Source organism: Rattus norvegicus, chromosome X, assembly GCF_036323735.1.
Source record: "Rattus norvegicus strain BN/NHsdMcwi chromosome X, GRCr8, whole genome shotgun sequence".
NCBI classification, from domain to species: domain Eukaryota; kingdom Metazoa; phylum Chordata; class Mammalia; order Rodentia; family Muridae; genus Rattus; species Rattus norvegicus.
Window position 1 is genome coordinate 39,031,786 of NC_086039.1, and position 144,179 is coordinate 39,175,964.

Consider the following 144,179-nt stretch of genomic DNA (forward strand, 5'->3'; position numbering starts at 1 on the left):
GCGTCGGAGTTGTGGGGCACGTGGAAAAGGTGGATCGAAAGCGGAACCCCGGGGAAGGAGGGCTGGGGGAGGGGAAGCTGCTGACAGGTGAAGAGTGGGACACATGCTGGGTTATTACCAGGTGACACCCCCTCCCCGCGGGGAACAGAGAGAACATCAGGAAGAAGGCTGCTAGTAGGGGGGCTGTGGGAGGAAGGGGCCTTTGGCTGAGGCTTTGGAGTACTGGCAGACCAGGCACGAGTTTGGAGCGTGGGAGGGACTGGGCTAGGGGTGCCCAACGAGAAGAAGGGTGCAGTCAGGTTGCTGAGCAGGTCCGCTGCTAGGCACCGCCCCTCACAGGATTAGACCTTCCTTACATCGGACCCAGGGGTACCCGGACCAGTTGGCTCGGCTGCTTAGGAATGTTTCTAGGTCTGGAGACAAAGATTGGCTGGTTCTCCATCAGACATCGCTGTGCTCTATTGATCCTCAAACCTGGATAGACAACAATTTTAAGTGGACACTAAAATGAAGAAAGAAATTCATAGGAATTCCTGGGCAACTCATGAGCTCCTTTTTTGGAGCCCATTCTCCACCACACCTTTCAGCCGAAGAGACTTGCCTGCAACCGCATTCGTTGAGCAGCCTGTTGTTTCCTTTCCACTTTCCACCATCTGGTGGTAGGAAAAGATAGTGAGCTAGACTGGAGACAAAATAGGCAACAGGGAAAGTGAGACAAGAGAGAAAATAGATCATTGGCCCCTGCAAGTGAAGGCTGGGGACTAGTGAACCCAAAGGTGACAAATAAAAGCTGACCCTGTGCCCAAGGGAGACCTGTCTTGCAAACCCTGTGAGTAATAACGCAGCATCGTTTGTACATTGCTCAAAGCCTAGGATCTCTGTAGAAATATACTGGAGTGTGGGAGGTGGGGGCACTCAGTCATAAAACTGAGGCAAAGAAGATGGAGAAGTTAATGAGTTCTGACTTAACGGCTAGCCTGGGACACGAAGCATGATCCTGATGAGTAAGAAGGTGGGAAGAGGAGAGACTTTCTGTCAGGGCTTTAAAAACAAGAGGAGTAGCAGCATCCTTCTGGATACTATCCATGTGTGTCACAGCAACCTAGACTAATCAAAAAACAGAAGGCTCATCCATACAGTGGTCCTGCTTGTTACATGCCTTGACACTTCCATGGTCTAAGTAAGACAATGAAAGCTTATTTTCCTGCAGTTGACAAACACCGAGACTCAGAGCCTAACTTAACCCGTTGTCAGTAGAACATTCTCCCCTAAATTCAACAAAAACTGACCGGAGATATGTCTCATTCTGAAAGTGGCTGTCTTGGCTAAGCCCCAGATCATTAGACTATCCTAATTCTCTCTCAAAAACATTCAGACCCCCCAAAAATGGCTGGGCATGTGTTCAATATGGAAATAGCTGAGCTAGATTTACGGTGGCTTGGCACATAGGATGCTGAAAAGTTGTGGTTGCTGACCCATGCATTCTCATCCAGAGAACGAGGTTCAATTACCAGCAACCTCATGATGGCTCACAACCATTTGTAACTCCAGTTCCAAGGAATCTGATGCTGTCTTTTGATCTCTGTGGGCACTACACACACGGAGTGTATATCCAGGTAAAACATCCGTACAAATAAAATCATTGAACCACTGTTGAAGAAATCGACCAGACTTACCTTGGACATCACAAAGTCTAGTGTAGCCAATTCCACAACCAGCAAGGGACTCTAGAGAGAGCTTGCTTTCTCTCCTTAACATCACTCTCAATCTTAGCCTTCAAATTGAACTGCTTTGCCAACCTCACAAGGATAAAGATAGGCCCCTTGAAGGTTTGAGTCTTGGTCTGTGTTTCATATGGTCCAGAAAGGGATCTATGATAGCTATCCTTTCCCTGGCTTCTCTTTCCCACAGTCTGCACTTTTATATCGTGGGATAACAGTGGTGACCTCTGTTGGAAATGGCTCACCTTCTAGCTGTTCCTGAGGACACAGTGGTTTTATTCTTGGGCTGTTTGCCTGTAGTCTCCTTTCTGACACAGAGTCAGGGGAAGCAGCCCAACCCTAGAAAGGGGGCCTTGGGGGACACTTTGAAACAAACATGTTTGGTTCTGAAATGGTTGAAGGGGGCAACCCCAATTCCAAGCCAGCTTCTCAGTGACCAACGTCAAAGAGCACAGGCCCATTTTGCCAATATAATGCTCATTACAGTCTACCTCAAGGATGCTTTGTTTTTGTGGTGCTGGGGGTGAGGGGCTTGAATCCAACTAGCTGCAACCCAGCCTAATTTCTCTTTCTTGATCTGAAGACCTGCACCCTTATTCCACACTCTGAATGGACTTCCTGCAATGACAAACTCAGCATTTTATCACAAAAGAGAGACTAATAATAAGACTTTTTTTCAATGAGGTGTGCCCTGCCTTTAATGCCTTAACTCAACCAATTGCCCATACTATTCAAAACTTGAGAATTTCTCATCTTCAGTTTCCCTAAATTATGAATGAACATTCCTTTTCCCACTTATTGCTCCGTTCTTCTGAATCATTCCTATTGTCCTTTCATTTTTCTCTGAGAAGTGGTTGCTGACCAGCACAAGAAAAGTGAACTTAAAGATTCCAATCCAGCTGCTGACATGAATACAAGTGTAATTCCACATCCTGCCTCCTTCCTACAAGTGGATCTTTTAAACAGAATAGCTAATGCAGGATTTCAAACATAACCCAAATTATGTTAATTCATTTTGTGAATATTTCTAGAGAAATACAATTGTATTTAATACTGCATCTTTGTCCCACTGAACTCCCATTTCTACAAGAATAGAAAATGGGTTTGGAAAATGAAAAGTATCTGACTTGTCACATTAAAATGGCATCACATGATTAAAATGGCACCACTGTGTTGCTCAGTGGTAGCAGCGTTTGGGACAATAATTGAAGGTACTTCAGCCTTTGCTTCTCCAGCACTTACAATCTGTCATCCTCTCTCTCTCCATGTGCTCAGGCTCGACATCCGTAATTTACATGTAATGAATGATACTTTGCTTTGATAACCTTTAATATCATCTTTACATTAATATAAATTGCACACTGAGTGCTTTACAAAAGGTAGTCATTATATAGTACTTTTGGTGAACTTTATGGAGCACAAATCTCACAGTGCCAGAAAGTAAAGACATGCTTAAGAAAAATAATGAAAGGTGTCCTAGAGGCCAAAGCTGAAACAGCTCAAATTACACATGAAATAAATTCAGGTGCTGGAGGGATGGCTGCGCTTAACAGTGTTTGCCACTCTTCCAGATGACCCGAGTTCGGTTCCTAGTGCCTGTTCCACGTGGCTCACAATCACTTCTAACTCTAGTTTCAGGGGATCTGGTGCCTTCTAGCCTCCATGGACACTTGAATACATATGATATATATATATATATATATATATATATACACACACACACACACACAGGGGTACAAACACATATGCATATGTGATATATATACATATGCACATGCACACACACAGGGGTACAAGCACATATACATAAATAAAAATAATGAAACCTTTATTTAAAAAAGAAAAGAAATTAACAAGAAGGTAGTAAGCCATCCTTACAGAGAGATTTCAATAAATGAAAAGACATGAAGATGGGGTGGGGTTGGGGACAGCACCGTTAGAAATCCTGGATAGGTCAGTCATTACAGTTCATACCACTAATCACAGCACTCTAGAGAGACTTAAGCAGAAGGATTCTCACAGATTTGAGGCTAGCATAGGCTATAGAGTGAGTTCCAGGCTAGCCTGAGCTATAGATTGAGATCCTGTCTCAAAGAGGGTGCTTGATATAAATCATTCCTTGCTTGTTGATTTCATGTATACTGATATGTAAATCTTAACAGCTTAATTTTGACTGCTCCTATTAAGATCTTACAGATATAATGAGTCTGGAGCAATAAAAGAAAAAAAAAGAGGGCGCTTAGCTTAGGGTTTTATGGCTGTGAAGAGACACCATGACCAAGAGAACTCTTATAAGGACATTTAATTGGGGCTGGCTTTACAGGTTCAGAGGTTCAGTTCAATATCATCAAAGCAGTAGCATGGCAGCATCCAAGCAGACATGGGCTAGGAGAAGCTGAGAGTTCCACCTCTTGTTCCTAAGGGAGCTAGAAGACTTGCTTCCAGGCAACTAGGAAAAGGGTCTTAAAGCCCACACCCACAGTGACACAATTCCTCTAAAAGGCGACACCTCCTAATAGTGCCACTCCCTGAGCCAAGCATATAAAAACTATCACAGTGCTGGAGAGATGGTTCAGCAGTTAATAGCTTTTACTCTCTCTCAAAGGACCCAGGTTCAGCACCCAAATAGTGTTTCAAAATCACTTGTAATTAATTCCAGCTCCAGCCGATCCACTGGCCTTTTCTGGCCAGTTCTGACTCTGCATGTAAGTGCTGCACAAGTCCATATGCATGTGCATAAATAAAATATGAAAAAATACAAAAGAAGACTGTAGTAATAGTTGGTGCAAGCACAGTCTAACTAAAATTCCCAAATTAGTGGGGGAAAGTTTAAGTATAAGCAGGGCATTTGCAGACCCTTAAACTATTTGCCCCTTCATAAATGTCTTCAGACTTGCAATGGGGGAAACTAGTAACTTCTCGGTGGAGAACAGCAGCCAATAGCCTTTTATTGAGTGAGCACGTCTGCTATCGGTGAATTTAAGACAGTCTTCCAGTCTTCCTTTGCATCATGTGTGTACTGGGTTAAAGGTAATTTATGTCCAGGTCAAAAGCAGTAGAGTGAACATTTTGCTGTATCGCATTGAACAAGCTTGAGACTGATTTTGGAAGAAGCCACTTTCTCTTTCTCACTGACTCCTTTCCAACAAATCCCAGAGGAAAAAAAGTTTACCCAATCTGCAAAAAGGCAGAAACAATCCAATCAGAGTAGGTCTTCACGGCATGGCTAAATCATGGTCTCCTTCAAAAGTTTCTCTAGCAAAGGAAGCACACAGCTGTAAAACTGTTACAGACGTTCTTGTTTTAATAAATACCTAAAGAATGAAGGCCGGTGAGATGACTTTGTAGGGGAGGCCAGCAAGCCTGATGACCTGTATTTGGTCCCCGGGACCCACATGATGGAAGGAGGAAATCAAACTCCCCAAATATCCTCTATCCTATGTATGTGTTGTGATACATGTGCATATGCATTTTACACACACACACACACACACACACACACACACACACACTCACTCAATAAAAAGTGTCAGAAAATTTCTAAAGAATAACCAAGTAATCAACTTCAAAACCAATTAGTTAGAGCAAATTTTTATCTAGAATGAACAAAAGAAGGTGCTGGGGAGTTAGCTCAGTCAGTACAGCACTTGTTAAGCAAACATGAAGACCTGTATTCAATTCCCAGCACCCACATTAAAAAGAAAAACCTGAGCATAGTGATGCATACTTTTAATCCCAGCACTGGCCAAGGAGACAGAAGCACATCCCTGGGGCTCATTGACCAGCCACTCTAGCTTAATCAGCAAGCACTAAGTCAGAGTAAGAAATCTTGTCTCAAGAAACAACGTGATGTTTCCTGAGGAGCAACACCCAAGATTGTCCTTATTCCTCCACATGCACGGTCATGCTTATGCACAAATACCCTCCAATACACACACACACACACACACACACACACACACACACACACACACAAATGTGAAATCACAGAAGAGGCCAAGCATAGAGGAGAACTTAATTGTTAATAATGTTTTCCCATCCTTTTTTTTTCAACATTGCTTTGGTTAAGCAAACTGGGAAGACAGACCTTGGAGACTAAGAAGAAATATGACTTCTACAGCTTTTTACTCATGCTAAGAAATTATAAGAAAGCAGCATTTTCACAATTAAGATGCAAGTCAAAACATAACCAGAAGAAATTCTGGAAGCCCCACACATTCTGGTCCTTTGTGAGAAAAGTTGATAATCAACATGGGAACATGGGAATAAACATACAGACTTTTCTTTTTGCAATAGAGTTTCACTATGTAGCCCTGGCTGATCCAGAACTCACTATATAGATCAAGCTGGCCTTGTTCTCACAGAAATCAACCTGCCTCTGCCTCCCTCTGTGGGAGTTCTCAATCTTCCTGATGCCATGAACCTTTACTCCAGTTCTTCATGTTGTGCTGACCCCCAACCATAAAATTATTTTTGCTATGACTTCATAACCGTAATTTTGCTATAATTTTGCTACTGGTATGAATTGTAATGTATGCGTTTGTGTTTTCTGGTGGTTTGGGGCAACCCTTGTGAAAGGGTCATTTGACCCAAAACAGGGGACACAACCCACAGGTTGAGAACCACTGGATTAAAGGCTTGGGCCACAACACCCGTGTAGCAGGCCTTAGATGGGCACCGCTAACTGAGAAGGCGTCTTTTATCTTGATGATCAATAATGATTTTCAGATAAAAATTGACCTGCACAAGTGGGTTCTCTCTCCTCACTCCCCGAACTTCAGCAGTTAAGGTCAGGGGCCCCATCTCAGGCCCTGTTACTCCTGAGCTGTCTCTCTAGGCTGTACAAACTGTTGTGTCCCACAGTTCCAGACAGAGGGAAGGGAGAACAATAAAGAATGCTCAGACTCTGGGGAGCAGATTGCCTTGCGTGGAAGGGGTGGGGGTGCGGCCAGATGTCAGGTGAGTCTGGAAGGCAACAGAAGTCTCCAGGCACCTACTTGGCACCAGTAGACTACTCCAGAGGAGGAAAGTCTTGGGAAAAGTGAAAAGGCAGAAAGAGGCCACTGCAATTAAACGTCAGCATTGTGAACAAGAGGAGTGAGTGGCTATTTGAGAGCCTTTTTCTTTTAAGACAGGCTCGCACTATCACATGAAGCCTAGGCTGTCTCAGAACTTGCTATGTTCACCAGGCGGTCCTCCGACTCAGAGAGATCTTGCCTGCCTCTGCCTCCTGAGTGCTGGGGACAAAGGCATGCACCACCACTTCCAGTTCTTGAAAGCCATTTTCAAAGTATATTTGACATATGCCATGTAGATTCTGTTATGCAGATGATTTACATCGGTAAAGAAGCCAACGTGGAGAATTCTTTGTTTGTTTGTTTGTTTGTTTGTTTGTTTGTTTGTTTGTTTGTTTGTTTCAGAAGCATCTTACTGTATAGTCCTGGCTGTCCTGGAACTCACTTTGTAGACCAGGCTGGTCTCAGAGATCCACTTGCCTCTGCCTCACTGAGTGCTGGGATTAAAGGAATGAGCTTGGGGGATTTCGTTTTAAATTCTATTTATGGGCTGGAGAGATGGCTCAGTGGTTAAGAGCACTGACTGCTCTTCCAGAGGTCCTGAGTTCAATTCCCAGCAACCACATGGTGGCTCACAACCATCTGTGATGAGATCTGATGCCCTCTTCTGGTGTGTCTGAAGACAGCAATGGTGTATCTATATAAAAGTTTTTTAAAGATTTATTTATGTTTACTTTATGTGTGTGAATATTTTGCCTACATTTTTCCATGTGCACTGTGTATATGATACTTAGTGTCTGTGGAGGCCAGAAGAAGGCTCTGGATCCTCTGGTACTGGAGTTACAGACTGTTGTAAGCTGCCATGTGGGTGCTAGGAGAGGAACCTAAGGCCTCTGGAAGAGCGGCTAGTGCTCTTAACCCCTGAGCTGTCTCTCCAGCCCCAAGACATAGAATTCTAAACAAGGATTTTGTTCGCTGGCTTGCAATCTGGGGGCAAAAGTTTCTGTTGGGTTGGGATGAGTGCAAGATAATGAACTAATATTTGAATCTTCTTAAAAGAGTCTGAAATATTGTTCACTGTATAATACAGATGATCCTGGAAAATAAGATGGTAGCCACCAGAATCCAGTCACAAAGGTCATTTATTGTATGACTCCATCTCCAGAGCAGGCAAATGCATAAAGACAGAAAGTAAGTTAGTGATCCCTATTGGCTGGTGGAGTTAGAGAGCTGGCTAACGGGTACAGGGTTTTGTTTTTAGAGTGACAAAATGTTCTAAAGTTAACTGTTCGGATGGTTGCACAACTGTGAAAATACTAAAATGGGTGAATTGTACACTTTAAATAGCCATTTGTGCAACATGTGAATTATTTCTCAGAAGCAGAACTATATGTAATAGTCATTGCAAAATGTCAGTGCGGGACTCATGGAAAAGTTCTAGAGCTGGACTGTAGTGATGATTATAGTACTCTCAATGCCAGTGTATTGTATGTACACTTAAAATGGTTCGAGGTGGAGGTGGGTGGACAGATGACTCAGAAATTGAAGGCACTTGCTGCTCTTGCAGAGAGGGCCTGGGGGGACAACAGCCTGTAACTCCAGTTCTACACATATGCATGGAAAACACTCATACACATAAGATCAAGCCTTAGAAATTTTAATCCGATGAGCTCACTATTACCAAGATTTCCAGAGAAAATTGATTATTACTGCTAATTACATAAAATAGTCCCCCAGAAATTGCATGTTGTGCATATACATACATGCAGACAAAACACCCATACATGTCAAATAAAATAAATACATCTTCTAAAAGTGGCTAAAAGGATAAATGTTATGTATCTTTTGCCACCAGAAAAAAAAATTGTGGTTGATGGATTATGAGGCCAAGCAGGAGATTTCGCCTATGCTTTCCCTCCTCCAGTAATGTCCCCATGCTGCTTCTCATTAGGAAGTCACTACTGCAGTAAATACTACCCCACTACACTCAACACCACCATTTTTGGGTGCTGAGACTCTGAGCCCAGTGATGTGAACTGAGGATGAGGAGTCACAGGCATCTCCCAGGTTGGGAAGCTCCCAGGGTGGAGAGCCAACCCAAGATGCATTGTCAGGCCCCAGAGGCCATGGGAGTTAATTGAAAAGTCTCTGAAGCAGGCACTTACCTAATAAGATATGGCACAACCCTTATGTAGCACAAGGTCTTATTAAATAGAGTCAGTTAAATCAAGTTCACCTCCTCGAAAATAACTACAGTCTAGCCACAGGCAAAAGTGGAGTCACTGAAGTCTGTCCCCATGTTGGCCTTGCCGGTCCTGAGCCTGAGCGTCTTTTATTCCCAATGGATTTTGGTTTGGTTGTTTTTTGTTTGTTTGTTTGTTTGTTTGTTTGTTTATGACACAGGGGAGCACCAGGTTTGGTGTCCAGCAGCAATGGGTGGAAACTAGCAGCGCGCACTGTACACCATATCCCAGAGCTGCACAATTGGAAATGTACTGGTCCATGCATTTACCAACTGTCTGGGGGGTTCTAATCCAGCTAACGGAGTAAAACATCGCTATACCTCTGCTTCACAGGCCCAAGGTGAATGACTGGCTCATCTGAGAATTGGATAGGTGCTTAGCAGTGAAAATGGGAGCAAGATGGCTCAGTGAGTAAAGGTGCTTCACAGCAAGCCTGATGACACGAGTTCAATCCTAGGACCCGTATGGTGAAAGGAGAAAACCGACTTTCTCAAGTTGCTCTCTGACCTCCCCATATGTGCTATGGAGCACACACATATGCAAACATGCATACACATAAACAAACAAACATACATACATAAATACATTAATAATTGAAGTTTTGAATGTTACTTAAAAGAAAATGAACTGAAGGAAGTGACTAGTAACACACACACTGACCTAACAAAACTGACTTGATGTTTTATGACAGATATGTATATCATTAGCATTACAAAAGTGATACCTACTAAGGCCTTTTAAAATAAAAATCTAGTGATTGTATGTTTAGATTTTTCAAAACCTCCATTAATAAGGATTTCAAACTCCCTCCTAGCCCACCATCCAAAAATAGATGGGTAATAGGACAATGGGGATGCAGATTGTCAGGATACCAGCAGTCCACTTCAGTAGTGTCAGGATACCAACAGTCCAGTTTTAAAGTGTCACCAAACAGGAATCAGCAGCAACAGCATGATCCAGCAGAAACAGCCAGGCCTCCGCAGAAAGGGTACGAGTCATCAGAGAGACCAAATCCAGCTGGAATGCCAGGAGAAGTTCTCTTCCATGCCTCTCTCTATGAAACGAAGGTCCAGCAAAGAAGCAAGACCACCAAAGCTTTGCACAGCTAGCAATGCAAGCATACCATCACTGTCGTTTCAGTCTTATTTATACTCTCTCCAAACATCAAGTGCCCTCTCACGGGTCTGCTTCAGCAAAACATCACATGAGTCTGCTCCAGAAAGCCTTACATGACACAACCAGAAATTTCCACTTCAAAAGACATGTACTATAAAATCAGAATTCTACACACACACACACACACACACACACACACACACACACACACACACACACACACACACACCACACACACGGTGCTCTTTTGTATGTGCAGGCAAAATGTTCATATACATAAAACAAAGCTTTAGAAATTTTAATCAAATCTCTAATTTTACTACTACCAATTCTTGCAGAGATAATCATCACTATTAACTGTCAGGTCCCATAGAAACCTAGGACAAGTCTCAGTACCTGTGGCTCCTCCAAGCACTTCTCACCCCACATTGAACCCTAAACCTCACCAGACCAGGGCCCGGGCTTCTCTTCTCCCAACCTGATCCATATATAACTCAGCCATTTTAGCTTTGCATGCTCTTGGTTCCCATGTTCCTTCTTGGCCTTTTGGCTCCTGGTTTCATAGTTCTGTAACAGAGACCCAGACCTTAGTAGGCCCCCAGACCTTAGCAGAGCTGACTCCACTCCACAATGAAAGAACCGTTCAGGCTGTACAACTCAGCATGTAAACAGCAGCACCTGCCAAAAGGAAAACAAAGACCTAATCCATTAAAGTTCTTAGTTCTGGGAAAGTTTCTAAATGTGCTAACCTTGTTTTTTGGATTCAGTAGTTCTGCTAACTGTTCTTTTTAACTGGAGTATGTCAACCCAGGACATGGCTTTAGACTTCAACCTGAGAAAGGCTCAGTGCTACACTGGGGTGCCAAACACTGGCCAGCTACTAAAGAATTTCTATTGCCTTAAACCCATGTTTGAGCAGTCTCCCTTGGTCCACTTGCCACCTTCATCCTCTCTCAATCTCTCCACCTCTTCTCTTGACCAGGTTCAGCCTGGACCTTCCAGATGCCTCTGGATGTGTTTTTCCCTCATATTTACAATAAACCTCTTTTCAACCATAACAAGGAGCTATCATGCCCTCATTTTCATTCACTGTGTATATAAAACATTCCTCCAGAAATTACCCTACCTCTTGTCATTGTGATTTTTTTCCATAACTCTTTCCTACTGTTCTAATGATGAGCCTGGAGATCGTTTGCTGAAGTGTAGCTCTTCACAGTTGATGGTTTCTGGCAGGCACAGGGAAGGTCTCAGTTTTCGTTAAACTGAGTTTCTTTAAGAGGATGACCCCTGGGAGTTTGACCATGCTCCAGTGTGTATATGAGCAACTCAAATTGGACTCGGAATTTTTCCTTTTTTCTTTCTTTTTGCTTCAGGGAGGAGATCACAAGATTAGGTGTATTCCTGAGAAGACTGAGAAGTAAGTGTGATTGGGGTGTATTAGGTGACATGCCCAAATAATCAATAAAAAAATGTTATGTTGGAAAAAAGGAAATGGAGTTCTTCACAGAATGGGTCAGTCCTTTCCTTAGAAGATTCTCAAGTTACCTATGTTAGTTATTTTATCCAAATGCTTCACATAAATGTGTCCTTGCTGTGCTCAAATACTTACAAAGCAATCTAACAGAGGAAGAGTGACAGCCATTGGGTCACAGTATGAGGATAAAGCCCATCCTGATGGAGGCAGCAGGAACATGAGGCAGCTGGTGCAATTGTGTCTACAGCTAGGAGGCAGAGAGAGAGAGAGAGAGAGAGAGAGAGAGAGAGGGAGAGAGAGAGAGAGAAGAGGGGAGAAGGACAGGGAGAGGGAAAGACAGGGAGAGGGAGAGACAGAGGAATGCTCATTCTCGGGTTATTTTTATTTTTGTTTTGTTTTGTTTGCTTTTTATTCAGTCTGGAATCCCAGCCCATAAGATGGTCATCCCCACATTCAAGAGGTTCTTCCCTCCTCAGTGTTATCTCTGAAACTTACCCACAGATTTGCCCAGAATTATGTCTCCTAGGTAATTCTGAATCCAGACATGTAGACAGTAAAGATTAACCTTTTCTTTTTCACATAAATTTGGTTGGGAAATATCAATTCTGTCAGCAACAGATTTTTTTGAGAAACATTTGTGTTAGTTAGGATTACTATTGCTGTGTTTGAGTACCATTAGCAAAAGGCAAATTGGGGTGGAAAGGGTTTATTTTACTTTATGTTTCCACATCACTGTTCATCACTGAAAGAAGTCAGGACAGGAACTCAAGCAAGGCAGGAACCTAGAGGCAGGCGCTGGTACCAAGACCATGGGGGAGTGCTGCTTACTGGCTTGCTCAACATGCTTTCTTATAGAACACAGGATCACCAGCCCGGGGATGGCACCTCCCAAAATGGACTGGGCCCTCCCCAACTGATCATTGAGAAAATGCCTTTATACACTGAAACTAATAGAAGAGAAAGTGGGGAAGAGCCTTGGCACGAGGGCACAGGGGAAAACTTCCTGAAGAAAACACCAATGGCTTATGATTTAAGATCAAGAATGAACAAATGGGACCTCATAAAACTGCAAAGTTTCTGTAAGGGCAAGGACACTGTCAATAGGACAAAACAGCAACCAACAGATTGGGAAAAGATCTTTACCAATCCTACATCCGAGAGAGGGCTTATATCCAATACATACAAAGAACTCAAGAAGTTAGTCTCCAGAGAATCAAATAACCCTTTAAAAATGGGCTACAGAGCTAAACAGAAAATTCTCAGCTGAGGAATATCGAATGGCTGAGAAACACCTAAAGAAATGCTCAACATCTTTAGTCATAAGGGAAATGCAAATCAAAACAACCCTGAGATTTCACCTCACACCAGTCAGAATGGCTAAGATCAAAAACTCATTTAACAACAAATGCTGGAGAGGATGTGGAGAAAGAGGAACACTCCTCCATTGTTGGTGGGATTGCAGACTGGTACAACCTCTCTGAAAATCAGTCTGGAGGTTCCTCAAAAAATTGGACATTGTACTACCTGAGGACCCAGCTATACCTCTCTTGGGCATATACCCAAAAGATGCTGCAACATATAACAAAGACACGTGCTCCACTATGTTCATAGCAACCTTATTAATAGCCAGAAGCTGGAAAGAACCCAGATGCCCTTCAACAGAGGAATGGATACAGAAAATGTATCCATTTACACAATGGAGAACTACTCAGCTATCAAAAACAATGACTTCATGAAATTCTTAGGCAAGTAAATGGAACTAGAAAATATCATCCTGAATGAGGTAACCCAATCACAAAAGAACACACATTGTATGCACTCATTGATAAGTGGATATTACCCAAAAGCTCGGAATACCCATGATAAAATTTAAAGACCATATGAAGCTCAAGAAAAGAAAGACCAAAGTGTGAATGCTTCAGTCTTTCTTAGAAGGGGGAACAAAATACTCACAGGAGGAAATACAGAGACAAAGAGTGGAGCAGAGACCGAAGGAAAGGCCATCCAGAGACTGTCCCACCTGGTGATCCAGCCCATATACAGCCACCAAACCTAGTCACTATTGCTGATGCATGCTGACAGGAGCCTGATATAGCTGTCTCTTGAGAGGCTCTGCCAGAGTCTGACAAATACAGAGGCAGATGCTCGCAGCCAACAATTGAACTGAGAACAGGGTCCCCAGTGGAGGAGTTATAGAAAGGATTGAAGGAGCTGAAGGGGTTTGCAACCCCATAAGAACTATATCAACCAACCAGAGTTCCCAGAGACTAAACCACCATCCCAAGAGTACACATGGACAGACCCATGGCTCCAGCTGCATATGTAGCAGAGAATGGCCTTGTTGGGCACCAAATGGAGGAGAGGCCCTTGGTCCTGTCAAGGCTTGATGCCCTTGTATAGGGGAATATCAGGGTGGGGAGGCAGGGGGGAGAGCACCCTCATAGAAGCAGGGGTCTCTGGAGGGAAAACTGGGAAAGGAAATAACATCTGAAATGTAAATAAATAAAAAAATTCAATAAAAGGAAAAAATTCACTAATAAAAACATCTCACTTTATAGAAAGAAAGAAAGAAAGAAAGGAAGGAAGAAAGAAAGAGAGAGAGAGAGAGAAAGAAAGAAAGAAAGAGAGAGAGAAAGAAAGAAAGATAGATAGAAAATGCCTTTACAGTCAGATCTTATGGAGATATTTCCTCAATTAAAATTTCCTCCTTTCAGATAACTCTAATATGTCAAGTTGATATAAGACTAGCCAATACTGTATTTTATAACCTTACTCTGGTAAGTAACTCAAATTTCTGACTTTAAAACACTTAAGTCGGCTCCCAGACCCCGTGGGAGAGAGACCTCACCGCCTGGTCAGGTGGGCACTCCTGAGGCTGCAGAACGGAAGAGACCACCAACACTGCCCACCCCTGCCCACATCCCTGGCCCAAGAGGAAACTGTATAAGGCCTCTGGGCTCCCGTGGGGGAGGGCCCAGGAGCGGCAGGACACCTGCCTGAGACACCGCCGGAACCTGAAGGAAACAGACCGGATAAACAGTTCTCTGCACCCAAATCCCGTGGGAGGGAGAGCTAAACCTTCAGAGAGGCAGACAAGCCTGGGAAACCAGAAGAGACTGCTCTCTGCACACACATCTCGGACGCCAGAGGAAAACACCAAAGGCCATCTGGAACCCTGGTGCACTGAAGCTCCCAGAATGGGCGGCACAGGTCTTCCTGGTTGCTGCCGCTGCAAAGAGCCCGTGGGCAGCACCCCGAGAGCGAACTTGAGCCTCGGGACCACAGGTAAGACCAACTTGTATGCTGCAAGTGACCTGCCTGGTGAACTCAAGACACAGGCCCACAGGAACAGCTGAAGACCTGTAGAGAGGAAAAACTACACGCCCGAAAGCAGAACACTCTGTCCCCATAACTGGCTGAAAGAAAACAGTAAAACAGGTCTACAGCACTCCTGACACACAGGCTTATAGGGACAGTCTAGCCACTGTCAGAAATAGCAGAACAAAGTAACACTAGAGATAATCTGATGGCGAGAGGCAAGCGCAGAAACCCAAGCAACAGAAACCAAGACTACATGGCATCATCGGAGCCCAATTCTCCCACCAAAACAAACATGGAATGTCCAAACACACCAGAAAAGCAAGATCTAGTTTCAAAATCATATTTGATCATGATGCTGGAGGACTTCAAGAAAGACGTGAAGAACTCCCTTAGAGAAACACAGGAAAACATTAATAAACAAGTAGAAGCCTACAGAGAGGAATCGCAAAAATGCCTGAAAGAATTCCAGGAAAACATAAATAAACAAGTAGAAGCCCATAGAGAGGAGACACAAAAATCCCTGAAAGAATATCAGGAAATCATAAATAAACAAGTAGAAGCCCATAGAGAGGAGTCACAAAAATCCGTGAAAGAATTCCAGGAAAACACAATCAAACAGTTGAAGGAATTAAAAATGGAAATAGAAGCAATCAAGAAAGAACACATGGAAACAACCCTGGATATAGAAAACCAAAAGAAGAGACAAGGAGCTGTAGATACAAGCTTCACCAACAGAATACAAGAGATGGAAGAGAGAATCTCAGGAGCAGAAGATTCCATAGAAATCATTGACTCAACTGTCAAAGATAATGTAAAGCGGAAAAAGCTACTGGTCCAAAACATACAGGAAATCCAGGACTCAATGAGAAGATCAAACTTAAGGATAATAGGTATAGAAGAGAGTGAAGACTCCCAGCTCAAAGGACCAGTAAATATCTTCATCAAAATCATAGAAGAAAACTTCCCTAACCTAAAAAAAGAGATACCCATAGGCATACAAGAAGCCTACAGAACTCCAAATAGATTGGACCAGAAAAGAAACACCTCCCGTCACATAATAGTCAAAACACCAAACGCACAAAATAAAGAAAGAATATTAAAAGCAGTAAGGGAAAAAGGTCAAGTAACATATAAAGGCAGACCTATCAGAATCACACCAGACTTCTCGCCAGAAACTATGAAGGCCAGAAGATTCTGGACTGATGACATACAGACCCTAAGAGAACACAAATGCCAGCCCAGGTTACTGTATCCTGCAAAACTCTCAATTAACATAGATGGAGAAACCAAGATATTCCATGACAAAACCAAATTTACACAATATCTTTCTACAAATCCAGCACTACAAAGGATAATAAATGGTAAAGCCCAACATAAGGAGGCAAGCTATACCCTAGAAGAAGCAAGAAACTAATCGTCTTGGCAACAAAACAAAGAGAATGAAAGCACACAAACATAACCTCACATCCAAATATGAATATAACGGGAAGCAATAATCACTATTCCTTAATATCTCTCAACATCAATGGCCTCAACTCCCCAATAAAAAGACATAGATTAACAAACTGGATACACAACGAGGACCCTGCATTCTGCTGCCTACAGGAAACACACCTCAGAGACAAAGACAGACATTACCTCATAGTGAAAGGCTGGAAAACAATTTTCCAAGCAAATGGTCAGAAGAAGCAAGCTGGAGTAGCCATTCTAATATCAAATAAAATCAATTTTCAACTAAAAGTCATCCAAAAAGATAAGGAAGGACACTTCATATTCATCAAAGGAAAAATCCACCAAGATGAACTCTCAATCCTAAATATCTATGCCCCAAATACAAGGGCACCTACATATGTAAAAGAAACCTTACTAAAGCTCAAAACACACATTGCACCTCACACAATAATAGTGGGAGATTTCAACACCCCACTCTCATCAATGGACAGATCATGGAAACAGAAATTAAACAGAGATGTAGACAGACTAAGAGAAGTCATGAGCCAAATGGACTTAACGGATCTTTATAGAACATTCTATCCTAAAGCAAAAGGATATACCTTCTTCTCAGCTCCTCATGGTACTTTCTCCAAAATTGACCATATAATTGGTCAAAAAACGGGCCTCAACAGGTACAGAAAGATAGAAATAATCCCATGCGTGCTATCGGACCACCACGGCCTAAAACTGGTCTTCAATAACAATCAAGGAAGAATGCCCACATATACTTGGAAATTGAACAATGCTCTACTCAATGATAACCTGGTCAAGGAAGAAATAAAGAAATTAAAAACTTTTTAGAATTTAATGAAAATGAAGGTACAACATACCCAAACTTATGGGACACAATGAAAGCTGTGCTAAGAGGAAAACTCATAGCGCTGAGTGCCTGCAGAAAGAAACAGGAAAGAGCATATGTCAGCAGCTTGACATCACACCTAAAAGCTCTAGAACAAAAAGAAGCAAATACACCCAGGAGGAGTAGAAGGCAGGAAATAATCAAACTCAGAGCTGAAATCAACCAAGTAGAAACAAAAAGGACCATAGAAAGAATCAACAGAACCAAAAGTTGGTTCTTTGAGAAAATCAACAAGATAGATAAACCCTTAGCCAGACTAACGAGAGGACACAGAGAGTGCATCCAAATTAACAAAATCAGAAATGAAAAGGGAGACATAACAACAGATTCAGAGGAAATTCAAAAAATCATCAGATCTTACTATAAAAACCTATATTCAACAAAACTTGAAAATCTTCAGGAAATGGACAATTTCCTAGACAGATACCAGGTACCGAAGTTAAATCAGGAACAGATAAACCAGTTAAACAACCCCATAACTCCTAAGGAAATAGAAGCAGTCATTAAAGGTCTCCCAACCAAAAAGAGCCCAGGTCCAGACGGGTTTAGTGCAGAATTCTATCAGACCTTCATAGAAGACCTCATACCAATATTATCCAAACTATTCCACAAAATTGAAACAGATGGATCACTACCGAATACTTTCTACGAAGCCACAATTACTCTTATACCTAAACCACACAAAGACACAACAAAGAAAGAGAACTTCAGACCAATTTCCCTTATGAATATCGACGCAAAAGCTTACTAAAGCTCAAAACACACATTGCACCTCACACAATAATAGTGGGAGATTTCAACACCCCACTCTCATCAATGGACAGATCATGGAAACAGAAATTAAACAGAGATGTAGACAGACTAAGAGAAGTCATGAGCCAAATGGACTTAACGGATCTTTATAGAACATTCTATCCTAAAGCAAAAGGATATACCTTCTTCTCAGCTCCTCATGGTACTTTCTCCAAAATTGACCATATAATTGGTCAAAAAACGGGCCTCAACAGGTACAGAAAGATAGAAATAATCCCATGCGTGCTATCGGACCACCACGGCCTAAAACTGGTCTTCAATAACAATCAAGGAAGAATGCCCACATATACTTGGAAATTGAACAATGCTCTACTCAATGATAACCTGGTCAAGGAAGAAATAAAGAAATTAAAAACTTTTTAGAATTTAATGAAAATGAAGGTACAACATACCCAAACTTATGGGACACAATGAAAGCTGTGCTAAGAGGAAAACTCATAGCGCTGAGTGCCTGCAGAAAGAAACAGGAAAGAGCATATGTCAGCAGCTTGACATCACACCTAAAAGCTCTAGAACAAAAAGAAGCAAATACACCCAGGAGGAGTAGAAGGCAGGAAATAATCAAACTCAGAGCTGAAATCAACCAAGTAGAAACAAAAAGGACCATAGAAAGAATCAACAGAACCAAAAGTTGGTTCTTTGAGAAAATCAACAAGATAGATAAACCCTTAGCCAGACTAACGAGAGGACACAGAGAGTGCATCCAAATTAACAAAATCAGAAATGAAAAGGGAGACATAACAACAGATTCAGAGGAAATTCAAAAAATCATCAGATCTTACTATAAAAACCTATATTCAACAAAACTTGAAAATCTTCAGGAAATGGACAATTTCCTAGACAGATACCAGGTACCGAAGTTAAATCAGGAACAGATAAACCAGTTAAACAACCCCATAACTCCTAAGGAAATAGAAGCAGTCATTAAAGGTCTCCCAACCAAAAAGAGCCCAGGTCCAGACGGGTTTAGTGCAGAATTCTATCAGACCTTCATAGAAGACCTCATACCAATATTATCCAAACTATTCCACAAAATTGAAACAGATGGATCACTACCGAATACTTTCTACGAAGCCACAATTACTCTTATACCTAAACCACACAAAGACACAACAAAGAAAGAGAACTTCAGACCAATTTCCCTTATGAATATCGACGCAAAAATACTCAACAAAATTCTGGCAAACCGAATCCAAGAGCACATCAAAACAATCATCCACCATGACCAAGTAGGCTTCATCCCAGGCATGCAGGGATGGTTTAATATACGGAAAACCATCAATGTGATCCATTATATAAACAAACTGAAAGAACAAAACCACATGATCATTTCATTAGACGCTGAGAAAGCATTTGACAAAATTCAACACCCCTTCATGATAAAAGTCCTGGAAAGAATAGGAATTCAAGGCCCATACCTGAACATAGTAAAAGCCATATACAGCAAACCAGTTGCTAACATTAAACTAAATGGAGAGAAACTTGAAGCAATCCCACTAAAATCAGGGACTAGACAAGGCTGCCCACTCTCTCCCTACTTATTCAATATAGTTCTTGAAGTTCTAGCCAGAGCAATCAGACAACAAAAGGAGGTCAAGGGGATACAGATCGGAAAAGAAGAGGTCAAAATATCACTATTTGCAGATGATATGATAGTTTATTTAAGTGATCCCAAAAGTTCCACCAGAGAACTACTAAAGCTGATAAACAACTTCAGCAAAGTGGCTGGGTATAAAATTAACTCAAATAAATCAGTAGCCTTCCTCTATACAAAAGAGAAACAAGCCGAGAAAGAAATTAGGGAAACGACACCCTTCATAATAGACCCAAATAATATAAAGTACCTCGGTGTGACTTTAACAAAGCAAGTAAAAGATCTGTACAATAAGAACTTCAAGACACTGAAGAAGGAAATTGAAGAAGACCTCAGAAGATGGAAAGATCTCCCATGCTCATGGATTGGCAGGATTAATATAGTAAAAATGGCCATTTTACCAAAAGCAATCTACAGATTCAATGCAATCCCCATCAAAATACCAATCCAATTCTTCAAAGAGTTAGACAGAACAATTTGCAAATTCATCTGGAATAACAAAAAACCCAGGATAGCTAAAGCTATCCTCAACAATAAAAGGACTTCAGGGGGAATCACTATCCCTGAACTCAAGCAGTATTACAGAGCAATAGTGATAAAAACTGCATGGTATTGGTACAGAGACAGACAGATAGACCAATGGAATAGAATTGAAGACCCAGAAATGAACCCACACACCTATGGTCACTTGATTTTTGACAAAGGAGCCAAAACCATCAAATGGAAAAAGGATAGCATTTTCAGCAAATGGTGCTGGTTCAACTGGAGGTCAACATGTAGAAGAATGCAGATCGATCCATGCTTATCACCCTGTACAAAGCTTAAGTCCAAGTGGATCAAGGACCTCCACATCAAACCAGACACACTCAAACTAATAGAAGAAAAGCTAGGGAAGCATCTGGAACACATGGGCACTGGAAAAAATTTCCTAAACAAAACACCAATGGCTTACGCTCTAAGATCAAGAATCGACAAATGGGATCTCATAAAACTGCAAAGCTTCTGTAAGGCAAAGGACACTGTGGTTAGGACAAAACGGCAACCAACAGATTGGGAAAAGATCTTTACCAATCCTACAACAGATAGAGGCCTTATATCCAAAATATACAAAGAACTCAAGAAGTTAGACCGCAGGGAAACAAATAACCCTATTAAAAAATGGGGTTCAGAGCTAAACAAAGAATTCACAGCTGAGGAATGCCGAATGGCTGAGAAACACCTAAAGAAATGTTCAACATCTCTAGTCATAAGGGAAATGCAAATCAAAACAACCCTGAGATTTCACCTCACACCACTGAGAATGGCTAAGTTCAAAAACTCAGGGGACAACAGATGCTGGCGAGGATGTGGAGAAAGAGGAACTCTCCTCCATTGTTGGTGGGATTGCATACTGATACAACCATTCTGGAAATCAGTCTGGAGGATCCTCAGAAAATTGGACATTGAACTGCCTGAGGATCCAGCTATACCTCTCTTGGGCATATACCCAAAAGATGCCCCAACATATAAAAAAGACACGTGCTCCACTATGTTCATTGCAGCCTTATTTATAATAGCCAGAAGCTGGAAAGAACCCAGATGCCCTTCAACAGAGGAATGGATACAGAAAATGTGGTACATCTACACAATGGAATATTACTCAGCTATCAAAAACAACGACTTTATGAAATTCGTAGGCAAATGGTTGGAACTGGATAATATCATCCTGAGTGAGCTAACCCAATCACAGAAAGACATACATGGTATGCACTCATTGATAAGTGGCTATTAGCCCAAATGCTTGAATTACCCTAGATGCCTAGAACAAATGAAACTCAAGACGGATGATCAAAATGTGAATGCTTCACTCCTCCTTTAAAAGGGGAACAAGAATACCCTTGGCAGGGAAGAGAGAGGCAAAGATTAAAACAGAGACTGAAGGAACACCCATTCAGAGCCTGCCCCACATGTGGCCCATACATATACAGCCACCCAATTAGACAAGATGGATGAAGCAAAGAAGTGCAGACCGACAGGAGCCGGATGTAGATCGCTCCTGAGAGACAAAGCCAGAATACAGCAAATACAGAGGCGAATGCCAGCAGCAAACCACTGAACTGAGAATAGGACCCCCATTGAAGGAATCAGAGAAAGAACTGGAAGAGCTTGAAGGGGCTCGAGACCCCATATGTACAACAATGCCAAGCAACCAGAGCTTCCAGGGACTAAGCCACTACCTAAAGACTATACATGGACTGACCCTGGACTCTGACCTCATAGGTAGCAATGAATATCCTAGTAAGAGCACCAGTGGAAGGGGAAGCCCTGGGTCCTGCTAAGACTGAACCCCCAGTGAACTAGACTGGTGGGGGGAGGGCGGCAATGGGGGGAGGTTTGGGAGGGGAACACCCATAAGGAAGGGGAGGGGGAGGGGGATGTTTGCCTGGAAACCGGGAAAGGGAATAACACTCGAAATGTATATAAGAAATACTCAAGTTAATAAAAAAAAAATAAGGGGCTGGGGATTTAGCTCAGTGGTAGAGCGCTTACCTAGGAAGCGCAAGGCCCTGGGTTCGGTCCCCAGCTCCGAAAAAAAGAACCAAAAAAAATAAATAAATAAATAAAAAAAAATAAAAAAAAATAAAATGTAAAAAAAAAAAAAACACTTAAGTCATTCCGTGATCCTCTTAACTGAGGTGATATGCCTTTTTCCGGGAGTCTGTTCTCTGCGCATGTCTAGTCTGAGCCGGCCTATGCTGGAAAGCTTCCTGCGCACGGCCTCTCTGTGCAGCATAGCGGCATCACCACTAACCGTGGCTAACGATGCTTAACCTGAGATGCTTCTTCCTTGTGCCCAGCTTGACTATGACTACCTAGCCATTTGCAACCCAGAAAATATCCTGAGCAAGAAGAAATCTTTGGCTGGCTGGTTGGTTGATTGGCTGGTTTTTGAGGCAGAGTCTCATGCCAACCAGGTTGACCCTCCACCACCATTCCAGGCTGCAAGAGAGAATCTTGAAATTTTGTCTTATTCGGAATTAAATGTCAGGGGCTGGAAGGATGGCTCAGTTAGTAAAGTACAAACTTGAGAGCTTGAATTTAGGTCCCAAGACAACTACATAAAATCCCAGAGCAGCACCGAATGTTTATATCCTGTACCACCACCACCCTCCCGTGCCAAGGGTAGGGTGGTGAGAGGGATGATTAGATTCCTGTAGTTCCATGGCCAGCTAATCTAGCCAGGTGAGTGAGCTCCAGGTCCAGTGAGAGACCCTGTCTCAATATAAAGTTTTTGGAAAGAATTAAAAATAATAAAAATAATTTTTAAAAGGATAGTAATTATGGAAGGCATCTATGACTTCCATATATTGCATATACATGGATGTGTGTGCACGCACATGAATACATAAGACACATAAAAAGTATATATATATATGTATATACACACACATATATATATATATACATATATATATATGTCTTTCATACCCATAAAGAACACAGGTAACCTATCATATAGGTACTAGACCTTTCCTGACCCCAAATAAAGAAGTTCCGTATGACAAACATTTCCAGTGTTATGTATCTTAGGAACAGAGGCATGGCATCACTGACACTGCTCCTGTGTCTCTGTGCAGCAAGGAGGATGATTTTCAGGTAATCGCCATTGCTGATGGACAAGAAGGGTCTGGGATAGTCCCTCATCCTCGTCTGCTCATCTCTAATGTCGGTGTGAGCCAAGCCTTATTTCTATTTTAACGACTGAGAGGACTGGAGTTGGAAGAAGCTAAACGGCATGCTCCTTTTGTGCTCCTTCCCAGAAGAGAGCAGTCCAGAGAACAGTAAGTCAATTGTGACTGATCGGATTAGAAATGACGAAATTGTCTGAAATCTAACTAAACGGCCTATTTGCTTTGTCATGGTTGAGAGTTCCTACTTAATGGTCTTTACACAGAATTTCAGTGCATCTTCATAGATCTTTTGCTTGGAAGGGATCTGAATGCATTTGCAATCTGGATGCACATCAAATGCTCATGGCATAACACTACATAAGACACAGATACCACACTTACCTATCTCAGGCACTCACATTTTCTTTTAACTTAGAAAAGACAGAATTGTGTTCACAGGCTTCGCTGCGCCGCCACCACTCTCTCAAGCCAGGGCCACCTCTCGCTTGCTGAGTGGGGGTAAGTAAGGAGACGTCCATACCATGGCTCCTACAAAACGGACTGCCTGCAAACTGGTGGTAAAGCACCCAGGAAACAACTGGCTACAAAAGCCGCTCGCAAAAGTGCGCCCTCTACTGGAGGGGTGAAGAAACCTGATCATTAAAGTCCTGGTACTGTGGCACTCCCTGAAATCAGACGCTATCAGAAGTCCACCGAACTTCAGATTCACAAGCTCCCCTTTCAGCGTCTGGTGTGAGAAATTGCTCGGGACTTCAAAACAGACCTGCGCTTCCAGAGTGCAGCGATTGGTGCTTTGCAGGAAGCAAGTGAGGCCTATCTGGTTGGCCGTTTTGAAGATACCAACCTGTGTGCTATCCATGCCAAATGTGAAACAATTATGCCAAAAGACATCCAGCCAGCACGCCGCATACGCGGAAAATGTGCTTAAGAGCACACTATGAAGGGAAACATTTCATTCTCAGAAATTTTTTTCCTCTTTTTCTTGTTATCAGTAGTCCTGAATGTTAGATAATTTTTCCATGGGGTCAATGTACCTAAGTCTATGATGGCAAGTGGAAACATAGGGGATAGAATCAGGTATTGGCAGTTTCTCCACGTTCATTTGTGTGTGAATTTTTAATATAAATGCAAGATGTAAAGCATTAATGCAAGCAAAATGTTTCAGTGAACACATTTCAACATTTCAACATTTCAACTTTATAACAATTATAAATGAACATGTTAAAATTTTCTGGACAATGCCAGCATTTGGATTTTTTTTAAAAGTAAGTAAATTTCTTATTGATGGCCAGAAAAAGAAAGAAAGAAAGAAAGAAAGAGAGAGAGAAAGAAAGAAAGAAAAACAGAAAGAAGGAAAGAAAGAGAGAGAAAGAAAGAAACAAAGAAAGAAAGAAACAAAGAAAGACAGAAAGAAAGAAAGAAAGAGAGAGAGAAAGAAAGAAAGACAGAAAGAAGGAAAGAAAGAAAGAGAGAGAGAAAGAAAGAAAGAAAGACAGAAAGAAAGAGAGAGAGAGAAAGAAAGAAAGACAGACAGAAAGAAAGAAAGAAAGAAAGAAAGAGAGAGAGAGAAAGAAAGAAACAAGGAAAGAAAGAAACAAAGAAAGAAAGAAAGAAACAAAGAAAGAGAGAAAGAGAAGGAAAGGAAAAAGACAACCACTCCCCAAAGGTTACCAGGCTATCTTACAGTGAAGTGGTCCCAGAAACGACTTCCCCTCCCAAGTGTCTCTCTGTCTCTGTCTTCATCTCTGTCCCTGTCTCTGTCTCTCTGTTATATAAGTATATGTGGGTGCCTGTTCATGTGAGTGCAGGCACAAACATCCCGTCCTATGTATGTGGATGTCAGAGTCAGCCCTCGCCTTTCTCCCTTGATTGGGCGTCACAGTTGTGTTAGCCAAGCCAGCTGCTGTGTGAGTGTCAGGAGCTGCTCCTGCTCCATCCTTAGTCCCCCTTTAGGCGTGGTAAGATGACCAATGCTCTCACTAACTTCATCTGGCTTTTTAAACAATTTAAATTTTTTTTCTTTTTCTTTTTCTTTCTTTCGGAGCTGGGGACTGAACCCAGGGCCTTGCGCTTCCTAGGCAAGCGCTCTACCACTGAGCTAAATCCCCAACCCCCAATTTAAAATTTTTAAAGAAGAATGAAAAATCTAAGAGTCGTATATGTGTTTCAGCTTTTCATAGCCACCTAAATGAATAAATGAAAAGTCTTCCATGGCTACCAGGGATGTGATCTCAGGTCTGCAGGCTTTGGGCATGAGCGCTATTACCTCCTGAGCTAATTCCACAAGCTGCTCTTTTTCTTTTTTCTTGAGCCAAAAGAGTATAAGGGTGCAGTCAGGGACCCAGGCTGCAATCTTGGGAGATTTCTCTCTATGGTTCACGTTCCTCATCTAAGAAAAGGAAATGTCAGTACCTACCTCACAGGACTCTAATGAACTGGAATATAGCAACCCTTATAAGGTATTAGGATAGTGTCTGGCACTGTTTTAGAGTTTCCTCAGTGAGAATAATTTTAATAAAAGAAGTTGAATAAGTTCAACCCTGGTACCACATAACACCAGTAATCGCCTGACTTGGGAGGTGAAGAGAGAAGGATAGGAAGTAAAGGGTCATCCTGGAACACATCGAATGTTTGGAGCTAACCTGGACTCATAGAGGGTCATCCTGGAACACATCGAATGTTTGGAGCTAACCTGGACTCATAGAGGGTCATCCTGGAACACATCGAATGTTTGGAGCTAACCTGGACTCATAGAGGGTCATCCTGGAACACATCGAATGTTTGGAGCTAACCTGGACTCATAGAGGGTCATCCTGGAACACATCGAATGTTTGGAGCTAACCTGGACTCATAGAGGGTCATCCTGGACTGTGTCTCAAAGAAACACACAAAAGAGTGTTATATATTTAGTATTCTGTTTCCTTATTTTAATAGTTTAGAATGAGTAATGGCTATAATTGAACAAATATCTAAAGTGATTATAGGGTTTTAAACTGTGTACAACTTAACAATGCAGCAAATATCCTAAAAAATGCACTTCATCAATCTAGCACATTGTCTACTTGTGTTTATCATCTCTCCTCCCCCAAACCTGCTAAGAGATAGTGAAGGAATACATGGGACTCCTCTGCCAATGACAAGAACAGGAAAGGAGACATCAAGGAGCTGGGCATGCCAAGGGTAGAACTCAAACAGAAGACTGGAGAGCCAGTGCTTTAGGAGGAGACCTGCAGCACACTCTGAAAGGGACACCTCAACCAACCAAACTTCTGCAATGTTCAAGGCTCAGATCAAGGACAAGTGATCCCCAAGTGTGAGCATGGGAGAAACTCCAAGCCGACAATGGCTCCCTGGAGGACCAGAACGTAGAGTGTGGGCATGTGAGCTCCTCAGTGGCTTCTCATTGCCTCCGCAAACTGTAATCACTCGTGAGCACTTTCTGGAGATTCTTCAGAATTGATGCAGTTCCTGTGTGGGCACAATCAACTCCTCTGGCCTTATGATAGTGTCCCTGACATTTATCATGTCTGGCTCTGCCAAATCCCCAATGTAAAAGTCTAATTCTATTTCCAAACTTTTAGACCCAAAAGACAGTGGCTTCTATTTTCTGAACTTAGCCTTGGTAGATACAGCCTGGATTAGAGGCCTCTGTTCCCCTTCTTGGATCCCATTCAGTTTTCCCTGGGTACTGTGAGTATCAAACTTTGTATCAAACTCATGCAGCGACAGATAATGGAAGAAGCGTCAAATCAAAATATATGAGCCTTGGGGCTGGAGAGATGGCTCAGTAGTTAAGAGCACTGACTCCTCTTCCGGAGAACCCAGATTCTATTCCCAGCACCCACATGACAGCTCACAACCTCCTGTGACTCTAGTTCCAGGGACCTAATGCCCTCTTCTACCCTCCATAGTCATTGTATGCAGGTGGTGCAGATACACACACACAATATATAAAGAAATGTTTCTTAAAAGGTGAAGTCAAATTAACACTATTTCCTGATGACTTGATTGTACAGACAGTAAAACCTAAAGACTGCACATACAAAAGGCAATCAATAAATGAATTCAACAAAGTAGCAAGATACAAAATCAATACACACATCGGTACCTTTTCTATACATATATCAATAATGAATTTTTAAATAAAGGAATCATGAATGCAGGCCATTGAAATGGCTCAGCAGGTAAAGGCGCTTGTCCAGCAACCATGATGACCCGAGGTTGATCCCCAGAATCTATGTAAAGGTCAAGGGAGAGAGAGTTGTCCTTTGCTCTCCCCACACACACATTAGCACAGCAGTGTCCACCTCCCCACCACATCGTACACACACAATGATAATAAAAACATTAAATGTGGGGCTGGGGATTTAGCTCAGTGGTAGAGCGCTTACCTAGGAAGCGCAAGGCCCCGGGTTCGGTCCCCAGCTCCGAAAAAAAAGAACCAAAAAAAAAAAAAAAAAAAAACATTAAATGTAAAAACTAAGATTCGGAGACTGAAGAAGACACCCAACTTTGGTGCATGCATGTGTACTCCCCCATACAAACATGTACAAACATATAACACCCCATACACATGAAATCACAAATGCAATCCTATTTGTGATATCCACTAAAGAGAAATAAAACACATTGGAATAAATTTAAGCAAGGCAGTAAAAGATTTCTACAATTTAAAAACACAAAGCTGGGAGGGAATATGGCCAAATTATCCTAACACTTGGGAGGCGGAGGCAAATAGAGCTCTGTGAGTTTGAGCCTCTGTAATAGCGAGTTCCAGGACAGTGAAGGACGGTTTGAGACAGTGTCTCAAAACAAAAGCCAGACCAAAAGCAAGAAACAACCAGACACACAGACCAAGAGTGCACAAAAATTAGTACATGCACTTGCTGTCGATTGATTCTCAACAAAGTTATCAAAAATAGACATTGGGGGAAAGCAGCTTATTCCACAAAAGATGTTGGAAAAACAGGCTAACCACACAGATGTTTGAAAATTTCCCCTGTGTGATGATTTATATATGCTTGGCCCAGGGAGTACCTATTTGGAGGTGTGACCCTATTGGAGTAGGTGTGTCACTGTGGGTGTGGCTTTAATGCTCTACTCCTAGCTGCCTGGAAACAAGTCTTCCACTAGCAGCCTTCAGATGAAGATGTAGAACTCTCAGCTCCTCCTGCACCATGCCTGCCTGGATGCTGCCATGTTCCTGCCTTGATTATAATGGACTGAACCTCTGAACTGTAAGCCAGGCCCAATTAAATGTTGTTATTATAAGACTTGTCTTGGTCATGGTGTCTGTTCACAGCAGTAAAACCGTAACTAAGACACATATAGATTAATAAATCTTTTAAACTTTTTAAAAGAAAATACGAATGGACAATAAATTACTGGAAAAATGTTTAATTTCATTATCCACTAGGTAAAATCAAATCAAAACTACAGCAAGATATCATCTTACTCCTTTCAGAATGGCTATTATTCTAAATTGCTGGCCCCCATAGCCACCACTCATACACAGACATTCATCCAGGCAATCCATATAGAAAATGGCATATGTTTTAGCCATAAAGAAAAATGAAACTCTGTTAAGTAAAACAAAATGAATGGAATTGTAGGACAATTGTAGGACAAACCTAGAGGCTAACTACAGCAGCTGACATCAAAGACTAGGCATGAGATAGTGACATTGCTACAACATCTGTCAATTCCCATTAGTAATTCATGCACCAGGAAACGTGATTTAGAAGTGTGTTAAAGCCATTGCCATAAATGCACAGTTCTTGTTCTTATTTTATCGTACGGTCTATGAAGTCTTTCCAACTTGATGTGTGATGCCGGCCCTTTGGTTGCTAGGTGGCTTTAAAAATCGGCAGTCCCTCTCTTGTCCATTAGGTGGGGCTAGAAAGCTTTAAGAGACTCAATCAGCTGAAATAGGAGCAGGAGAGCCAATTGCTGATGTAGTTGGAGGACCCAGAAGTCATCCCCAGTCCGTTTGGTGAGATGAGTTTTTTTTAGGACAAAAACTGTTTTCAGAGTTTTATAGTGAAAACTGGAGTTGAAACACAAAATGTTTCGATACAATAAGTGCACCTGTAACCGGGGCATTTTCCTAAGATTTTTAAGTGATTTTTCTTTTCCTCAGATTTTTTTTTTTTTTTGCTTCTTTTTTTTTTTTTTCGGAGCTGGGGACCGAACCCAGGGCCTTGCGCTTCCTAGGCAAGCGCTCTACCACTGAGCCAAATCCCCAACCCTTTTCCTAAGATTTTTAAGGTTCTCCAAGTGAGGCTCCGAGGAGACAGTTCAACTGTTAGAGTGTTCGGACCACCGGAACTCATGAGAAAGGCTGGGTGCTGTGGCCTGCCTCAGACTCCCGATTTCGCAGAAGTTGTGGTTTGTGTGTAGGAGGTGTGGTCCTCGGGGAGGTGCTCTTGGAGGGGATGGAAGCCTGGGGTCTCCAGAGAAGTCTTTAAAATGTTTGGGAGTGTGACTTTTTTTTTTGTGACCTTCTAAGGCGCTAATAGGTCCTTTTCTCTCTGCTCCTTGTCTCTTGGTGGAAATAATTTGGGGACATTTCCTGCTGTGACCACCTGCCTCATTACAGTCCCCAAAGCAACAAACCTGAACTGAAATCTACAAGGATATATTGGGATACTATAATCTCCAAGACTAAGAGGGGGGAAACGCTTTTTTTTCCATCTCTTTGTTTGTTTTTGAGACCAGGTTTTGCTCTGTTAACCCAGGTTACCCTCGAGCTTTTGTCAATCCACCTGCCTCAGTTCGCCAAGTACTCAGATTATATGTGCGCATCATCCATGTTGTAAAACATGTTCTGGTTTTCCCCTTGAAAGTAGATCATCTAAGAACACTTTGTTACCAGGATAAAACGCTGACTGGCAGATGTATTGGATGATTGACTGATGAAGGAATTGGCTATTGTTGGGATTCTGAGAGAAGTGAACATTTGAGACAGGAGTTCCAGAAGAATCTTATGGGTGTGGATGGGATGTGTCAACATAAATTAATAATTCCTAACATATACATATGTATATGTTAATATGTGTAAGCATGTATGCATATGTTTCCCAGATATGGCTGATGAAAAGATTTATAGAAATAAAGTCCTAAGCAGCAGTGAGCATAAGGGTCTAAGAATCCCTTTCTAATGCTATCACTCAGACTGAGAAAGAGAGGGGGTGAGGGAGAGGATGGGAGATGTTGTAGTATAGTCTGGCAAATACTATATGCATGCTCGCTACAACTATTGATAAATTTAAAACTTTTTTTAAAAAATTACTTTTTATGTGTACAAGTGTCTTGCCAGCATGTGTGTAAGTACACTGAGTGCATGGTACCTCTAGGCCAGAAGAGGGTGTTGGATCCCCTGGAACAGGAGTTACAGATGGTTTATAAGTCACCATGAGGGTGCTGGGAACTGAAGTGGGGTCCTCTGCATGAGGAGCAAATGCTGTCAACCACGGAAGCATCTCTCCAGCCCTTGAAGAAAACCTTTGAATAGATTGTTCTATATGATGATGTTATCCGTTTCTAATTAAGTACAGATGAAAATTAATTGATTTATATGTCCAAGCCGTAAGGGTCCACCTGAGAAAATAGGTAGAACTTGGTCCAATGGCAAGTAGGGGAGATGCTGGGTGAGAGAATCAAAACGGCACTGCTTGGGATGAAGAGGAAGCTCACTGGGGTGACCAGTAAGGCAACTTCTCAGGCAGCACTTGGTCCATAGCAGAGGACTCCTGCATGCTTCGGTCCCTCTTTGGTTAACCATAAAACAGAGAGCTCTTGGGAGATCAGTGTGGGCATATCGGAACCCTCAAGAGCAGACCACCTTCATGCTTTCTCTTCAAATTGTTCATAGGCCAGCTCCCAGAATTTGAATTTATCTTCCACTGGTACTAGGCTGCTTCTAGAAGATTTCGGCTAACATGGAGACTGTACCTCAGTAAGTAATGTTGAGCTACTCTAGCAAGTCAGAGACAGAATGAGGAGCAGGATGAAATGAATAGACTGTGGTTTCTAGTTAGTGAGTAGGGTCTTCACAGGGGTATATACTGAGACACCTAATCCAGTGAGGCCGGAGGGTCAGGGACTAGGCACTCCATGATGCAGACAAAGAAAGAGCCTTTGAGAGGATGGAAACTGGGCAAACATCTGCAAAGGCAGAAAAGCAAAAAATATATGGATGAAGGCTTGGCAGTTAAAGTGCTTGTCATATGAGCATGAGTTCAGATTCCCAGAAACCCATAGAAACGCTGGTTGGTCATGACTCTCAACCTCTATTCTGAGCTCCGAAGATGGAGATGAGGGACCCCAGAGTAGGTTGGTTAGTAAGACTAGCTGTATCAGTGAACTCTGGGTTTGACTGAAAAAGCTTGTCTGGACAACTGCAGAGACGACTCTCCAGTTCTTATCAGCTAAGGGCATATATTGCTCTTGCTAAGGACCTGAGTTTGATTCCCAGCACTTACATGGAAGCGCAACCGTTTGTACCTCCAGTTCCAGGAGTTCTGATGCTTTTTCCTGTCCTCTCTCAGCACCAGTCAGGCATGTGGTGTACATGCATCCATTCGTGCAAAATAAATTCATACACATGAAATAAATCTAAGCACAAAAGACAGACCCTTTCTTTAAAAATGTCTCAGTGAATAGAGTGGGTGATCAAGGATGGATCCCAACAGTAACCTCAGACCTCAACCAGCATGCACACATGTGCAGCCACACATATACAAAAACATCTATGCCCACATGCACAACACACACAAGGCAAAAGAGAAAACTAGAGTATGGTACACTCAAATGGGTGTCAAGTTGTTTGATGCATTCTGCTGGAAAGGCAGCAATATCACTCCTCTAGGAAAACATATCTGTCAGATTAATTAAAAGAGATGTGAAGTTGATGTCAAAGTGGAGCAACTCATGCATTGTTGGTGAGTCTAAAATACTGAAACTAACTCAGGAAAATAGCTCGGTATTTTTATTACAAAACTGTCCATGTGATCACATGATCTGACAACCTTACCTCTGGACATTTCCTTACATGAAATAAATTCAGGCTGGAGTGTAGACCTTAGTTTATTTATGATTGCCAAAATATGGAAGCAACAAATAGTGATCAAGTAGCAAGGCAGCAACTAATTGATGCTATATATAGACAATAAATACTACTAGCAATAACGAAGGATGGATTTGGAGCAATGAGGCAGGGGAGGGCTCTTTAATGATGCAAAGCAATGAGACTCAAGTTTTTAGTGTGTTTAGCAAGTATTCATAAAAATAAACAAAGGCTTTCATAACCAAAGAATGAAATTTGAGGTACAGAGATGTATCTTTAAAAGCCAATCTTTTTAAAAATGTTTTTCTTTTTATTTACTTTACATCCCAATCACCGCCCAGCCCTGCCCTTACAAGCATCCCCCCACCCCGCATTGGCCAGAAAAGGGGAGTTCCCCCTTGGGTACCACCCCACCCTGGGGCAACTGGAGCCAGCTGTACTAGGCACATCCTCTCCCACTGACTCCCAACCATGCAGTTCAGGTAAGGGGAAGGGGATCCAAAGGCAGGAAACAGACTGAGACAGTCCCAGCTCCACTTACTAGGGGACCCACATGAACACTAAGCTGCACATTAGCTACAAATGTGTAGGGCCTCTACATCTAGCTCCTGCATTCTTCCTGGTTGGTGGCCCAGGCTTCATGAACCCCCATGTCCTAGGTTAGTTGATTCTGTGAGTCTTCTTGTGGTGTCCTTGATCCCTCTGACCTGCTCACTTCTATCCCTCACTCTTTCCTAAGACTCCCAGGGCTCTTCCTGATGTTTGGCTCCTGGATGAAGCCTCTCAGGAGACAGGTCCTGTCTACAAACATAAGAGATTATCATTATTAGTGTCTCTCTCTCTCACACATGGGATGGGTTACTGGTTGGCTGTTCTCTGTCTTTGCTCCATCTTTATCCTTGTGCATCTTGTAGGCAGGACAGAGTTTGGGTTGAAGGTTTTATGGGTATATTGATGTCCCCCTCTCTCCCAGGAAGTCCCGCCTGGCTACTGGAGGTGGGCACTTCAATCTCTATCTCCCTCTAGTAGAATCTCAGGTAGGGTCACCCCCACAGACTCTCCACATCCTCCTCCATCCCAGGCCTCCAGCTAGTCGCCAGAGATGTCCCCCTGCCGATTTCTATTCTTACTCCCATCCCATGCTGCCCCCCCATTGCCATGTTTCCCCCACCCGTCCTACCCAGTTCCCTCTCTCCACCCACCTCTGATTACTATTTAGTTTCCTCTTTGGAATAAGATCTGTGCATCCTCCTTACCCAGTTCCTTTGGGTCCATGGATTGTAACTCAGTTGTCCTGCATTTTACAGCTAATGTCCACTTATGAGTATATACCAGATGTGTCTTTCTGGCTCTGGGTTACACTCTTCTATTGCTGGTGGGAGTGCAAACTTTTACAATCACTTTGGAAATCAATTTGATGGTTTCTCAGAAAACTGGGAATAGTTTTACCTCAAGGCCCAGCTATATTACTCCTGGGCATATATCCAAAAGATGCCCCACTATCCCACAGGGACACTTGCTCAACTACATGCATAACAGCCAGAAGTTGGAAACAATCTAGATGTTCCTCAATTGAAGAATGGATAAAGAAAATGTGGTACAGCTAAACAATGAATACTATTTAGTTAAATAAAAACAAAGGTATCATGAATTTTGCAGGCAAATGGATGGAACTTGAGAAAAGTGATCTTTATTTTTTAAAGATTTATTTATTATATTAAGTACACTGTAGCTGTCTTTAGACACACCAGAAGAGGACATCGGATCTCATTACAGATGGTTGTGAGCCACCATGTGGTTGCTGGGAATTGAACTGAGGACCTCTGGAAGAGCGGTCAGTGCTTTTAACCGCTGAGCCCTATCTCCAGGCCAAGAAAAAGATGATCTTAAGATGTCAGATATAACTGGAACGTGGTGGCACACTCCTTTAATCTCAGCACTCCAGAGGCAGAGACTGGTGGATCTGAGCTCAGTCTACAGAGGAAGTTCCAGGACAACCAGGGCTATACAGAGAAAACAAACAAACAAACAATAACAAAACCAAAAAATGTCAGGAACACCAGCCAAATGTTGTGTAAGCCTATTTATACAACATTCTAGAAAAGGCACAACTATGGATATAAACAACAGTTATCCAGGTGTGTACACAACTTTCATCCCAGCACTCAGAAGGCAGAAGCAGAGGGATCTCTATGAGTTCAAGGCCATCCTGGTATACAGAGTGAGTTCTAGAACAGTCTGGAGTACAGTGTGAGACACTGTCACAATACACAAAAACAGAAAAGGTGAGGGTAGGTTAAGTAATCAAAGTATAAGACAGCAAATGAGCCTAAGCTGGAGATGTAGCTCAGTGATAGTGCACTTGCTTAGCATGAGTTTGTGTCACAGTAGTCACCCCCAAACTGGACAACCCATCTGGAAAGACACATTTCAAACAAAAAAATATGCAAAGTGCTCTCAGTACCGTTAGTTTTCAGGGAACTATAGGAAATTAAGCTATAACAAGTAGTGTAGCATGTAATCCCAGCCACAGTGACTATTACAAAAGTAATGCTGGTGAGGGTGTGGCAACAGGAAACTTGGTGACTTTGTTGCTGGGAATGGAAATGAATCCAGCCAGTATGTAGTATCTTCAGAAAACCAAGACTACTGTTTCCAGGTATAGATTCAAAGGAAATGAAGTCAGCAAGCCAGAAAAACCTGCACACCTGCATTGCTGCACTGCTGGCGGTTATGCTATGGAATCTGTCTAAATGCTCTTCAAGGGCTAGTGAAATGGCTCAGCAGATATAGAGTGCTTGCCTTCTGATGGAAATCTGGTCAGCCCAGCCTGGCAAACACTGCTCTGGCAGGCTTTGCCTTTCGCCCTTATTCCCTCTGCCTCACTAAAAACTGTTCGATTACATTCCTAAAGGTAACCTCCATGGTCTATTCCCTTATTTGGTCACTTCCTCCCACGGAGGCTATCGAAGTCCAGCTATCAAAGTATTGAAGTCCAGCAATCAAAAGCCCCCTTTGGCTCACCTAATTAGCATGCCCAATTAAAATGAAACATTCATTCTAACATGGGGTTTCCCCTTTTTACTTTTATAAACCGCTATTTGCCTATGGGCCAGGTCTGTCTCTTCTATCCAGAGGTAGTCCTTTGTCCTGTGGAACAAATACCCCTTCCCCTTCTCCCTCTTCCTTTATCTCCTGTCTTTGTCCCTTATTCCCTGCCCTCTGTCTCTCTGGAGCAAATAAATCTTCTTTGTGCCAAGAACTTGCTCTTGGAGGTCCTAAGCGGATAGAGGTGTCTTATACCATCCAAGCCTGAAGACTTTAATTCTTTCACTGGGTCCTATGGAAAGAATGGACTTTGGAAGGTCTACAATTTTCACATATGTGCACACATAAGTGGGGTACTGTTTAGCCACAGCGAAACCTTGCCTCGAAATACCAAAACAACAAACAAAAGAAACAGTTGAGATGAAAACTTTTATATATCACACTTTGCATTAATAATTTATACTAAAATGTCATATCACACATAATTAAGTTCACTACTTATAATGTAGGAGGAGAAACAGCAGGAAATGAAACCCCACTGGGCTAATGTAAAACGGAATGCAAATGAAGGTAATGCTTGTTGACATGTTTGTAGTGACTGACATTCAGTGATGGGAAGGATGGAATGTCCATACCACTTTAAAAGAATAACTTTAATACTAGGGTTTTTGTTATGTGACAGATAATAGAAATAGTCTCTTCAAATCCCACCAGTTAAGTAACCAGGTGTTAACAATGAGTATGTTTTCAGACTTCTATGCATTCGCATGTAAACCCAGGAATGATGGCAATAACTCACTATATTTCTTATTTTAATTAAATGCAGTAGAAAAGGAATCAGAAGTGAAATAGGAGCTGCTGAATGCTGTCAAGCATTGGGATCACATTGAGAAGCACTGTGCTAACATCAAGAAGCTGTGAAAAATGTAACTTTTAGCCCTGTCTTAGTCACTGTTCTATTACTGTGAAGACACCATGACCAAAACAACCCTTAGAAAAGAAAGCATTTAATTGGGGGCTTGCTTACAGTTTCAGAGATTTAGTCCACAGTTTTTATAGCAGGGGGCACTGCAGCAGTCATGGAGCTGTAGTAGCAGCTAAGAGCTACATCCTGAAACACAGGAGGGAGGGGGGATTGCATGGGGGACACGGGACTCAGCCTGGCATGGGCTTTTGAAACCTCAAAGTCCTATTCCAGTTACATGCGTCCTCTAACAAGTGCACACTGACTCCATCAAAACCACACCTCCCAATACTTCTCAAACAGTGCCAATCCCTGGTATCTAACCATTCAAATATGTGAGCCTATGGGAGCTGTTCTTATTCAAACTACCACAGGGTTTCACTGATGCTACCCAAGTGTTCCACCACGTGGCTGAAGATTCATGCCTTCTGGATTCCAACCTTAGGATATTATGACTTGACAGCACAACTTACCATGGAAAGACAGTTTTAGTATTCTATCCATTTTCCTTCCTTGGCTGGTGGCTGCTAGACATTATGTGCTTAGTTGTTGCTAGCTGGTACAAACTTTCTGACTTAGCTTTACTTTTGTTTGTGCCTCAACGCATCCCCACCTTTCCCTAAAAAGACCTCCAAATGCTGCAGATATAGCTCAATGATAAAATATCTGCCCTGCAAGTGCCAGCTGACTCCATTTTCCCTTTTCCTAGTTTAACATGTTAGAATTTGCTTTCTATATTGTTCTCTATGGTGCTTTTCTATAATAATGTGTTTTTTGACTTGTTCTTCCTCTATAACTTTGTGATTTACATGTTATAAATTATTTCATAGTATGTTCCGAGAATTGGCTGACCATAAAATGTCTCATGGTATGTTCCAGGAACTGTCTGACTATAAACCCACAACATGTACTTTCTCCATTATCATAAAAATAACTGCAAATATCTGATTTTTATAATCACCTGCTCGAATGCTATAAAAAAAAAAGACTTTTAGTCTTAGCTGCTTCTCTCCTATTTGTAGGAGACTGCAAGTTTGGCCCAGCCATAAAAGATTTTTTTTTTATCTTATAACCTCTCAGTTTTTAGCTCCAGGTTTTCAACACCAAAGCAGTGAGTCCGAGGATTAGAGCCCAAGCATCATCAAGCAAACAATAACAACAAAACTGTCCTGGCCAGTTTTATGCCAATTTGACACAAGCTAGAGAGGGTTCCTCAATTAGAAAATGCCTCCATAAAAACCAGCTGAAGGCAAGGCTATAGGGCATTTTCTTAACTAATGATTGATGGGGGAAGGACCAAGTCCATTGTGGGTGGAACAGTCCCTGGGCTGGTGATCCTGGGTTCTATATGAAAGTAGGCTGAACAAACCATGGGGAGCAATCCAGTAAGCAGCACCCCTCCATGGCCTCTGCATCAGCTCCTATCTGCAGGTTCTTGCCTCCAGTTTGAGTTTCTGCTCTCACCGCTTTTGATGATGGAACTGTAAGCGAAATAAACTCTTTCCTCTCTAAGTTGCTTTTGGTCATGGCATTTTATCACAATTGTGACTACGACATGAACTAAAATATGATTAAGTTCATATGCATCTATTTAAATGTTTTAACGTAAATGATATTTTCAACAGAAAAATATGTACTCTAAAATATGAGTTTTCTCTGTGATATGGTGATGGGTACTTTTAAAATTTGTGCTGAGATAATTATAGGTTAACAGGTATAAAACAGACAGACAGACAGACAGACAGACAGACAGACAGACAGACACACACACACACACACACACACACACACACACACACCCCAGAAAAGGGCAGGCACACAACTTTGAGTTTAGCCCTTGGATCACAGAATGAAATTCTCCCTCAAAAACAAAAACAACACAAAGGAAAGTAATACAGATGGAACCTGGATACTTTTTACTTATTAACTAACATCAATCTTTAAAACCAGAAAACCCACCTAGAGAACAAATTTGTCTTGTCACTAGTCAAGAACTCTAAAGGAACTGTTCAATCTTTCATGTCTCTGTTACAGTACTTAATGTTGTTCTTTATCTTTGTAGATCTTTTGCTCTGGTTTGAGATTCTTTAGAGCAGGGATGATCTTACTATTGCCACCCTATTACCAGTGACAAGGCTAGCACATGAGGAACTGAAAGGAGGCAATGGTATGGGACTCAGTCAAAACGTTTCTGGGGTGGAGTAAGGGTTCAGAAGGTAAAAGCACTTGAAACATAACCATGAGGATCTGGGTTCAGATGCCCAGAACCCAAATAGAGCCATACAAAGTAGCACATGTCTGTAATCCCAACACTCTTACAGCAAGACAGGAGATGGAGACAGGAAGATCCCCTGGAACCTTGCAGGACAGTAAGCCTGGCATATGCAGCAGTGAACAAGAAACATTGTTCAAACAAGGTAGAAGGCAAGGCCTAATACCTGAGATCATCTACCCTCTTTTCCTTCATGTATAATGAAATAAGAACATTGTACTCACATATGCTAAAATAAAAGTAAAGTTCTCGTCTTAAGCATTTAAGAATTCAGATTTTTTTTGAGGCTATTGAAAGTGGTCTTGTTCAATTCCCATATGAAAATTGCATACATAAATTCTACTATTTACAGATGCCTCAATTAATATTTAATGACTTAATTAGAATGTTATATGCTGGGGATTATGGTGAAAAAATAGACATGGTCTGTTTGACTGAATGCTATAAATTATCATAATTTTAATTTGTCTGGGTTTATTCTTATCTCATGAATTTCTGAGACAGTATCTCATACAGTAACTCAGGCTGGCCTGAACTCTCTATGTAAGTCAGGCAGACTTCAAACTTGGGGTAATCCTTCTGCCTCAGACTCCAAGTGTTGGTATTACATACTTGATGTGTGTGTGTACTTTAAATTATAAAACAAGTGTATCTTTTTAGGCTATCAATCTTATAGCAATTATTATCTGAGTATATATTCTGCCAGATTAAAAAGCTTTGATTTTTGAGACACTGTCAAAAATTTATACAAATACGCCTAAATGGGGGAATCAGTTGTGAAATGAAATGCTAAATTAACAATCTTACCCTTAGGTGCTACAGTGATTAAAACCATCTATAATCAAGCTGTTTACCAAGCTTCATTTCTATGTTCAATGGCCATTTTCCTTATGAGACTGCAGAAACTACACAGGCAAACAGGGCCCATGTGTCTCATCCTTTTTCTTGTTCACCAATACATGAAACATACACACACACTCACCCACCCAGGTGGGGAGCTGCCAGTCAAATGACTAACTACTACTGTTTTATGACTATTTACGAGAACATGGGAACAAATGAAATCAGTTATTTTAAAACTAGAAGCTGGACAGATGGCTCATTAGTTAGGACCACAAGCTGCTCTATCCAAGGATCTTGATCCATTTCCCAACTATTTTTTAACTCCAGTTCCAGTGCCTACATCTTCTTCTGGCCTTTGTGGGCCATGTATGATATACATGCAGGCAAAAACACCTATACAAATAAAATTAAGCTTCATGGACTGAAGATGTGGTTCAGCTGGCAGAATTCTTGCCTACCATGTATAGTGGAAACATGCCTGTAATCCCAACACTCCAGAGGTCATCGTGGTCATCCTCAGCTATATACTGAGTTCCATGTTAGCCTGGGCTACATGAGACCCTGACTCAAAAACATTAAAAGTAGATTTTTTAAAAAATATCCAAAAAACACAAACCTACTCTACTGTTGCACACATAAAATTCTCCCTTGCCCTAAGCCTCACATTTAGAAGGGTTGGAAAATCCGATTTATAGAGGTAGCACACAATACAAAGTCATTTGTGTGCATCATCTACATATCACGCAATTAGCACTGAATCAAGGCTCTGACTTCCCTCATCACTGACTCGTTTAAGGAAGAGTGGCTCTTGTGTGAAAAAAATTAATATAGATCCCTATGTGCTCCCCATTATTCAATATCAACAGGTGTTACCCAGGGTTGGCAGTCTCATGAAAAAAGAATGTTCTCACCATTGCCAGGTAGCAGCTTCAAGCAGAAAGAACAATATTTTATTTTCTTACAAATAAACATGTCACAAAATTTTGACTGGGAATGTATATGTACTTTTAAGCAGAAGAAAGAAAACAAAGAATTAAGTTTCTGGACCTACAGTCTGTATTTACTATCCCATGGATCCTATCTTACACATAGTAGGTATGCAACACCTATCAATTGAACCAAAGATATGTCTGTAAGATGTGTCTGCAAAAGGTGTAATACAGTAGTAGTAAAGTACAATGTTCAAATATGCAATTTTGTCTGTCAGATTTTAAAAGCCTTTAAAAATATAATATGCACAAGCTTGCCCTGAGGGAAAAGAAGATGGAATAGAGACTATAAAATCCTTACATATTTTCCACAATAGCACTTGAAACTAGAAAAGAGCAAATAGTCAAGGGAAAACCCAAGATACGCATTACTAATAATTCAGTGCACTCGCCATGACCTGATGGAGAGGATGCACTTCTTCTCTAGGCTTCTTATATTGTATTATGAAATGGATGACACACACAGGCCTTGATCTTCAGAAACTTCAGAAAACTTCAAGTTAGAAGCCAAAATGTCATCAGAAAAAGAAAAGCCAGTATAAAATTTGCTACTGTAAGGCCACTGTTTAAAGTTCTCTAATATACAGACACTAAATAATTCTGATACCTGTTCTTATAACACAAAGCTTTCAACATATAAACCTTCACATGTAACTCAATTAAACTCTCTCAGTGAAACCATGCTGAGAGAAAGATGCATCAACAAATAATGCCCGTCGAATGCATCTGCTGAGAATTTTTGCAAAAGAGCTTGTAGTTAAATACAACTTTTGAAATTGAATACTGTGATTAACAGTGATTGTTGAGTGTAAAAAAGTTGCAGCATTCTACTACTGAAAAATAAAGATATTTTATCAAGAAAGTTACAGTATTAGTGTCTTAGTGTCAATCCAATTCCTGACAAAATGAGATGCTCAGTTAAGTCCTCATATAGTGTTGACTCCATCTGCAACAATTCGAGGTGGTTTGTCCTTGGCAATATCGGGTATTCCTATCAAGAGAAAACAAGAGAAATATGGGTTTCAACAGAAGAGTCAGTTTTCAATATCTGAGCTAGAGTTTGGGCCACAGTACAGTTCTCAAAATACTTTAATCTGTATAGTGCTAACTTGCACCTCCCAATTCACATAAAAGTAATGAATGTGTAACCCTAAAGGTATCATTTAAACATAGAGTGCATCAAAACAGTCAAAAATGGTAAATAGGTAAGACAAGAAACCCCACGAGAGGGCACTGGTATTATTGGCACAAGGAGAAAGCTGCATTGTGCTTCTTGGGAGATTTTCAGGGAAAGAAAGCACTCTGGCCTCAAATGTTGCCTCTCCAGTCCCCAGCCTGACACAACAGAGGTAACCCATGTGCAAACTAGCATATTATCCTTTCCATCATATCCATGACTTCTTATTCCAAAACTATATGAACTCTTGTAATGACTGATAATTGCAAAGAAAGCTTTTGAAAAACTTTCCTCACTTTTAGATGGTTGTCAACATAAAGACATAAGGTTTCAATAAATGTGAGAAAAAAATTCACAAGAACAGGAAGATTATGATAAAAGTAACAGATATGGGTTTTATATTGTGGCATGATGCAAAACCCCTAAATTACCAACTACAAACTTGATATAAAACTATACAAATAATAAATCTAAAAATGGTAGAATGGCATGTATTTCAGAAACACTGAAAATAAAAATTTATTCAAATATATCCTTACCTTTTAACTAGGCTCTTACATTAAAACTGAAAGAAATGCAAAAGTGTATTTATTTTTAGCATTTATATTAGAATGGAAATGTTTAATTCCAAATAAAAACAATGCTGGTAGAAAAATCTTATTATTTCTTCTATTTTGTTTAACAAACACATGCACATACATTTTCAACATTATCGAAAACTGGTAGGTGGCACTGTGTTTTATTCTTTATTAATTGCACAATATAAAACCATACAATTATATCTTCAAATAACATGGTACCAACTAACGACTTGGAAAGGAAATTTTAAGTACAATAATTCTAAAGAAAATTTTACTTGAAAATCTTATAGAAGCATGCAATTTTTGAACTACTTTCATCCTGACATAGTTTCTCATCATCTCTCCAACTCATCTTATTGTTCAGTACAAGCCACCCTGCAAGCTTCCAGAGATTCTCCTATCTCCCCTATCTTGGTGGATGCCGGGACTGCAGGTGTATACTGCTTTTTCTAGAATTATGGAGAGTGTGGGAACTGAAACTCGGATATGCACACTTACACACTCACTGAGCCACCTCTACAGGCTCCTTGAATCTATTATTTTGTCTTAACTGGGGCCAGGCCCCCATGGCAAGGAACACTCTGAATTATGAGTGATGGTGTCAAGAAAGTGAACCAAGAATGGGGGAATGCTGGCCTTCTAGTACTTTGAAGGCAGAGCCACCTGGATCTGTGTGAATTCAAGGCAAGCCCAACCTACATAGACCAGCTAGTACCATGTAGTGAGGCCTTGTCTTAAGACAATCAAAAAATTGGTTTTGCCAGGTCATGATGGCATACTTTTTAATACCAAGCTTAGCAAGCAGAGGTAGGCGGATCGATCTCTTATGAATTTCAGTCCAGTATCATCTATATAGGGACTTCCATGCTAGCCTGGTTTATATATTTATATAAACACATTCTCTGTGTGTCCCCCTCGCCTCAGAAGAGAGTTGGATCCTCTAGAACTAGTTACAAGCAGTTCGATACCATGTGGATGCTGGACCCAAACCCAGGTCCTCTGTAAAAGCAGCACATGCTTTTAACCTTTGAGCATTCTCTCCAGCCCCACTTGTGTATCTTTTAACTGAAAATTAGTTATTGAGTATATAAGTAAAAAGGCTTGGGAAACTGAAATAATTAATATACCCATATAGTAGAATATATGTTTGTTAATATACCCATACAGAATATGCATTTGTTAAAATGAATTAACTGAATGCAGTTGTGAAAGAAGTACAATTTAAAATATTAATGGTTGGAAGGAGAACGAGGAGGACTGCCTATTGGGACAAGCTTTTAGGTTGGCTTGGCTGGCTGTAACAGCTATGGATCCTAATGGGAGAAATTGTCTATGGAGGAGACCATGTTTGAGATTGTATTGGATAGGTATTTTGTCAACTTGATAGATGCTAGACTAATGTGGGAAGAAGGAAGCCCAACTGAGAGAATGCTTCCATCAGACTGGCACATAGACAAGTCTGTGGGGCATTTTCTTGATTGACTGGGCAGATGGTCATGGGTCATATAAGAAAGCAAACTGAACAAGCCACAGGAAGCGGGCTGGTAAGTAAGCAGTGTTTCTCCATGGCATCTGCTTCGGTTCCTGCCTCCAGGTGCCTGCTCTGGCTTCCCTCAATGATGGACTGTGATAAGGACAAGTAAGGGAACCCTTTTCTCCCCAAGTTGCTTCTTTCTGGTCATGGTTTTTGTCACTGCAATTGAAAAATAAGTAAGAAGGTATTTAAAATAAAACTTTACTTTCCTCCCATTTTAAGCAGTTCACCTATTTAAAGTGTACAATTCATCAACTTTGGGACTGGAAAGAGAATTAGTGAATAAGAGCACTGGCTGTGCTTCCAGAGGACCAGAATTCCATTCTCACCACCAACATGGCAGCTCACAATTATCTGTAACTCTAGTTTTAGGAGATCTGATGCCCTCATCTGCCCTCTTCAGGCACCAGACACACATGTGGTATACAGACGTGCATGCAGGCAAAACAACTATATACATAAAAAAACTTAAAACAAAACCACAATTCAATGGCTGCAGAGCTCCCAGGGACTACTAAAGGCTACATACATATGGACAGACCCATGGCTCCAACTGCATAAGTAGCAGAGAATGGCCTTGTTGGGCACCAACAGAAGGAGAAGTCCTTTGTCCTGCCAAGACTGGACCACCCCCACACCCCCAGTGTATGGGAATGTCAGGGGAGGACGGGAAAGGTGGGGGTGGATGGGAATGGGAACTCCCTTATTGGGGAGGGGGATGGGATAGGGGCCTTATGCCCAGGAAACTGGGAAAGGGAATATAACATTTGAAGTATAAATAAAAAAATCCAAAAAAAAAAAAGTATATTCACAGTACTGGTCAAACAACCGAGACAATCAGTTTTAGAATAGTTTTTTTTTTAACTTTAAAAAGTAGCCATATACCCATTACCAATAATCCCAGGATGTCTCTAATATTCACTCAGCATCACAGTTTAAAGTTATATCCATGCTGCAACTTGGTTCAAAACAGGTGTAAATGAATTTGACTTGATTTAGAACAACAATTTGAGAGCATCTGTGAGGCACAAAACATCTAGAATCTGAGGAGTTGTCAGGATCAGCCATCAAAAGAAGTAATGGTAAAATCTTGGGAAATGGGGAGGGTAATCAAATAGGATAAGTAACAATACACTAAGAAATACCCTTCCCTTCTTTTTGAGACATGGTTTGAATATGCAGACCAGGCTAAACTCGAACTTACTGGGTAGCCTAGACTGACCTCAAACTTGCAAATTTTCTGTGTCAGTACTGAACACGTCTTTTTAAGTGCTGGAATTATAGGTGTCCACCAGTGTACCTTGTAGAAATGCTTACCCTCTTTAAGAATGTATGAAAGAAACTAGGTATACATGTCATGATCCTAGTACTTGGGTAGCTGAGGTTGGATGATCATGAATTCAAGGCCAAACTAAGCTATATGGTAGACTATTGCCTCAATTTTTTTTTCTTTAAGAAGAAAAGAGAAAACACTCAAAAAGCCAGAGAAGCCAGACTTCAGGTCACAAAGACTCAAAAGTGATGACGCACACAGATAACACTTCCTTTTTATGTTGGTATGCTACAACTCAGACTTGGCAGGCACTTAGTAAATTCTTGATGATTAATCTGATCTTGGTTCTTTGTCTTTGTGATGCCATACTTTCAAGCTTCCTTGCAATCCCCAAGGCCACAAATCCCAGTCTCTAATTTCTTTCTGTATGTTTTTATGCCTTTTCTAGTTACAGTCAGTTTTAATAGGCACATAACCTATGTGGACTGAAGGACTACTGAAGGATAGATGATTCTAAGGAACTTTGTGCCTTCCTGACCAAATGCACAACTGCTGATGGGTTTTCAGTGGCTATCTTACCACTTACATTTTTTTATTGAAATTAAAATATAATTGCATCTTTTCCCCCTTTTGACCCTGTAGTTAATAGGTGTGTGTGTGTGTGTGTGTGTGTGTGTGTGTGTGTGTGTGTGTGTGTGTGTGAGAGAGAGAGAGAGAGAGAGAGAGAGAGAGAGAGAGATCATAAAAAAATTTTTTGAGGCAGGTTCTTACCCTCCTCCTAGAACTTACCACATAGCCAAGTTTGCCTTGAATACATGACCTTTCATATTAGTCTGAGATTACACACCTGAATCACCATGGCAGCTGTTCATCAAGCTTTCTAAAACTTTTTGTGAGAAGCAGAAGCTATTATGGGAGATACTTCTGATACTAGGACATTAAAAACAAGCCCTCTTCAAGGAAGTAATGAACATATGTCCCTCATCTTCTAGTTAAAATACAAAACTCAAGAATGAAGAAACCTATTATAAGTGAAGGCAGTATTAATTCCCCAGCTAAGGGTCCTGGATCAGATCAGGCTGTTCTCAGATCACTTTCTCTTTGGTCCAAGATGGTCTGATTCCAGGATCTTGTCTGAAAAAAAAAAACCCCTCTTTGTCACATTTCTATTACTGGGCTTTTCTTTCCCTCTGTGGGAATTTCTAAAGTCCCACCCTTGTCTCATCCAATCAGGTTCTTGCTATTATTTAAAGTGACTCAACTCACAAAGTGCATTGTGCTCAGTTCAAGGAGAAGACCTAACATTAATTCACATTGTGTGTGTGTGTGTGTGTGTGTGTGTGTGTGTGTGTGTGCACGCGCACGCACGCGCGCGTGCCTGTCTGTCTGTCTGTGCATGTGCATGTATGAATATGTAAAAGCCCAGACATTCAACTCTAGACCCATCTCCTCTCCTTGAGGTAAGCCTGTTATGAATATGTAACAATTTCAGTTCTCTACCTTTTTATTTCTGTTTTGGAATAAAACTTCGTGGGAAGCTGAGGGTCAAACGCAGTTTTAGGAAAATCATTATTATGATGCTAAGCAGTTGAAGATGATGTATTAAGAGCATATCTAGGGACTGGAGAGATGGCTCAGTGGTTAAGAGCACCGACTGCTCTTCCAAAGGTCCTGAGTTCAAATCCCAGCAACCACATGGTGGCTCACAACCATCTGTAATGAGATTCGATGCCCTCTTCTGGTGTGTCTGAAGACAGCTACAGTGTATTCATATATAATAAATAAATATTTTTAAAAAAAAAAAAGAGCATATCTAGGGCTGGAGAGATGGCTCAGTGGTTAAGAGCCCCGACTGCTCTTCCAGAGGTGATGAGTTCAATTCCCAGCAACCACATGGTGGCTCACAACCATCTGTAATGGGATCTGATGTCCTCTTCTGGTGTGTCTGAGAACAGCTACAGTGTACTTATATATAATAAATGAATAAATCTTAAAAAAAAAAGAGCATATCTAGTATCAACCCTTACTACTTTCTAAGACTGCTGGGTTGTGGAGGCAGGAAACCAGGAGTATGTATCGGATGGCACAGAAACCAGACTGCACTGAAGATAGGAAACACAAAATTCCCATGACATATTTAACAGGATTAAAAATAAAACAAGAATTCATATGCAGCTACGAAGGACCACAGAGAGTAAAGGAATCCCAAGGAGAAAGAACAATGCTGGAGGTAGTTCAGTACCAACATCAAATTATACTATAGAGCTATAGTCATAAATGCAGCTTGTACTTAAATAAAAATAGACAGGAAAACCAATGGAATAGAAGAGAGGACCAGGAAATAGAATGGCAAAGTCATTTCCATTAATTTTTTTTGACAAAGGAGGAAGAAACATACTATGGAAAAAGGAGCCCATTAAAGAAAAGTGGCAGCAGAACTGAATTTCTAGCCAAAGAAAAAAGAAACTGGATTTACATCTAACTCTTACCCTTTACAAAAATCAGTTGAGAATGGATCAAAGACCTACATTTAAAACCTGAAACACTAAAAGCTTTTGAAGAAAATACAGGGGCTACCCCTCAGGATATTGGGGTAGACAAGAACTTTTAAAATAAAACAGCAAGAGCACAGAGCTAACCCTAAAATCAAAATAATGTGACTACATGAAAATAAAAAGTTTCTGTATAGCAAGGAAAAGAACAAACAGAGCTAAGAGTGCACACAGAATGGGAGACAATGTTTACCAGCCACACTTCAGATAACAGGCTAATATTGACACATTGAAGAAATCCTAAATCCATCTGTTATCCAGCAAATTTTTAACTTCCTTTCTTTAGAGGTTAAGTAGTATTCCATTTTCATATATACCAAATTTTCATTATCCATTCATCTGTTCACTGACAACTACATTGATTCCAATTCATTGCTATTGTGAATAAAGCAGTAAGAAACAGAAGCATGTATATAAATATCTTTATGGTAGGATATGGAGTTGTCTGTGTATATGCCCAAGAGTTAGAAAGCTGAATCATAAAGTAGTTCTATTTTTAATTTTTTGAGAAATCTCAAACTGATTTCCACAGTGCCATATTAATCTGCACTCCTACAAACAGTAAATATGGATTTCCCTCTTTCTACAACCTTTCTAATACCCATTGTCAGATTTGTTTATGACAACCATTCTGACTGGTAAAACAGTATCTCAAAGTGGTTTTAGTTTGCATATCCCTGATGGCTAGGGACACTGAACATTTATAAAAATAGTTATTGTTCATTTGTACGTCTTTGTTTGAAAACTGTGTATTTAGTCAATTGCCCATTTGTTGACTGGCAGTTTGATTCCCCTTGGTATTTTATTTATGCAATTCTTTGTTAATTCTGGATACTAGCCCCTTATCTGAAGTACAAGGTTACACAATCTAAGGAATAAAACTGCACATTCTCTCATATGCAAGATCTAGCCAATAATATACATATATAAGTAAACACATGTACATATGGGTACAATACAACAAAGAAAAAAACATGAAAGGCTAAAATATAAGGGAGTGAAGAAGTGAATGCAGATAATGGATACAAGTTACAAAAGAGACTATAAAGCTAGTTCTTTTTTCTAGTTCTGTCTCTGTCATGAATTTTTTGATTTTGGTAAAAATGGAAAATTTAATACAATATTTAAACAATGAAGAAATCTAAAGTGGAGGCAACCCTGGAGAAAAGTATCAGAACTTCTAACTTTATATAAGTTCATTAATTCTAGGCATTCTTATTTACTTGCAAGTTTTTAAATAAAATTTATTTTAAAATACTTCTTGCTTCTAGTCCGCACCTCTACCTGCACCCATAGCAGATTGGCATGCCCACTCCCCAACCCCATAAGTCCTGCCTGCCTCTGAGGAGGCCTGCTCCAATCCAATACCCCCAGGCCAGTTAACAATAGAGACAACTAGATGGTGAAACAGAAGCCAATGTAATTTGGCACCATCAGAACACAGTTCTTTTTACAGCAAGCTCTGGATATCCTAAAACACAAGAAGAACAAGACTGTGACCTTAAAGCTTATCTCATGAAGATGATAGAAGTCTTTAAAGAGGATACAAATAATTCCCCTAAAGAAATACAGAAAAACACAAACGGGTAGAAGTCCTTATAAAAAGGAAACAAATAAAGCCCTTAAAGAAATACAGGAAAATACTATCTGACAGGAATTGAACAAAATGGTTCAAGACTTAAAAAAATAGAAACAATAAAGAAATCACAAATGGAGACAACTCTAGAGATGGAAAACCTAGGAAAGAGATCAGGAACTACAGATGCAAGCATCACCAACAGAATACAAGAGATAGAAAAGAGAATCGCAGGTGTACAAGATACCATAGAAGATATTGATACACTGATCAAAGAATGCCAAGTGTAAAAAAAGTTCCTAACCCAAAACATCCAGGAAATTTGGAATACAAAAAAGAAGACCAAACCTAAGAATAATAAAAATAGGAGGTGGTGAAGATTTTGGGTCGGAAATGTCTTCAACAAAACCATAGAAGAAAACATCCTAATCTAAAGAAAGAGATCGCCATAAATGTACAAGATAGAATACCAAATATATTGGACCAGAAAAGAAATTCCTCCTGTCATATAATAATCAAAACACTAAATGTACAGAAGAAAGAATATCGAAGCTGTAAGGGGAAAAGGCCAAGTAAATATAAAGGCAGACCTATCAGAATTACACCAGCCTTCTCAACAGAGACTCTAAAAGTCAGAAGATTCTGAACAGATAGATGTCATACAGACCCTAAGAGACCACAGATGCCAGCCCAGGCTAGTATAGCCAGTAAAACTCTTTACCATAAATGGAGAAACCAAGATATTCCATGACAAAACCAAATTTAAACAACATATCTTTCTACTACAGAGGATACTAGAAAGAAGACTCCAACAAAGTACATAACTACTAGACCCAAGGAAACACGAGAAATTAATCATCTCAAAACAAACCCAAAAGAAGAGATCACACACTCATGCACATATTACTAGCACCAACAATATAATAACAAGAAATAACAATCATTGGTCACTAATATGCCTCAACATCAATGGACTCAATTCCCCAATAAAAGACCCAGGCTAACAGACTGGATATATGAACAGGAACCATCATTCTGCTGCATACAAGAAACACACCTCAGCAACAAAGATAGGAACTACCTCTGAGTAAAGGACTGGAAAAATGTTTTCCAAACCAACTGTCCCAAGAAATAGTCAAACTCAGAGCTGAAATCAACCAATTGGAAGTAAAGAGAATACAAAGGATCAACAAAACCAAGATCTGGTTCTTAGAGAAAAATCAACAAGATAGACAGACCCTCAGCCAGACTAACCAGAGGGGAGGGAGACAGTATCCAAATTAACAAAATCAGAAATGAAAAGGGAGACATAACAACAGAAAGAGAGGACATTAAAAAAACCACCAGGTCTTATCACAAAAGCTGATAGTCAACAGAACTGGAAAATCTAGATGAAAAGGATGATTTTCTAGATAGATACCACATACCAAAGTTAAATTAAGATCAGGTAAGCTATGTAAACAGTTTCTGTAATCCCTAAGGAAATAGAAACATTCATTTAAAAAACCCCAACCAAAAAAGGACCAGGGCCAGATGGTTTTAGTGCAGAATTCTAGCAGATCTTTTAAAAAGAGCTAATACCAATACCCCTAAAACTATTCCATAAAATAGAAACAGAAGGAGCATTGTCTAACTCATTCTATGAAGCCACAGTCAACTAATAACAAAATCAAAAACTCAACAAAGAAAGAGAACTTCAGATTGATTTCTCTTATGAATATCAATGCAAAAATGATTAATAAAACTCTCATAAACTGAATCCAAGAACACATCAAAACAATCATTCACCATGATCAAGTAGGCTTCATCCCAGGGATGCAGGGATGGTTCAATTCAATTGATGAATTGAAAACTCATCAATATAATTCACTATATTAGCAAACTCAAAGGAAAAAACACCACATGATCATTTCATTGGATGCTAAAAAATCTTCAAAAAAGTTCAACACTCCTTCATGCTAAGTCTTGGAGAGATCAGGTATTCAAGGCACATACCTAAACACAATAAAAGCAATATACAGCAAACCAACAGCTAATATCAAATTAAGTGGAGAGAAACTTTCAGCGATCTCACTAAAATCAGGGACAAGACAAGGCTACCCTACTCTCTCCCTGTCTATTCAATATGGTACTTGAAGTTCTAGTCAGAGCAATAAGACGACAAAATGAGATCAAGGGGATACGAATTGGAAAGGAAAAAGTCAAGGTATCATTATTTGCAGATGATATGACAGTATACATAAGTGACCACAAAAATACCACCAGAGAACCTTTATAGCTGATAAATAACTTCAGCAAAGTGGCTGGATATAAAATTAACTCAAAGAAATTAGTAGCCCTCCTTCCTATGAATAATAAATGGGTTGAGAAAGAAATTGGGGGAAAAACACCCGTTTCAATAGCTACAAATAATATTAAATATCTTAGTCTTACAGTAACCAAGTAAATGAAAGTTCTATATGATAAGAACTTCAAATCCCTAAAGAAAGAAATTGAGTAAGATCTCAGAATATAGAAAGATCTCCCATGCTCATGGATTGGTTGGATTAATATAGTGAAAATGGGCATCTTACCAAAAGCAATTTACAGATTCAATGTAATTCTCATCAACATTCCAACACAATTTTTTACAGACCTTGAAAGAGCAATTTTCACCTTCATATGGAAAAACAAAAAACCAAGGATAGCAAAAACAATTCTGAACAATAAAAGAACTTCTGGAGAAATCAGTATCCCTGACCTCAAGCAATATTACAGAGCAATAGTGATAAAAACTGTATGGTATTGGTAGAGATAGGTTGATCAATGAAATAGAATCAAAGATGTAGAAATAAACCCACAAAACTACCGAAACTTGATTTTTGACAAAGAAACCAAAACTATACAGTGGAAAAAAGAAAACATCTTCAACAAATGGCACTGGTCTAACTGGCAGCCTGCATGTAGAAGAATGCAAATTAATCCATGTTTATCACCCTGTATAAAGCTCAAGTCCAAGTGGATCAAGGACTTCAACATAACACAAGATACACTGAATTTAATAGAAGAGAAAGTGGCCTAAAGACTGAGGTAAAATGGGACCAGTCATCAATTTTCCCACATGGGATGTAGTTTCAAAGTAGCATGTGCTAGAGGGATAATCTAAAGGTCTTAGCTCAAACCTGGCAGAGATATTAGCTGTCATATCTCATTCCTTTCTCCAAAGGTTAAGAAAATTGAGCTAAATTGCTATGGAGCATGCTAATCATAGTAGGGAATCTAATTTCATGTTACATTCAAGAGTTGGACTTTGTTTAAACAAAACTATGGAAGCCTCTCAACACTGCTCACAGGCACAGTCAGTAGCCAGAGTGAAAGAGACAAAAATCAACATATATATAATACTAAGAGTCAGGAATTAAGAGTTCAGTTTATTAAAAAATATGGAAATTTATTGCTTTGTAAGCCAATTAAAAATCTTAACAGTGGAAGGGTATTCTGCATAGCTGTATAATACTGCTTCTAGAAGTCATTGTGTATTAAACAAAAATCCCAGTGGCAGGTATGGGAAATGTCCTTACTAATTCTTAGCCAAAGAGGCCTCAGAGACTCTCACAACAATACAAGCTATGACCATTCCTCTTGGTTGCCTACCAGAACTAAATGACAAAATCTTATTGCTAAAGACCTTGGTTTTACCAGACATACAGAAAACAAGCTGTAATTGAGCTGAATGTTTTTTCTCCCTGATAGCTAGATTTCATGTGCTGGAGTCTGCTATACAGGCTACAACGGGAGTAAAGCTATCAACGCTCTTATCAGCTTTGGATTCTGTATGCTACAATGTAAACTGGCCAGGCAAGATGTGTCCACTGGTACAATAGCGGTACAATTGTTATAAGGTAAAATAAGTGCTCTTGGACTGGATTTGAAGCCCACTCCAGAGGTCAGAATACAAGTCTAGTACTGTAAACCCTGTCAAAAAAACCTATGGTTGGGGTTGGGGATTTAGTGGTAGAGCACTTGCCTAGCAAGCTCAAGGACCTGGGTTCGGTCCCCAGCTCCAGAAAAAAAAAAAAGAGAAAAAAAAAAAAACCCTATGGCTGGGAAGGTCCTACGTCCTAGGACAGGGGTTACTACTGTTGTTTAGTTAATTTAACATGGCACTAAAGTGAAGTCTATATGTGTTTATACTTATAGACAAATGATAATCCTAACTTTGATCAGAGATGCTTTTCTGCACAGTGAATGATAGAAAAGATGCTTCAAATGATGGGTAAGCATTCAAAAACAGGACATTCATTTATGCCAACCATTCTAAGGCATAAGCAACATGGGAAAAGAGTGTGTAGAAAGAATGTCAGACCAAGATAATAGGGAGGAGGGCTGTAAATGCCTACCTTCAGGACATGATAAAGCCATGGCAAAAATGATCTCACAGCAGCTACAGCTGTTTGCACTAAGCTTGCACAAGAACAGGACTGTCAATAGACAATCATGGATCACAGAAAGGCTCATAGGACACTACCCCTTTGTGGTGGTCTGAATGAATATGGCCCCTACAAGTTCCTATGTAAGTCACCTCCATAATTTGGTGGAACTATAAGGGAAGGATTAGGTGGTATGGCATTGTTGGAACAGTTATCAGCCCTTAGGTACTACCCCAATGCCATGCTTGCCTACTTACTGCCATGTCCCTTGCTATGATGGCCACGGACTCTAACCCTCTGAAACTGTAATGCCCCAAATAATTTTTTTCTTCTGTAAGTTGTCTTGGTCATGGTAATTTGTCACAGCAAAAGAAAAGTAACTAAGACACCCTCCCAGTTGAACTACTAGCAACTGCTGGAATCTGCCTTCAGTAGTCTGCTAAATGGTGAACCCATGAGGCTCCAATGATCAGCTCCAAGACTGTGGATAACATAATCTTGGTTAAAAATCAACACACACAGACACACATACACAGACACAGACACACACACACACACACACACACACACACACACAAACACAAAACCAAACAAACAAAACAAAGGTGTGAATGTGAAAAAGGAGACATGTGGGAAAGGAGAGAGAGGGTAGTAGAGGTAGGAGGGATCTAAAAGAATGCATTACTTAAATGTATGAAATTGTCAAAGGACAAATTGATCAATTAAAATGCTTTATTTAAAAAAGGAAGTAGAATCCAGAAGAATATGCCTGAGTAAAAGAATATTAGACAAGGAAAAATAGTAAACACCAAGCTTTTGGCTTCAACTTGTGGTAATCCTCCTGCCTCTGCATTCCACGTGCTGAAGTTATATTTACATGTCATAATGCCAAGTTTTGATACTGATTTTTCAAAATACAGTGTGCTTGGATGACATCTAAAGTATCAGAATAACCATGAAAGGCAACAGAAAAACAGAAACCCATATTGGTTTGGCCTCTAACTGTAAAACTGTTTTATTATAGGTCATTCGGAGACTTTACTTAAATGTTCATTTTAAAGATTACCTACACAACAAAAATGCTAAAATACAAAGTTCAAAGAGCTATGTTGTATTACAGTTTTCTCTGAGATTGAGATAGTCCATCCTTCAGGGAAGCTCCTTGAGCAGGAAGTAAACAATTCAAGATTGTTTCAGGAAGTCTCTGAAACTGGCCAGAGTAAACAGTTAAGTTGCTCTCAGATGGAAGAAAGCTGACTGCAAAAATGACTCTCAGATGGGAACTGAGTTGCCACATCTCTGACAATGTAAGCCTCAAAGACACTCAGAGGAGAAGAGATTCAAAGACTCTGAGACCAGCTCAGCAAACTGAAAGAAAGCAGCCTACCTGCCTGGAAGTTCTGACCAACTTAAGACATCTGGAAAAGTACTCTCCAACCTGTTGAGCTGCCTGCAGACTGCAGTACTCCACGTTCCCAGCTTTGTGAGCTGTTACCCATGCTGGGTAGGTTTTGGTGATGCAGCTGTTTTTGAATCATTTCTGTCCCATAAATAATCTCAATAGAATTCATTGGCTCCCTAAGTGAAACTTTAGTGGTATCTGTACTTTGTTCTGTCATGGGTCCCTTATCTGGGGTGGGTAGGGGTGTGTGGGTAGGGGGTGTACACGTCACGTGTGTGCGTGCGTGCGTGTGTGTGTGTGTGTGTGTGTGTGTGTGTGTGTGTGTGTGGTGTGTCTCCCAAGGAAAAGATTTGTCATACAACAAGCTGGCATATTCAAATTGTTTCAGGTAAAATGGCAAAAACATTTTAAGCTAAAATTTAAGTTTCACAATTCTATCAACATTACTCTCGAAGTTTTCATTCAACTATCATACAATAAATTCATTTTTGAAATCTAGGTTGTTTCTTAAACTAGGTGAAAAATCCAATTATCTAGAAAACACTTAAAGTTATTCAATATTTTTAAAAGCATTGTCAAACTAACCTTTTTTTTCCTCAGAAATCTGTTCCTGAATTTATTGGTAATAAATCCCCTTGGTCCAGCAAATCGTAAACGCTGGTATTTGGCCTGAATATACAAGCTCTTCTGTACCAGGTGTGATTTATAATTGGGCTGGAATCTGCCACCTAAAAAGTTCTGTAAAGGATCCAAAGAGAATCAAAGGTTAAAAACACAGTTTCCAAATCTATTCTATAACAAGCATGAGAATAATATTCACAACAGCCTTGATTCTAGGCACCATGAGTACTTCAAAAAGGCATTAATACCTTTACTAAAGTATATTTCTTTTGTATTAGTTTTTAAAAATTTGCTATATAGGTTTTTTAATTGCTAGTAATAAAGCTAGAAATATGTCTCAGTAAAGTGCCTGCTAAGCAAGAATGAGGACCTGAGTTTGGATCTCCACTACCTGACTATACCAGTGATGGGTGTTGGAATAGGGAGGTAGTGATAAGCAGATCCCTGGAGGTCATTGGTAAGCCAGCCTATCCAAATTGTTGAGCTCCTGGTTCAATGCAACACTGTCTCAGAAAACAAGGTAGATTTAATTTTATTCTTCTACATGTTGATTCTTAAGTTTCCCAGAACCATTTGTTGGAAGATACTATTTTTCTCCAGTATTTATTTTTTGGTATCTTAATAAAAATTCAGGTAGCATGAATCCAGGTCCTCTATTCCATTGTGTCTTTTTTTTTCTTGTTTTCGGAGCTGGGGACCGAACCCAGGGCCTTGCGGTTGCTAGGCAAGCGCTCTACCACTGAGCTAAATCCAACCCTATTCCATTGTGTCTATTTTTTACAAGTATCATGCTGTTTTTATTACTATTGTCAGGCTCTGTACTATAGCCTGAAATTATATATGTTGATACCTTCTGTATTATTCTTGGTTTTCATAATTATTTTGGTTGTCCTTAAGTCTTTTGTGCCTCTAGATACATTTTAAGATTACTTTTTCCACATTTATGAAGAATGTCCATAGAATCTGTAGATTGCCTTTGGAAGGACTGCCAATTTTACAGGATTGAACCTGATCCATGAGCATATGAGCTATTCTATCCTCTGGTATTTTCCTCACTTTTTTTTCTTCATTGTCTTAAAGTTTTCATAGTAGAAGTCTTCTGTTTTCTTGGTTAAGTTTACTGTCAGGTATTTTTTATATGGCTGCTCTAAATTAGATTTACTGATTTATTTTTTTTCACTATGCTTGTTGTCAGTATATAAGAAGACTTGTAACTTTTGCATATTAATTTTACATTCTGCCACCTCACGAAAGTGTTTTCTCAGTTCTGAGATTTACCCAGGGTCTCTAATCATATCATTTACAAAAAGGAATATTTTGACTTTTTTGTATTCCTTTTATTTCCTTTTTGTTCTGTTGCTCTAGCAAAGATTTCAAACATTATATAGAATAGCAGCAAGAGTGGACATCCTGGCTTTGTTCTAATCTTACTGGGAATGCTTTGAGGTTTTTTTCATTTAGTATGATGCTGGCTAGGTTTGAGACATAATGCCTTTATTTTTTTTTCTTTTTCTTTTTTTTCGGAGCTGGGGACTGAACCCAGGGACTTGCATTTGCTAGGCAAGCGCTCTACCACTGAGCTAAATCCCCAATCCCTCATAATGCCTTTATGATGATGAGATATACTCCATCTATCTCTAAACTCTTCATTACTTATTTTTCTTTAGATTTATGTTATGTTTGCCAGTATATATAGGCATTACATGCATACAGTACACCCAAGAGGCCAAAACAAGGCATTGACTCCTCTATAACTGGAGTTATGGATGGTTGTAAACTACTAGGTGCTGAAAAACAAATGAGTCCTCTCCAAGAGAAATGAGTGATCTTTGCTAAGCTATCTCTCCAGCAACATGCACATACCAATCCTCATGATTCTTATCATGAAGGAATGTTAGATTTTTCCCTAAGGCCATTCTAACATTTACCGAGATGATCATGTAATTTCTATCTCTGTATTTCCTTATGCAGTGAATTACATTTATTGAACTTTCCCAGTATCCCTGGAATGAAGGTAACATGACCATGATAAGTACATTTTTTATTTAAGACAGAATTCAATATGCAATTACTGAGAACTTTTACATCTATGTCCATCAGATAAATTGGGCCTTCTTTTTTTCCTTCCTTCCTCCCTCCCTCCCTCCCTCCCTTCCCTCTTTTGTTGTGGTTCAGTTTGGCCAGTTTGGTATCAGCACAATATTGGCTTTGTACAAAGACTTAGAAGCACCCTGGTACTTTTCTACTTTGTAAAATAATTTGATGCACTGGTGGTAGGTTTTTTTTTTTTGAAGGTCTAATAAAATTCATCAACTAAATTATCTGGCACTAGAGAGTTTTAGTTGTGACAAATTTTATTGTTGTAAAAAGACTTATTTATTATATAAAAGTACACTGTAGCTGTCTTCACACACACCAGAACAGAGCATCAGATCTCATTACAGATGGTTGTGAAAAACCATGTGGGTGCTGGGAATTGAACTCAGGACCTCTGGAAGTGCACTCAGTGCTTTTAACCACTGAGCCATCTCTCTAACTGGGGTTGGCTTTTTAACTTATTTTATCTTGGTCTAATTTTGGTAGGTTATATGTACCTAAAAATTCATCCATTCCTTTTAATAGAATATAGGTTTTGAAGGTATGTCCTTGTAATTTTCATTTCATTAATAACTATTTTCATATCATACTTTTCATAACTAGTTTTATTAATCCGGGTGTTCTCTTCCTTTGAGTTAATCTGGTTAAAGGTTTATCAATTTTATTTTTTTCAAAAAACCAAATTCTTTGTTTCGTTGATTGTTTACATTTTTGTTTTTGTTTCATTATTTCCACCCTAATCTTAGTTATTTCTTCTACTACTTTGTTCAGTTTGCTCTGTTTTTCCCCCCGAGGCCTTAAGATGCATTGAGATCTCTAAATTTTTTTGATGCAGGTACTTATCCCTATATTATATATCACCTGCACAAAAGTCAACTCCAATGGATTATAAACCTTAATATTAGACTTGAAACTCTGAATCTTCTCAGTAAAAAAGTAAAGATTACACTTTAACATATAACCATAAGGATTTTCAACATAGAGGTGTACAGGTTTTCTAAATAGGACTCTAGTAGCATAGGAAATAAGAACAACAACTGATAAATAGAATCTCACGGAACTAAAAGAGCGTCTGCATAGCTTGAGAAACCATTAACTAAACGAAGAGGCTGCACACAGAATGAGCAAAAATATCTGTCAGCTACATATCTGAGAGAATTATTAACTAGATATATAAGGGACTCAAAAATCTAAACTCCATGCAAACAAACATCCCAAATGTGCTAAGGGACTAAATAGAGCAATCTCAAAAGAAACAGGAATGTCTAGAAAACACTTTAAAAACTGGTCAACATACTTAGTCATCAGTGAATTGTAGGTTCAAAACTATTTTAAGGACTAGAAAGATGGATTAGAGTTAAGAGCACTGGCTGTTCTCCCAGAAGACAAAAACTTGATTCCCAGCATCCATACAACTGCTCACAATAGTATATAACTCTAGTTTTGAGGAATTTGACACCACCTTCTGGCTTCCACAAACAATGTACGTCCCTGGTCTATTAGTATACATGCAGAAAAAGTGTCCATACACATAAAATTTAAAAAGTGCTATTTTTAAGACTTCACCTCACTCCACTAAGATGGGCCATCATCAAGGATACAAGAATAACAAACACCAGTCTTGTTGTAGGTAAAGAGTACCACTAGTGGACATGTAAACTGGTATATCCACCTTAGAAATCAGTCTCGACACTTCTAAAAAAATATTAGAAATAGACTACTATATGACCTAGTCATACCGCTCTAAAAAATTGATATCTCACTACAGAGACATCTGCACACCCAAATGATAGCTCTATTCACAATAACCAGAAAACAGAATCAGCCTAGATATCCATTACCTGGTGAATATATAATAAAAGTATGGTATGCACGCATGGGGACACTTTATTTAGCTATGAAAAAAGTGAAACTACAGAATATGCAGAAAAATAAATAAAACTAGCAAAGTATATTCGAGGTAAACCAGGCCCAGAAAGACAAACAGCACACAATCTCTATTACATTCACTTTTAGGTGTTTAACTAGGAATACCTATAAAATCTAGGAAAGCAGGAAGTAGACAGTGGGCAATGGTGCCTTAAGGGAAGGGAAACAGCAGAACATAGGCAAAATGAAAGTGGAGCGGGAAATACTAGGAAGAAACTTCAAACAGGGGCGAGAGTATGGAAAGTTGAGGTGATGGGGATGTCATGGAAATGAGAGTATAAAAACGTCACCTGAACACCTGCTATGTGGTAACCCAAGTAAAAAAGTTTGAAGACAGATACTTTGAAAGGCTAGACACTGCCAGTCCTAGAAATAATAAGTTGTGTTGGCAGCCATGAGGTCCAGATGCCGACCAGTGAGCTTTTTATACTTTTAAATCCCTTTTGAAATACGAAGTACTTAAAAAATAAGAAGCATTAACTAACTTTTGACTTCACCGAGACCCATAGTTAAGACACTAGATTTTCAAAGAGAACTTGGACTTTTGAAGTGTTGAAATGTTTAGACTTTAAGGAGTATTAGAGAGAGAGTGGGAGAGAGCTGAACTCCCAGAAGTGTGGACAGTCCTGAGAACTCAGAGGAGACAACTACTTTCTGCCCATATTCCTGACCGAAGATGAAATCACCTAGTGCCATCTATGCCCTCTGGACCTAGGACAGGGACCTAGGGGCAGTCAGGGACAGGACCCTTCACGTTTGTGCCTACATTGAGAGCTAAAAGCCAGTCGCCAGGAGTCCCTACACCCCTGAGAGCAGAGGTAAGAGCAACTCTTCTACACCAGGCAACCTGCCTGGAGGCTTCTGGTCACACATACCCAGAAGTGGCTCTATGCACTCAGAGCCAGTTGAAAGAAAATAGATCTACAAGAGTGCTGGAACACAGGCCTACACAAGGGCTAGGGAACTGGAGTTAAGAGCAGCCCAGATGAACATGGCAAATTCTAACTCAAGATCATTGATGGGAAAGTAGATTCCAATAACATAGAGGGTAGATTATCTGCCCAGTCTAGTGCTGATTAAAGCTTATTTCAAATATAAAGGTTATGTGTCTTTTATCAGGGAACTGAATGATCAAAATCAGGACAGAAAAAACAGATATGAGATTAAATATTTACAACAAACTATATATATGTACATACATTCACAGATGCTTAAATAAAATTTATTCCTGCCAGTTCCTTCTTCTTTTCTTACCATAAGATAATACATAGTAATTGTATGAATGATGAAAACTAGATTCTGTCCTATAGGAGGCATAAAAGGGCTATACATATTTATGGTTTTGATCTTGTCATTTTGTGCTGGAGGTGGGAGGAAGGAGGAATCTTCAGTTTTGTCAGAGATAAGCAATCATATGTAAACCTTTCCAAATAATTTTATAAACCTTCCTCATTCGCTCCTCCCATATACTTCTTGTGGCTAGTTGCATTTTCAAGCAACCTCCTAGAATGGTTTGAGAAGTGACCCAGCCCACATGTTTGTTTCCATATAGAATCTACCTCTGCTCTACTAAGTATTAAATCCTTTGTAATTTCCAGAAGCAACTGCATTACTATTTGAAAACAGGATTCCACTAGTAAAAATGAAATTCAAAGTCAAATCCTGATGAAACAGGTCAGTATTAAACTGGTAACTATTTGAATATAAATTCCAGAAGTATTTACAGAAACTAGAAACACTAGTTAATAATTATTTAAAAGACTACAAAAATAACTTTAATGTACTGACACAACATTACTTCCAATATATAAGCCCCACAGTTGGATATAAATGAAAAACAACACTCAATACCTTAAAAGGTCCTTTAGAGCCTCTTCTGTTTTGATGATTTTCCTCAATTCTAAATATCTTCTGAGTAATGGCATCTTTTCTCTGCATAGTATAGTTCTGAACAAAAAGTATTAATATGAGTTAATATATCTTAAGGGTTCCTTTAAAAACTAGTCTCACCATTCAAGACATAATTTTGAAGATTAAGACCCCAAACCAGGGAGCATGGAGCTTACATACTTCTTCTCTCATATGACCCATGCTAGTTTGTGAGGGGCCGTTTCATTCATGCCTGTGAGAAGTGTAAAAAAAAAAAAAACACTCTGTATAACACCATGGTTGACTTTTAGAAAGTGGACTATAAATCTAGCATTTACTCATGTATGCATCTTGAAAAGAAAGGACTTGGTAAAAGGTTTTCTACTGCCCAAGAAATACACCAACTTTCCACATTGCCAGTAGGCAAATTAGCCCAACACATCAACTTTAATTGATCGAAGGTAATATTCTTACAGTAGCTTGGGAAGGCCCAAAAAGAAGAAAAAAGAGCTACATGAGCACTCTAACTACAGAGAACCCAAATCCTCTAGCAGGAACAATTAAGATGGTACCCATTCTCCAGTTTCCTATTTCTAAAACCAACAATCTTATTACCTTCTACTTAATCCATTTCTGTGGAGTCTGGCCAGAGGGAGGATTGTACTACGCAGCTGCTGACATGGCTCCTAATTATCTCCATCAATGATCCTTCTCTTTGACTGTGGGTATGACCCAGTAGTTTGCTTCTAGTAATAACCATATGGTAAAGTAATGGGCTATTACTTCTAGAATAGTTAGTTTGTTAGGCAACAAACTAACTTAGGCTTCCATCACTTAGTCATCACTTACAGAAGAGCTGTTGGCTGGCTATTATATCATGATGCATTCTATAATCAAATCTTTAAAATAGAGTGATTAGTGGTTTGGTGGGTAGTGGGGACATGGAATAATTAAACAGGCATGAGAACCTTTACTTGGTAATGACAATATCCTATTCAGGCATGGTGCCACATGCCTGTAATCTCAGCACATAGAAGGTAAAGGCAGGAGGGCTGCAAATTTGAGATTAGCCTGGGATATACGGTGAGTTCCCCTGCTTAGCCTGAGCAACAAAGTGAAATCCTGTCTCAAGTCCAACAACTAGACTATGGTGATGGCAACATATCTTGGAGAATTACTAAAACTCACCAAATTATACGCCTGAAATGAATGAACTTTAGATTATATAAATTATATTTTAATTAAGTTGTTACCAAAACATCTTAAGAAAATTAGTACTTTAATAAATTGAACTTCAACTAAATCAAGAGATGAGCTATCTTCTATCATAAAATCTTCAAGCCTCAACGCTCTTATAACACATAATGAAGTTACAAGCACTTTGAAAAGTATAGATATATTTATAAAGAATATACAAAAATGAAAAACTTGAAACTCCAATCTTACTATGTAAGGTTTCTGAATAAATTTTCTAAAATTTGATTTTATAAAATGTGGAGGCTTTTGAAATCCATCAGCACGAATAGTCTTCACCTTTGGAAAACTGGAAGACTGATGAATCCTAATAAAGGAAAAAAAGAATCTTGTTACTTTAATCACTCAAGAGGAAAGAAACCTTAAGACATATAGTACAACAGTAAAACCTCAATGCTCTGTCACTACTAAAATTATAAAGGATAGTCATTAAGACTGACATTTTCAACAAATATTATTTAACTAAGCTGAAAATTACCAGTAGAGAAAACAGTATTCCTTGTACTAGGGGTCTCAATCTGAGGTCCAAGGACAGGATTCCTGGAGCCTATAGTTGATAACATGCAAGTTTTTCCCCTCAAGTAAAAGCATCACTGCCTCTCCTGTCCAATTCCTGAGACTCTGCTTGGCAGACACACTGGTGGCTCCTGACCCATCCCATTTATAAGGGGAAAGGTAGAACACGGTCATCTCACTGGCAAAACTGTGAGCTCTGACACTGCAAAGGACAGGCTTCCAGCTCCTGACAATGAGATTAAGAGACTCTGACAATGAAGTTCTGCTTGGGAGGAAGATCCTGGAAGTCTCATTTCTATAGCCCTTGGCCAATTCTTTCCTTGCCATACCCATATTTCCCCATAATACTCTTAAGACCTTTTCTAGTCTTTTGCAGGCCCTGTTATAGTGAACCAACTACCGTGCTTCAGCCCTACCCCACCCCCACCATGCATTTTGTATGGGATAAAATTCATATTCCTGATGGTTTCCCATGTCCTTCTTGCCTTATCTCTTTTATGGCTTTACTACGTGCTTTCCTCCAATCTCCCCAACACATATACTGAACTTTAAGTAGTTAACTGTGCATACATGGTTCCCAGCACATACCATGATCTTTCCTCTTCTACAACTTTGTACCTGCAATTCCTCCTGTGGTCATTTCCTTCCATTCAGATTAACTTCAAAGTTCGGCTCCATTTGTACCTTGTCCAAAAACTTTCCTAAACTCCTCTGAGGTAGAATAGATAACCCTACTGTGACACATACAGCATTTACAGGTTCTAACCCCTATGTCTCCTATTTGTAGATATTACTTATACCTGTGGGCTTAATGGAATATGCTTTGAATACCACTGTAGTTGCTTTATTTGTGGCCCCAGAACCTGATACAAACTAAGATTTCAGGGTTTCTGAAATGTTCAAAAACCTACTGCCCTATCAAAATGTTTGTGATGTGATATTATAAGGCAAAACAGCAGGGTACAATTGTAACACTGTGTATTGAAGATAATTTCAGTACTTAAAAAGTACATATAGATGCCTATAAAAAGGGTAAATGTCAAAAAATAGATTAAATATTAAAAGTGATCATTTCTATCTAGCAAATTACAAATGCCTTATATTTTAAAAATCCTCTTTGCAAATCTTATCTAATAAAGGAATACAGGTTAAACATCTCTAATATGAAAATCTGAAATATGAAATATTCCAAAATCTAAAGCCTTCTAAGCACAAATATAAAGAAAAACTCTATACCTGATAATATAAGTCAGTCAAAACAGAGACACATTAAAATATTGTATAACATTTCCTTCTGTGTATAAATGAAATAATATAAATGAATTTCTTATTTATTTACAGCACCCATCCTCCTAATAGCTCTCTCTATATATATATGCAAGTATTCCAAGTAATCCAAAATCTGAATCAGTTCTGATCACAAACGTTTCCGATGAGTAACACTCAGCCTGTAGTATCTAGAATATATAAATAACCCTTAATATAAAGAACATGTTTTACTTATTATATGTGAGTCAAAGCATACATATGGAATTCAGGGGAAAATATGCTGGAGTCAGGAGTTTCCTTCTACCATGTGGGTCCCAGGAATTGAACTCAGGCTGTCCGGTTTGGTGCAAGTGTCTTTCCCCACTGAACCATCTCACTGGCCTGAAGAACAGTAAAGAACTTTTATCTAGGTGCGGTGCCTCAGACCTCATGCCAAGCACTTAGGAGCCAAAGGTAAAGAGATTTCTTTTGTTTGGGGTCACAGTGAGTTCTAGGCCAGCCAAGGCTATGTAGTGAGACCTTGTCTCAAAATAAAAATGAGACCCCCCAAATTTTTATACCTTAGCAGTAAAAACATTAACATTAACTTGATTATAAAATGGGCAAAGGATTTGAACAAAAATTTCTTTACATAAGACACAGACACACACACACACACACACACACACATTATGTCAACAAGCATATGAAAAAAATGTTCACTAGTCATTAGGGAAATACAAGTCAAAACCACAATGAAATGTTATCATTCACTAGAATAAAAAAGCTACAATAAAAAAGATGTCTCACTCGTGTTCCTAAAAGCACCACTTATAAAATGCAAAAGGTGGAAAGCCTACAAATATCCACATAAGGGTTGGGGATTTGGCTCAGTGGTAGAGCGCTTGCCTAGCAAGCGCAAGGCCCTGGGTTCAGTCCCCAGCTCTGAAGAAAAGAAAAGAAAAAAAATATCCACATAAAACCAGGTAAATACAATGCAGTATATCCAAAGACTACTCCAGCCTTAAAGATCTTTAAGGAAAGAAACACTGACACATGACACAACATGGATGAAATTAAAACCATTATTAAACTGAAATAAGCCATAAAATGAAAACAGAGTAATTTTTTTCTGTAATTCTTACAGTCCATCTTCTACCCTGTAGCCATGGTAATCCTTTTAAAATTCAGAGTCTGACTTTTCTTTAGTTAGAATCTCAAATGTTCCTAATTCCACTCACTATAAAATTGTTTTCATATCCTTCATGATTTGGCCTCATCTACAAATTTTTTTGTATGTGTTGTGCACTCTTGCACATCTATGTGTAGGTGTAGGTACACATGGGCCACTGAGCACATATGAAAATCAGATGATAACCGAGGATGTCACTCTTCACCTTCTACCTTGTTAGAAACCAGGTCTCTTGTTTGTTCACTGTTGTGTCTGCCAGGCTAGTCCACAAGTCTCCAGTTGTTATATTGTCTCTGCCTTCCAATCTCCCAATAGGACAACAGGATTATTCTGGGGACCTAAATCTAGTACAGGCTTGTTAGGCAAGTGCTTTGCCCACTGAGCCATCTCCCCTTTATACCATACTGCAAACCCACTAGCCTCATTCTAGTCCTTAGAAGTTCAGAAAGAAAACATGTTTCTGGTTAAGATCTCTGCATTTGGTTCCCTGTAATGTGTATAATCTCAGGTAATGTAGTTGGCTGAATCAATTCACATGCCTGCTAAAACCGTAAAACCCTATTACACAAGTCATTCTTCCTGCTGAATTTCCACGTCTACCTTAGTTTTTAACCATTACTCCACTGACATTTTCTTTCTCCGACCATTAAATTCCAATTACCAGAAGTCAAGAGCGTGGATTTTCATTGTATCCCCAATGCATAGAACTGCAACTTTATAAGAAGGAAATAAACACATATCTCTTGTACATAAAAAGACCTCTATAAAGTCCTATGTTTTGTATAAACTTTCTTTTCCCTAAGGTCCCTACTGATAAATAAAATTTTGGTAGTTTCATGTCCTTTTTAAGTTCAGTGATAAAATTTAAAGCTTTTAAATTACACACAGCCCACATCTATATAACACATCTCAATTACATTGCAGGGGACTTAGTAACACTAGTTAGAAGAAATAGTGTGTCAGAAGATTTGCAAACAGCATTAAGACTTGGGAGAAATCAAGGAAAGATACTGATCACAATGAGGAGCTAATAGAGAACAGCAAGGTCTTAGACATTGGATGATGGAATGCCCAAGAATTAAGCTTGTTGGCAAAAGATCCCAAAACAGTAAGGAATAGTAATCCAAACAGAAATGAACTATGGTAAAGTATCATCTGCCACATCTGCTGCTCTGTAAAGTCATCATACATTTAACAAATATGGACTGAGCTCAACGGACTGGAATAGAGCGATGAGTAAACAGTCAGCCTTCAAATAACTTACAATTGAATGGAAACCCACAGGAGGAAATCACTAAATCCTATGATTTATAGCATTATGCTTTATCTGAATCTCTCTAGAAACTACATGCTGAAATTTACTTATATAAAAATGAGACCAATTTGGCAAACTTCATTTCTAAGATGAAAGGGTAAACTTTAATAAGGAAAGTAAATGCAAAGAAAAACAGTTCTACATCATTTAAAATTTTTAAATTTCATTTTTATTTAAAGGTGTTTGTATAGGTGTGTAAGTGTGTGGATGTCCCTGTCATGATGCACAGGTGAAAGTCAGAGAACTGCATGTGGAATTCAGCTCTCTTCTTCCATATGGGTTCCAGAAAATGAACTCAAGTTCCAGTTGTCAGGCTTGACAGCAGCAGGCACCTTTACCCACTGAGCCATCTCCCCAGCCCTGGTATCATTTAAGAAAACAAGAAGCAAAAACAAAAACCAGAAAGAACCCCACAGGTGTTGGTAAAGACACAGACTTGAACCTCTCACACACTGCTCATAGAGTGTAAAATGATGTAGTCATGTTGGAAAACAGTTTGGCAATAACCACCTATCATCACTTCTACATATAGGTATATACTTAATAAAAATGAAGACATGACCACACAAAAACTTGCACACAAATGTTCACAGCACTATTTATTCACAATAACCAAAAAATGGAAACAAACCAAAAGTCCATCAACTGATAAATGGATAAACAACATGAGACATCCATACAATGGAGCATTATTTAGCCATAAAAGAAATCCTCACATTATAGCATGGATAAAATTTTAATACATGCTACATAAAATAAGTCACGTCACAAAAAGCCAAACATCGTATTATTGCATTTTTATAAAATGTAGAGAACAGGCAATCCATAGAAACAAAATGTGTAACAGTGGTTGCCAGGGAAGGGAAAAAGAAAAATATGGGGGAGAGGGGGGGGTCACAGATGGGTACACTGTTTTCTTCTGGAGTGACAAAATATTTTTGGGATAAGTGGTTCTTATACAACTGTGAACAACTCAATTGCTTACTTACAAAGGGTGAATTTTATGCCAAAGAATACTGAAAAATTTTTAAAATTCTCATGTCTCATGCTCTAACACTGTCCTCAGAGCTAAGTAACAAACTTTACGCTAATCAGCTATATTTAACTTAATCCTGATCAGCAGTAAGATGTAAGCATAGTTCTCATTCCTATTTCTCAGATGAGGAAACAGAGGCTAGGTAGCCTACCCCAAGTCATCCACATAGCTAGGATTCTTAGAGCTGGGCATCAAACCCAAGTAGTATGCCACACTCACGTTCTAATCATCTCCTCAGAGGGTAAGGATCTGCCCTGGGACATTTATGAGATAGTTATCATTTTAAATGTTGAAAAAAATCCTGTTTCTTGGTACAATGTATTTCTAAAGGTTTCTCGGCTAAGAAAAATACAGTAGATATCTTGTCACTGAACACCATGTGTTAAGCATATAAAAAATTGGTGACTTCCACCCAGCAAAGGACAAAAGTTTTACATTTTCCAATTGTTTTCCATGCAAAACACAATTTCACTATCTTTTAATCAATTCCAAACTTATTGTGAAAATAAATTCCAGTTAAAACAAGCTCCATGTATTTTGGTTAAGACTAGTCAAATTTGGAGCTGATTTTAAAATCTAGTCAAATACTTAAAATGTTTTTAAAAGTTGATATTAAAGGTTATGGTAAAACAATTAGCACTATCACTTTCTATTCATAGTCCTGCTTCTCCAGGACTCAAAAGGACCCTTACCCAAACTAGAAAGTCTGTCTTATTCAATTATTCCTCAAAATCCTTTGGGTTCACATAGTTGTCATAGGTTTCATTAGTTCTCAGAAGTAGAGGTAGACTAGGGTCAATCTAGATGACTAAAGAAAGACTCCTGAAAAGAGTTATGACGTTGAATATAAAAAAATGATATGATAATGATCTCTTTGTAACTTCTGCTAAGATGCCAGTGACTTGCTAGTATAGCTGCCCCTGTATAATAAGTATAGCATGGAGAAATTTCTAAAGATTCATTAAATTTATTGACAATTTGTAAATGGGCAGAGTCAGGGAGATTCAAATTGAGGTCTCCCTCGGCTGTTTCTTTTCTTTTCTGCTTTTGTCTTGTCTTGTTTTTGAGACAGGATCTCACTATACAGATTTACCTGCCTTTGCCTCTAGGGTGCTAAGACTGAAGGCACGTGCCACCACACCTGGCTTCTTCCACCTGTTCTACTGCAACTGTCTACTTCATAGACTCGAGAAGTCCCAAAGAGAACTGTACTGACATAAAAAACTTTTCTTCTCATAAGTCAGAATCTAAGGGTCTAAACCTATTATTTTCAAACTACTTGATCCAAATAGCCCATAAAGGTTGCTGGTCATGGCTCCTGCTAATACTCAAACAGTTGCTATATTCCTCTTATCTAGAATTAGAAGACCTCAAATATTTACCCACACCATTGCTTTTGATGTTTAGATCAAGCTTCTTGTGATGACCACTGAATAAATGAAACATTTTAAAAACACATAAAAATGGATCTGAACACTCAAAATTCTAGACAAAAATTAAGCACAAAAAAATGTAAAAACTGCTAAAACCAAAAACTTCCTGATAGCAGGATGTTTTTCATTTACTGATTACCTCTCTGTAGAACTAGCCATGTGAAAAATATTCTCATCTTCATTCTGTAATCGCTCTTTTCTCCTCCTCTCAATGTCATGTCGTAGATCATTTGGTTCTATTACTTTGACCACAGTCTGAGGAATTTTGACAGAAGACAAATTATTCACATTACTGTTAGCACAAAGACAATTTCTAACAAGAAACTTAAATAAAAGTCCTTAATTATTTTATACCCATCCAGCTAATGGTAGTATATACTGATAAAAGTACTTTTAGACAATTGACATTAGAAGAGTTCTATTTTGTTTGTTTTTGGAGACAGGGTTTTCTATATGTAGCTTTGGCTACCCTGGGCATCATTATGTAGACCAGGCTGGACTTGAACTCAGAGATCTGCCTTCTGCCTCCCAACTACAGGGATTAATGGTGTGAGCCACCATGGTCCAGCATCAGAAAAGCTCTACTTTTAAGATTTTATCCCAGAGAAAAGGTTGCCTCTTTAAAAATATTGAAAATAACAAAAATGAAACACTTAAATATCAAAATATTTTAAGGGGAAAAATAATGTTGTAGGATATTATGGCAAATAAATCAAACAAAACTATACAGCCATAAAAATTAATAAATCATGGAAGTCAATATGGAGAAACATTTACTGAGAAGTTTTAAAACTTAAAAACCTCAATTATAAAAGGGCCATGGAGAAAATTTAGAATTTTTATATAAAAGATGCCATGATTACCATACTGAACTGCATCTGAAAGACTGTTAAAATGTACTATGCCATACTGGAAATATGAATTTTTTAAGTCTTCAAATTTCCTGGAGATCAACTATAGTTAGAAATTTTACAAAAGCATTATTCAATAAATGAAGCTATATATATATATATATATATATATATATAAAATTATTTATATAGTCTATCAGATTATCAAATTAAAATCTCTTCACTACAGAAACATACTCAAAGGAAAATTAATGATTCATTTAAAATTTGAAATGCTTTTAAAGACTTAATTCCAACCTGATCAGTCATGGCAGTCTTTCTAGCCAGGAAAGAAATAGAAAGTGGCAGGGTAGGTATTGGGTAGGAAGCATATATGATGACAATGAAAAGATTTGGTATTAGTTCCATTATTTTGGTAGTTTTTATTCCACAGAATCTTTCCTGAATTCTACAGCAAACAAATAGGCAGCATCAAATGTCATAGTTCCTTTGCATTTCTTCCACATAAAATTAAAAGTATATCCCACATACCAGATTTGCGAAATGGCTATCAAACATATTTTCTATAAGCTTCACACTAAGAGGTCTGGGGATGAGTATTAAATGTAATTTTATATCAACTTCTTAAAGTTGTTACGCTTAATAACCATGCCTCTCAAAAAAATTTTTTTTGTCCTTTTCAGCATCTCACTCCATCCTGGACTGCCATCAGTCACTTGGAGAACTTTTTCAATTTTAGATTCCTGGATGCCATCCTCTCTTTATAGACCTTTAACTCCTTTTCCCACTACTATACCAATAATAATTATGGGGTTGGGGATTTAGCTCAGTGGTAGAGCACTTGCCTAGCAAGCGCAAGGCCCTGGGTTCGGTCCCCAGCTCTGAAAAAAAGAAAAAAGAAAAAAAATAATTATACTCACTTACCTTATCTGGTTCATACACCATAGTATATTTATTTTGAAGATCAGCCAAAGACATATCTATTCGCCTAAAATAATAAAGGTACATAACTAAATAATTATGCTAATTATGTTATACACTGATTCTTTTACTACAGAATAGAATTAGAAATAAACCAGTAGGTTTTAGAAAAAGCCAAAGCAACCTGCTGTCAGGTAGCTTTTCATTTCTTTTGTTTCTTAATGTAGGGTCTTTCTAATGTAGCCCTGGCTATTTTGAAACTCACTCCCTTAAATTCAGGTATCTACCTGCCTCTGTCTTCCAAGTTTTGGGACTAACGTCATGTGCCACCATGTTCTGCTAGGCTTTCACCTATATGGCAGTCTACTAAGCCATACATATCCTACAGGCACATTGTAGGGAAGTCTTGGTGGTTCTCCAATCACTAGTAATTGCAACCTCAAACTCAATTTTGGTGATACATAACATTATAACATTGATTCAACTCAGTACTCCATACAGGGTGTACCACCTGCTCAGACAAGTGCCAACAAAAGGTATGCGTGCTCTCATCATCAGACCTCAGAGAAATCATTGTGACCACTTAAAGGAACCCCTGATTTCAATGGCTTGACATTTTCCAGCATTCCCTTCAGTACACAACTACTATAGACATAGCAGAATCAAAGTATTGGTAAATCTTTTCAAAGGTCCACACATTCAAACAGTGTTAACTCAATGACTTTAATGCAACCTATTTCATCGATGTATTCTGGTCCAGCAGCTGCTTAGATTGTTCTTGCTTTTATGTACAAAGTGCACTCCTAGAATCTGTACCAAGCTTAGGAAAAGAAAGCTCAGAAAGCTAGACCTTTCCCGATCTCTTCTGAGGACTATTCTCATGAGGTAAGTGAAAAGGCAGTAATTAATCATTACCTGTGAAATTCTGGATCTGAATTTGATTGCATTTGATTGAAATCTGCATACATTTTGTTTTTTATTCTTGAGAAACGCTCGTGTAGAGTAATCTCAGGTGTTACAAAACTATCTGCTGTAAAAGGAAACAAATAGTCCCACGTCAATGTCAAACTGAATGCCCTTCAAAGAAGGGACCATTAAAATAATCCAAACTGTTCTCCTTCGAAAAGAAATATGACCCAAACTATTTACATATTAACTTATAATTCTCACATGCTTTTCCAAACCCAAATGAGTTAACTTATGAATTCAAGGACTTTCTTCCTATCTGCCACATTTGCTTTCTTGTCTAGAAGAGGGACATTCTGCAAGTAAGAATCATTCCTCTAGACCACACTCTAGAAAGTTAGGAAGACACTCTACAGTTCAACGGTGAAAATTAAATAATAATTTACTCAAAATAATCTCTGAACAAGTGCTAAATTATGTCATGTTTAAATACCACAGAGTGCCAACACCACTTTACTTTTGCATTAACTTTAGTTCATAAAGACATTCTAAAATCAGCTATGCTACAAGCTCTTAATAGTACAGAAAGAATACACATAATCCATCAAAATGTTATATAAGCAATCTTCTCTCTTAATTCACTAGCCTCGTTCTAGAACACTCTCCTGTTTTTCTGTAATACTACCATACTTTCTGAAAACTATACTCTGGGTAAAAAGAGTTGGAGAGAGGGTAAACTATTGCTGACAAACTGTATACTTTATTTTTTCATATTCAAAATTAAGTTTTAGGGGATCAAAATCAGGGCCTTACCCATTCTCAGAAAAGAGCTTTAATAGTGACCTAAACCCTCAGCTCCAATCTACCTGGTTCAAAAAATATACATATTTTCACTTAAGGAATAGGAGAGCAAAATAATTATTTTTTAAATGTATTTTACTTATGTGCATAAGTGTTTCTGTATGTGCACTAAGTGCGTGACTTGTGCCCAAGAGTCCAAAAGAGGTCTAGAACTGGAGCTACAAGTCTGTAAGCAGCCATGGAGGTACTGGGAACTGAATTTAGGGTCAGTACTCTTAACTGCTGAGCCATCTTTTTAGTCCAAAATATTATTTTAAAAATATGTTTCATAGTCAGGGGGTGGTGACGCACACCTTTAATCCCACCACTTAGGAGGCAGAGGTAGGTAGACCTCTGAGTTCCAGGCCAGCCTGGTCTGCAGAGCAACTTACACAACGGCTAAGGCTACACAGGGAAACCCTGTCTCAAAAATTTTAAAAAAAGGTTTTATTTAGGTAAAGATTAAAGCAAATAAAAATTTGACATTCTTCAGAATCTCTTGCTTATTGCTTATGATATCTATAATTTATGCAGTACTACTAGGGAAAGTTGCTTTACATCACTGAATTTCCAATGGACACTTATGAAAAGCAAAAATTTAATGCAAATCTTTAAAGCCTTCCTTTAACTCTGATGTCATAAAGAACAGAATCATCCACTGATTCTACATGAACAAGCTTATAGCATAAAATCCTAGAAAGGTCTTGGGGAAAGGTTGTTAATATCACAAAATAACCTAAACTCCTGCATTGTCTGGGATATATACCTGTTTTTGTTGCTTCTTCCTCCTTTGTTAGGCTTTTAATATATCTGTCATTTGGAGTGGTCTGATCTTTTTCTGACTAATGATTTGTAACCCACTAGCATTTGAAGTAGAAAGTTATTGAAAATACATAAAAAGTACAACTAGTCTTGAGTGAATGTCTGGTACTCTCTCCATCAGAATACTAATTACAATTAAGCTACATCAAAGGCATTTGTATCATGGGAAAAGGTGGTACATTATTTTTGTGCTATCCTTAATATTTGTGTAAAACATACAAACCTTTAACTTTGTGAATTATTGTTATGATTTCCTGAGCAAATTCTTCTGTAGGTTTGTCTTCAGGATTCTGAGTTGAGTCAAGATGTTGAAATACTGGATGAAAATTATCATTTCTGCTGCCAATGGCAACCAAGTCGTGTGATGTCTGTCTCTCTGCAGAATATCTAGTAGACCTAAAATAATTTGAAATATTCAATTAAATTTGCAATTTAGCTAAGGATGGGATTTGTTAATATTAAGATAGCTAAATATTAAAAAGATTTAATTATTCTGCCATAATTTAGGCACCAAAATTACGTTATAAATCTAATAAACGAGTGGAAAATAAGTATAGATAAATAGTTCTGAGCTCATTTTCAAATCACAAAAATCACAATTCTAAGTGATTTTTTCCTTGAAACACACAAGGCATTAAAGTCGCCTAATATAAAAAAAATCAAACTATTTTCTATTTTAATATTGTCAAAAAGTAATCAGCCACTCTGAAATAACACCATACTTTAAAAGCTGTTATCAAACCTAAAAAACTTAACTATTAAAATCCTCACTATAAGCAATGAGAAGCTTAAAATAATGTTTTGAAACTAAATCTATTAAGAAATTAAAACTGTGGAACAGCAAGATGGTTTAGCAGGTACAAAAACCTGCCATGGAAGCCTGGTCCCTAGAACCCATGGTGGTAGAAGAGAAAACAACTCCCTAAAATTGTCCCCCAAAAGAGGTTTTCTGACCTCTACGTACCTGCCATAGCACATGTGCACTAGCATTCTCATATCAGCCACACATATCAGAAACACAACTACATTCTCATTCCCTCTATCATGAAGAATAATCTAGTTAAACTGAAGTCATGCTAAAATCACAGGAGAAATTACATCAAGTTATCTGTCTCCTGGGATCCCAAGAGGGCAGGAGGATTTTAGCTCACTGATCTCTCAAACCTAACTTTTCTCTGTAGAATAAGAACCTGTACGATCCCTTCCTGCTCTATGAATGTCAAAAGCAGCAAGGGACAGCCTGAAAAGCTGCATAAAGAGCAGATGCCTGCCTGGTGGAGTGAGTGTCTCATGCCTTTAATCCCAGCACTCAGGAAGCAGCAGCAGATGGATCTTTGTGAGCTTGAGGTCAGCCTGGTCTACACAGTGAATTAGGAGACAGCCAGGGCTATATAATGAGACCCTATCTCAAAAAACAAAATTAAATACCAAAAAAGAATAGAAGCTGAATTCTCCTTAGTCTATCCCTAAATTTAAAAAGACAAAAAAACCTGGCAGTTTAAAAACACATAACTTCTTAAACGAGAAACAATTCTTTGAAATGCCCATACCCAAGAATTATCTGGTAATAGGATATGGAAACTAGAAGACACAAGTCTACCTATTACTAACTTCGTAATTTATCTTCATTTCAAGACTTTGGAGGAAATTACTGATAATCTCTTGAACATGTAATATACTCTAGCCAACTTCATCTTGGAAGCTGCAGATTAAAGTGCAAAAATCTATTAACATTTCTTTAAAAAGCCAATACCTAAATGTGTCCATCTTGTTCCTGTCTACTTTGATGGTAAGTGATTTCTTCTTGGTAAGCGAATAGCATTTGTCTTCAGGTTTTGGGCCTGTATCAAGTTGTTTACTAGAAGATGCATTCTCTTTTCTGCAATCTTCTTTATTTGTTTTTTTCTTCCATTTGTCATTGCAAGACGCCAAATCAGTCTCCTTTATATTTGTATGAGTATAGGAAACACAGTCTTTCTGGTAGAGATAAAAAGGTCCATTGATTTGCTCATTCTCAGTTTCTCTTCCTCTTATAGTACTGAAACAATCTGACTCTCTATTTCCAGGAATTTTTAGAGAACTGTATTTTCTGTCTTCTTCCTTCAAGTACTTCTGAAATCTCCCATCAGCAAAGTCCTGCTCACCATCTGAGAGCTTATGATGTTTGTGACGGTAGTCATAGGATACTCTCGTTGCTGCACTTCTCTCTGGGTATTCTCTCTCAGTATATCTGTAACTTTGGGTTCCAAAGCTCCAGTCTTCTGCCTTTTCTTGGAAAGGTAGAAAAGAATGCTCAGGCTTCCACTTTGGGTTTCTGGCTGGCTCTCTATTTTCATACCTTGCTGCATCTGTAGGTCTTTTTGATATGTAGCCATACTTTCTGAAATCATGATCCTCTGGATACCTGTATTGACATAAAAAAGTTTACATTTGCAATATACAGAAGTAAAACTTTTGATGTCTAGAATATTGAGCAGACTGGCCTTAAAATACAGCATGCAATGGCAAGGCAGCCTCATGTGAACTCATAAGAGGGGCATGAAAGTTTAAAAGTAACATCCTTTAAAAACATTCTTGAGCATACCTTTAACCCTAGTACTCCAGAGACAAAGGTAAACATATATCTACAGAGTAAGTTCCAAGATACCCATGGTTACCAAGGAAAATTCTCTCTCGAAAACAACCACCCACAACCAACCAACTAAACAAACAAACAAACAAACAAAAATACATTCTAGCTATCCACATGAATTACTCAAAAAAGAAATTATTTTATCTTTTGAGATAAAAATTATGATATTCAATATAAAAGTAACAGATGTTTTTACTGGAGACTTTATGCCAAATTCCCCAAGCTTAATGATTTCCTGTACCTCTTCTGAAAAGGGTTCCTTGTGTCAAAGTCTTCTGAGCCTCTTCTGGGTGACTGAGGGAAGCTTTCTTCTGGTACCCTTTGGTGTCTCAATTCATCTTCATGCCATGTCTCTTTAAATCTAAAGGAATCTGCCAGTGACATCTGAGGTGGCATCCCCAGTAACATCTGAGGTGGCTTCCCTCCTCTCCCATTTCCTCTACCTCTGTGCTCATCAGTATATCTTCCTTGCACTGTAGGAATATAACAATCCCTTTCATGCTCCATGTACGCTGCTGCATTTTCTGTGTATGTGGGCATATACTGAGATCTTCTGTCATCATCTCCTCTTCCAGGAAAATATTCTTGGTGAGGCTTATATGTATCAAATTTTTCAACAGGTTTTACATTTGGGGAAGGTGATCTATTTTCATAAGACCGATAATAGGAATTCACACGAGGGGGAATCCTTGGTTTATTTTGTCCATGTTTCTCATCATCCATTCTCCAAGTAAAGGGTCTTTGTGGATCATTTCTATATTCAGGGTCATAGTGCCCATGGAAATGTCTTTCCTCGTGGTATTCAAAATTTCTAGATTGTGGTGATAATGACCTATGTAAACAAGCATAAAGAAATTTAATTCACTTTGAGACAATTAACTGTTTTAGCGTGATCTACTTAAAATACTGCCCTTTCCTAGATTTCTACTACTTACTATCTCACTCAAGGTAAACCTAGGAATTTGTTTTATATGTACTTAGAATTGTATATTGGTGTGAGGGAGATGGGTTAATGAATTTTTGACCTGCCTGACAACCATCCTCTTGTCATCCTATCTGATGTATAACACATCAAAGTGGGTTAAATATACATGTGATATTAGAGGAGGACCAGATCAGATAGAAAGCAGAATCTTTTCTTTTGAGAGACTATTGATAGCAAGTTCTAGCAAAAGTAGATGTAGTACCTTCAAAGGGCCAATCAAGAAAAGCTTACGTCAGGTTCAACAGCTAACTGAGAAACAAGAATGAATGAAGAAAAAATATGCAGAAGGGGAGGGAGATGGTGGGGGGGGGGGGCAGCTACTATGCCTATCCCTCCATAAATACTTCTAACATAAACTGTCGTTCTTTCCAAAATCTCAACCCTTACATATCAACAGAAATATGTGTTGAAATAACTTAGAACGCTGGTCAAAATATGTTTTAATGTAACTATAATGCTTTCTAGGAGATAGTATTATGGCTCTTCTGTATCTGTCTTTTCTGTTACCTTGATATTGCAAACATATAGACTTGTATTCCTACTAAGAAGACTCCCATATTCATGGAAAATCTCTAAGTCACTCAGCCTTAAAAATAAGAAAGGGACTGGGTATGGTGTCTTACACCTTTAATTCTGGTACTTGTGAGGCACAGGTGGGCACTAGCCTAGTCTATATACTAAGCACTAGGTCAGCCAGTGAAACCCTGTCTCAAAGCCAAAAAAAAAAAAAAAAAAACAGGAAAGAAGCTTACTTCTGCATCCAAGTAAGAACCCCCATGTGACCTGTCCAATTTTTCATCTCCTCCTTTAGGGTTTAATGACTCCAAATCAGTAAGAAAGGAACATCATGGCCATTTTAGAATTTACCTGCTTTAAGACGCTTCAAAAGAATTGGGACAATCACAAATGAATCTTTTTTTTCTAATGACAAATCTGTGTCTTCCACACAGGAAAGGAAACACATCTATCTTCTCTAGTACCCATTAGGACATTTACATTACATTTGACAATATTGTCGTGCAGAGTCACCAAGCTAGACATACTGGTAAATGTTACTTATCAGAAGCAGAAACTCTGCCATCGAGATGGCTATACCTCATCCCAGGTGAGGAAATAACTAGAGTCTCTTAGGAATTCCTGAAGATATCATCTCTTTTCACTGCTAAACAAACAATGTGAGAGGCAGAGGCAGAAGTCTTCCAGGCAGAATGAAATATTCAAGATTTAACTTTAGCCCTAAATTCACATTTAAAACTGCCAATATTGTTTTATGTCTTATTATATAGTACTCACTTCTAGAAAAAGTTGTTATAATGGTTGTTAACATTTCCAGTTCTCCTAAAGGTTAGGAAACAATTCTCTAGTCTCTAGAGTTTTGCATGCCTTATTGAGTGGAGGCACTGGCAACTTTTGTTCCCCAGGAAACAGCCTTGGAAACAGAGATCAGGTCTCCCTCATGGATAGAGGGCTTATTTGTTTGCTGCCCATGATAATAAGATAGTGCTTACTCTAAGTGACTCAAGTTCCTCAGCTGTGTCATAACCCCAGAACCTGTGACAAATTTGCATCATCCGACCAAACAGACAGCCACTCTGGAGCATTGGCCCTCAGGGGTTCTTAGAAGGTAGAGAGAATGTCTCTAACATGGCAGTGCCTTGTGGCAAACTAGTATATTGACTTCTAAGTAGAAACAAAATACCAAACTCCTTGTAGTTCTTAACAAAAAACCCTGGATAAGTAAGTAATTAGAAAACCAGGCATTAAGCATTGGCAGAGTCCTGTGGCCATTACTCTAATGGTCATACTAAAAGAAAAATAAAATAAAACACACTCTGTGTTATCTTCCTTGTTATATAGGCTTTCTGTCTTTATATTCTCTTTTCTTTTTGAAACTTCTCTGCCCAATTCAACATCATTTTGTGACATTTATAAAATGAAAACTAAATTACTGACTGATGATTCACTCTATAATCGGAACAAACTATATTAACATAAAAATCATGGTTTATCTTTCCTGTATATAATAATGGCCTTTTATGTCAGTCTGAAACTTACTGGTTGTAAAGCAGAATTAATTATCTCCCTAGAGAGATACAGAGTGCTTTGCCCCTGTCAGAAGCACAGTACTTTCCCCACTGTATCAGAGTTGCCTACTCTCCCACAGTAGGTCTTCCAGTCTGTGTGCTTGCTGAGGCCATGGAAGATGGCATATGCACCCTTGTAGTCGCAGAACTGGGCTGTATGTAATGTACAATAAACTGGTTGAACTATTCCAATCTGATTTTGTATATACTATAGTACTAATACCACCTACCAGAAAAAACAAATGAGAGTTGAACTACAATTGAGCTATTCAAAACCACCAGTTTGCCAAGAAGATAGGAAATACTTTATTTTCCGACTAAATTTCTTGAAAAAAATTAAACAAGATATGCACTAAAAAGTTGCAAACCTCTTAATAGCTTAAAATAAGGCACCTCAAAGATATTTTTCATTCTGGGTGTGGTCACTGCACTCCTTTTTATTATAAAGTAATTCTAGCCCCAATTAAACAAATTCATCAGCTTCCCCAAATCTATAAATATTACCTTTACCATGATTAATCGCCCACTCTGAACAGCCAGGTCCAGTGAGCTTATTAAAATAGAAGCTTGAGCAGTAACAGTAATTTCTCTAAATCCAAGTTAACTGTGCAAAAGCATGGAGCTCCTCACCTCTGTTTCCACCTGGGGGATCTGGACCGTGACCGTGCCATCCTTTAGCCACCTGATCCACTTTTTACACTGCAAAAAAAAAAATACAGAATTAGCAAGTTTGGTTTTTTATTTAAAAAAAAAAGCCTTCAGAGTACTCTAAAACCTGGTGACTGCCAAGAGAAAGCTGCTTAATTCTTCTGAGCATCTATTTCCCAGATCTACAAAATAGAGATTAAAAACACCCACCTTACTATTTTTACTTTGTATAACATAAGGTCCGAATCAAGTCTATTCCTTCTCTTTTTATTAAAATAAACTGTAAGGCTGGACAATGGTAGTGCACACCTTTGATCCCAGTATTTGGTAGGCAGAGGCAGGTAGATCTCTGTGAGTTCAAGGACAGTCTCATCTACAGAGTGAGTTCTAGGACTGCCAAGGCTATGCTGTGAAACCCTGTCTTGAAGAAACCAAAAAGACAAAACAAAAAACAAAAAACAAAAAACCCACAAAACAAACACAAAACAATCCCTTAAAATGTAAACACATAGCTGGGCATGATAGCATAATCTTCCCAAGTAAGCTGAGACAAGAGGGATCATGATTTTGAAACCAGCCTGGGCTACGTATCAAATTTGAGGCCAGCTTGTGTTACATAGTAATACCCTACTTCTAAAAAGGGTAAAAGACATGGTTAGACCATTTTGAGATGTGCTATAAATATAAAACATATCAGCTTTCAAAGACTTGACAAATAAAAGAATGTAAAATACTTCATCAATATATTTTACTGCTGACATTATATTAAAATGATTACTTTTACTATACTGTATATACTGTATTAAATATATTGTTAAAATATTTTCAAAACTTAAAAAAATGGCAGGAAATAGAGGCAGGCAGATCATGAGTTCAAGAGCATCCTATACCACATCTACATGACAAGTTCAAAGCTAATCTGGGATGCATAAGACTATTTTAAAGCAAAATAATGTAGTTTACTTCTCTGTTGCTGTGATAAAACACTAACCAAAAGCAACTGTGGAGATAAGAGTTTATTTAAGCTTAAAGGTTAAAGTGTACTGAGGGAAAGCTGAGGAGGTGCTACAAAATGAACCTGGAGGCACGATAGAAGCAGAAACAAACCATCACCAAACGCTGCTTACTGGCTTGCTCCAAGGCTCACATTCAGATTCTCCCCTTATGGGTTTATTTTCCATTCTTATTTTTAGAGACAAAGTCTCACTAAACAGCCCTAGTGCTCACTACTTAGACCAGGCTAGGCTATTCTTGAACTTACAGAGATCAACTTGCCTCTGCCCCACTAAGTGTTAGGATCAAACACACCCAGTATGTTTGCCAATTTTTGGATTTTTGTTTATAATTTTAGGCTACTTCTGAGATATGTACATACCTCTAGTTTTGCTATCACAAATACTAAAAAATAAAACAGTATATACATAAACAAACAACAACAACAAAAAAAAAACAGGAAAAAAACTACTACTGCAGACTGACATCTTTGCAGCTGTGAAAAGCCCACCTTACCCCGGTGAACATTTTATGGTCTATAAATCTATAAATTGTGCTATCCACCCAACTTGTCCCAAAATTCCCTTTCTGCAACATTTTCGAGGCAGGTGTATCTGAGTAGTTGAGGTAGTGAGGCTTCTACTCTCTACTGCCACCACTACTATCTTTTATACTTGCGTGTTTTGGTTTGTGGGACTTTCTTTATTCTTTTGTGTTCTGGTCAGGGACCTATCCAGTATTTAATATATGACTTAGTTGTACAAATTCATTCTTAAGTGAAAGAGCTTTCCTAGGAGAACATTACCTTAAGAGACTGATATACACCCCCTCATATACACCATGTCCTAAGGCATTCTGTGCCCTCTCTGTCCCATAAAGAAACCTGTTTAGGTAAGTGATTCTGGAGTAACACTGAGATTTGTTTGTTAGCCTGGATTTAAGCATCAATTTCATTTTTGTGTATATGGGTGTGGAATGAATCAGGGCCTGACCTCAAGTGTCTTCTTCTTTTGCTTTCTACAATAAGGTCTTTAACTGCCCTGGAGTGCACCATTTCATCTAACCTGACTGGCCATCTAGCTGCTGGAATCCAGATTTTGGTTATCTTCCCTGGATTTCTGGTTTTCCTGACACGTATCATTATATCTGGCTTTTATGTAGATGGCTGAGGGTCTGAACTCAGTAATAACAAGCAAGCACTTTACTCTAAGCCTAATTAATCAGTAGATCTTCAGATACAAAATATAGTCTCTTCCTCAGTCCTCTTCACCATTCACTTACAACTTTACTCTTCCTGCCTATCATCTCTGCCATTAGCTACAACTCTAACCCCTTTTTGGTCTCTACCACTGACCAGCATTCTTATTTCACTTCTTTGACTTGTGAGGAAGACATGAGAATTGCCACTCAGCCACTCACCAAGGCTTCTTGTAAAATTGTGAGATTTTACATAGGTAGATGAAGAAGTTGTTAGATTATCTTTAAGCCATTCTCGACTGCCCAGGAATCGAGTCAAACTTTCCTTCCCTTCTTCATGGACAAAAACTCCTAACCCTATGGTATAACTTTGGTCTCTTTAAGAGTTGTAAATTAAATCCAAAGACACTGGCTATATAGCCTACTCATCCTCACAGAAGGCCACTGGAGTTATAGGGAATATACAAAGGTGGACAAACTACAAATCCCTCTAAGGAACCCAAAGCCTGAGGGAGATAACCTCCAAGTCTTTCCACGAATTAATCCAACTATCACTCCCTCTGATCTTCTATTCTCTACTTAAGACAGACTTGCTCAGAATGAACAGTGAGCTATCACAAGTTAAGAAATAAGGGGCCCTGAGACCTGACTCCCTTTACTATCTTCACTAACTTACAGGTTACAGGCTACTCCTAGATAGCTGTCTGGTAAAAATAATGTTAAGTAGGGCAGATATACAGCAATTCTGGGTGCATACCCTGCTCCACTGGTTCCTTCTCTAAACCCTAGTCATTTCCCATAGCACTTTAGGGGACCACATGCCTTTTATATTTCAAACTAAAATAACAAGGTTAACATAGAAAGACTGTTGACTCTATCTTCGGTTCTTTCTTCCTTTCTTGCTTGTACTAAGATAGTCTCCTGATTCAAGGTCATTTTGAAGTTTTCATACCTTGGTCAACTATTCCTGAAATGTTAACATTCTATAACTTAATGTGAGACTAAGCTTTAAAATAAATGTATAAAGAACCTTTTAATATTTAAAACCCAAGCAACAATAAAGTCTAAAGACTTGTACCAAGTAAGAATCCTGTGATCTGGAGCTGGAGAGATGGCTTCAGTGGATAAGAACACTGGCTGCTCTTCCAGAGGTCCTGAGTTGGGGGTTGGGGATTTGGCTCAGTGGTAGAGCGCTTGCCTAGCAAGTGCAAGGCCCTGGGTTCGGTCCCCAGCTCCGGAAAAAAAAAACAAAAACAAAAACAAAAACAAAAACAACAAAAAAAAAAAAAACAGAGGTCCTGAGTTCAATTCCCAGCAACCACATGGTGGCTCACAATCATCTGTAATAGGATCCAAGGCCCTCTTCTGATCTGTCTGAAAACAGTTATAGTATACCAACATAAAGTAAATAAATCTGTAAAAAAAAAAACATGTGGTCTAACAATGTGTGGACAAGTAATCTTAGATTGCTTCATTATATCATATATATAATTTGTATGCAACTCCTTTTTAGTAATCTGACAAACTTACTGTGTTGCTCTGTCTCATGACTAGATCTTCATTTACTGATTATTTTGTTAAATTTAGAAAGAAAACAACATAGAAGGGAACTGGTATGAGAAAGAAAAAAATCTGAAAGTTATGACCATGTATTTTTACCAAGGAAAACAAAAACACAGACAGAGGTTGGAAAGATAGCTCCATGGTATACATCTATAATCCCAGTGCTAAGGAAATAGACATAGGCAGGCTACTAGCCTACTTGGCACAGTCCAAGCCCTTGAGAAACCACCTCAAAAACAAATGAGACTGAGGAGGAATAGCTGAATGCTCGCTGAGCAGCCAGGAAGATTTGTGTTCCAAGTTCAATGAAAGATCCTGTCACAAAAAATAAGGTAGAGTAATTCATCATGTGGCTCCCACATGTACATATGTGCACATGTAACCTACGTATACACATGTACATACACAAAATAAAGAATATTTTAGGGTAAGATTTTATAGCAGGCATAGTCATATACAACTTTAATCTCAGCTCTTGGAGAGGAGGGCAAAGACAGAGTACAAGGCTAGCCTGGTCACAGAGTGAGTCCCAAAACAGCCAGGGCTACACAGAGAAACCCTTCCTTGAAAACCAGTATCAAAAAAGAAAAAATTTATAAAATTTATATGGTAAATAAGATTTGGTCCTAGCTTAAAAAGCACAGTAACAAAAACAAAAAAAACCAAAAAACAAAAAACAACAACAACAAAAAAACACTATTTTTTTCCCAAAACAGAAAAGGAAAAGTGACCAAAAAGTTTAAGAATGTCACAAAGGGTCTAAGTTAAGTTAGCAAAAGCTTTCTAGGGAGGTAACTCTAGTTCAGAATCATTCAGTCTATACACGACAAACTTGGTAATGAGAAGACTCAGTTGGCTTCTTGCTTTTATGAGAAAAAGTTCTTCAACCATGGCATCAAGTGAGCTACTCAAATACTTGGCTCAGTTTGGCCATATAGTAAAAGTACACTGGGGTTGGGGATTTAGCTCAGTGGCAGAGCGCTTGCCTAGCAAGCGCAAGGCCCTGGGTTCGGTCCCCAGCTCCAAAAAAAAAAAAAAAAAAAAAAAATAGAAAAGAAAAGTACACTATACTTTTTAATAGAAATGGACAGAAGTATGGGTTGGGTTCAATTTTCTTCACAAAAACTTCAAAGTCTATTGCAAGGAAAACCAAAATTGATAAAATAAGGTTCCATGTTTAAGTTTAGAGACCAGGGTTTTGCAAAGGGATAAAACAGCTGACAAAGATTTCTGACATGATTAATTTACTATCTAATTAAATAAGCATAACTGAGAAAAAGGAAAAAAGTTTTCTGAAGGATACATTTAATATAGTATGTTTATAATTCAAGGCTGTTAAAGTTTTCAAGTTCAGGGGCTGGAGAGATATAGTTCAGTGATTAAGAACACTGTATGCTCTTTTAGCAGAGCTGAGTTCAATTACCAACACCCACATAGATACAATCCTCTTTACCTTTAGTTCTAGGCAACCAGACACCCTCTTCTGGCTTCATCCAGCACTGTGCAAGTGGTGCATAGACACATACATGGGCAAAACATGCATACACATAAAAATGATTAAAATTTTCTAAAAGTTAAAATTCTTAGGGTTAAAATTCACTGCAGCTGTACAAAAATAGAACCAGGAATGAAAATCATTAATGTTTTAAGATGTTAATCTGGTCTTAATCTTTAGATCTGGCTTAAAAAGTTCTATATATGTGTATATATGTGAAGACCAGAGGTCAACCTCAGGCATCATTTTACAGGATGTGCCCCCTTTACTACCTCTTCATTTTAGTGATCTTGTCGTTAAGTGAATTATTTAATTATTTTCTGACATTTATTGCCTTCTCTGCTGTATCAGAGAATAGTGGTTCTCAACCTTCTTGGTGCTGTGATACTTTAATATGGTTCCTCATGCTGTGATGACCCACAACCATAAAATTATTCTATTGTTGCGGTAACATTATAATAAGACTTTCTTTTTACCCACACTAGATCCAGCACCCTAGTGCCCCATGACATCTGTTAGATATTTTCATCTCAGGCAGCAAAGCGTCTCATCCGATTTGCTCCATCCCATATCATACTGCCGATGGCTACTCTCTGAGCCTGGCAACAATCTCTCTACCCATCTAGTTCCCAAGGCGGTTGTCACTATGCCAGACATACACATCCCAATTCCGAGGCGGTCCGGTGTGTCCAGCCACCACACACTCTCTCGAACTCAATTAAATCGCCACATGAAAGAACACACAACACAATAACCTCTGATCCAATTGATGAGATATAATTTGCTCATCTAGACAAACAAAGCCCTGTACACATCTATCCCTTAAGAATAATCATAACAATGATTATGTAATGTACAATGTACAGAGAGGAATCTTAACATCTGCCTCCATGTTCTCTGGGCTGCTTCTCCTCTCTCGCTCTAGTCTAAAACTTTTCTCCCACCCATCCTTCCTTCTCGTCCAATGACAAGCCTTGTTCTAATCTAGTACCTGCCTTCACCTGCATAATGACATCATCCTACATTTCCATTGCTACTTTATAACTAATTTTGTTAGTTATGAATTGTAATCTATCTGATCTGCAGGTTAGCTGATATATGCAATCCCTATGGGGTTTTAACACACAAGTTAAGAATCACTGTCATAGGAAGTGCTTTAGAAGGAGAAAGGAGAAGGGAGAACCTTTTAAGGTTGGCTTTAAATCTGACTTTTCGAAAAATACATCTGCCCCTTAGATTCACCTGAGCTTGTGGAATAGCAGTTCTAATATGGAATTGTGGCCACACACAACAGCGCAGGCCTTTAACCAAAGCACTTAGGAGGCTAGGGCAGGCATTTCTCCATGAGTTTGAGGCCAGATTGATTTATAAAGGAGTTCCAGGCCAGTCAGGGCTAGCCGGTCACAAAACCAAATGAAAAAAATAAAAATAGGGGTTGGGGATTTAGCTCAGTGGTAGAGCGCTTGCCTAGCAAGCGCAAGGCCCTGGGTTCGGTCCCCAGCTCTGAAAAAAACAAAAACAAAAACAAAAAACAAGAAACCTGTAAAAATAAAAATAAAAAATGGTGCCATATATATGCCTTTAACCCTAACACTCTGAAGGCAGAGGCAGGATTACTCTTTATTTGAAGGCCAGCCTGCTCTAAATAGTGCATTTAGGGGGGCTGGGGATTTAGCTCAGTGGTAGAGCGCTTACCTAGGAAGCGCAAGGCCCTGGGTTCGGTCCCCAGCTCCGGAAAAAAAAAAAAGGAACCAAAAAAAAGAAAAAATAGTGCATTTAGGGCTGACAAAAAGCTACAAAAATCAAACCCTGTCACGAAAAACTCTAAATTAAAAGTAAATATAGAACTGGTCATTCTTCCCTATGTGCAGCCAATCACTTGTCTTGGACATAGTATTAAACTAGCTTAAATACAAGCAAAATTTAATTCTGGGAACCCTGCAACTGGAGTTCGCAGAGGAGATGAGTATACGTGACTCTTCTGCAGTAAGAAACCTTATATTTCCCAAACCACCATAGGTGCAGGAGAGGGGAAGATGGGGCAGACCCGGCTGCACAGCTTCTCTTAAGTACTCATTTGGACTATAAATGCCACATAGAGCACTGCGCAGGTGCAAACATAACTACCAACTGTCCGCTGCTGCCTTTACTCCACCACAACCCAGGTGCTGAGACCACTCACCAGTGGCCACCAAGGGGAATGGGGAACACCCTGAATTGGGAGGGGAAAAAAATCACAGAAAGGAATGTGATAGAGGGAAGAAAGCAGGTGAAAAGGAATCAAAATCAAGCCTTACCCTTCTTTCTGGAGATGTGAGTTTTCAACCCCTACCCGTATAGCACAACAATGGAAAAAACAAAAACCTTAAGAAGTGGGGGGGGGGGGACAAATAAGGGGCTCTTGAACAGCAGAAGTTAGAACAGCTTATATCTCCTGCTCTGCGGGAGTCCAGTCTCCTCCAACCTTCAGTTGTTTGTGCTCTACTCCCCCACCTTTCTTTTTGCCACCTTGTTTCTTTTTGGGACCTGGAGATTGCAGGAGGCTGGCTCATGGGCCCCAGAAACCACCTGTCAGTCTGCCTTAGCCCAGCAAGAAAATAATCTAAGTGTATCCCCTTCCCCAACCCTAGCAGAGGTGGCAGTGGTGGCAGAGTCAGTGGCAACAGCAGTGGAAGTGGTGGGGGCTGAGGCACCACCAACGATGACAGGACCTACAACAGCAGCAGCAAGATGATTTAGTAGTTAATATCTCTGGCTGTTCTTGCAATAGGCCTTTGTTTGATTTCTAGCTTTAACTCCAGTTCCAGGGGTACAACTTCTGGCACCTAGGCATGTGGTACATAACCATCCATGCATACACATAAAATAAGTCTTTAATAATTTAAAAGGAGAAAACCTGAGAATGTATATTTATAACAAGCAAAGCAAAACCGAGCCAAATTAATCCAAATGCTTCACTATAAGTGAAATATTAAATTCAGTGGTGGCACTCAGGAGGAAGAGACAGATTGAGGATCTCTGTGAGTTACAGACCAACATGGACAAACTGAGTTCTTGGATAGTAAGAGAAAACCTGTCTCAAAAAACAGTGAATAAATAAATAGAATGATTAAATATATGGCACAATCCTTTTAAAAATTTCTGGTCTCTTTTCCTCTACTTACCTTAATAAGTAGTCCATATCAAACTCCTTGTTTTCCCTAATCTGGTCATGCTGGTCCTCCTATTTCAATGCCCTTGTCTCAGTTTGTCTGTGCTTTCCTGAGTTGTTTGACCATCATTTCCAGTGTTCTTCCTTGAATTTCCTTTTTTAAAAATTCTGGATTTCTTTCTCCTTGGGGATTCTGGGTTTGTTCAGTAATTATTTCAACACATTTTTTTTAATGTGGTAGTATTAAATAGGCAAAGTTTCTAAATAGTATATCCCAAACCCAAATTCAAGTAACCTATGCATATGATCAATTAGTAATTGGGAAATGCAAATAAAAACCCAACCATTTCATACCCATTAATTTTTTTTAAAAGTGGTTATTATTTTAGTGAGTAGACAAATGTGTGGCACAAAAGGAGCCCTAATACACTGCTAGAATATATCCATATATAAGTAGGTTGGAAACAGCATGATAGTACCCAAAAATATTGAAAATGCCCATATCCAAAAATTTACCAATTACACACACACACACACACACACACACACACACACACACACACACACACCTTGGAATGGAGACTCTCAAATTTTGGTGTACACTGAAATTACCTGGAAGGCTGGTTAACAGAGATTGATAGATCCTAACCCTGGTATTAAAGTACCACAAAAAGGAGGAATTGTTAGAATAGAAATATACATGCAGCATATAAAGTATAAAATATTTACTATCTGGCCTTCGCAGAAAAAGTTTATCCTATTTAAATGCCATTTCTTTTGCCAGCAATGTTGATTAAAAGGGTAAAAAAGGCTTTAAAAGAAATAAAATGACAGTAAACTCAATATGGTATTGAGTGAGATGTCGGAAAGATGATAAACCCAATTGTATTACTGCTTCAGAGTAAAACATAAAAGAGCAGAGCAGCGAATCATCTTTCTACCTCTGAACACAAACACCCAGATAGCAGGGTCATTTACTCCCAGGAGGATGCTGAAAAGAACACTGATACTAAAAGACGACAGCCTTAGCAGAACACACCCTTATTCATCTGACAGACCAGACTGTAGCAACTCCCTTTCTCTCATAAAAACCCTCTCCCTATTCATCAGATTCTTCCCATAACCCTGCACAATTTTTCCATCTCTATTGAACCATATGGCCTTGGGGTTATCCTAGCTCTCCATGATAACAAATTCTTCAAAAGGCTAGGCAAATTATATTTATGTATTTAGGAATATATATGTATATGTGTAACAGCAATTAGAGAAAAAGAGGCCATGAATTTGAGAGCAAGAAGGGTACATGGGAGGAGTTGGGGGGAAAAAGGGAAGAGGGAAATGATGGAATTATAGTTTCAAAATACACACACACACACACACACACACACACACACACGCACACACGCACACACGCACACACGCACACACTACAAAGAAAAATAAAGGTAGCATTTTAAAAGCCTCATTGAAAGAAGAAAATGTAAACTAAGGAATTTATATCAGCCAATATATAATTACAACCCAAATGTCATGCACATGGACACACGTACACAAAAACAAAATGGATTCAAGAACTAAATACACAAAATTTACAACATGTATAAATAATCCTTATGACCTTGAATAGAGCAATAGTTTCTAAGATATGGCAATAAAAATACAAACAACAAAAGAAAAAATTAATTAGGATTCATCAAACTTGAAATGTTATGCTGTTAAGAATTCTAACAAGGGAAGCTAAGTTGCAGAAACAGGCCATGATCACCCAGAGGATGAGAGGTTCACTACCATTCTAGTGGCCAGGCTGCTGGGTACCAATCATGGAGCTACAGCAGCAATCATGTACATTGGATATGGGAGACTGACCCACTGAGGACCAAAGGACACAAGGGGCTGCAACAGGCTGGTGCTGCAATAGCACGGGCCTGCTTGCCTGCCAGACTGAGGCCCAAGTCCAAAGGTGGAGACCCTAAATTTCAGTACAGAAGACCCTCTTGCCTGGTTAGATGAGTTCATCATGCTGGACACAATTCATGGAGACTTGTCCATGTGGCCAATAAAGATGCACAGTATATTCACTCGAAATTGCTGAGATGAAGTATGTCCACAACAAAATTCAGAAGCTTGAGGCCTTCATGAAGATAACCCTGGCAACGTCAGGATGGAGGAGCAACTCATCAAATCTAGGCTGAGCTGGGAGGATCTTCCCCTGGGCATTCAGAATGTTCCTGTACACAATCAAGAGTTTATCCCCAACTGTGTGTACCTAGCAGGAGCCTACCCTTAAGCAGGCAGCCTAAAACAGCACTTTGGGCAGCAGTAAGAAGCTTCATCTCTGAGCCTACTTCCCTACTCATAAAAAGGACTCCAAGCCAGGCTCTGTCCTGAGTATTAAGTTAAAAAAAAGATCTTGGGGCTGGGGATTTAGCTCAGTGGTAGAGCGCTTACCTAGGAAGCGCAAGGCCCTGGGTTCGGTCCCCAGCTCCGGAAAAAAAAAAAAGGAACCAAAAAAAAGAAAAAATAGTGCATTTAGGGCTGACAAAAAGCTACAAAAATCAAACCCTGTCACGAAAAACTCTAAATTAAAAGTAAATATAGAACTGGTCATTCTTCCCTATGTGCAGCCAATCACTTGTCTTGGACATAGTATTAAACTAGCTTAAATACAAGCAAAATTTAATTCTGGGAACCCTGCAACTGGAGTTCGCAGAGGAGATGAGTATACGTGACTCTTCTGCAGTAAGAAACCTTATATTTCCCAAACCACCATAGGTGCAGGAGAGGGGAAGATGGGGCAGACCCGGCTGCACAGCTTCTCTTAAGTACTCATTTGGACTATAAATGCCACATAGAGCACTGCGCAGGTGCAAACATAACTACCAACTGTCCGCTGCTGCCTTTACTCCACCACAACCCAGGTGCTGAGACCACTCACCAGTGGCCACCAAGGGGAATGGGGAACACCCTGAATTGGGAGGGGAAAAAAATCACAGAAAGGAATGTGATAGAGGGAAGAAAGCAGGTGAAAAGGAATCAAAATCAAGCCTTACCCTTCTTTCTGGAGATGTGAGTTTTCAACCCCTACCCGTATAGCACAACAATGGAAAAAACAAAAACCTTAAGAAGTGGGGGGGGGGGACAAATAAGGGGCTCTTGAACAGCAGAAGTTAGAACAGCTTATATCTCCTGCTCTGCGGGAGTCCAGTCTCCTCCAACCTTCAGTTGTTTGTGCTCTACTCCCCCACCTTTCTTTTTGCCACCTTGTTTCTTTTTGGGACCTGGAGATTGCAGGAGGCTGGCTCATGGGCCCCAGAAACCACCTGTCAGTCTGCCTTAGCCCAGCAAGAAAATAATCTAAGTGTATCCCCTTCCCCAACCCTAGCAGAGGTGGCAGTGGTGGCAGAGTCAGTGGCAACAGCAGTGGAAGTGGTGGGGGCTGAGGCACCACCAACGATGACAGGACCTACAACAGCAGCAGCAAGATGATTTAGTAGTTAATATCTCTGGCTGTTCTTGCAATAGGCCTTTGTTTGATTTCTAGCTTTAACTCCAGTTCCAGGGGTACAACTTCTGGCACCTAGGCATGTGGTACATAACCATCCATGCATACACATAAAATAAGTCTTTAATAATTTAAAAGGAGAAAACCTGAGAATGTATATTTATAACAAGCAAAGCAAAACCGAGCCAAATTAATCCAAATGCTTCACTATAAGTGAAATATTAAATTCAGTGGTGGCACTCAGGAGGAAGAGACAGATTGAGGATCTCTGTGAGTTACAGACCAACATGGACAAACTGAGTTCTTGGATAGTAAGAGAAAACCTGTCTCAAAAAACAGTGAATAAATAAATAGAATGATTAAATATATGGCACAATCCTTTTAAAAATTTCTGGTCTCTTTTCCTCTACTTACCTTAATAAGTAGTCCATATCAAACTCCTTGTTTTCCCTAATCTGGTCATGCTGGTCCTCCTATTTCAATGCCCTTGTCTCAGTTTGTCTGTGCTTTCCTGAGTTGTTTGACCATCATTTCCAGTGTTCTTCCTTGAATTTCCTTTTTTAAAAATTCTGGATTTCTTTCTCCTTGGGGATTCTGGGTTTGTTCAGTAATTATTTCAACACATTTTTTTTAATGTGGTAGTATTAAATAGGCAAAGTTTCTAAATAGTATATCCCAAACCCAAATTCAAGTAACCTATGCATATGATCAATTAGTAATTGGGAAATGCAAATAAAAACCCAACCATTTCATACCCATTAATTTTTTTTAAAAGTGGTTATTATTTTAGTGAGTAGACAAATGTGTGGCACAAAAGGAGCCCTAATACACTGCTAGAATATATCCATATATAAGTAGGTTGGAAACAGCATGATAGTACCCAAAAATATTGAAAATGCCCATATCCAAAAATTTACCAATTACACACACACACACACACACACACACACACACACACACACACACACACCTTGGAATGGAGACTCTCAAATTTTGGTGTACACTGAAATTACCTGGAAGGCTGGTTAACAGAGATTGATAGATCCTAACCCTGGTATTAAAGTACCACAAAAAGGAGGAATTGTTAGAATAGAAATATACATGCAGCATATAAAGTATAAAATATTTACTATCTGGCCTTCGCAGAAAAAGTTTATCCTATTTAAATGCCATTTCTTTTGCCAGCAATGTTGATTAAAAGGGTAAAAAAGGCTTTAAAAGAAATAAAATGACAGTAAACTCAATATGGTATTGAGTGAGATGTCGGAAAGATGATAAACCCAATTGTATTACTGCTTCAGAGTAAAACATAAAAGAGCAGAGCAGCGAATCATCTTTCTACCTCTGAACACAAACACCCAGATAGCAGGGTCATTTACTCCCAGGAGGATGCTGAAAAGAACACTGATACTAAAAGACGACAGCCTTAGCAGAACACACCCTTATTCATCTGACAGACCAGACTGTAGCAACTCCCTTTCTCTCATAAAAACCCTCTCCCTATTCATCAGATTCTTCCCATAACCCTGCACAATTTTTCCATCTCTATTGAACCATATGGCCTTGGGGTTATCCTAGCTCTCCATGATAACAAATTCTTCAAAAGGCTAGGCAAATTATATTTATGTATTTAGGAATATATATGTATATGTGTAACAGCAATTAGAGAAAAAGAGGCCATGAATTTGAGAGCAAGAAGGGTACATGGGAGGAGTTGGGGGGAAAAAGGGAAGAGGGAAATGATGGAATTATAGTTTCAAAATACACACACACACACACACACACACACACACACACGCACACACGCACACACGCACACACGCACACACTACAAAGAAAAATAAAGGTAGCATTTTAAAAGCCTCATTGAAAGAAGAAAATGTAAACTAAGGAATTTATATCAGCCAATATATAATTACAACCCAAATGTCATGCACATGGACACACGTACACAAAAACAAAATGGATTCAAGAACTAAATACACAAAATTTACAACATGTATAAATAATCCTTATGACCTTGAATAGAGCAATAGTTTCTAAGATATGGCAATAAAAATACAAACAACAAAAGAAAAAATTAATTAGGATTCATCAAACTTGAAATGTTATGCTGTTAAGAATTCTAACAAGGGAAGCTAAGTTGCAGAAACAGGCCATGATCACCCAGAGGATGAGAGGTTCACTACCATTCTAGTGGCCAGGCTGCTGGGTACCAATCATGGAGCTACAGCAGCAATCATGTACATTGGATATGGGAGACTGACCCACTGAGGACCAAAGGACACAAGGGGCTGCAACAGGCTGGTGCTGCAATAGCACGGGCCTGCTTGCCTGCCAGACTGAGGCCCAAGTCCAAAGGTGGAGACCCTAAATTTCAGTACAGAAGACCCTCTTGCCTGGTTAGATGAGTTCATCATGCTGGACACAATTCATGGAGACTTGTCCATGTGGCCAATAAAGATGCACAGTATATTCACTCGAAATTGCTGAGATGAAGTATGTCCACAACAAAATTCAGAAGCTTGAGGCCTTCATGAAGATAACCCTGGCAACGTCAGGATGGAGGAGCAACTCATCAAATCTAGGCTGAGCTGGGAGGATCTTCCCCTGGGCATTCAGAATGTTCCTGTACACAATCAAGAGTTTATCCCCAACTGTGTGTACCTAGCAGGAGCCTACCCTTAAGCAGGCAGCCTAAAACAGCACTTTGGGCAGCAGTAAGAAGCTTCATCTCTGAGCCTACTTCCCTACTCATAAAAAGGACTCCAAGCCAGGCTCTGTCCTGAGTATTAAGTTAAAAAAAAGATCTTGGGGCTGGGGATTTAGCTCAGTGGTAGAGCGCTTACCTAGGAAGCGCAAGGCCCTGGGTTCGGTCCCCAGCTCCGGAAAAAAAAAAAAGGAACCAAAAAAAAGAAAAAATAGTGCATTTAGGGCTGACAAAAAGCTACAAAAATCAAACCCTGTCACGAAAAACTCTAAATTAAAAGTAAATATAGAACTGGTCATTCTTCCCTATGTGCAGCCAATCACTTGTCTTGGACATAGTATTAAACTAGCTTAAATACAAGCAAAATTTAATTCTGGGAACCCTGCAACTGGAGTTCGCAGAGGAGATGAGTATACGTGACTCTTCTGCAGTAAGAAACCTTATATTTCCCAAACCACCATAGGTGCAGGAGAGGGGAAGATGGGGCAGACCCGGCTGCACAGCTTCTCTTAAGTACTCATTTGGACTATAAATGCCACATAGAGCACTGCGCAGGTGCAAACATAACTACCAACTGTCCGCTGCTGCCTTTACTCCACCACAACCCAGGTGCTGAGACCACTCACCAGTGGCCACCAAGGGGAATGGGGAACACCCTGAATTGGGAGGGGAAAAAAATCACAGAAAGGAATGTGATAGAGGGAAGAAAGCAGGTGAAAAGGAATCAAAATCAAGCCTTACCCTTCTTTCTGGAGATGTGAGTTTTCAACCCCTACCCGTATAGCACAACAATGGAAAAAACAAAAACCTTAAGAAGTGGGGGGGGGGGACAAATAAGGGGCTCTTGAACAGCAGAAGTTAGAACAGCTTATATCTCCTGCTCTGCGGGAGTCCAGTCTCCTCCAACCTTCAGTTGTTTGTGCTCTACTCCCCCACCTTTCTTTTTGCCACCTTGTTTCTTTTTGGGACCTGGAGATTGCAGGAGGCTGGCTCATGGGCCCCAGAAACCACCTGTCAGTCTGCCTTAGCCCAGCAAGAAAATAATCTAAGTGTATCCCCTTCCCCAACCCTAGCAGAGGTGGCAGTGGTGGCAGAGTCAGTGGCAACAGCAGTGGAAGTGGTGGGGGCTGAGGCACCACCAACGATGACAGGACCTACAACAGCAGCAGCAAGATGATTTAGTAGTTAATATCTCTGGCTGTTCTTGCAATAGGCCTTTGTTTGATTTCTAGCTTTAACTCCAGTTCCAGGGGTACAACTTCTGGCACCTAGGCATGTGGTACATAACCATCCATGCATACACATAAAATAAGTCTTTAATAATTTAAAAGGAGAAAACCTGAGAATGTATATTTATAACAAGCAAAGCAAAACCGAGCCAAATTAATCCAAATGCTTCACTATAAGTGAAATATTAAATTCAGTGGTGGCACTCAGGAGGAAGAGACAGATTGAGGATCTCTGTGAGTTACAGACCAACATGGACAAACTGAGTTCTTGGATAGTAAGAGAAAACCTGTCTCAAAAAACAGTGAATAAATAAATAGAATGATTAAATATATGGCACAATCCTTTTAAAAATTTCTGGTCTCTTTTCCTCTACTTACCTTAATAAGTAGTCCATATCAAACTCCTTGTTTTCCCTAATCTGGTCATGCTGGTCCTCCTATTTCAATGCCCTTGTCTCAGTTTGTCTGTGCTTTCCTGAGTTGTTTGACCATCATTTCCAGTGTTCTTCCTTGAATTTCCTTTTTTAAAAATTCTGGATTTCTTTCTCCTTGGGGATTCTGGGTTTGTTCAGTAATTATTTCAACACATTTTTTTTAATGTGGTAGTATTAAATAGGCAAAGTTTCTAAATAGTATATCCCAAACCCAAATTCAAGTAACCTATGCATATGATCAATTAGTAATTGGGAAATGCAAATAAAAACCCAACCATTTCATACCCATTAATTTTTTTTAAAAGTGGTTATTATTTTAGTGAGTAGACAAATGTGTGGCACAAAAGGAGCCCTAATACACTGCTAGAATATATCCATATATAAGTAGGTTGGAAACAGCATGATAGTACCCAAAAATATTGAAAATGCCCATATCCAAAAATTTACCAATTACACACACACACACACACACACACACACACACACACCTTGGAATGGAGACTCTCAAATTTTGGTGTACACTGAAATTACCTGGAAGGCTGGTTAACAGAGATTGATAGATCCTAACCCTGGTATTAAAGTACCACAAAAAGGAGGAATTGTTAGAATAGAAATATACATGCAGCATATAAAGTATAAAATATTTACTATCTGGCCTTCGCAGAAAAAGTTTATCCTATTTAAATGCCATTTCTTTTGCCAGCAATGTTGATTAAAAGGGTAAAAAAGGCTTTAAAAGAAATAAAATGACAGTAAACTCAATATGGTATTGAGTGAGATGTCGGAAAGATGATAAACCCAATTGTATTACTGCTTCAGAGTAAAACATAAAAGAGCAGAGCAGCGAATCATCTTTCTACCTCTGAACACAAACACCCAGATAGCAGGGTCATTTACTCCCAGGAGGATGCTGAAAAGAACACTGATACTAAAAGACGACAGCCTTAGCAGAACACACCCTTATTCATCTGACAGACCAGACTGTAGCAACTCCCTTTCTCTCATAAAAACCCTCTCCCTATTCATCAGATTCTTCCCATAACCCTGCACAATTTTTCCATCTCTATTGAACCATATGGCCTTGGGGTTATCCTAGCTCTCCATGATAACAAATTCTTCAAAAGGCTAGGCAAATTATATTTATGTATTTAGGAATATATATGTATATGTGTAACAGCAATTAGAGAAAAAGAGGCCATGAATTTGAGAGCAAGAAGGGTACATGGGAGGAGTTGGGGGGAAAAAGGGAAGAGGGAAATGATGGAATTATAGTTTCAAAATACACACACACACACACACACACACACACACACACGCACACACGCACACACGCACACACGCACACACTACAAAGAAAAATAAAGGTAGCATTTTAAAAGCCTCATTGAAAGAAGAAAATGTAAACTAAGGAATTTATATCAGCCAATATATAATTACAACCCAAATGTCATGCACATGGACACACGTACACAAAAACAAAATGGATTCAAGAACTAAATACACAAAATTTACAACATGTATAAATAATCCTTATGACCTTGAATAGAGCAATAGTTTCTAAGATATGGCAATAAAAATACAAACAACAAAAGAAAAAATTAATTAGGATTCATCAAACTTGAAATGTTATGCTGTTAAGAATTCTAACAAGGGAAGCTAAGTTGCAGAAACAGGCCATGATCACCCAGAGGATGAGAGGTTCACTACCATTCTAGTGGCCAGGCTGCTGGGTACCAATCATGGAGCTACAGCAGCAATCATGTACATTGGATATGGGAGACTGACCCACTGAGGACCAAAGGACACAAGGGGCTGCAACAGGCTGGTGCTGCAATAGCACGGGCCTGCTTGCCTGCCAGACTGAGGCCCAAGTCCAAAGGTGGAGACCCTAAATTTCAGTACAGAAGACCCTCTTGCCTGGTTAGATGAGTTCATCATGCTGGACACAATTCATGGAGACTTGTCCATGTGGCCAATAAAGATGCACAGTATATTCACTCGAAATTGCTGAGATGAAGTATGTCCACAACAAAATTCAGAAGCTTGAGGCCTTCATGAAGATAACCCTGGCAACGTCAGGATGGAGGAGCAACTCATCAAATCTAGGCTGAGCTGGGAGGATCTTCCCCTGGGCATTCAGAATGTTCCTGTACACAATCAAGAGTTTATCCCCAACTGTGTGTACCTAGCAGGAGCCTACCCTTAAGCAGGCAGCCTAAAACAGCACTTTGGGCAGCAGTAAGAAGCTTCATCTCTGAGCCTACTTCCCTACTCATAAAAAGGACTCCAAGCCAGGCTCTGTCCTGAGTATTAAGTTAAAAAAAAGATCTTGGGGCTGGGGATTTAGCTCAGTGGTAGAGCGCTTACCTAGGAAGCGCAAGGCCCTGGGTTCGGTCCCCAGCTCCGAAAAAAAAGAACCAAAAAAAAAAAAAAAAAGATCTTATTAATAGGCTTATACGATGTTAGAGCATGATATTGCGAAATACCAATTCTAATCTAAAAGCTGTTTGGTGGATGGCTAGAAAAGGCAAACGAATTAATTGATCTGTATAATATGCAGAGCTGGCTTTTTATTTTGTTTTGTTTTGTTTTATTTTCAGACATTTCTCTGTGTAGTCCTAGAACTCACTCTGTAGAACAGGCTGGCTAAAAACTGACAGGAATCCACCTGCCTCTGCCTCCCAAATGCTGGAATTAAAAGCATGCACCACATTGCCCAGTTTAGAGCTATTATTTTTATATTTGTTTGTCTTGTTTTTAACAACTGTGTTACCCTGTCAAGATTTATATATGAAAAAACCACCACCAAGAAAGTAAAAATACAAAATGTAAAACAAAGAAAAAAAACAAGTCTAGAGATAACCCAATGAATGGAGAATTTTTCTTTACAAATCATTTATCTTATAAAGAAATGCATGAATACTTGAGTGTCTATCACCTTGAATGTACTTAATTTCACCTGTATTATATAAAAAGAATACAATCAAACTTTTTAAATTAAAAAAGAGGATGAACAGACATTTCTCCAAAGTATAAAACTGACTAAAAAAAAAAAAGCACAGAAAACCACTAGTCATTGTGGAATGTAAATCAAAATTATAATAAATACTACTCCATGACAATGAAGATAGCTATAACTATAGCATTACATGATAACAAGTGTTTTAAGGATGCAGTATTGTTACAATACTTACATGCTGCTGGTGGAAAGGTAGATGGTACAGTTAGCCATCTTAGAAAAGTCTAGCAGTTCCTCAATAAAGTCAAACATGTTGTTACCATGTGGCCCAACTATTATTGCATTTCAGGTATATCCAACCACAACAATGTTCACAGGAGCATTTATAATAGCCAAAAGCTAGAAACAATTCAAATGTACATTAAGATGAATGAAAAAATATGCCCCCCCCTTCTCCTCTCTTCCCACATGTTCCTGGCCAGCCTCTCTTTCTCTTTTTCTCCCCTTCTGTCCTTCTTCCCCTTTCCCCTTTCTGTCTTTACCCCTTTTCCAGGTCCTTACTCCCCTCCCTTCCCACAATAAACCTTTTATACTAAAAAATAGGGGAGCACCCTCATAGAAGCAGGGGAAGGGGGATAGGAGAGGGAGGTTTCAGAGGAGAAACCAGGAAAGGGGATAGCATTTAAAATGTAAATAAAATATCCAATAAAAACATAAATTTCCCTATTTTAAATCATATGTTTGACTTAACAGAAAAAAGTCATACATATATAATATCTAACCATAAAATATGGAACAAATATTAATATATGCTACAACATGGATGAACCTAAAAGCAGTATGTTAAATGAGTGAAGTCAAAAGACAAAAGACCTCGGGGCTGGGGATTTAGCTCAGTGGTAGAGCGCTTACCTAGGAAGCTCAAGGCCCTGGGTTCGGTCCCCAGCTCCAAAAAAAAGAACCAAAAAAAAAAAAAAAGACAAAAGACCTCATATTGTATAATTTCATTTCATAGCTAGACTAGGTAAATCTACAGAAATGGAATGATGGCTAATGGCTTTAGTGGTTTTTTTTCTTTAGGTTTTTGAAACAGGGTTTACCATCAGGAAGACTGGCCTCATACTTCCTGTTAGGTAAAGATGCTGACCTTGAATTCCTGATCCTTCCTCCTTCTGTGGCCCAAGTCCTGGGATTCCAGGCATTTAGCACCACACCTAACAGAGCTTTTTGGGTGAAGAACTGTGCTGGAATTAGACTTATGATAATGTTTGTACAATTGTATGAAAATACTAAATATACTTAACTGTATACTTAAGATGGGTGAATTATGCCAAAAGATTCCACACTAAATACAAATCGAGTATTTACAAATTCAAAGAATAAAAATTCTCCATGAAAGCCTCTGTAGCAAGAAACCACAGGAATAAGAGGGTGATCAGTAAGGAGCTCTGAAGAAAGGGGAGAGCAAAAGTGAGGAGAGCAGGTATGGCTTATTCTCATTGTCACAAAGCGTGTGTTGCATTATCACCATTCTTTATAAGGAAGAGCCATAAGCACACACAGAAGCCCACTCTGCTTATCATTCTCACTTTGGTTCCAGGAGGTAAAGTATTTGAAAAGTGAATACATTAGAAAGAGGCTAAATACAAAGGTAGACCACTAAAAAATACAAATGTTTTCACAGGCTGGGGACATAGCTCAGTAGGTAAATGTTCTTGCCATACAAGCACAAAGACTTGAGTTGGATCTCTAGAACCCATTTTTTAGGAGTCTACAAGTCTTTTTCTCTTCCACACACATGCTATGCCATGAACATGCATATATACACTAAATAAGTATAAAATAGTATTTTTAAACATTTTTTACTTTATGTGTTTGAGTGTGGGTCTGTATGTATGCTATGTATTGACTATTTGTACATGTAGTACCCACTAATGCCAAAAAAGATCATCAGATACCCTGGAACTGGAGTTTCAATATTTGTGAACAATCATGTGGGTGCTGAGAACTGAATCCAGGTTTTCTAAAGAGAAACAAGTGTTCTTAACTGTCAAGTCATCTATCTCTCCAGTCCTAAAGAGCTATTTATTTAAAAGCTAAAAAAAAAAAGTAATACTGACAATGAAGCCAAATGTAGTTGCTTGCACCTATAATCCTGGCACTTTGGAGGCTGGAAGCTGGAGGATATCTATGAATTTGAGGCCAGACTTGGCTATACAGTTAGTCTGAAGTCAGACTGGGCTATAGTGTATATAGACAAAAAGGCTAAACAATCAAATTCTCTAAAAACAGTGGCCAGTCAAAAATTCATTGTAGGAGGCTAAAGGAACAGCACCACCAATAAAGTCTTTACCATGTAAGAAGACCTGAGTTCAGATCCCTATTACCTACATAGAAGCTAGCACAGCAGCACAACTATAACTCCTGGGCTGGAAAGGCATTTGCTGGCCAGCCAATCCAGCACTCTGTCTCAAAAATAAGGCACAGGACAATGAGCTAGATCAGCAGATAAAGACTTTTGGCACATAAGCCTGACAAACTGAGTTGATCTCTCAAATCCATGTAAAAGTAGAGAACTAACTCCACGAAGTTGTCTGACCTCTACATGTGTACCAGCACACATGCATGCATACACTCCCACAAGTCTAATAATAAATAAACATTTAAAAATAAGATAGACAACAATCAAGGAAGACACTTGATATCAAACCTCTGGTCTTAACATACATCACTGACATGAATAAAAACACCTCTCCCTCTCCCTCTCTCTCTCACTGTGGTAAGTATATTTATCAGTAAAAATTAAAGAATATATATGTGATATATGTGTTCAGTTACAAGATTTAAAAATTAACAAAGGAAGAAAGCCCAGGATACCACTTAATTAGTACAGCGTCTGCCTAGCATTCACAAAGCCGTAAGCTCAGTCCCTAGCACCATATAAAACAGTGTTTTTCAACCTGAGTCACAACCTCTTTAGTGGTCTATGGACCTTTTCACAGGGATCCCCTAAGACCATCAGAAAACACAAATATTTGCATTATGTTTCCTAACAGTTGCAAAATTACAGTTATGGAGTATCAAGGAAAGTAATTTTATGTTGGGGGGGGGGGCTCACCACAACATGAGGAACTGTAGGAAGGTTGAGACCCACTCACTGGTATAAACCAAGTGTGATATACACATGCCTGAAATTTCAACACTTAAGATATAGGGGCAGATGATAAAAAATCTAGGTCCAGGTAAAAGGACTATAAATTTGAGTCAAGATGATCTAAATAAGACCCTATCTCAGGGGTTGGGGATTTAGCTCAGTGGTAGAGCACTTGCTTAGGAATCGCAAGGCCCTGGGTTCGGTCCCCAGCTCCGGAAAAAAAAAAGAACCAAAAAAAAAAAAAAAAAAGACCCTATCTCAAAAAAAAAAAAATGAAAAAGGGAGCTATGTTCAATATACAATTTATATACTATGAAAAACAACTTAAAGTTCAAACTTGAGAGTATGAAAGAATGTGGTGAGACCAAAGAGTATCACAGCAGAGTTTTTGAAACACTATTTTTTGTTTGTTTTTGTTGTTGTTATTTAAAGACAGTTCTATAGCTCTAGAACTCACTACACAGGACAGGATGGCCTCAAACTCAGAGAGAGATCTGCCTGTCTCTACTCTTTAGTGCTAGAATTAAAGGCATGACTGACCCACTATACCCAGTATAACAAGGTCTTTTTTTTTTCCTGAGCTGAGGACGGAACCCAGGGCCTTGTGCTTGCTAGGCAAGAGCTCTACCACTGAGCTAAATCCTCAACCCCTCAAGGTCTTATTAGTGTCTAGACTGGCCTCAAATTTCTGATTCTCAACCAGACTTTGTCCCACATACCTGTAATCCAAAAATGCTCAAGAGCCTAAAGCAAATTTGAGCCATACAGTGACATCCTGCTCAACAAAAAACAAAACAAAAACTGAGGGCCAGTGATTCAGATACATTGGTAAAGTGATTGCCTGACATGCAGGATATCCTGGGCTCAATTCACAGCACTTCAGAAACACACACCAGATTTTGCAATCTTTTGTCTCTACCTTTTGAGTTCTTGAAATACAAATCATGGCTTCAAACATGCTAGACAAGTACTCTATCACTGCTACTCCATGCCTACACCCCCAGAATAGTTTTTCAAAAACTGGAACTTTTTAAAATGATATGTATGTCCGTGTGTGTGTGTGTGTGTGTGTGTGTGTGTGTGTGTGTGTATCCATGTGTATGCAAGCACAAGAAGAGTGGAGAAATACATCTTTCTCAGCAGCTCTCTACATTCTTGTTTAAAGACAGGAATCTTTCATACCACCTGAAGCTCACCATTTCAGCTTAACTGAATGGATTGCAAGCCTCAGAAACTCTCCTGGCTGTTTTCTGAGAGCTGGGATTAGAGACAAATACTTTGGTGCTGGTTTTTTATTCAAGTACTAGAGATTTTAACCCCGGTTCTCATGATTTCACAGCAAGTACTTTACTGACTTTACTGACTAGGCCATTTTCCGCGGCTCCAGAAAAATTCACATTTTTATTTTTTGTGCTTCAAGTTGCTTCTGTGCTCTAAAATTTTTACAGGAAAGTAAAACTTGCAGTAAGACAAAGTATGTGAAATGTACTTTTCATAAAGGTCTCATATGACCCTAAAAAGAAAGGTAAGACAAGCATTATAAATCATTGCTGAGGAAATACCTTAGGAAAAGTTAAGTGATTTAGTCAAGGTAATCAGATATATTTTTAATTGAAAGAAGTCATAATTTCAAATCCCTTGTTCACTTAGAAAAACCCTCACTAACTTGTTTTACTTTTTAGAACACTGAGTAAATGAGAAGCTGAACTGCTATCATCAACCGAGGAAAATAAAGCAGGCACAACTGGCATCACCAAGCAATCCTAGCATCTAGGGCCCAGAGACAGGAAATCAGAAATTCAAGGCTATCCTTGGCTACAGTGAGTTCAAGGCCATCCTTTCTTTAAAGACTCTCTTTTAAAAAAAAGGGGGTGGGGGTGGGGATTTAACTCAGTGGTAGAGCGCTTGCCTACCAAGCGAAAGGCCCTGGGTTCGGTCCCCAGCTCCAAAAAAAGAAAAAAGGAGAGAAAAAAAAAAGAAAGAAAGAAAGCCTCAACTAAATGAACAAACCAACAAGGCTCATTATGAAAGTACAGCAAAGCCTTTTAAAGTTTTGGACCTGTTCACATCTAGGGGGGCAAAAAACGCTTAAACATGCCTAATCCCAAGTACTCGGGATGGAGAGTGGGTACAAAGTTCGAGGACTGCCCAGCCTGACCAACAGAACAAGCTAAACACCAGCTTGCGTCGAGCAAGACACTATCTCTGTGGCGGAGTGCTTGCTTGGCATCGGGGAGGGCCTAGCTTTACAGGCTTACAAAAGAAAAAAAAATGGTCAAAAGGTAGCCTGACCAGGAGCCTCGAGGGCCCTATTTTCTCCTGGTAGTTTGTAATTTGTTTCAGGGAAGCAGCCACTCAAGGTGTAACTCGAAAAGCCCGAAAAAGGAAATATTTGTGGAGGGCTGAGTTTCTCTAGGGCGGTCCTGACCCGTGGCACAGTTGACTAAATTCCTCACAGAGGGGAATACTTCGACGTTCACGGGGAAGATGCGGCTCCTGCAGCTAGAGCATCTCTCGCGGACAAAGCCCGGAGCTCCGCTCCCGAGGGCTCCGCGTCCTCGGGCTCAGTCTCGGGGCACCGCCCCCTCCCTGAATCCCTGGAGAGACACCGCACGAGACTGGCACCTGCCCGACTCCGTGGGCGGAGAAAACTGAGGGGGGTGGGGTGGGCAGGTGCCCAGGCTAGCGGCGGCTCGCGAAAGGCACGGGTGGGACAGCCTTGGAACCTGAGAGAAAAGCCAAGCGCGCGCCGGGGCCTGTTTTGCTAGGGCGGCAGCCTCAAAGGGAAGGCGCCGGCCCAGCGTGAGGGGAGAAGGGATGCGGTACCCTGAAAAGCCAAGTCCGTCCGCCGCCCCTTTCCCGCCGCCCCTCCCGCCACCGTGAGAACCGCCACTCACGGGCGAAAGACACACCCTCCCTCCCTGGCAGGCCCGGGCTTCCTCACTCCGCCCGCTCCCCGGAGCGCTCACCCCTCAGGGAAGTTGTCACCATAGCCGTCGCTGTCGCCCAAGGCTCCGACACCACAGCCGCCGCCGCTCCCTCAAGGCCTAGCCCCTCGCTCAGCTCCCGCCTCCTGCTCCAACAAGCACCCAGCTACCCCCGCGGGCCGAAGACCAGGAACCACTTCCTTCCGGAATGGTCTGGTCCCACCCCCTCTGGCCCCGCCCACAGTGTCCGCCTCCCGCCAAACTTGCTTTCAAGGAGAAGCTCCGGCTTCGAGCCCCGCCCACACTGCTCCAGCGGGCTCTCTAGCGCCTTTTGCTGGCTGCGCTCGCCGTGGCTCCTTGAGAGGCTGAATGCTTGGGAGTTTATCAGGCTAGAAGAAGGGAAGTACCAGATGGTGCAAGTCCAGAGCTCTTTGGAGTTGAGGATCAAGGCCTAGAGATCAGCCCTCACTTGGTCGCCTGGGTCTTCCTGCCTTGTGTGCAGATAGACACACCAAGAGGCAGAGATAGGTATCCGCCAAGCATTTCTAGCTTTTTATGTAGCCCTCAAAGCCTATCCAGAATCTACACATCTGAGCCTGCTTCTCCTTGACCTCTGTTCCTACGTATTTAATTTCTAACCAACCCTCCAACTTTTCATCACTTCCCATAGCCTCAAATGAAACGGGAAATGGGAACTTTGGAGATTTCCATATAGGTTAATGGTCCCAATAAATACCAACCCCTCTGTCTGCTCTCCTCTCTTTTATAATTTCTTTTTTCTTCCTCCTTTCTCTCCTCTGTTCTTCCTCCTATTTTCTGACTATAGGACTCTGTTTGTATGTCCATGTGTACTTCCCGTGTGTGTGTGTGTGTGTGTGTGTGTGTGCGCGCGCGCGCGCGCGCGCATGCACCCCAGAGGGTAACCTTGGGTGTTGTTCCTTGAGGAGTACGGTCCACCTTTCTTTTAGTATGACAGGGTTTCTCACTGGTCTGAAACTTTTCCAAGTAGGCTAAGCTGACTGGCTAGCAAGTCCCCAGGATCTTCCTATCTCTGCATCCTCACTACTGGGGTTAACAAGTTCGTGCCACCACACCAGTCTTCTTTTGCACAAGTTCTGGGGCTCCGACTCAGGTCCTGATCCAGCAAACACTGTACTAATAAATCTATCTCCCTAGGATTGCCGCCCTCCCCCCAACCATTTATCACTCTGTCTCTGTCTATGGAACCCAGCACCATGCACTCAGTGTGCAAGCTCTGCTCCCAATCTGGCTACTTTCAAATTTTCTTTTCTCATATACTCTATAACGTCTCTAAGGGGATGTGTCCTCTTTTCCTTTGAAGTTTCCCCCACTGACAGGTTTAATACACATTTTCTCCCTAATAAAATAATCTCTCCCAGAGTTTCCTACTGCCTGGTAGAACTAAGCGTTAACCTCCCTTGTTACTGTCACCTCCTGACAGCATGGTGTTCCTTCTCCTCTTCCTGCCATTTACTAGCATCATCCCAAGGAATCCAGCCTGAATGAGTAAATCATTTTTCCTTAGACTCTTTAACCCAAATGACCTTTAAAGTTTCTGAAGGGGGGCATACAAGTGTGCATATGTGTTGGGAGCGATGCCCTTGAAGCCCTCCATTGTTGATGTTATTATTATGGTTAGAATTAAGTATGACTGGGTTCATGGAAAATCCCCAGCCAGCTGCAGAAGACTAATACAAATCTGGTGGTCAAGATAAATAATAGTATGATAAAGTTCTCCTGCTGAGAAGTACATCTTACATCAAGATACACAATGTGATGACCTGTAACCTTTCTGAAAAACCAACATCCTGCTGACTAATAGATATGACAAACCTGTGACCTTTCTGACATCCTGTCAACATCAGCTGATTCCCTGAGCACACGAATATTGTGTCCTTGGCCTGCGTAAATGTTTCTTACTTCCCCCCTCCCTCTGTTACCCATGTTATGGTATAAATATAGCCTTGGGGAAAAATAAAATTGTTGCCTTGATCAGACTCTTGTCTTGGCGTCCTTCTTCGCGTCTCTTGTCCCCCATTCTCTTCCAGGTACACTCTGCCCCCCCTACCCCGTCGTTGACATGTATATGCAGTCGAAGTGACAGGTAAATCTCAAGTATGGTTTCTCAGGAGCAGACTGCCTTCACTTTTCTTAGACAAGGTCTTTCACTGAGCCTCAATGTTTTGGCTAGTTGTATGCCAATTTGACATGAGCTAGAGTCATGCGAAAGAAGGGAAACTCAATTGAGAAAAATACCTCCATGACATACCTCCATGTAGAGCATTTTCTTAATTAGTGGTCATTATGGGTGGTGCCATCCCTCGACTGGTGGTCCTGGGTTCAGGCCCAAATCCAATACGGCTCCTTACATCTGGGAAAGCAGGTTGAGCAAGCCATGGAGAGCAAGCAAGTAAAGCAGTACCCCTCCATGGTCTCTGCATCGGCTCCTGCCTTCAGGTTCCTGCTCTGCAGGAGTTCCTTTTGTACCTTCCTTCAGTAATGGGCTACAATGTGGAAGTGAAAAGAAAATGAGTCTTTTCCCCCTTAACTTCCTCTTTGGTCATGATGTTTCATGACAGCAATAGAAACCCTAACTAGAACACCAGAGCTCACCAATTAGTTTAAGTTGGCTAGCTGGCAAGCCCAGAGATCTTCTTGCCAGTCTGGATTGAAAAATTGGCACCTACCACACACAGCTTGTTTACTTGAATTTCAGGCATCAAACTCCAGTCCCCAGGCTTGTAGTGCAAGCACTTTACCAACTGTTCTATCTCTCCAGCCACCAAATAACCTTAACTTCTGCTATGCCCATCTATTCTCATGGTACTTGCTCTAGAAAATCTGCCAGTCATGTCCAAACCATCACCCTATGAGCCACCCATTCTGTAATAGCTTTGAATATATCTATATATACATTTTAAAAATCATAAATCTACTTAAAATGTGGTTCTTTTTTGTTGCTCAACTATGTGGTTCTCGAGCATGAACTTTATATATGACAATGCCATATTATGATGGCAAAAGTTAGGCAACACCTGACTGCTCTGTTTCTAAAATGATCCATTTTCAAATCTTATTATTTGGAGCTACAGTCCTCATCCTTGCTATATATTCTGAGCACACAGTCTTCACTGATCATAGAGCTCTCGCTTCCCACAAACTTTCTATTCAACTTAAACCCATATTTTGAACAACAGTTTCCTCTGAATTAAAACATTCTCTGCAGGAGGGAGGGAAAGAGGAGACACATATTAGTTGTATATATATATATATATATATATATATATATCTGTGAAATATATATTATATATTAGTTGTAAACACACACACACACACACACACACACACACATATGTCAAGTCAAGCTGCCTAGAGACGGCTGGGCTGCCTAAGACAGTGTTTTGTGGCACCTGCTGAGTTGCCTACAAGCTTGCAGAGTTTCAGGGGTGCAGAATTCCTGGGCTGTAACCCACATTGGGGTGGATTTTTAGTGATAGAGCTGCTTCTGAGTCATCTATGTTCCTAAGGGTCACTCCATACCCACACTCTTTTAGCAACCCTGATAAAAGTCCTTGTTTCACCAAGTTGGACTTGGCTGAAATAACCACTTGAGTCTGTTGAGGGTTCCCTATGTAGGCTGAGCAGTGGTGTGTATATGGGTGGTACAAGGGGAATGGATGGTGTGAGAGGAAAAGTCTCTCATAACACACACAAACACATATTCAACTACAAAAAAGAATTTGTTAGATTAGGTCCCACAATTAGATGCTGGATAATCCAAACAATGACTGTCCCCTTCAGAAGCAAAAACCTGTTAGCTACTCAGTCCGAGAAAGCTGGACATCTCAGAACAAATGGCATCATGATTGCCTACAATCTTAGAGAGTATCTGTGGGAGTAGGTGTTGAGAAGCTGAAGACTAGAATCTGGTGGCCACCGAAGATACCATGGCCACATCCACTGAATAAATATAGAGCTTTCACACTCTGGATAGGCATCTTCCTTTCTCTACCTTTATTACATTTGAGCCCCAGGCCTATTTGGATGTTGCGACCCACACCCCGCTATATTCCCCATCAGTTGCTCTTCTACATGTCAATCACCTCTGACAACACCCCCACAGACACACCCAGAAGTGTGTGTCACTAGGCATCTATCTCAGTATAGTCAAGTTGACAGTCAGATCATGACAAAACACATTTTAAGGTATCCACGATTCCACTATTCAACTGCCTTACAGGGAAAACAAATGACAGGAACTGGTTCTTCAACTTGAGTGTATATCAGACTCACACAGAGGCTCTTCTTGCTGAGCCCTACTTCCAGAGTTGCTCGTAGGGGAACTTTACATTTGCTCATGTTTTTCATTTATTTATTCTTATTGTGGTGGAGGGAATTGAATCCAGAGCTTTGGGAATCTTAGGGAAGAGAGCTACTGCTTAGCTATCCCCCTCAACCGCTGAGTAATATCTTTAAACACAAGTTTTTAATATACAGTGCATGTGGATAGAGATGTAATATGGCACTAGAGTGGACTGTACTAATAGTTAATGGGCAGCACTAGTCTGTGATGCAGAAACTCTTTGAAGAAAAAAACAACACCTGTAAGATCTCACATATGGTTGATTCCTTGAGTTTCGGTTCCAGGCAGAAGAACCAAAGCAGACCTTCAATGGCTATGTATGTATGCTAGTACATTGTTGGTATAAGTAACCCATTGAAATGCATGGATTGGTATTTTAGCATAACTTACTATACAAACTCCTTATACTCAGCATACTTGATATATGGTAACAGGTTTGTGATTTCATGAAGGACAAGGAAAGTAATAGGAAAGTTCAATGATAGCATATCTAAGTAGTATTCTTCGTATATATGTAGAGGCAATGTTCATATACACACAAAGAACTGTTGCTATGTGCAAATGGATTTGTTTTATTTTGAGACAAAGTCTCCTGTAGTCCAGGCTTGTCTCAAACTTGCTATGCAGCTGAGGATGACCACGAACTCCTCACAAATGGTGGATCACAGGGAAGAGCCATCATTCCCACCATCATATACAAATTCTTTTTTTTTTTTTTTTGGTTCTTTTTTTCGGAGCTGGGGACCGAACCCAGGGCCTTGCGCTTCCTAGGTAAGCGCTCTACCACTGAGCTAAATCCCCAGCCCCTATATACAAATTCTTTACCTGCTTTCTCCATGGAAATGAAAGACCCCCAGAGCGGGGAGACCCTCACTCAAGTCTCGGGATGACTCGACCCCCCTAAGAACTCAAGTAAGACCGTCCTTGCTGTAATTTACATGAGGTTTATTGATAGTGCACTGGGGTCGAGACTCGTATCCCACGTAGGGGCAGTAGAGTTCGACCCCCAGTAGCTAAGAGAAGGGGAATTTAAAGGAACAAACCACAACCCAAGAGGGTAGGGAGGGCGTCATTGGAAAATGTTGAGAATACCAGTGAAAAATCACAAGGAGAAGCTTCCTCTTTCTCAAGATTGTTTAACTTTATGGTCTGCCAGTTCCTGGGAGAAGCTTCCTGTTTCTCAAGATTGTTCTTTAAGGGGGTTGGGGATTTAGCTCAGTGGTAGAGCACTTGCCTAGCATGCGCAAGGCCCTGGGTTCGGTCCTCAGCTCCGGAAAAAAAAAAAGATGCTGTGTGGTTTAAAATTGTTCTTTAAGATTTTAATCTAACTTTATGATCAGCTAGTTCCTGGGAGAGAGTTGTTGAACTGGCTGGTGTAATTGCAGTTCCAGGGCCCAACCAGTTTCTTTTTTCTGCTCTAAACTTTTGTCTAGGGGGGCAACCTTAAAACTTCTACCTTTCAGAAATAGATAGACAATGGAGCCAAGTACCATCTGTTGTCTTGACAAAGGTCAGAGATGAGTCTAAAAATAATTCACAAAGAACAGAGAAACATACATACACACATAATGACAAAATGCACACACAGTTAAAGAGAGAGAAAAACGTGTTTCTTATTGTTGTTTTCAGTGTTTGTTTGAGACAGGGAATCTCTGTGTAACCTTGGCTACCCTGCAACTAAGTATATAGAACAAGCTAGACTAGAATTAAGAGATCTTCCAAGGACCAGTCTTGGCTTGGAGAGAGGTTCTAGAGAGAAGGGGTGTTTGGAAGTTGGGAAAAGACACGACTGGAAGCCAAATCATGGGTACAAGCCCTAGGTTCTGCTGAGAGGGCTCTCCAGATTGTGTTTGTTCTCGTTCTCTTCTGTGTTCTCCTCTCTCTCTCTCTCTCTCTCTCTCTCTCTCTCTCTCTCTCTTTATCTCTCTCTCTCTCTCTCTCTCTGCGTGTGTGTGTGTGTGTGTGTGTGTGTGTGTGTGTGTGCGCGCGCGCGCAAACGCACATGCATGCCTGTGTCTGTGTTCTGCTCCGCTCTAGACAGCAATTTCTTGCTAGTCTATAAACTCTGGCTCAGCTCTTGCTAGAGAAAAATTCGAAAGAAGTGCAAGTGCTTTTTGCTAGCTCATCTCATGCAGACCAAAAGCTGATTTTATTTTTATATCAATTCAGTTATTTATTCAGGCTCCCTCTGTGATTCATTCTCTCTCTCTCTCTCTCTTTCTCTCTCTCTCTCTCTCTCTCTCTCTCTCTCTCTTTCTTTCTTTCTTTCTTTCTTTCCAATGCTGAGGACCGAACCCAGGGCTTGGAGCTTACTGGGCAAGTGCTCTACCACTGAGCTAAATCCCCAACCCTGCCCTGTGATTCTTAGGAGACAGCAAGCACACATTTTCTTTCAACATTGCAAAAGAACTCAGAGACCTGCCTGCCTCTGTTAAGCACAGATTCTAACTACCTGGGTGGGACCCTGCCCTGTAATTACCATTCCTACCACACCTGGGCCTGGGCCTGGGCCTGGGCTCAGCATCTCAGGCTGACCTTGAACTCAGGAATCTGCCTGCCTTTGTATCTTTCTGACAAGCTTGCTCATGGTGGAGCTGCCTTTGTTCCTTCAGACTCATGAAGCCCCTCATAACTCACATTGCATCCTTCTATTTTGCATAGTTGAGAAATTTTTTTTTCTTTTTTCCGGAGCTGGGGACCGAACCCAGGGCCTTGCGCTTGCTAGGCAAGTGCTCTACCACTGAGCTAAATCCCCAACCGAGAAATTTGATATACATATATTAAGCCCATGTTTTTTAGAGTTGCTTTCCCCAGTCTTAAGGGCTGTCCTGAAAGTCCCAGTGTTTACCGTTTTGCTGAGACATTAGCCACACCTTTGCCTCCTGGACTTGTGCTGCCTCTGATTATCATGGAATCATTAACATTAATGTCCGGGAGGACATTCCTCTAAGGAGGAATGTCAAATATGTACATTATTATACAAACAAGCCTTATGCCCATGGCAGCCATTGACACTTGGGGAGGACCACCACCACTGGCCTTGTCCCAGGGGCTGGAACCATGTCATTCAGTCAGCACCACGTACTCATTTTGTCTAAGCTCCACCCCACAGTTACCTAACTCACTATAAAAGCTGCTTACCCCTTCTGCTCTCTTGCTCTGTCCTCTCACCCCTTCCCCCCTCTCTCCCCATTCCCTCCCCCCTCTCTCTACATGCTCATGGCCTGTCTCTACTCTACTCTCTCTGCCTTTCTCTGTCTCTACTACCCTCTCAACAACCCCCCACCCTGAATAAACTCTATTCTATATTGTACAGTCATGTGGCTGGTCCCTCAGGGGTAAGGGATGCCTCACCATGGGCCCACCAAGGCACGCCCTTCTTGACTACACTTGACTACACATTCACCAAACATATTCCTTCTCCCTTACTTTTTCTAAACCACAACATTTGGTGCAGAGACTTGGATTTAGGAAACTCCAAAGGTTTGCATGCCCCCTGCTACCACATGTATAGCCAACGCTCGATAGCCCAACCTTCTGAGAACTGGTAAGACCCCTCCCCCACTGGTCAGTGTAAACATACCCGTGGTCCCAGGGAAGAGTTCTTGAGTTCAGAGCTACCCCTGTGCTTGAGGATGGAGACATTCAGTTTTTTTCACTGACCCTTGTTCTAGGACATTTTCATTTGGATAAGATTTTCCTCTCTCTTCCAAGATGGTTCCTTTTTTGCTGCTGAGAAATCCCAGGCCTGGTGAACTGCTCTCTGTCACTCAAGGCACCAGCCTAGAGCCTAGCACCCACACCATCATGTGACGATGAAGGACCCTAGTTCTTGCTGAAGCATAAGAGTTATTAAGAGGCTTTGCCTCGGGGGCTGGGGATTTAGCTCAGTGGTAGAGCGCTTACCTAGGAAGCGCAAGGTCCTGGGTTCGGTCCCCAGCTCCGAAAAAAAAAAAAAAGAACCAAAAAAAAAAAAAAAGAGGCTTTGCCTGTTAGAAAGTATGTAGGTTTTGAGGACCCTAAGGGCTTTCACCAGCTTTACACCCACTGCCTCGGGTCAAGATTAGGCAAAGTACCAGCTTCCCGCCTTGGGTCAAGGCTAGGCCAAGTTCCATTGATAGTCACCTGATCCTCTGGTCCCAGGTAGAGTTTGAATGCATGTCATATGCTTGCTAGCCAATAGATTCAAAGGTCAATATGCTTAGCCAATAAGTTTAAAACTGTAACATTGCTGATGCAACCTGTAACCCTAAAAAGTATAAAAACTGCTTGTTCCAGGCATTTGGGGTCGCTTTCCAGTCACTCACCACGAGGGGGCTAATTAAGGTCAACCCCAATGCATTGAAAAATAAACCTCTCGCTTTTGCATTAAACTCCATTCTCCTGTCTCACTTGGGGGTCTCCTGTCGCGCCCACCTCGTGTGGCAAGGAAGACGCAACACCGTCGGATCCTTGTCAACAGTCTTTATTGCAGGACACCTTCATTGCTGATACGGGGACCTCAAGCGGCAAAAGCGCTCGCCTTATATACACAAACAGGCTGGGGCTATGCTAATTGTCTTTCAGGGATTGGTGGAGCACGAATCACCCCACTATCACCCCACTATCACCCCTGCTACTTGTCCTCCAGGGATTGGCGGAGAATGAATCACCTCACTAGCATGGTACCGCCCCCTCATTAGCATATTACCGGCCAACTGACACCAGGTGCAAAACCTGCGCATGCGCAGTACCATTGTTCACCACTGGAGGGCGCCCTACAGTCTCCCAGTAGTTAAGACTTGATTTGAACCTTACAACGACCTTGTGGTCCTGCCTGGCTGGCTGTCAGTCTCTATGGTTATTAATAGTATCCTCAGGACACTGGTAGGGGTAGTTAGTAACCCTAGTCTCACCCAAAGAGTTGGTCTTCACTGCTTTGTCCCTACCTACTGAGATGTCGCTGTCTAGTTCACAGTATTCAGCAAGCAATATCTCTACATGGCCACTAAACTGGCACTTTAAAACAACTCTCTTGCTAGCGATCCATAGCACAGGTTTCCCTCTTCCCCTCCCTCATTGTCTTGCCATTTGCTCTGCTCTGCCATTTCACCTGGTGAAAACCAAGTCTGGTCCCACCCCTTACTGGTGTCTCTTTCTGCTGAGATGTTGCTTTCCCTTGCCTGACCATCCACCACCCCTACACTTACACCCTGTCTTGAGTGGGGCTCCTGTACTCTGCCAGCCAAGGTTGCCACCACCTCTGCCTGGCCGCCTGAGCTCTGATACAGCCACGAAAAGCAGCTTTTGCCCTGCTCCCTTGTGCTTCCCTCACCTTGCTCAGGGCTCATGAACTGAGCTCGAGCCCTGCCACCGCAGGAAAAGTGTACACACAGCCCTGCACCAGAGCTGCTTCTCCCACCCCAACCCCGACCCACTCCACCTGCCCCTGTTGCTGTCGCCACTGCCTTCTCTAGTCTCCTGAGCCTGCCCTGGACTGCTGCAGGCACACTTTTGTCTTCCACCGGCTTCTCCTGCCTCAGCCCTGCACCGCCCCTACCTTCTCAATTCTGCCTTGAGTCGAATTGCTAGGAGAACCTCAGGCGCTTCCCTTCTGCCACCCACCATGATAGGCGGGGTGGGCAGCACGGGCCCACAGCTGGAATCACTGTGCTGGGGCTTCCAGATGCTAGGGGGAAGCCCCGCCCCACCTACTTGCTTCTGAGCCTCGAGTGTGCAATGGCACCGCCCCTTGATACCCATCACTATTGCCACCACTGCCTTTCAGTGTGGCTGTGATCCCATGCTACCTGGGGCATGCATGCACACTGTTATTGTGGCTCCTCATGCTGCGTGACCAGAACTGCACATGGACGCCTGTCTCTCCCTAGCTCCACAGACTGGCTGTTCCCATGGCCTGCCCACCCACTCAGTTCGTGTCATAGGCCTGAACCTGCCTGGACACACTCACTTTCTGTCACCATGGTCACAGTCCCCCACTGTTGGCTCTCTTATTTCTTTACATTCTGGTCCACACCAACTCTAAGCTAAATGTTTCTCTACTAATGCAAAATGTGTTTTTCTATAATATGCAACCTGTCAAAGTCACTTAACAATTAAGATATTCCCTCCTATTCTGCGTTAGTAAATTATGATTTTTGCTACCACTACTAAGCTATGTTTTATTTACTATATACATTCTCAAATAATTTAACAAACACAAGTTGTCTAATTCAAATTTGACCAATCGATACACCTTTCAAACTTGTCAGAAGTCTACCAATTATTAATATACTTAAACTTATGTCAGACAGAGACTCCTGGGGCATAACAGCTTATCCTGCAAAGGTCTCAGAAGATAATAGACATAGCTACAAGAGGCTACCTAGATTGTGGTATATATCTCTCCTGAGAGATACAGCCGGAATATGGCAAATACATAGGCGAATGCAAGCAGCAAACCACTGAACTGAGAACGGGACCCCCGTTGAAGGAATCAGAGAAAGGACTGAAAGAGCTGAAGGGGCTCGAGACCCCATATGAACAACAATGCCAAGCAACCAGAGCTTCCAGGGACTAAGCCACTACCCAAAGACGACTATACATGGACTGACCCTGGACTCTGACCTCATAGATAGCAATGAATAGCCTAGTAAGAGCACCAGTGGAAGGGGAAGCCCTTGGTCCTGCCAAGACTGAAACCCCAGTGAACGTGATTGTTGGGGGGAGGGTACACAGAAGGGGAGGGGTAGGAGTTGGGGGATGTTGGCATGGAAACCGGGAAAGGGAATAACACTTGAAATGTAAATAAGAAATACCCAATTTAATAAAGATGGGGAGGGGGGGAAACACTGAAAAGCACCACCATTGCCCTGCCCAAGCTTGGTCTACAGTGTGGACAAAATGGAGAGCCAAATGCTTCATATTGCCTAAAGTCAAGGTGTGTCATTTCTCAATTCTCTGCATCTATTTCACAGAGAAAAAAAGTCTCTGTATTCTAGACTTGAAAACCAGACTGACTCTGCCCAAGTTGCCATGGAGACCACAGGGAACTGTTTAGCTAGTGGACTTTAGATGAACTCTGTCATTTTAATTAATACATGAGTCTTAGATTATAATTTGTTCCCAGATTTCTGACTACTTTGCAAGATAAGGTAACTGAACTGTGACATCTAGAAAACAGACCTAGCTCCTTATCCTAAGGTAATCCATCACTATATTCGCTCATTAACAAATTCGTTAACTAGTAAGACTGCCAGATTTCTTATAGACGTCACAATAAGCACAAGTTCAGATGAACCTAAATCGGTTTCCAGCAACGAAATGCTTTATGCTTCCTCTTCTTGCTATGCCACTGTCCTAACATAAAGCTATCTAACTGTATAATCACAAATTCAACTTTTAAGTTTCCTTTGGTTGTCTCTTAACTAAATTTAAAGTGACATATATTCAGTCTCCTAGACAGAAGGAAAAAGCCCTTCTTGTTTCTTCTGTTCCACGAAAAGCTCATCTTAAAAACTGTTCATGTTAACTCCTGTTGTTATCTCTTTTGTAAACTTATAAGCTACAGTAAACCCACTCAGATCTACCTCTCATGGACCAAATAGACTCCATTCAGATAAGTACATGTGCCTAAAGTTCCCACTTACTACCTATTCCAGGGGGTGGGACTTCTCTGAATTTCAAATGTACATCAAAGAAAAAATGTTTTCTCTCAAATGTACTTAATCCTATTCTCGTGTGTGTGTGTGTGTGTGTGTGTGTGTGTGTGTGTGTGCGCGCGCGCGCGCGCGCGCACGCGCGCGTGCTTCAGCATCTTGTCAAGTCCAGATGCTTACTACAATGCAGGACAGCTCCAGAGAAGCAACCTCCAGATGTTTCTATCTTCTCTCACAGACACAGAAGCTTCTATTCTGTTCCTTCTGATCTATCCACAGCTGGTTCCACAGACCCTGGACAGCAAGGAAACAGTCAACTCTCATAAGACTGGGCGGGCCAACATCCCCATACCCACTTTCCTAGGTTTCCTAGAGACATATCACCACAAAGTCAGCTAAAGACCACAACGACCCTATTCCTGCTCCACCATCACCTCTTTCTAGTTTTTTCTTTTTTAATTAAACCAAAATGGAGGAATGTTAGTATTTTGTCCAAGCTCTGCCCCACCATTACCTGGTAATGGTATGCTTGATTCACTATAAAAGGGGCTCCTTGCCCCTCTCCTCTTGCTCTTGCCTTCTTGCTCCTGCTGTCCTCTCACCCCTTCCCCCTTTGTCCTTATTCCCTATTCCCCTCACATGCTCTACTCCTGTCCTCTCTCTCTCTCCGTCTCTCTCTGTCTCTACTACCTTCAACCTCCCCTCCCCATGCCCTGAATAAACTCTATTCTGTACTATACAGTCATGTGGCTGGTCCCTTAGGTGAAAGGGATGCCTCAGCATGGGTCTGCCAAGGCACCCCCTTCCCTCACACCTGACTACACATCCACCAAGCATACTCTGCCTCTCCTTATCTCTTTTATAAAACACAACACACCAAGGCCATGCTGGACCCAGCATCTCCCTCTTTTTTGGTTTTGAGAGTGTGAACGCTGATAATGAGTGTCATTAATAAGTGCTCAACTTGCTTGATGAAGACTGGAAGGAGAAGCAAATCAAATAGGAATAAAACTGTGATTCTTACATTCATCAGCAAAGTCATCCAGGAAGAAGGAGGAAAAGAGGAAGAGGAGTGGAGGGAGAGGAAGAAGGAGGAAGTAGGAGGAGGAATAGGAAAAAGGAGGAGGAAGACAAGGAGAAGAAGGAGAAGAGGAGGAGGAGGAGGAGAGGAGGAGGAGAAGGAGGAGGAGAGGAGGAGGAGGAGAAGGAGGAGGAGGAGAGGAGGAGGAGAAAAGGAGGAGGAGGTAGAGGAGGAGGAGGAAACTCTTGCTCAGCAGAGGCAAAAACTGCAGACATCAATAGAAATGGATTCCAGGGTGGGGAGGGAAAAAAAGAAATGGCTACCACTCTAGAATTACTAATATCCATGAACTTATGATGTAGGGAATCCATATCCAAAGCCAGATTCAAATTGTTCCAAAACCCCTTTAAATGAGACTGAATTTTAGACCAGTCATGTTCAGAGGTGTTATATTGCAAGGGAATTATGCAAATCCAATGGAACAGTGAATGGCACTACACTGAGATCCTGCTCACAATATATTTTAATTTGATTTCCCATAAATACGACTGCTTCCTCTAGGGGTTGGGGATTTAGCTCAGTGGTAGAGCGCTTGCCTAGCAAGCGCAAGGCCCTGGGTTTGGTCCCCAGCTCCAAAAAAAAGAAAAAAAAAAAAGACTGCTTCCTCTAAAGTATTAAGCCTATCCTGAAGTCCCCTGTCAATATTCTCCTGGATCATGAGTGAAATTGACACAGTTTTGGACAATTGATCAGCATGATGTGCTGTCTGAATCTCTTTAACTAAGGATATAGTGGATAAGGCGAAACTAGAAATCATACTTATTGAGGCTGTGAACCCCAGTATCAGGGTTACAATCAATCTTTTAGCCAAAGCAGCTCTATGCAAAGACTGTATAAGCAAATTTGGTTGAGAAAGGCAATCTCCCTGGAAAAAAAAAATGTGGCTGCATTATGGGTGAGACCTAGCCCAGAAAATACCAGGTTCTGGCTGTCTCTATTGATGCTGCATGCAGAGTGGGTCTCCACTGGCCATCCAGCTGCAGATGACTGAGAGCTTCTAGGACCTTTGTTCCATCAGGAGAGTTGGGAATCTTCTGCAGAGTCATCTGCAGAACTTGACGACTGATCACGACTTCATTTTTCCAATAATAATCGGCCTGTGGAATAGCCACTACAGGGGGAGGAGGGGGGTAGTGCACATTTAAACCTGTAACAGTTTGATTGGCAGCACATTGGCACTCCGTTGTTATAGGCCATGAAAAGAGACAAGGATGTTAGAGAATTTTGGTCCTGGAAGGAATCCTTTAAACGAGAATTCACCTGTGTTGCATTAAGGAAAGCAAAAGGGGGGAATTGGGATATTTTATTCACATGCTAAAGGATGACAAACTAGCTGAGGAAGAAGATATCATGTTAACTATGTATCTGGGATGGGAAGTAACAGCTTGTCTGTGAAAAAGAAACTGGCTTAAGTAGGTAGCATTATTTTATTAATTAAGGATTAAATAATGGTTAGTAAGTTACTCAGTTTGACCTGAGGAAGGTAAATTAGAGTGTATTCCTTGACGTCTGTAAGAATCTCTTTAAGTTTAAAAGAAAGATAAATCCCTTTCCTACAATGATGTAAGCTTTATTCACACCCTCTATCCTTCATAACTTGGCGTCATCGGCCTCAATCACCTTCTAAGACCCTCAAATATTTTCCCTCCAATATGATTTTCTGAAGCTCAAAAGAATTTTTAAACAAATGGAAATTTTTTTCTTTTCTTTTCTTTTTTTTTATTAACTTGAGTATTTCTTATATACATTTCAAGTGTTATTCCCTTTCCCGGTTTCCGGGCAAACATCCCCCTAATCCCTCCCCCTCCCCTTCTGTATGGGTGTTCCCCTCCCCATCCTCCCCCCATTGCCACCCTCCCCCCAACAGTCTAGTTCACTGGGGGTTCAGTCTTAGCAGGACCCAGGGCTTCCCCTTCCACTGGTGCTCTTACTAGGATATTCATTGCTACCTATGAGGTCAGAGTCCAGGGTCAGTCCATGTATAGTCTTTAGGTAGTGGCTTGGGGTTGGGGATTTAGCTCAGTGGTAGAGCGCTTGCCTAGGAAGCGCAAGGCCCTGGGTTCGGTCCCCAGCTCCGAAAAAAAGAACCAAAAAAAAAAAAAAAACCTAGGTAGTGGCTTAGTCCCTGGAAGCTCTGGTTGCTTGGCATTGTTGTTCATAAGTGGTCTCGAGCCCCTTCAAGCTCTTCCAATTCTTTCTCTGATTCCTTCAACGGGGGTCCTATTCTCAGTTCAGTGGTTTGCTGCTGGCATTCGCCTCTGTGTTTGCTGTATTCTGACTGTGTCTCTCAGGAGAGATCTACATCCGGCTCCTGTCGGTCTGCACTTCTTTTTTTTTTTTTTTTTGGTTCTTTTTTTCGGAGCTGGGGACCGAACCCAGGGCCTTGCGCTTCCTAGGTAAGCGCTCTACCACTGAGCTAAATCCCCAGCCCCCGGTCTGCACTTCTTTGCTTCATCCATCTTGTCTAATTGGGTGGCTGTATATGTATGGGCCACATGTGGGGCAGGCTCTGAATGGGTGCTCCTTCTGTGTCTGTTTTAATCTTTGCCTCTCTATTCCCTGCCAAGGGTATTCTTATTCCACCTTTAAAGAAGGAGTGAAGCATTCACATTTTGATCATCCGTCTTGAGTTTCATTTGTTCTAGGCATCTAGGGTAATTCAAGCATTTGGGCTAATAGCCACTTATCAATGAGTGCATACCATGTATGTCTTTCTGTGATTGGGTTACCTCACTCAGGATGATATTTTCCAGTTGCCTACGAATTTCATAAAGTCATTGTTTTTGATAGCTGAGTAATATTCCATTGTGTAGATGTACCACATTTTCTGTATCCATTCCTCTGTTGAAGGGCATCTGGGTTCTTTCCAGCTTCTGGCTATTATAAATAAGGCTGCGATGGAAATTTTTTAAAACAGTTTTGGTTTAAAAGGCATGAACATTGTTTCAGATGTTCCTGTTATGAGGGAAGAACAGACATTTAAACAGATTTTAGAAAAAGAAGCATGAAATGTCAGTTTTGGGTGAGCTTTGTTATTTCAAGTTCTCAGAAGCAAGATTTCACCCACTTTTCTCTGCCTGCTGGGCCCTTGCCTGAAGGATCTCATCTGTGTTTGGCCTAGGGAGAAGGAGGAATCCCGCTTTTCTGCCACAGCCTGCTCCAGCCTCTTGCTTCAGTGAGCTTTAGTGTCTGGGCTGGCAGGCCCCTCTTCACTGCATGTGTGTCCCCTTGTCTGTGTGTTACCACAGCTTGGTGGGTGGCAGTTTGTGCCACTCTCTGCAAACCCTGGAAAGTAGATCAGGAAAAGAAAAGGCAGACATGCCTAGTGGCACTCTGCTGGCGGGACCATAGGTGGCTCAATGGGCATAAGCATGCCCTGTGGCCTTTTAGCCAAGGCCTCTATGAGGATCAAAGCCCATCTTTGGTATCTGTTGCATGACAGGATCTGTCAGTAGGCAAGCTCCCATTTGACTGAGCAAGTCTCTTCCCCAGAGTAGGAAGAGTAGAGGGTATCACATAAGGCTAGAAGACTCCTCTATTCTGCTGTTCTTCCCAGTGCAAAGTGGCTGTGCTTTGAGCAACATTAAAGGCATGACCCACACCACACAGTGTGGAGGGAGTAGATGTAGTGGGCCAATTTGCAGGCCAGTCTTTGCCAGTTATGCAAGAGATTTCTGCTCCGGTGTGTAAAAGGACTTTGATTACTTTCCCATGTATTGTTATCACCTTAAAAAGGCTTGTTTTTTCTTTAATTCTTCCACCCAAAACACTAGATTGCTTGAACCAAAGCTTCCCTCTCCTCTGGTTTGTATTGACTGACCCCCTAACACAGAATGGCAACTACACTTGAGCAACCAACCCTCCATCCTGCAGGAATCTGTACTGTTGTTGTGGGCACCCGTAACATGATTTTTATTTCTCCTGTGTAGTCAGAATCCATAACTCCTGGAATTACATGTATCCCTCGTAAGGAGGTAGAGCTTCTAAGATAAGTCCCACCATGCCCATGGGCAAAAGACCATGTACCCCTGTGGGCATGGTCACTGGTGGAGAATAAGGAATCCTGGGGTGGCCCAACATAGGGAGTTGACTGGCATCCTTGGTCGACTGGAACAGAACGACTGATGCTGGTGCCCATTATTTAAGGGGCCCGAGTCTAGGCTCTCTAAAAGATTCCCTACTGAGGAAAATTCCCTTTAATGGGGAGAGAATGGCATGCCATTTTTGGGCTATTTCGATCTACATTCTCTCTGCCAATGGTAACCTTTCTGGCAGCAGAGCCATAATGTAGCTGGAGGGACAGCACCTGCTCAGCCCATAGCACTCTGCACTGGTCCATTTCCGCTTTGCCCAGGAGGGCATTGGCAGCTTCTGTGCTTGGGCAGTCCATAGTTGAAACAAAGGCTAGTGCTTGGATCTTTATTTTTAGGTCCCCCTTTTTGAAATGGGGAAAGTCCCTGGAAATCCACTGCCGTTGTCAGTTACTGTGCCAACGAGGGTATAAAGTCAGCACGGAGTCAGACAAAATCTGTAATATTTCCAGAATGCCATGCAGGCCTAAGCAGGTCTCTGTAGCTTTATTAGCATTTTCATAAGGTAATTGCCTCAACAAGACACCTGCTGCCTCTTCATTACAAATTATTTTTGTGACTACATCTTTTAGACAGGCCATAAAATCAGCATAAGGTTCTTCTCCACCTTATGTTCGAATGTCTGCCAAAGCCAATATTTGTGACCCAGAAGAGGGTAACTTTCTCCAGGTTAATTTGAGATAGCCAAATTTTCTTTTCATATTCTTTTTTTTTCTTTTTTCTTTTTTTCGGAGCTGGGGACCGAACCTGGGGCCTCTACCACTGAGCTAAATCCCCAACCCCTCATATTCTTTGTTTTAACTAAGTGAAAACTAGACAATCCTCCAGTGCAACAAGGTATTAATTAATCCTCTTGCTCATCATCACCAGCTCCAGCACCACCCTGGCCTTTCTTGGCATTCTTCCTCTTCACTCTGCCTCGGCAGCCATCACCATAAGGAGAACAGAGGGAGAAATCAATGTGCTTGTTTTCCAGACAAACAATGAAGGATGGGATGTTCACCACCTGCTTGAGGACCCTGATGTGATGTTGGCGGATGAGCATATGGGCATGTTGATAGATTTGGTCAGGCCCAGCTTAAAGACCTGGGTCTGCAGCCGTCTCTCCAAGAAATCTTAACCTTCAGGCCCAGGATGAAATCCAGTTTCATCTTGCCCTCATCCAGCACCCCAGTGCGAACAAGTCACCTCAGTAGAGCATTGCCTTCAAATGGATGCCAAGGATCCTTCTTGTCTAGTGTCAACAGCTACCAGGCAGCCTTAAGGTTCTTTGCCAGGGTAAATTTGACCCTTTATACCTCATACTTGTTCTGTAGTCCATACCCGACAGTCAACTTTAGCTCCTGGTCAAGACGTGATTTCTCTCTCTCTTTTTTTTTTTCTTTTTTTCTTTTTATTTCGGAGCTGGGGACCGAATCCAGGGCCTTGTGCTTGTTAGGCAAGCGCTCTACCACTGAGCTAAATCCCCAACCCCAAGACGTGATTTCTCGAAGGGTCTCCATGGGGTCACATAGGTTTTGTGACAAACTCAGCTTCTGGTGACTGGCAAGTTGACTTCACCAGGCCTGCCACGCCTACAAACTTAGGCTAGTGACTTCTTTTGATATTCTTAATTGTGCCTTATGGTCCAAAAATGCTCCTGTTCCAGTCAATGCCTTATATGTAGCCTTCCTATTTTCTTCTCTTTTGAAGAACAATTCTTTTCTAACCTCCTCCTCACACTGTTTTGCACAACAAAAATTGTCCTCCTGAGAGACAAGCCCTTGTTACCTGCTACCAGTCATGGGGTGTCAACCAATACGATCAAGCAAGGCCATTACATGAGGAGATGTAGGGTCAGTAAGGTGGATTCCTTAAGTTCCTTCAGTAATTTCTAGGGAACAACCTCCCATGTCTGGTCACTGTCACCCTCATCAGCAGGGAATGCATGCTACAGAAAACATCCAGACAGAGGATCTTGCCCTGCTGTGGCCTCTTGGGCTGCATCTCCCAATGTCCTATGAGACTGTCCTTCAGTTTTCCCTTTCCTTCTAACCTCGATATTCTGAGTAGTGCTTGTCAAGAGAGAAGGCCATTCCTCTTTATGATATTTAACAACCTCCTCTTCTGAAGCAAAAGGACGGCCCGCTGGCATCAGGTGCTTTGTCTTCTGATTCACTTCCACTTTCAGGAAGCACATTTTCCTGTAAAGCCTTCAACGAGTGCACAGGATGGGGAGGATGGCGGCCTAGTTTGCCCCCAAACAAATCAAATCAGAGCTAGTTGACTTTACTGAAACCAATTTGACCAAGGCTGAACATCGGTGAGGCAGATCATCAATGGTTTCTGTTTTTAAGGGTTGCTTAGCTGTGTTCCACAAGAAAAGAGTGTGGTCAGGCATTTCTACACCTTCTTGGGTTTGTACCCACTTGCAGAGGTCTTTACCGACCTTGCATCAGGTATCAGGTCTCAGTGACTCCTTTTTTTTTTCTTTTTTTCGGAGCTGGGGACTGAACCCAGGGCCTTGCGCTTGCTAGGCAAGCGCTGTACCACTGAGCTAAATCCCCAACCCCTCAGTGACTCTTCAGGGAGCCACGGACTAACTTTCTGTATGAACTCAAATCTTGCAAAGACGTGTGTGCATTTTACCTTACTTACTAACGGCTCATTTCAAGACCCTAATATACATTTCTCTGTTCTTTGAACTTGCTTGACCCATTTTATCAACTGAATCTTCACGCCTTTGCCCAGCTCTATCTCACACCGCCGGTTCGAGGCACTTTAAGTGAAATCTATCCCAAACCAAACATGCTCAATATACTTACCTACCTTGTCTCAGTCCCAGTTCCGGGGACTACCTGCCGAGGACCAGCCTTGGCTTGGAGAGGAGTTCCTGAGAGAAAGTGCGTGGGAGCAGCAGAAAGAAACCACTAGAAGCCGAATAGTGGATATGAAGGACCCTAAGGGCTTTCACAAGTCTTACACCCACTTGCTTCAGGTCAAAGCTAGGCCAAATTCCATTCTCCACCCACAGGAACATTCTTGAGTTAAAAAAAAAAAATTCAGAATATACTGACTGATGCTTGCTAGGCAGTAGATTTAAAGGTCAATATGCTTAGCCAATAAGTTTGAACTGTAACCTTGCTGAGGTAATCTGTGCCCCTAAAAAGTATAAAAACTGCTTGTAAAATCCACTTAGGGTTGCCTTCTAGTCACTTGCCTCAAGGGACTGACTGGGGGCCAACCCCGACAAGTCCAAAAATAAACGTCTTCCTTTTGCTTTGACCTGTGTCTCAGTGTCTCATTCTGGTCATTTCAAAGAAAGTACCACTGACCAAGGGTTGGGGTCTTACAGGCACAAGCTGGCAGTCTAGGTTTTACTGAGATGGCTTTCCAGATTCTCTCTGTCTCTCTCTGTCTCTGTATCTCTCTGTCTCTTTGTCTCTGTCTCTCTGTCTCTGTGTGTGTGTGTGTGTGTGTGTGTTTTCTGCTATATATAGCATTTTCTTTCTATTCTGTAAACTCTCTGGTTGAAATAGCTTTCTCTCTGCTAGTAAAAATTCTAAAAGCTATCTGGATACTTCATAGGTTTTCTGGCCAAAAGTCAGAGAAGCTTCTCGAGAAAATTATTGAATCTTCTGACCAAGTCAGAAATCCTATTAGAAAAAAAAAGGGGGGGTGGGGATTTAGCTCAGTGGTAGAGCGCTTGCCTAGCAAATGCAAGGCCCTGGGTTCGGTCCCCAGCTCCGAAAAAGAAAAAAAAAAAAAAAAAGAAAAGAAAAGAAAAGAAAAAAAAACTTGAAGAGATATTTTCTTTTTTTTCCATCTTTTAAAAATTGGGTATTTCTTATTTACATTTCAAATGTTATTCTCTTTCCCAGTTTCCAGCCAACATCCCCTAACCCCTCCCCTTCCCCTTCTATGTGGGTGCTCCACTCCCCATCCTCCTCCACATTACCACCCTACCCCCAACAATCACATTCACTGGGGGTTCAGTCTTGGCAGGACCAAGACCAAGACCAAGGCTATTCATTGCTACCTATGCAGTTGGAGCCCAGGGTCAGACCATGTATAGTCTTTGGGTAGTGGCTTAGTCCCTGGAAGCTCTGGTTGGTTGGCATTGTTGTTCATATGGGGTCTCAAGCCCCTTCAAGCTCTTCCAGTCCTTTCTCTGATTCCTTCAACGGGGGTCCCGTTCTCAGTTCAGTGGTTTGCTGCTGGCATTTGCCTATGTATTTGCTGTATTCTGGGTGTGTCTGTCAGGAGAGATCTACATCCGGTTCCTGTAAGCCTGCACTTCTTTGCTTCATCCATCTTGTCTAATTGGATGGCTGTATATGTATGGGCCACATGTGGGGCAGGCTCTGAGTGGGCGTTCCCTTAGCCTCTGTTTTAATCTTTGCCTCCCTATTCCCTCCCAAGGGTATTCTTGTTCCCCCTTTTAAAGAAGGAGTGAAGCATTCGCATTCTGGTCATCCTTGAGTTTCATGTGTGTAGGGAGCCGTATTGGATTTGGGCCTGGCCATTTTTTTTTCTTTTTTTCTTTTTCGGAGCTGGGGACCGAACCCAGGGCCTTATGCTCGCTAGGCAAGCGCTCTACCGCTGAGCTAAATCCCCAACTCCGGGGCTGGCCATTTTTTGACTGTATAGCTCAAAGTGGCTACGTGACTCTTGGCCACACATACTCCTCTAAGAGCCTCTCCCATGAATTTACGGCACAGGAAGATAACATTCACGGGATGCTTCAGCCTAAGCAGAAATCAGTTATCTCCTCAGTCAACACCTGGTGTCTACCACCTGACCTCATCGTCTACTGCCTGACGTCTTTGCCTCCAGCTATCACTGCCTATACCCTCATCTTCCCCTCCTTCGTGTTTCACAAAGGTCACCCCCCCTACCTGAAAGCCTTAAAAGCTGTAACGTTCATCCCAATAAACGAGACCTTGACAATAGAATCTTGCTTGGTCTCCTTCTTCTCTTCACCCCCATTTGGCCCACAGGTAGAAAGCCTCTTCGGGACCCTGAATAACTGGGTCCCCGCTGGCGGGGACAATGTGTTCTGTGCATCTAGGATAATTTGAGCATTTGGGCTAATATCCACTTATCAATGACTGCATACCATGTGTGTTTTTCCGTGATTGGATTACCTCACTCAGGATGATATTTTCCAGTTCTGTCCATTTGCCTATGAATTTCATAAAGTCATTGTTTTTGATAGCTGAGTAGTATTCCATTGTGTAGATGTACCACATTTTCTGTATCCATTCCTCTGTTGAAGGGCATCTGGGATCTTTCCAGCTTCTGGTTATCATAAATAAGGCTGCTATGAACATAGTGGAGCACATGTCTTTTTTATATGTTGGGGCATCTTTTGGGTATATGCCCAAGAGAGGTATAGCTGAGTCCTCAGGTAGTAGAATTCTGAGGAACCTCCAGGCTGATTTCCAGAATGGTTGTACCAGTGTGCAATCCCACCAACAATGGAGGAGTGTTCCTCTTTCTACGATTTTGTTGAAGATATTTACTGGTCCTTTGAGCTGGGAGTCTTCACTCTCTTCTATACCTATTATCCTTAGGTTTGATCTTCTCATTGAGTCCTGGATTTCCTGTATGTTTTGGACCAGTAGCTTTTTCCGCTTTACATTATCTTTGACAGTTGTGTTGATGATTTCTAAGGAATCTTCTCCTCCTGAGATTCTCTCTTCTATCTCTTGTATTGTGATGGTGATGCTTGTATCTATAGCTCCTTGTCTCTTCCTTTGGTTTTCTATATCCAGGGTTGTTTCCCTTTGTGCTTTCTTTTTTTTTTTCTTTTTTCTTTTTTTTTTTCGGAGTTGGGGACCGAACCCAGGGCCTTGTGCTTGCTAGGCAACACTCTACCACTGAGCTAAATCCCCAACCCCTTCCCTTTGTGCTTTCTTTTTTAAATTTTTTTCTTTTATTCGGAGCTGGGGACCGAACCCAGGGCCTTGTGCTTGGTAGGCAACGCTCTACCACTGAGCTAAATCCCCAACCCCTCTTTGTGCTTTCTTTATTGCTTCTATTTCCATTTTTAATTCCTTCACCTGTTTGATTGTGTTTTCCTGTAATTCTTTCAGGGATTTTTGTGTTTCCTCTCTATAGGCTTCTACTTGTTTATTTATGTTTTCCTGCGTTTCTCTAAGGGAGTTCTTCATGTCTTTCTTGAAGTCCTCCAGCATCATGATCAAATATGATTTTGAATCTACATCTTGCTTTTCTGGTGTGTTTGGATATTCAGTGTTTTCTTTGGTGGGAGAATTGGGCTCCAATGATGCCATGTAGTCTTGGTTTCTGTTGCTTGGGTTCTGTGCTTGCCTCTGGCCATCAGGTTGTCTCTGGTGTTACTTTGTTCTGCTATTTCTGACAGTGGCTGGACCTCATATTGGCCTGTGTGTCAGGAGTGCTGTAGACTTTTTTTCCTGTTTTCTTTCAGCCAGTTATGGGAACAGAGTGTTCGTTGGTCTTACCTCTGGTCTTGGGCCTGAAGTCACTCCTCAGGGCTTGAAGAGATATTTTCATTTTCCAGAGAAGTGAAAAGACCAGATAACACAGCTCTTGCTAGAGAAAAATTCGAAAGAAGTGCAAGTGCTTTTTGCTAGCTCATCTCATGCAGACCAAAAGCTGATTTTATTTTTATATCAATTCAGTTATTTATTCAGGCTCCCTCTGTGATTCATTCTCTCTCTCTCTCTCTCTCTCTTTCTTCCTTCCTTTCTTTCTTCCTTTCTTTCTTTCTTTCCAATGCTGAGGACCGAACCCAGGGCTTGGAGCTTACTAGGCAAGTGCTCTACCACTGAGCTAAATCCCCAACCCTGCCCTGTGATTCTTAGGAGACAGCAAGCACACATTTTCTTTCAACATTGCAAAAGAACTCAGAGACCTGCCTGCCTCTGTTAAGCACAGATTCTAACTACCTGGGTGGGACCCTGCCCTGTAATTACCATTCCTACCACACCTGGGCCTGGGCCTGGGCCTGGGCTCAGCATCTCAGGCTGACCTTGAACTCAGGAATCTGCCTGCCTTTGTATCTTTCTGACAAGCTTGCTCATGGTGGAGCTGCCTTTGTTCCTTCAGACTCATGAAGCCCCTCATAACTCACATTGCATCCTTCTATTTTGCATAGTTGAGAATTTCTTTTTTTCTTTTTTCCGGAGCTGGGGACCGAACCCAGGGCCTTGCGCTTGTTAGGCAAGCGCTCTACCACTGAGCTAAATCCCCAACCGAGAAATTTGATATACATATATTAAGCCCATGTTTTTTAGAGTTGCTTTCCCCAGTCTTAAGGGCTGTCCTGAAAGTCCCAGTGTTTACCATTTTGCTGAGACATTAGCCATACCTTTGCCTCCTGGACTTGTGCTGCCTCTGATTATCATGGAATCATTAACATTAATGTCCGGGAGGACATTCCTCTAAGGAGGAATGTCAAATGCGTACATTATTATACAAACAAGCCTTATGCCCATGGCAGCCATTGACACTTGGGGAGGACCACCACCACTGGCCTTGTCCCAGGGGCTGGAACCATGTCATTCTGTCCCCTCTAAGGCCAGGTGAGACCAGGCAAAAATCCACCTGCTTCTACCTCCCAAGTGCTAAGTGTACACCTCCATGTCCACCTAACTTACACTTTCTGGCCAAACAGAAAAGGCAATATTCATTCTCAAATTCCAAACATTTCTGTACATCTGGAGCAATATATTCCAGGTGGTCAGAGTTGAAAGCTGTTAAGCACCAACCTGATGACCTGCAGGAGCATAAATGACGCAAAAGCAACTGCATCACTAAAAGGTTCACTACAACATGGGTGATAGCCCAAGAACCCTCCACCCCTGGAGCTTCTGCACAGCTGTCATGTGGCTCAGCAGGTGCCAGTACCACCGTCTTAGGCAGCCCAGCCTTCCCTAGGCAGCTTGAGGAGTCGGAGTCTAGTCCCCAGCAGCTGTTTCCTACTTGGAGGACACTGGTGAAGGGGCCCGGTAAATCTTGCAGCTTTCAACTAGCAAATTCCAGTTTTTCCAAACGTGATTTCTTTTTAAACACTCTGGGTATCATTAGTTCTCTCTTTCTCCTGGAAGGAATTTTTCCATTAGTATAAAAATGCCACACAACAGAACGTACACACACACACACACACACACACACACACAGAGTCATACATTACTGTTCCTTTAGAGAATAATGACTGACTATTATATGCTTAAATTAGATGAAAAATTTGAAGGGTGATTTATTCATGCTTTTATATAGTCGTAGGCAAAGTACTCATCATCTATGTCATTTGCTGGAGAAAGACAGAAAATTACTAGGTGGGCCTGACATGTATTGTGGCTGCCCTTTTATGTGGCTTTTTTGTAAAGGCTGATAGGAATAAAAAAAATTTTAAAAAAGTAGGACACATAGCTCCCTTATCCCCTGAAAACACTGCTGGCCTAGATTTCCCCAGAGTTTTTATGTGTTCTAATTTAGGTTGTATTGTGTGTGGTCATAGTATTAACACGAATGTTTATAAACCAATTGAAAGAACCATGCGTACTTTCTGTTAATTGTTAATGACATTTGATGGCTAATGCTGTTAGCCCTGATTTCTCCTCCTTTTCTTTTCTTTTTTTTTTTTTTTTTGGTTCTTTTTTTCGGAGCTGGGGACCGAACCCAGGGCCTTGCGCTTCCTAGGCAAGCGCTCTGCCACTGAGCTAAATCCCCAACCCCTCTCCTCCTTTTCTTCTAGCCTATGATACATTTTTTTTGTGGACACTGTTCTTTTTTGTTGTTTTGTTTTATTTGAGACACGATTTCATGCAGTCCAGGCTCGCTTTCAACTTTTGATCTTCATATCTCCACTGTCCAATACAGAAATGGCCGTCATGCACCACCTGGATAATCTTTTATTTATGTGTGTGTGTGTGTGTGTGTGTGTGTGTGTGTGCGCGCGCGCGCGCTCATGTATGCATGTGTGTATAAGTGCTGGAAGAAATGTCATCCATTTGGATGAACATCGTGTACCTCCTTTGAGATAGTGTTTTTGTTTGTTCTTCTTAGCCTGGAGCTCAACTGGGGTAGGCTGGCTGGCCAGTAAACCCAGGTGTCCTCTGGTTTCTGCCTCCCCAGTGCTGGAATTGCAACATTGTGTCATCATTTTTCATGTTTTGAGCCCAAACTCAGTTGCTTATGCTTGTAAACAAGTGCTTTACTGACTGATCCATCTGCCTAACCCCTCTTTGCTTCTGTGATAGCCAGGCCAATGGCAGAGCACAGGCAAAAATGATTTGTTTTGTTTGGAAGAGAATGTTTGGGGGTAAGCTTAGGGTTCAGGTTTTTTTTTTTAAGATTTGTTTAATATATATAAGTACACTGTAGCTGTCTTCAGACACACCAGAAGAGGGCATCCGATTTCATTACAGATGCTTGTGTAATTCTTGAAGTGAGTCTTAACTACTAGGAGACCCTCCCCGCCAAGTGAGACACAAGAATGGAGTTTGATGCAAACACAAGAGGTTTACTTTCTGGTGTGTCGGGGTTGACCTTCAATTAGCCCCTCGTGGTGAGTGACTGAAAAGCAACCCTGAATGCCTGTAACAAGCAGTTTTTATACTTTTTAGGGGTACAGGTTACATCAGCAAGGTTACAGTTTTAAACTTACTGGCTAAGCATATTGACCTTTGAATCTGTTGGCTAGCAAGCATATGACATGCATTCTAACTCTATCTGGGACCAGAGGGTCAGGTGACAGTCAGAACATTCTGCGGGTGCTCCTCTCAAGAACTGTGGGTGGAGAATGGAACTTGGCCTAGTCTTGACCAGAGGCAGTGAGTATAAGGCTGGCAAAAGACCCTAGGGTCCTTCATTCCCCCCTTTTTCTTGTACAAGCTCCAATCTTGGAGCTATGCTCTGAGGTCTCTAGTGAGTAACTCATATTCTTCAGTTCCTGTCCTCAGAGTCTCATATTGTTGGCACAGGACCTTCAGCTGTAATGTACCTATTCTCTCTTTTATAAAGGCTATAAGCTTGTTCAATATGCAGGGTCCAAAAGTCAACAGTAGCAGAACAATTAGAGGTCTTAACACAGTGGATATGAGGGTGGTTAGCCACGGGGACAAGTTAAACCCAGATTCAAACCAGCCCTGACTTTGTTTTCTCTAGTCCATTTGGCTAGCCCTTCTCTCACCTTGGCCATCATACCACAATTTGTACAACCTGAGTCCCCAAGTTTTTTTCTTTATCCATCTTGTCACTTCTTTGTCTTTCTGAGGGAATCTGTGTGCAGAAGGTGTCCCAATCCTCAGTCCCTCTGGTAGGGCCCCTCAGTACTGTAATTTTTTTTTTACCGTGATCAAGTCCCAAGAGGAGGATGGGGTCCAGTAGGTGTCTCTGTAGTCTCGAATCCTCAGGCAGAGAAATAAAACTGGTCTGGACCCCCACATCTGTGAATTTATGCCCAGTTTCTTCCATCACCAGGGCAAACTTAAGTGGGGGTCTCCCACAGGTGACACCTCTGTGCAGGGAATGAACATCTTATCAGCTCCCTGACCCAGCCCAGAGCACTCTTTCTCCCATATGGGCAGTTTGCTTCTGCCAGCACCCCTGTCATGAGTGGGGATGTCCCACTAGTCCAGTCCTGCCACTAGCTGGTACAGGTCAAAAGTGAGGTCGGGACACCAGGTGTTGAGGGGTTTGGAGGCAGTCAGGGAGGTGACCTCATTTTCAGTTCCAGTGGAAACCACAGCCCAGGTTTGATGGACTAGCACAGGGGGGCAGCAGGGATCCCTAGGGAATGAGGCTTCTGCACCAGGGCCGCAATATCATCCACCTTGAAGGCTGTTGGAGTGGTTAACAGCACCAGGAAGGGTCCCTTCCACCAGGGTTCCAATGACTGTGCCTGGTGCCTCTGGACATAGACCCAGTCACCAGTCTGGAAACGGTGAGGGGTCTCTGGCATTCCTGGAGCATATAAGGCAGACAGTTTGGGCCAAATCTCATGAAATATTGACTGAAAGGCGTGGAGCCTCAAGAAGAGCTTCTTATCAGTGAGTTGGGATAGCTCCAGAGAGGGCCTAATGGACACTGATGGGAGTTGGGGAACTGAAAAAGATCTCAAAAGGGGTTAGGTTAAAATGGTAGGGGGTGTTCTGGGCTCGGAACAGAGCTAGGAGGAGCACCACCCAGTCAGCACCAGTCTCCAAGGTCAATTTAATTAAGGTCTATTTTATGGTTCTGTTCATTCTCTCTCCCTGCCATGAGCTCTGGGGACAGTACATATACTGGCACTTTCAATTAGTCCCCAATATCTTTGCCAATCCCTAACTTACCTTAGAAACAAAAGCCGGACTATTGTCCAGTTACCTTGAACACTCCGAATGTTGGGAAAATTTCTTCTAATATCTTCTTGGCTACCACAGTAGCTGTTTCCTGCTTGGTGGGGAAAGCCTCAACCCATGTTGAGAAAGTATCTACAAACACTAGGAGGTATTTGTAACCATATTTTCCTGACTTAACTTCTGTGAAATTGACCTCCCAATATACCCCAGGTCATTCTCCCCTAGGTCTCTTGCCATGTTTGCTCTTGGCTGCATAAGCATTCACTTGCTGACATACCTTTGGCTAAAACCTAAGGTCCATTACATACACCTTGACTGCTTAGATGAGCTTCTTATCCCCTAAATGAGTCCATTTTTGCATTTGGCCAAGTGAGTCTTTTGTTTGTTCTCTGGGGAGTATAGTTTTCCCCCTTCAGTGTGCCACTGTCCTTCCTCCTCTAAGTAATAGGTGGTGGGATGGCTAGCAATTTGGACCTTTCCTTCTGTTGTATATTCTAAGTGAGGCCATCCATTAGTCTTATCCCATTTCCCAGCAGGTATTTCTTGCAGGAAAGGCTCAGGCATAGCCACTTTTTGAGCCACTTGATCTGCCTGGTTATTGCCCCAGGCCACTGAGTCTCTTCCCTCCTGATGTCCTGGGCAATGAATAATATTCACAGTTGCTGGCTTCATCAGGGCATCCAAGAGATCCAAGATTTTGTCTTTTTTTATTTCTTTTTCCTCTGATGTGAGTAGTCCTCTCTCTTGGTATATAGTACCGTGGACGTGGGCTGTGGCAAAGGCATACCTGCTATCCATGTAGATGTTAATTTTCTTGCCAGCCCCAAGCTCCAAGGAAAATTAGCTCCACTTTCCAGGTCTGGATTGGGCAGCAAGGTGGCAGGATTAAGCCCAACCAGTGGAGAATCTAGTCCAAGTCAGCCTACCGTGGTCCCATCCTCTGGGTCTTTCCATTCAAAAGTGAAGTATTTTTGACTTTGGGGTGGCAAGGTCAGGCAGAAGAAAGCATCCTTCAAGTCTAAAACCATGTACCAAATTCTGGAAGGTAGCAAAGAACTCAATAGAGTATAGGGGTTAGGCATAATAGGGTGGATGTCAGTCACTCTACCACGGTTTACCTCTCGTAAGTCCCGGACTGGGCAATAGTTAGCATTCAGCTTCTTAATTGGCAAACAGCACTAAACAACACCCCAAGCTTGAGGAGCCTGGAGATGTGTGGCTTAATTACATCTCGTGCCTCCCCCGACATAGGATACTGGCGCACTGAGACAGGGTCAGCCTGGGTCTTAAAGCTCCACATACACAGCCTTCAGATACACTTGATCTAGCCCAGCCATTTCAGCCCAAACAAGAGGAAACTTTTCCAGTCATCAAGTAATATCCTCTGTCTTTTGGGTATTGGTCTCAAACAATTTGTATTTGTCTTCCAGCCTAATAATAGGGACCTGGACAGGTTCATCAGCAGATCCCCCTCAAGGAAGTGGATCTGAGCCCCCATTTTGGACAGCAAATCTCTTCTGAGTAAGGGATAGGGGCAGTCAGGGATGACCAAGAACAAATGGGACACCTGGCCCACACCCAGGTTCACAATTCTTTGCAGTCCATGAGTATTGTTTAGTCGCAGTGGCCTCTTGGACCCATGAATTTTTTTGCTGGAGACCGGCCCATCAGCTTGGAGGAGGACTGAGTGTTGGGCCCCAGTATTCACCAAGAATTGGGTGGGTTTCCCTTCCACTTTCAAGGTTACCCTTAGCTCAGGGAGGGGGTCCGAACTCTGCCCTCCCTAGTTGCTGTCTTCCTCCAGGGCTAACACCTTCACCATTTGGGGGTGTTTTTCCCAAGGCCTGGGATTTCCTGCCCCCAGCTACCATTTGTTGGAAAACTCTCTGGCCCAGTGGCCCCTCACCCTGCAATATGCACACTGGTCTTTTCGAGGGGTTTTCTGTCTCTCTGTGATTGGAGTCTCTCTTCTTTGCTTTCCCTAACTACTATAGTCAAGATTCTCTGTAAATTCCTTTCCTGTCACTTTTTTTTCTTTTTTTCGGAGCTGGGGACCTAACCCAGGGCCTTGCGCTTGCTAGGCAAGCGCTCTACCACTGAGCTAAATCCCCAAATCCCACCTGTCACTTTTCTTTTTTCATCTCCTTTCATCTTTTTCCTTTCTCTTTCTCTGCTCCTTCTCCTTCTCTGTTTCCCTGTTATGGAAGACTTTCTCAGCAACCTGCACTAAATCGCTCAACAACTTATCCTGTAGTCCCTCCAGCCTCTGAAGCTTTTACCTGATATCTCTACTAGCCTGGTCTATAAAAGCCATAGTCACAGTAGCTTTGTGCTCCTCGCTGCTGGGGTCATAGGGTGTACATGGGTGGAATGGCTCCATGAGTCACTCTAGAAAGGCTGAGGGCGACTTGTCTGCTTAACTTCATGTACCTTCGTCAAACTGTGGGTCATCTTATGAGCCCCTTGAGACCTGCCAACAGAATCTGGTGGTAGATCTTCAGGTGTTCCTTACCTCCGGCTGTATTAAAGTCCCATTCAGGTCTAGTCAGAGGAAATCCACTGTTGATGATAACCTGATCAATTGATGCTGCCCTCATATCTAGGGAACATCTTTTCTGGCTTCCTGCATCATCCTCTCTCGCTCTCTGGTGGTGAAGAGCACTCTCACGAGTTGTTGGATATCATCCCAGGTGGGCTGATGGGTAAACAAAACAGTCTGAGATTAATCAGCCCCTTGGAGTTATGTGAAAAGGGGGGGTGTTGGGCCTTCCAGTTGTACAAGTTGGCTGAAAAGAAAGGCCAACATTGCACGGTCTGATTACCATCCTCATCTATGGGTCCACTGGCTCAGAGCGGGAGGGCCACTGTTATATCAGGTGAAGTGGCCCTTTTGCTCCTGGTCTCTGTGACTGTTCCTGGTTCTGAGGGTCCTTCTCCACCCTCCCCCCTTGCTGGGGCTGGAGGAAGGGGAAGGGTAAAGGGATACTGGATGAGGGCTCAAGGGAGATCCTTGACGAGGGGCCATGGGAAGTGTGGCCATAGTATGGGGTAAGGGGGTGGAGGATCCATCAGTGTCAGATCCACTGTGGAAGGGTCCTGGAGGATGTTCTTTGTAGACTCATTGGTCTCTACAGGGTTCTTCTCCTTCATGGCCAGGACCTGCGAGAGTCTTGGAGACAAAAAACCAGTAGATCCTTCCATGGAACTATGTAGGGGCACTTGGTCTCGGTGCCTAGGGGATCCTGGCCTAAAGACTCCTCCCTTTACTGTTTTGAATATCTGCAAATCAACGGTCCCTACAGTTGGACACCCTACTTCAAAGTTGTGGCATTCAAAGGAGCAGAGAGTAAACTACCCTTGTTTACTACTACTGACAAGTTTTTTCCTCGTTCCCCAACTTCCCTCCAGTAGTTAACTAGGATGTTTAATGGGGTAGATTCAGTCTGTCTCATGTCCAAAAATAATGTCAGTCCAAGTCCAAGTCCAAGAACACAGAGACAATCAACATACAGATAGTTCACCCCTGCCACAGGTGCAGAGCAAGACTCACTCAATCGGATCCTGCTAATACTGAAGTCCAAAAACAAAGAGAAGACAACACATAGAAAGCTTGTCCCTGCCAAAGTACAAGGTACGGAAACAAGGTAATAAGGTGACGCAGCCAAGTTATGCTGGTATGCTGGTATCGAGTCTAACAGGTTCCAAAAGGAGCAGACTCCTCCGGTTTCCCTTGTGGGGGGGTGGGGCTGAAGTGTCCTCTAGACTCCCCTCTGTCACGACCTTAAGGCACATCTGCCAGCTGCAATTTGACCTCACCAGACCAGAAGCTCTCTAAGTCTTACAGACGCTCATGAGCAAACCAAAAAGCAAGACAGACAATATGGATACAGACACGGTACCTGACATCAAGCTCAAGCTGTTCCTCCGACCACCATTCTTTGTGATCTCATAGTGGGGTATGGCTTCCCGGCCAATGCACCAAATGTAAAGCTTGAAGTGAATCTTAACTACAGGGAGACCCTGCCCCCCCCCCCCAGTGAGGCACGAGAATGGAGTTAAATGCAAATGCAAAAGGTTTACTTTTCTGGCACATCAGGGTCCACCTTCAATCAGCCCCTCGTGGCAAGTGACTAGAAGGCAACCCCAAATGGCTATAACAGGCAGTTTTTATACTTTTTAGAGGTACAGGTGACATCAGCAAGGGTACAGTTTAACCTTATTGGCTAAGCATATTGACCTTTGAATCTATTGGCTAGCAAGCATATGACATGCATTCAAACTTTATCTAGGACCAGAGGTCAGGTGACTATCGGTCAGTACATTCTGTGGTTTTTTTTAAGAATGTCACTGTCCCTGCTCCTCCAGAGAATTGTGGGTGGAGAATGGAACTTGGCCTAGCCTTGACCCAAGACAGGAAGCTGGTACTTGGCCTAGTCTTGACCGGAGATGGTGGGTGTAAGGCTGGGGTCTCCCAGTTAGTTAAGAATCACTTCGAGCCTTTCAATGTCTATGTACTACATCATGAGTTTTGTAGGCAAATGGATGGAACTTGAGAATATCATCCTGAGTGAGGTAACCCAGTCCCCAAAGAACAGCTATGGTATGTACTGGCTTATAAGTGGATATTAGTCATAAAATAATAAATGTATTAGCCATACAGTTATCATGCTACATTCCACAGACCCAAAACAGCTAAACAAGCAGGAAGGCCCAATCGAGGAAGCTTGAATCTCACTTAGAAGAGGGACTAAAATAGCCATAAGAGGCAGATAGAGGGAGGGAACTGGATGGGAGAGGGGATGGGGAGGGGATTGGGGGGTTCAGATTAGGTGTGGGGAAGAAACAGGAAAGATGGTCAGATTGTAGTATTCGAAAACCACTGAAGGAAGATCCCAGACTCAGATGGTAGGCAAAAATAAAGAGCAAAGAGCATTTATTCTGCAGAAACATCCAGCATACAGGGGTCAACCACTCTTCAAAATGGCGACCGCAGACAAAAGTGTACAGACCTTCTTATAGGGAACCAGGGGAACTCTCTAGAAGGATTAGATAATGTAAAAGTTCACAGGTCTGCATTCCTATGTCATGAATGTTGAATCATACAAAATAGAGCTGCCCAGTGCAGATGGCCCATCCTGAGATATTTCCCTATCTTTGTGGTTATCCCCATGCTGTTCTTTGGAGGGGGTTTTATGATCTTGTCCTGGATTTTATGGTCTGTTCGTGGAGCTGGTGTCTTACGGCCTAGTTTCTGGGACTTACAGTCTGTTCCTGGAGCTGGTGCCTTAAGGCTTTTTTTTTATCAAGCCTGGTCTTTAAAAGGAGACAGATGGGGTTTATGTTGTCCTTTCAATTCCCCCCTTGAGCAAGGCCCCATCTCAAATCCTTGAGATGTCTCCAGGGGCTGATAGTGCTGCTTAAGTATCATCAATTGTACTGTAAAGATTTGTTCTCATATGAATTTGACTAGAGCATTTACCACACACAGTCCACAGTGACAACAGTTAGCAAGAGCAGAATTGGTCCCACTAGTGCCCATATTAGTGTAGTTGGCCAGGGGTACCAGGAAAATAAGGATTCATACCAGTTTTGATTCTGTTGCCTGAGTTTAGCACTTTCCTCTAGTCTCTGGCTGACCATGGCCAGGCTGTTTCTGATAATGCCTGAGTTGTTGGTGTAGAAGCAACATAGCTCTTCTATGGCCTGGCAGAGGCCTCCCTGTTCTAGGAAGAATATGTCTAATCCCCTTCTATTTTGTAGTACTACTTCAGCTAATGGGCCTAGTGACTGTTCTAAGTGATGGACAGACTTTTCTAATTGAGCTAAGTCTCAGTCTACAAGATTATTTAGGACTTGAAGAGTCTCATCTGCTTTGACAAGGGCCACAGTAGCAGTACTGAATCCCATAACTATATCAGACCCTACACGCACTGCAAGTAGGATTGGTGAACTCTCAAAATCTTGTTTTTCCTTGGGCTGGTTCAGAACCATCTCCATATAGGTACTTGAGGGAACAGGGAAACCAGGCACATAAGTTGGAATTTCAAAGTATCTGTGGATGGACACAAGGAATTAAACCCGAGGTGCATGCAAACCAAGTTCCATGGGAGGCATGAGGCAGGAATTGTTGGCTTCTACAGTAAGGGTGTGATTGCAATGATGTTTAAGGTGAGGCAATCTATTTAGTCTTCCCCCTTTTCCTATTACAAATAGTCCCTTTCCAGTTACTGCTTGAAGGGTAAGGACCAGAGTCCTTCCCCAGGAACACCTTGGCAACCTTTCTAAGAGTATCAACAGATTTTCCATGGTGGTCCAGGCAGTATAGTAGGGGTGCCTGGGGTCCAAACAGAGTCAACAATCTTCTCTAGTGAGGTTTGTTAATGAAATTGAAGGTGGAGTTAAGTAATTTAAACAGGATAGTTGTGTCAAAGGCCCTAGGGAGGGGCATAATGAGCAGGGGTGGGACCAGGTTTATTAGGGAGGAGGGATCTGGAAGACTGATGTGGTTTTTAAGACAGGCATTAGCTGCATGTTGAATCCATGCTCCAGATCACTCCATTCAAAAATGAACAAAGGTTGACTAACTGGGACTAGTGGCAAACTGAAGAAGGCATCCTTAAAGTCCAATATGGTATAGATATCTTATTCAAAAGGTAGATTGCTCAGTCGGGTGTATTGGGCACCTTGGGATGGTATCTTCTACCCTGTTGTTGACTTTCCTTAAGTCTTGTACGGGCTGGTAGTCATTGGAGTGGGGTTTTCTTACCAGCAGGAGGGGTGTGTTCCAGGCTGATTGACAAGGGACCAATATCCCCTGCTCCCAGAGTCCAGTTATGTGTGGCGCTATTCCAGATCTTGCCTCCCTAGGCATGGAGTATTGGTGGACTCTAGCCGGGCTGGTATTGACCTTTAGCTACACCATGATCGGGGCAGGATGTCTGGTCAACGACATGGGATTTTTCTCAGCTCATACCGCTGGGGTTTCTTCCTATAACCTCTCTAGATATGGGTCCTTATTAACGTCTGGAGGAGGTATTTATATTTTTCCTTCTAATACCACATAGTCAGTACACGTATAGGGCCATTTTTGTTTAGGACCTGTACTCCCTCAGGGTTAAAATGGATCTGTGCCCCCATTTTGGTTAGGAGGTCTTGGCCTAGGGGGGAAATGGGATCACCATAAAAGAGTTACACATCTCATTCTTAGATCTACTTTTCTTTAGGTGGAATGATCAGTCCCAGTAACCCCCTTGACCCATGATTCTTTATTAGACAGGGGTGCCATGGGTTCTTTTAAGATTGTATGTTGTGTCTCAGTATCAATAGGAAATCTATTGGCTTTCCCTCCACCTTTAGGGTTACCTATGGCTCATGGAAGGGGCATGAGCCCTGCCATCCTCAGGAGTGACCTTAGCTGTGATTCACAATACTGGGGATATGGAACCTGAAGAGGATATCTCCTGAAGCCAGGCAGGAACAGCAATAGAGCAACAGGGACACCAACCCACCAACAAAACTATCCTGTCTACAATAACTGCAGGGACAGGGGGTGGAGCAGAGATTGAAAGCAAGGGTTACCAATAACTGGTCTAACTTGTGACCCATCCCATGGGCAAGTGCCGCTTCCTTACAATATTTGACACTCTGTTATGCTTGCAGACAGGAGGAGTCTAGCATGGCTGTCCTAGGAGAGGCTCCACCCAGTCTGAGCTGCCTCAGACAGATGCAGATAACCCCAGCCACACGGTGGATGGAGCTGGTGAACTCTTACAGAAGAATAGGAGGAAGGATTTCAGCCCCTAAGGGGATAAGGACTCCACAGGACAGAGTAACCTAACCTGGACCCTTGGGGTTGAGAGTCCCAACCAGAGAGCATATACAGACTGGGCCTAGGCCTCCCTGCACATATGTAACAACTGTGCACTTGGTCTTCATGTGGGTCCCAAGCAACTGGAGCAGGGGGTGGGGCGGGGGGGGCAGGCTATCCCAAAAGTTGTTGCCTGTCTGTGGGATATGTTCTTCTAGCTGGGCTGCCTTGTCTGGTGTCAGTGAGAGAGGATGTACCTAGCTTCACAGAGACTTGATGTGCCAGGGTTGGGGGGGTTAGTCAGGGGAGGGTGCACCCTCTCAGAGAAGAGGAGAGGATGGGGAGTATGGGAAGGGGTGACCAGGAGGTGGGCAGTGAGTAGGATGTAAAGTGAATAAATAAAAATAACAAAAAAAGAGAAAGAAACAAAAAACTATTTTCCCCCTCAGCTTACTTGTTCGTTTGCTTGTTTGTTTATTTATTTATTATGTGTATGTTTTGTCTTTGTGTATATATCTGTTCTACTTGCATGTCTGATGTTCTCAGAGGTCAAAGGAGCAGTGGCTGTAAATGTTATGAATAAACACCATGGAGTCCTGGGCTTTGTTTTGTTTTGATGCACATAGGATGTCATGTATGCTAGGCAAGCACCCTGCTATAGAGGTATATTACCAGACATAATTGTGTATGCTAAAAGCCTGAGTTTTACAGGATGTCAACTCTATCTCAGGCTTTTAAAACTAATTTATTTACTTGGTAGGTTTTTTTTTAATTCACTTTACATCCTAATATTGGCCCACTTTACTCCCAGTCCTCCCTTACACAGATCCTCCGCTCATTCTCCCTCCCCTTCTCCTCTGAGAAGGGGGAACCTCCTTCAGGCATTGCCCCCCAGCACATCAATCATTGCAGGACTAGGCACATCCTCTCCCACTGAAGGCAGACAAGGCAGCCCAACTAGGGGAATGGGATCCACAGACAGGTAACAGATTCAGGTACAGCCCCTGCTCCAATTGTTGGGGGACACATATGTAGACCAAGCTGCACAGCTGTTACATATATGCAGGGGGCTTAGGTCCACCCAGAACTTGCTCCCTGGTTGGTGGTTCAGTCTCTGGGAGCCCCTACAGCTTCAGGTTAGTTGACTCTTGTTCTTCCTGTGGAGTCCCTGTCCTCATCAGGTCCATCCATCCTTCCCCCAACTCTTCCACAGGACTCCCTGAGCGCCATCTAATGTTGGGCTGTGGCTCTCTGCCATCTGTTTTCATATTTTTGTTTGAGTCCCGGGTCTCTCTTACATAGGATAACCCAGGCTGTTTTCGAACTCATTATGTAGATCAGACCAGCCATGAACTCAAAATACCTTCCTGTCTCTGATTCCTAAATGCTGAGATTAAAAGTGTGACACCATGATCAGCTCAATTAAAAAAGGGTTTCGAAGATTTCCTTTTTTTTAACTAATTATACTCAGAACTAGGATCCCCCCCATAAGGGTCTTGGTTGGTCACTGCTACAAACAGTAGCAGGTGTTTTTTTTCCTGATCTTGGTGGCTGAACACCTTGTCAACCTTCTCTCAGGGCACCAATCTGGGGTTCTGTAATTAAAAACAGTTCTGCTTAATTCTAGCTGTATGTCTTGGTGGTGGTGGGGTGTTACCCTCTTGTATCTACCTCATGGCAAGAACAAATCTTAACACAGAGTTGAATAAGCTTAGCTCATGCTGCCTGTCATGGTATAGTCACACAGAAACCTGCAGCTCAGTGAACAGAGTCCCATTTCGCCCTTGCACCACTTCCTGACTGCAGCATATCCTGGGGCAATGGACAACAGGAGCCTCAGAAGAGGTTCCCAAGCTTTGTATCTACATTTTGTTCCACTTAAACATTGAAGCATAATTGGGATCCATGTCTTGGATGAGTCATCTTGTCACTTTAACTTCCAGCTTCTGTTCCCACTTGGTTTCAGAACCTAACCCAGCTGACGCTCTGGAAGCACCAAGTCCTGTTATTTTTCTACAGGTAGGAATGGCTGGCCTCTAGATTTCATGAAATATTAAGTGCTAGCTTATGTTCACTCTTTTTTTTTTTTTTTTAAAGATTTATTTCTTTATTATATATAAGTACACTGTAGCTGTCCTCAGATACACCAGAAGAGGGCATCGGATCTCTTTACAGATGGTTGTGAGCCACCATGTGGTTGCTGGGAATTGAACTCATGACCTCTGGAAGAGCAGTCGGGTGCTCTTAACCGCTGAGCCATCTCTCCAGCCCTTATGTTCACTCTTGCTGCTTTCCACTGCTATTCTAAATTTCTCTATCAGCATATAGTGTTTTAAGTAATAAGAA

The 144,179-nt window shown here is 41.1% G+C and overlaps 1 protein-coding gene and 1 pseudogene across 5 annotated transcripts; both read right to left on the bottom strand.

Annotated features, from left to right (window-relative positions):
* Positions 1–34,056: 34,056 nt before the first annotated feature.
* Positions 34,057–105,736, bottom strand: Bclaf3 (BCLAF1 and THRAP3 family member 3). 5 transcript variants are annotated; one of them, XM_039099968.2, is made up of 13 exons: positions 105,564–105,736; positions 99,676–99,839; positions 80,190–80,258; positions 76,732–77,322; positions 75,612–76,262; positions 74,082–74,254; positions 72,206–72,320; positions 71,294–71,357; positions 69,658–69,773; positions 62,971–63,085; positions 61,507–61,602; positions 55,594–55,746; positions 34,057–41,495 (listed from the first exon to the last, which is right to left on the bottom strand). In XM_039099968.2, the coding sequence occupies exons 3-13, from the start codon at positions 80,228–80,230 to the stop codon at positions 41,376–41,378; spliced, it is 2,235 nt and encodes a 744-aa protein (XP_038955896.1). In that variant the 5' UTR covers positions 80,231–80,258; positions 99,676–99,839; positions 105,564–105,736; the 3' UTR covers positions 34,057–41,375. The 5 variants fall into 5 exon arrangements, with proteins under 5 accessions (XP_038955896.1, XP_038955898.1, XP_038955900.1 ...); XM_039099973.2 differs by lacking the exon at positions 99,676–99,839 and adding an exon at positions 42,221–42,246 and having other exon boundaries at positions 41,358–41,495; positions 105,564–105,722; XM_039099970.2 differs by lacking the exon at positions 99,676–99,839 and having other exon boundaries at positions 72,206–72,317; positions 105,564–105,722.
* Positions 105,737–123,527: 17,791 nt separating this feature from the next.
* On the bottom strand, positions 123,528–124,087 carry Rps9-ps13 (ribosomal protein S9, pseudogene 13; annotated as a pseudogene).
* Between the last annotated feature and the right edge of the window lie 20,092 nt (positions 124,088–144,179).

Bases quoted from the DNA above. Each gene is read 5' to 3' on its own strand.
- Bclaf3 (XM_039099968.2), bottom strand. From the start codon at position 80,230: ATGGCACGGTCACGGTCCAGATCCCCCAGGTGGAAACAGAG. The intron at 77,323-80,189 runs GTGAGGAGCTCC...TTGTTTACATAG, and splicing joins TCCCCCAGGTGGAAACAGAG to GTCATTATCACCACAATCTA. The intron at 55,747-61,506 runs GTATTGAGTGTT...GATCCTTTACAG, and splicing joins GCTCTAAAGGACCTTTTAAG to AACTTTTTAGGTGGCAGATT.